The sequence below is a fragment of the Euprymna scolopes genome, chromosome 10, assembly GCF_053919585.1.
Source record: "Euprymna scolopes isolate OS-2025 chromosome 10, ASM5391958v1, whole genome shotgun sequence".
Classification (NCBI taxonomy): Eukaryota; Metazoa; Mollusca; class Cephalopoda; order Sepiida; family Sepiolidae; genus Euprymna; species Euprymna scolopes.
In genome coordinates, this window is record NC_136491.1 from 112,198,581 (window position 1) to 112,341,954 (window position 143,374).

The 143,374-nt window shown below is 35.1% G+C and overlaps 1 protein-coding gene across 6 annotated transcripts; it reads right to left on the reverse strand.

Moving 5' to 3' along the window:
* Positions 1–1,939: 1,939 nt before the first annotated feature.
* LOC145286217 (kynurenine aminotransferase-like) lies at positions 1,940–98,903 on the reverse strand. 6 transcript variants are annotated; one of them, XM_080135020.1, is made up of 13 exons: positions 98,852–98,903; positions 40,642–40,714; positions 38,200–38,251; positions 35,971–36,069; positions 30,004–30,153; positions 29,207–29,293; positions 24,962–25,090; positions 24,013–24,133; positions 13,571–13,737; positions 10,457–10,643; positions 6,547–6,620; positions 2,956–3,042; positions 1,940–2,233 (listed from the first exon to the last, which is right to left on the reverse strand). In XM_080135020.1, exons 1-13 carry the CDS (start codon positions 98,886–98,888, stop codon positions 2,174–2,176), a joined length of 1,323 nt encoding a protein of 440 aa, XP_079991146.1. In that variant the 5' UTR covers positions 98,889–98,903; the 3' UTR covers positions 1,940–2,173. The 6 variants fall into 6 exon arrangements, with proteins under 6 accessions (XP_079991146.1, XP_079991147.1, XP_079991149.1 ...); XM_080135021.1 differs by lacking the exon at positions 98,852–98,903 and adding an exon at positions 68,928–69,816; XM_080135023.1 differs by lacking the exon at positions 98,852–98,903 and adding an exon at positions 69,277–69,582.
* Between the last annotated feature and the right edge of the window lie 44,471 nt (positions 98,904–143,374).

Sequence of the window (143,374 nt, forward strand, 5' to 3'; positions counted from 1 at the left end):
TTCACTTTTAATAACAAAATTTAAAAAAAGTTATCTTATTTGAAAAATTTTATAAGAAATATGTTTATGAAATTATAAAAATAAGTTTTTTATTTGAATAAATTTATGAAACTATAAAAATAAAATTATTTAAATCAAAATAAATATGTAACAGATATAGGCATGAGAGAAAAAAAGCGAAATAACTGATTTGCCTCGTCACTGCTTCTAGTTGCGCTGTGCTGGAAATTAGGAAGTATGTTAGCTGACTATAACCGGCATTTTTACTTCCTCTCCAAAAGGTATCAAATTTGAGGCCATGTTAGAGGCTTTGAGCTACATTTTGATCAGCTATATTTGGCAAAAGATCCAAGATATGTGTTTTGTGGGAAAAGTGTAAGATTTGTTTCTAACACCTTGTATGAGAGTAGTTCCAAAAAGTAAAGACTCCTATTTTTTTTTTTTTTTTTTTTTTTTTTTAATTAAAATAAAATTTAAAGTTCAAAATGATACCATTTAAAACAAGTGACTTGTGCTCCAGAATTTATTTTTCTACAGTCACCACCATTTTCAATAAACTTTTGTCAGAAATACAATGACACATCTCTGCTTCTGATGCACATTGATGACAGGAGATTGCTTTTATTTAGTCTCCAACCATCAATATCTGCAACAGATGAAATTTTTCAGGTAATAAATATGTGAGTTATCATCACAATGCAATTTGAAATCCCCTCTGATCCATTTGAGCAGAATAAAAAAAAATAGGATGTATTACTTCTGGAATGCCCCTCGTAAATCCAACTGTTTCATCACTATTGTTTATTTCTTTCTGAAACAATTTTAGTGGTGAAAATTAATATACCTCAATACTGTATGTACACATGCTGCAGTCCAAATTCACGACTCTGAAAATCATTCATTCACTGAAAACAGACTTTTTATCCAAGCCAACATCATCTTATTTTCATCTCAGATTTTACATTGCTTTGCAATTCTTGCTTTTTTTTTTTTTTTTTTTTTCATTTTTCTTCCTTTGAAGATTGTAATGCTGGGTATGGGGCAGCCAAACCAGCTGCCAACATTGCCCCGCTTTTTATTGAAACCAACTGAGAGCTCTTTTTAGTATCCTCGCTGTTCCCTTAAGTGCAATTGTCTGGATCTCTTTTGCACTTGGTTCAGCAGTATATAATCAGGCGTGACTACTATTATGGCTTTCGTTATAATCTAACCTTGCACGCTACAATATGAAACAAGTCCCTTCCGCACTCTTCTTACTTGCTATGAATGGCACCAAGGTATTTTATCATAATGTATTATATGTGCAACATATAAAATGATGACCTCATGTATCGAGAAAAAAATATATCAAAATATAAAATACTGCCAGGGAGATGGACGTTGCTTGAGATTGAATGAGGATCAAACTTCCAATACTTTTATTGTCATTGTGGTGTACTGGGAGGAAGTTTCACATGCCTCCCCGCAATGATTTCATCTACATTGCACTGTAGAAAACCTACTGTTGATTTTTATAAAATTGTTTTTTTTATAAGGCTTGAATTAAAGTTTAAAATGCTAAAGTCAAGTATCATGATTCGATTGTGCTCTAAGCACTAACATTCATTTAAAATGTGCTCCAATCTTATCAAAAGAACTGTTGATTTTATGTGCCAAGCCCTTCTGCTTGTGTGGTGGTAAAACTTCTTAAATGTACTTTGATCAAAATTACTGTTTTTTTTTTTCTTTATTAAGAGAACACTTCCAGAGACAAAGTATATTAGTGTGACAAAAAAAAAACCCCCAAAAAACAGCCCATCCATTTCAGAGTTCATAGGGAATGAACTCACACACACACCAAGTGCCTTTTATATTTAAGTAGAAATTCACTGGTTTTCACAAGTAAGTATTCTCTTTTCACTTTGAAGCTGTAATTTAAAGAAAAAACAAAAAGTCTCAGTTTGTTTTCAGGTTTTATTATGAAACTAAAATTTATCTGTAAAACGTTTTATAATTAGGATCTGTTTCTTTTAATAAAGTTATTTGTAAAGAGTTTTTTTTAATGCATAGATGCTTGTAGTGTAAAAAGGAAGATCGAGCTAATAAAAATATCTGAATTGAATCTCTTATCCATCATTTTCTTTGTTTTGCAAGATGAAAATCCATTTTTAATTTTTGTTTTGACTATTCAAGGTTAAAGTGTCTTCTTCCATTCTCTAAGGATTTCCTCTGCAGCTTTCAAAGTGCTATCCTCCTGTAGAATAATAAAAATAAAAAAGATAAGTAGAATAATTTTATTTGCATGAAATACAGACTTTTGATAACATTTAATCTTATGACTGTATGATGTTAGGTTGTTCAAAAAATAATGACCAATTTCAGAAACAAACATTTCTTCAATTACAGTATAGAACATATTAGGGGACACATTTATGCATGCACAAATATGACTCTTAGAAACAAGAAAATCTGAGGGTATATCAACTGAATAATCCTAATTAAATGCCTATTTAAAAAATTCCAAAAGAATTAATAAACATTGAAAAAATTGCAATTTAAATCAACTTCTTGAAATGAAATTTAAAAAATCCATAAATCTCTCTCTTTTTTTTTTTTTTTTTACGAACAAGAAAGATAATGAATAAAAGTATTTGGATTCTACAGATTACGGTTTCCAAAAATACGAATAATCAATCCTCATCTCAGAAATATGAAGAAAACTATTTTTATGTTATACAGACAAAATATTAAAGAAAAATGATTCATTATACTCGAGATGGAGAAAAATTGTTGATTTTTTTAACTCAATAACTCGGAGTGAGGAAGTCAGCTTAAAAAAATCCAATTCTGGAATCATGCATTTTTATGGAAGTTAGGCTTCCGATCTTTGCATTATAAAGCAGATCTATTTACAAAAAAAATAAAAATATTTTTTCAATAAAAATATTGAAGACATTTTTTTTCCATATAACTTACTTTTACGATGCAGAAGCGAATGAATTTTTCACCCAAATGTTTATTTTTTGTCGAGTAAAATGCTGAAGGTGGAATAGCAGCCAGTTTCTGAAGGAAAATTTAAAAAAAAAACAAAAACAAAAATAGTTAATTTTAAGAAATTTATTTCGATGATTCCGTTTATAATTCTTGTATTAAAATGACAACCATGAGTGCTCATTTAAAATTACACTTAATTAAAAACAAAAAAACAAAAAACAAATACAGACAAATCTGGATATACATGCGACTGGGAGCCGTTTGGGAATTTAATATTCTCTTGAACCGTGGAAGAAGTCAGTTCAACCCTTCTAGGGTGAATGCCACTGGCATGGCTAGATAATTTGTTAACTGAGAAAGGAGGGCATTTCTTTTTAAATATTTTTAATTAATTAGTCGTGTATAGAGGACCTAAACCATGACCAGCTTAGAAAGAAAATGTTAATGGAAAGTTCCAAAGATTCTGCGACTGATAACCCTATTAGATAAATGAATTAACATTTTGAATCTTCCATATATCATGATTTTTCTATCCATGGAATGAATTTTTAAGTTGTTGATGATGGATATTCTCCAATGACCGGTGTCGGGATGATTAATTTGAAATCGGAACTTTTTGAGGTATTGGATTTGGAAAATTTTGTGTTCATTTTCTGATGCCAAAATCGATTCTTTTGATTGTTTCTTTTATTTTTTTGTTATATTTAAAAAAAAAAAAAAAAAAAAAAAATTATTTTGCTATTGCTGGTACTAATGATAAATACTTATTGATTTTAAACTACCAGTAAAACTAAAAATCAACTGATCACCTCCCAGAAAAAATACATTCCTGGGAGGAATGTATTTTTTACATGTGCGAAAATATATGCACATAATATACAGGCTTTTAATGGTAAGTTAAAACAAAAAATTGATCGGTAGCTATTTAAAGATCTTAAAAAGAATTAGAATTGGTAATTATATTGAAATTTGGAATTTAGAACAGGATCAGTAATTGCATTGGAATCGGGGGAAAATATTGGAATTGTCCCATCACTACCAAAGACTAAATGTGTTCATTAGAAGTGCCATACAATATTATCAATGGGAATTTAAATCTACTTGGAGTTTTTGATGTAACTACATCACAATAGCGGAATTCAGAAAAAAACAAAAAAAAAAACAAAAAAAAAAAACAAAAAAAACAGTATCTACTGACTTTTTATGTCAATTTCGACTAAAAACAATGATATCTACTTAATTGGCATGTCAGAAGTACTTAAATATTATCGCATTATGTAAAAAAGAAAAAAATTTTTTAATCTTTATCGTAAATAAACGTTGTTAGATTTCTTTGGGAAGACGTGACATAATAACAAGGGAAGTAATAGAGTTATGCTAAAAAGAAAAACAAGGCAAAATACACTATTTATTAAAAATTAAAAAAAAATGCTAAAATTTACATGCTATTATTTACCTCCCTTTGGATATATTCATTGCTACAACATGACAATTAATAGAGATCAATGGTTTGCCTTGGAAATTCAATATTAAAAATTTCGAATTTCATTAATATGGTGTAGTTGCACCATTCCCCCCCCCCCATCCCAGTATCAAGTCAACATCTCCACGGATGCATGCAAAAGATGTATAACCATTGCTTTAATCTCAATAGAAGGCAGAATTCTGTGCTTCTGCATTGTAGAACAACTTGCAAAAGAAGAATATGACAATGCCTACGATATTCATATTCAAAGTGGCCTTTGACAAACATTCAGATTATACATGGATGTAAATAGCTCTTTAATTTGATTAGGAAACTATATATGATGATGATAATTATTGCTGTTGTTTATAATTCACTAACAATTTCATCAGCTAATAATGACAAATGGAAATAAAAACAATGAAATTAAGTTTCCAAACTGAATTAAAATCCCATGAGAAAAGTTTCTTTCGTAGAACTGTCCATCTGTGGAACCCAATACCGTGGGGATACTGGTCGTTTTCAAATTTAATGTAAATAAGTTTTGTTGAGCCATCCTCCTAAAATTTCACCATTACTGATCATCATGGTATTGTCCCATAGTTTACCAGACATTTATTAACTCTTATCCTCGATAAAAGGTGACTCCTACTAAAAAAATCCCTAAAATGGTTAAGAAGACTGAAGATGTCTTACCATTCTTTAGAAGGTTGCTTGCTGGTTGTTTATTTAAAACTATACAGTTATGGTGCGACCATTAAAATCCCTACTTTTTTTCAGAACATTGCACATCTCTGAGTTTCTAAGCAATCAAGTGAATACTACCAGACTCCTGTCATACTTTGAATGCCTTGTTTCTCTGGCTTGGATTCATTGAAGTTCTAACGGCTAGCAACTGAATTGGTAAATATCGATGAAATTATTAACCATTTCAGCAACAAAAACCCAAGGACCATCTTGATATTCAGGTGTCAAAAGAAAAAAAAAAAAAAAAAGGTGGGCATGTCTAGAAAGTTACAAATTCAGAAAATAGCATAACTACATGACTTTTGGAAACATTTTTCATGCTCAGAACTGCTGAAGTATAGAAAAAACTTGTCTGCATCAGTTGTTGGTTGTGGAGACACTTCATCCTTTAAAATTGTTAGGCACACCTAAAATAGAGTAATTTCCCTTAGACTGAAGAAGGGAGAATTATCGCCTTTGGAGAAAAAGAAGTTGGCTATAAGAGTTTGGGATGTAAACGAACTTTAAGCTTCACAGCCTTAATCAGCACACATCCAGTAAAGGTTATACTTAGTCCTCTGCTCATTTTTAAGTTGGTATTAAACCAATAATATGTATTATCAAACATAAAAAACCTTGTGCTTCTTGAAATTTACTCAAATTATACACAATGCATCCATGTTTATCGTAACTTATACACTGTTCATTTTTCTGACAATTGTACATTAATTTACGTACTATGCAGGAGTTGTACTGCATCTGAGCACAGTATATAATGATTTCATAATTATTATTAGGAAAAATATGCTTCTTCTAGTTGCATCACTGAGTAGATAGTATTATGACGAACAATCATACACTACACTAGCTCCACTCCAAAGGAGGAGGTAATGCCTGGGAGAATGATCTTATGACAGCAAAGCAGATATTACACTACCCTTCTCCTAAAAGATAGAACATTAGTTTGAAATAATATAGTAAACTGAATTAGGTATTATAATAAAATAGTATAGTTTTGGCTTCAGACGGATAGATACCAAATCCCCATTAGTAATAGATATTTATTCTGCGAGTAAGAAAAAAATTCTGTGTGAGGACACATGAAAAACTACTGTAACCCCCCCCCAAAAAAAAACGATAGTTAAGTAGTTAATTTAACGATATGAACTGAAAACCTGGATATGCCAAGTTCAAATCTAGTTCATTCTAGAACACTTGTATCAAACCAGCACTTGACCTTGTGTCTAACATCCTGGAGAGGAGGTAGATAAAATAACGTAAAAATTTGGTTGGCGTATACAACAAAACATGCTTACACACAATACCGAAAAGATTAATTAACTAAAAAATTGAAAAAAAAAAAAAAAAATCGAAAATCTCACCTTTTCTTTTATCATCCAACGGACAAATTTAAAATCTTTTGGATCATCTGTTCCATCATCTGGCACTTCAATAGCTGACAAAAAAAATTTTTTTAAATAGAAAGATTCATTTTATTGTAAAACTTTAGTATATTTAGTCGTTCTTCCGTTATCTCGTATGACAATTGTATTGTATAAATTATGCATGAACGGTTTTATCACATTTCATTTGTATCGTTCTTATCACACATGGTTATAAATAGAATCAGCAATTTGGAACGATATAATCACAACCCATTTGCGATATAATCACAACCCATTTGCTTACAATATACATGTTATGAACAGGGGTGTTAGCATATCATAACTATTAATGATTTGCAGAAGATTATGCCAAAAGACAAATATGTTTGTATATGTGTGTAGCACATTAATGACAAAAAATAGTGGAAGAAATGAGGATTACTCACAAAACATTTTATTTATAAGGTGGCAACATAGAATGATACAAATTAAATTTATCAGTCCGATATTACTTGAGTTTGTATGTCATAACCATCTTTTATTATCCAGGTTCAAAGTCATACCTTTTGGTGCTTGCCAGCATCTGTCTCATCCTGTTTTTGCATCTCCATTCAACTCACATAAAGAAGTAAAAGATAAGAGCTAACTCTTGAAAAGGAAGTAGCTCCCCTTGCATCATAACAGTACATTTAATTCAACAGCTCAAATCATACTCAAGAACTAGTGCTACCAAATCAGGTTGTCTGAAGATATTTGCTTCCCGACTCAAATGCATCATACATTATAGTTTCTTTTTTCTTTTTTAATGTTTTTGTAAAACTTAACCATGTTCCGCAAAGCCCAAAACAAAATCGACAGAATCATCTACAAAACGACCAAGCCAAGAAATTTGAAGAAATACAAAAATTGAAGCATAAAAACGTTTTTCCAAAAATTATTGGATTCAGCAAGAATAACCCAAAATATTGATATCCTGTGAAACCAAGTAACCAAACTTAAGACACAAACCATGTTTTTTAGACAGTGTCCATGCTGTCACTGTATCCCCTAAGACAGAGAATAATTCATATTTACTACAAAGCTCACTTACGTTTATAGTATCATTTATAATTTAGCGTCTTGGTAACCTTCTATCTCACACCTTTACTTCCCATAGTATTCCTCCAAGTCTTTAACTTTACAAGTAGACCTTCCATTGTTTCACAGGCAAGCACTGCATCAGCAACATACAGCATCTCTTTTGGACAACCCATATGAAATTGCCAAGACAATGCTTCACAAAGACACAACTTAAAAGCAACAAACTTTGTAGAGAACCGTGATGTACTCCTACTTTAACAGTAAAAGTTGTCACTCAACATGCTGTTAATTCTTGTAGGGTTCAGTTGGAATAGGGTCAAAGTCGGAGGGGAGGGGCTGTTATTTTTAATGTATTTTACCGTCTCCTTGATTCCTGGAGGCTCGGGATTCTGCTAAGAGATCTGTCGACAGGTGCTTGAGGAATGGCATTTAAGGTATCATTGTCATACAGATTGGCTTGGTTCAGCAGCTCTTTGAGGTGTTCTCTCCATCTGGAGTTGATGTTGGAGGTATTCTTGAGTAGTGTTGAACTGTTCTTGCTTTTGAGGGGAACTTGACACTGTGCTAAGGGTCAGTACATGACTTTTGTAATGCTCAAGAAACCAATGTGCTGTTAATTTTAACACGGCTGAAAATGACTTCTTGCCACATTCACTAACATATTATTTTTATCTTCTACAATATAAAGGGCAATTGTTTTTTTTTTCTTTCAATGTTTTTATCAGTTTGTTCAAGTTGGGGATGGGGCATCCTACCGAATACTAGATGCTCCCCTGCTAACTCAGATATTTTAATCAAGATCTTTTTAAGATTCGTTTAAGTGCAATTGTTTGACTCTCTCTTGCACTTGATTCACAGGATATATTTGCCAGGTAGTTTTTGAAATTCGTTTTCATGAGTAGTTCCTCCTATAATTACTAGAATAATGGAAATTTTAAGATTCCAGTTTCTTTTCATGTCATAAGACCTTGGTATTTCGTTATATTTTCCCTCTCAGCTGTGTTTAACCCAACATCATTGAGGACACAAACCTCTACTAAGGTTACTTCCTTTCCCCTTGTCCCATATCACTATGTTAGGTTTAATAGTCTCATTTTTAAAGATATGTAGCTGTAGGAAATGCATAATCATAAAGGATGGTGCATGACTTCTTTCCAACTGTTCTTTCTGGTATATGTTCCCACGACTCGCTGCTGCATACGATATTCAACTTTTTACACATAGTCCAATGGAGATATTTACACACTATTGTGCTGCATCGTATAATAGTTGTCTCCCAGCAGAGCCTTATAGTTGGTTCACATTTTTTTTTTTATTTATTTTACTTCAGTAAGTTTTAAGAGATCAAGGGGCTCCCTCCTGGAGCTAACACTTGATTCTGTTATGATTTAAATTTATATCCGAGGGCTCTTTTAAGAATAGATGCTGTTCCCTTTATGGCTGCTATTTGTATTTCGTTACAGCTTGGTCTTCCAGGGATTGCTTCTAAGTATTTATGAAGATTCTTTTTTTATTAACCCAGTTGCTCCTATCACAACCGGTATAATGTTTATTTCTTTCAGAGACCATGTTCACACTGTGTGTATGTTTGTATGTCTGGCTAAATGTGGAAAACAACAAAACAACTCACACAAGGTTGGTGTTTTCTTGATCAATGTTACCCCAATAACTAATATCTAAAATTTAGAAAAAATTATTCATTCTTTGGGGGTGTTAACTGAACCAGATTTTGTCAGGGGAAGTGGTTTTTCAGTGTTATGTACTAATTTGATAAGAAAATGCCGACTCATTCCACAAGTAATCTATTATATAATTAAAGGAGAATTGTCCGTGTGTGTCTATCTTAGTAGAGAGGAATGAGTTGGAAAGAGGAAAAGGAGGATTTAGGGAGAGGGGGAAAGAGAGAAAAATAAAAAGACAGAAGTTTTAATAGAAATATGTAATTTGAAGTGTAAATTTAAAAACTATTTTTGTATAATTTGTGTATTTTTTCTTTTTGTGGACTGTTATCCTCATCTTCATAGTTGTTGTCGTTGTTGTTTCACCACGTTTCAGCCAACCCAACCTCTGGCCTTCTTCAGATGGTTAACCGTGACGGGATAGGAATAGAGTTTCTTCATCGTATAGCATGCATACATTTCAACCAATGATTTAAACAACTCTTCTCGCACTCAGAATACTGATGGCTCGCATATTTGTCACCAGCCCCACTGACCTGAAAACCAGCGCACGATTTATACAAGCAGCGGATGCCCCAGCATCATTTGTAAATTATAAGTTGTATTCATGGAGGAAGTTTCAATGGAAAAGCTTTGAGGGAAAGGTCCCAAGTCCTACCCTTTGAAGCATCCTGTTTGTCATGAAATGTTCACAGACATAAGGACAGGATGACCAGGAAGCTGCATGTGTATGAGATTGACATAAAATTAATTTGCATATTGTTTTAGCAAAAGGATATCTCGTTAATTAACAATTAGTTTTTATTGTCCACCTCCCGATGTAAAGGGAGACAATGTTGTATTTTATAACTTAATTACTTCAATCCTCCCATAATATTGATTATCATTCAACAGAAAATCGATCCTTATTATTAGCCCTTATCCTCGAATGGCTTTATGTCTTGATAAATGGTGTTACATAAGGAGGGAGGAGGAAAGTATTATCAAAGTCTTGAACAGGTGGATGATGCGCAGACTCCCACCAGCAATAGACAGGACATGTAAAAGTACTTCCCAACAACCAAATCAGATATCGACTACAGATTGCTTTAGAAAAAAATAAATAAATAAGAAAAGATTAAAAAGGTAAATCTGAAAAAGTTGCTTACCAAGTGGTTCAGTGTTGGCCATCATAAAAAATCCTCCTTCTGGAATTGTTGGTTCCATTCCTAAGTCGATGAGAACTTTTGCCAATTCATCACGTTTCTTCATGACAACTGGCGGCAATGACTGAAAATAAGATTCTGGGGTGTTGGAAACTTTTAACTCGTGCTCAAATGCGATCGCAACAGATACCTGTGAAATAAAATTTAAACAAAAAGAAAAAATAAACGGTATTGAGATGAGGAGTGATAATTTGGATTTTTTTTTTCATGTTTTGGCTGATGTAACATTCAATCGGTTAAAAGCGTCGATTAGCAAAATATTTGAAGTTACAATCTTCTGTTATAAGTTTCAATCCTTACTACGAATAATAACAATTTCACGATCATGGCTAGTGGAACAAGAACAATCTACCACCATAGATTAAATAATTGGTTTCAAATTCGTATAGCTTTCCAATTTCATGACAAAGATGCAGCTGAAAACATACAGAAGTTATGTCAATCAAAATGTAAAAATAAAAACCACACACACACACACACACACACACATACACACACACATACACACACACATACACACACACATACATACACTGCTTTTATAGAGGTGGCAAATTTTAAATTGACAACTATATTTTCTTTAATTGTAGATTTGGCAACTATCACTTATTTTGGGTTCAGCTTGGTCTGGCAATTCATCATGAAGAAACTGGCACCTGAGCAGCATTTACAAATTGCAAATGATATAAATTTACTGAAAGAAACATTTGATGAATAAATAATTTCATGAAATGGACCTGTCAACTGGCCACACTGTTTGTGCGATTTAACTCCATTACATTATTTTCTTTGGGGATATGTAAAATCCCATGTTTATGCTGATAAGCCAAACACAATAGACCACTTTAGAGGCAACATTCAACATTTTATTATCGAAATACAACCTAATCTAATGCATAGAGATTGTGAAAATTTGACTTCTAGTTTACACCATATATGTACAAACCACAGGGACAAATGCTCGAAATTTTATTTAAATTATAAATACCAAGAATTAATCTTTGGAATACACCACATATTTGTATAATAAAAAAATAAAAAAACACTATATATATATATATATATATATATATATATATATATATTTATAAAGTAAACTTGATTTTTCCCCTCTCTGATCAGATATAGGATTATAAACAGAGGCGCCAAATTGCTGATTCTATTTATAACCATGTGTGATAAGAACGATATAATCAGATGCCAAAACACCTTTATAAAATAGAGCGAATCTTGTTGAATTCGCTAGTGATAGTTTTCATCTAAACACGAGAAGGCCACTACATTTCTACTGATGGTGACTGGATTAATTCTTTGCGCTGGGAAATCTTCTCGAACCGGATTTATGCTGCTATTCTTTTTTTGCTTGGAACTACATATTTCTTATTACAAAAATGACCATACACTGAAGAATATTTTACAATTCCTAATGTGTGGTCGCTTATTATTTACAATGCTTTTGTAGTAAAAAAAACAAAAAGAAAACGACAAAACAGTAATAAAAAGTGCTGCATCTTTACGGTTCATCACAATTGAAAATCGCATAACTTTTTTTTTTTTTTTTTTTTTTTTTTTTTACATAGGCATAACCACTTATCAAGACCAGAGACCACTCGAGGATAAGGGTTAAGAGTGTACAGTAGTCAATTGGACAATACAGTAATTGTTAAGTAATAAGAATTTGGTAAATTTGTTAACTTAAGTGGAACGGCTCATCAAGAACTTGTTTACGTTGCACTTGAAGACAACCATATTGTAGTCAGCTCGAAAGCAGGAAAACAGAAGACAATTCCATAGGCGTGCAGTTCTAAGAAAGAAGCTTTGTTCATGGAATCTACGTTTAGGTTTGGGCACAGATAAAGAGTGGGGGGAATTATTGATAGTGTTTTCAGCTAGATGAGTGTTTCTTGTGAAAAAGTTTGGTGAGGGGGGACCATAGATTGAAGCTCAGTCGAGCACTTGCCATGAAAATAACGATAAAGCAGAGACAAACTCGCAACATCTCTTCTATGAGATAGAGGTTGCAGGGAAGAGAAAAGGACATCTCCTACAAGGCTAAGAAGTCTATTATGAACTCTATCAAGGCAGGACAAGTCCTTTCTAGCAGCTCCTTCCCAGATGTGGCAACAGTACTCCATCCTTGGACGTACAGGGCTCTTATATAGATAGAGAATTGCATTAGCAGTGAGATATCTACTGGATCGATAGAAGGATCCCACCATTTTTCACGTGTCATGCTGGAATAAGTATTCTCACCAAAATTTATGAAAAATGATAGAGTAGAAGATTAATTACAAATGAAAATCAATTTCATCATAAATTTTAGTTTTATCGTATTATGTCATGCATTTTTAGTTGCTTAAATAAAAGTAAGATTTATCTCCCTTGCTAGACGCGAACCTGCTATTTCTGTTGTAATCAATCTGGATTGAGAAAATACAATAAGACTGATATTTATTTTTAATAAAAATTTCTATGTGATCTACTCAATCATTTTTTTTTTAAATTTCTGGTTATTTTACTTATTTCAGCATGTCACCTAAGTACATCAAAGTATTTTTACTTGAAATGCAATTTTCAATTGTGACTAATAATACAGAAGCACCAAAAAAGCATTAAACATCAAAAATAGTAAATTATAGCAAATTTAAAAGTATACTCGAAATGAAAAAAAAAAAAACAAACCTTTATAAACAAATCCGGAAAGGAGATAATTGAAAATTGTACCGTTTTTTTTTTTTTTTTTTAATAATAAAATTCTTTACCTTTAAATTACGTCCGAGTTAGTGTTGTAACTTGCGAACCTAGAAAATTTTATTTAAAAAACTTGTTGGAGTTATCTCCCTTCTTAAGTTGTATAGCTCTGTCATCTTTTTCTCGGTAATCAACTTGTTTTTTCTCCATTTTGAGTGTATGCTGAAGACTTGCTATAACTTCCTCTTACGTTACAGAAAAGTTGTTTAAGAGTAATGAAATCTTGCTCAAATATATTTCCCATGTAAACAGTAAACGAACATACATTAACAAAGTTCGATTAAATGTTTGATTAAATTTGAATACCTGAGTTACAGTCGGCACATTGTAGATACAGTTTTGATGGACAATAGTTGCTGGCATGAGTAAATTCTGCGGCCCAATTGTCCAACCAGTCTTCCAGCCGGTCACACTGAATGTCTTTCCAGCACTTCCTATTGTAAGTGTCCTCTCCCACATGCCAGGAAGAGTGGCTATTGTTTTGGGGAAGAAGAAAAAAAAAATAAATAAATATGGGATATTTCAAAATTGATAAGATATCTTAAACAGATTTCTTTTGTATTTATCAACAATAAGATTTTGTTAATGGAAAAACACCTACAACTTAAGTGAACACCTACAAAATGCCGACACCTCAAGAGAAGGCACAAAATTTTAAAAAATATTTAAATTATAGAGACTTCATGGAAACCTAATATATATATATATATATATATATATATATATATATATATTAGTGTTGGGATGATTAATCGCAATTGAAAAAAAAAAAAAAATCAGAACTTTTTAGGGGTATTGGAATTGGCATCAGAAAAAATTGTGCCTATTTTCCAATGCCAAAAACGATTCTTTCAATTTTCCTTTTTTATATGATTTTTTTCAAAACAAAATCTTCCACTATTGCTACTAATGATAAAAATAATAAATATTTTTTGATTTTAAACTACCTGTAAAACCAAAATCGATAGATCATCCCCCACAAGTGTATTTTTATGTTTGAGAAAACATCTGCACATGTGTTTTTTATGGTAATCAGAAACAAAAAATCTATAATTAAATCTTTAGATATTTATAAAGAATCGGAATCGATAATTGTATTGGAATCGTCCCATCACTCTCTCTCTCTCTATATATATATATATATATATATATATATATATATATATATATATATATATATATGAGGAGTGTTCTAAAAGTAGATCAGAGGGAATTGCAAATTGCATTGTTATGATGACTGAGCTCATGCATTAATAACTTGAAAGTTTTATCTCTCTGTTGCAGATATTAATGGTTTTAAACTCCAAAAAAGCAATCCCTGTCATGGATGTGCATCAGAAACAGATACATCATTGAATTTCTGGCAAAAGTGCATTAAGAATGGTGGTGACCAAGTAGAAAAATAAATTCTGGTCTATAAAAAGAAAACTCTCTAGAGCTTTTTTGTATTATCATCTCATCAGGAGAAATCGATAGTTTAAATGAAAATATTGACAAAATAAAGAGCACTGAGGTAAATTGAAGTGCCAGGACCGATTAAAACAAATAATTTAATTAAAGTCGTTTAAAAATGATTAAAATGGCACAGCATGAAAAAAAAAAAATAGTGTGGGTTTCAAAGTTCCCCACCCACGAAATTTAAAGCCTTTCAGCACTCCTGCTGGCACAAAGAAGATTTGCATATGACTCCAAAATTTATTTTAAATGATTTCTGAAATCTGCTCTATGTGGGACCTCAAACCACTATTTTATACTTACTGGCACAACATGAACTTTCAACCAAATGCTGGCCAATAGCAGAGTCTACAGTTGCAGAACAAAGGCAATGCAAAAATCCTGCCCTTCCTGTCTAATCATAGACGGAACGTGCTGGTTTATACAGGTCTGCAAATGCAAAATAGTATGCTTCATATAATCAGCATTACACAGGCATTTAAATTAACAACATTACTATAATAGATGTAAGGCGCACCATTCTTGCATAAAGAAAGACAGGTCTTGTAGTATACACCAAATTCAAGGAAACAATAATTCTAACAATCTACTTACTCAATTTTACACTATTATCCCCTATCCATTTTATAAATTCATATATATACTAGTGTTGGGACGATTAATTGGAATTGGAACTTTTTGAGATATCGAAATCAGTATAAGAATTGGAAAAATTTGTGCCTATTTTCCGATGCCAAAAAACGATCCCTTTATCTTTTTTTTTTTTATTTGATATTGTCCCATCAATAATATATATATATATATATATATATATATATATATATATATATATATATGTGTGTGTTCATCCGTATACATAACATGTACAAAAATGGTCAAGTTAAATTTGTATACATATGATAAAATGTAAAACATCTTTGCTGTGTTCATATAATAGTTCAATAATAAATGGAACTATTTATTTATATTTTCTTAGAAAAAAAGGCATGTTTTACTAGCCTGATGAGATCATTGTTAAAGTCAAAATCGAAACGTGTAGCTTCAGACATGTTTGTATGAATAAAAATATTAATATGAATAAAAAATAAACACAAAATAAAAATGCCAAACATGTCTATGGATATAAAAAAATATTAATAAATAATTATAATGCTCCTATGAATTAAGCACTTTTGAAATAATAATTCATAAAGTTCTCTCCCTTGAGAGATGGGAACTCTTAGTTTGGTTTGGTTTGGTTTGGTTTTACGGCATATCAACCTTCTTTTTTTTTTTTTTTATTGGTTATTTAATGCCGAATTCAGTTTTTTTTTTTTTTTTTTTTTTTGAATAGATATTTTAATTTAATCAGTGAGTCAAATCAGACTTTTTGTATCATTAGGTGATGTGCTTCCTTCCTTTTTTGGGGGTGGGGTGTAAAGTTGGATTGAATTAGAGTTATATACTTTTATATAGATTTACTTTTTTCAGAAATGTTAGTATTTTGTTGGAGTTTATTTTTTTAAATAGTTCTTTCATATTGTTGACATGGTAATAATTTTGCCGGATATGCGCGAGATCGCCACAATCCAAAAGAAAGTGTTTTACTGTAAAAGGTTCTTGGCATGCAAAACATTCTGGAGGGTCTTCTTTTTTTAGCAGGAAGGAGTGGGTTATGTGCATATGTCCTATGCGAATACGGGACAAAATCACTTCCTCTCTACGTGATCTTCTGGCATCTGGTAATCGTTCTTCTATTGTGGGCTTGATCTTGAAAAGTTTATTATTTGGACAGTTATTCCATCTTTCTTGCCATTTCTTCATAATCAGATTATTTATTTGTTGTTTGTAGTCAGAATGTGGAATTTTTATATTGCTATTAAGGAGTTTTAAAGCATTTTTGGCAGCTATGTCAGCTTTTTCATTGCCCTGAATTCCAGAATGACTGGGGATCCAGCAGAATTTGATACTTTTGTTTTGTGAGAGAGTGTGTATTTTTTGTAGCAGTTTGATGAGTAGTGGGTTATTTAAATTTTTATTCTTTAAGGATTCGAGTACCGATAGGGAGTCTGAAAAAATTATAAATTTGTTGTGGGTAAGGTCAGTGATGAGATCTAGTGCCATATCTAAGGCTGTGGCTTCGGCACTAAAAATTGAGGCATGGTCTGGTAGTCGCTTCTGTAAGGTAATGTTAGTGGATACGACTCCGCATCCGGTTTTGTTGCTGTCTTTGGACCCATCTGTGTATATGTGCTGATGGTTTGGGTATTTTTCCTGAATGATAAGGAGTTTTTCTTGATAGGTTAGTGGATGGGTTTGATTTTTTGGGAGGTTATTTAATTCAAGGATGATTTCAGGGTATTTTAGTAGCCAGGGTGGAAGGCTTAGTTGGTTGACATTATGGATATTGGTGATTGTGATACCTGCATCTTCTACTAGTGGTTTTATACGGAGCCCAAAAGGTTTTATAGCTTTTATTTTTTGGTAATATAGATTTTGGTAATTTGGATTGAAGGTACAGTTAGAGGTTGCATTTGTTGGCTGTGATTTTTCTCTATCATAGAACGAGTAATCTAGTGAGTTTGCAATGCAGTTGTAAGCAGGATTTTCTGGGCAAGAGAGAATTTTGGTCAGGTATTGTAAGGCTAGTTTGTCGCGTCGAATTGATAATGGGGGTTCATTGGCTTCTGCATAGAGGCTATCGATGGGGGAAGTTCGGAAGGCTCCCAGCGCAAGTCTGAGGCCCTGATGTTGAACGGTGTCCAATATCTTTATATACGACTTTCTGGTGGCACCGTAAATGAAGCTACCATAGTCTAGTTTCGATCGCACTAGTGACCTATATAACTTTAATAGGGTTTGTCTGTCCGCTCCCCAATCTGTGTGGGCAATGACTCGCATTAGCTGTAGGGTTTTATTACATTTATTTTTAAGATGTTTTATATGAGGGATGAATGTAAGTTTTTTGTCTAGTATTAATCCTAAGAATTTATGTTCATTTACAACAGGAATCGGAATATCATTTAGTTTTAAAAGAGGATCTGGGTGCAGTTTTCTTAGTTGACAAAAGTGCATACATTTTGTTTTGTTAATGGAAAATTTGAAGCCATTCTTATTTGTCCATTTTTTTATTTTGTCAATGCATTGTTGAAGTTGACGCTCAATTATATGGATATGTCTTGAGCTATATGCAATTAAAAAATCATCAACATATAGAGAGCAATCCACGCCTTGGTTTATGCATCCAACAATACTGTTAATTTTTAGGCTGAATAATGTTACCGACAAAATACTTCCCTGTGGAACTCCCGTTTCCTGTTCTTTGATGTCCGATAGGCATGTTCCCACACGGACATTGAATAGTCTATTATTTATGAAGTTGTTGATGAAGATGGGTAGTCTTCCTTTCACTCCAGCTTCTTTGAGATCTTTCATGATGCCATACCTCCATGTGGTATCGTACGCCTTTTCAAGATCAAAGAAAATAGCAGTCATATGCTTTTTTTGTATAAATGAATTTCTGATGAAAGTTTCTAAACGAATTAAATGGTCTGTTGTGCTACGATGTTTTCGGAAGCCACACTGAAAATTAGTTATTATTTTATTTGTTTCCAGAAACCAAATTAACCTGGTGTTGACCATTCTCTCCATGATTTTACACACACAGCTTGTTAGAGCTATGGGGCGATAATTGGAGGGGTCAGATGCATCCTTTCCTGGTTTTGGTATAGGAATGACTGTGGCTTGTTTCCATATGGCTGGAAGATTGCCATTGAGCCAGATGTCATTATAAATAGAAAGTAAATACTTTAATAGTTCATCTGGTAGTTGTTTTAGAAATTCATACGTTATTTTATCAGGTCCCTCAGCCGTGTTGTTGGCTTTTTTTAATGAATCCTTTAGTTCATGGATGGTAAAAGGTTTGTTGTATTCTTCCTCATTATTACTTTTAAAGTTCAGTTTGGTTTTTTCTGATTCCTGTTTAAAGATCTGGAATTTTTTATCGTAATTTTTAGAAGATGAATTATTTGCAATAGTATCTGCAAGCAGGTTTGCCATGTCCTCTTTTTTAGTTATTTTACTATTGTTTACACAGAGGTGGTTGAGAGGGGAACTGGTGTTTTTTCCTGATATTTTCTGAATCATATTCCATACAGTTTTGTCTTTGGTGGTGTTATTGATTTTAGACACAAAATTCTTCCATGATTCCCTTTTGGCTTCGTTTATTGTTCGGCGTGCTTTAGCCCTGCATATTTTAAAGTTGTTTAAATTCTGAGTAGTTGGTTGATTGTTGAATTTTCTTAATGCAGCACATCGTAGCCTGATAGCCTTTTTACAGTCATTATTAAACCAGGGACGATTATTCTTGGTTGATGATTTTGTTTTAGGAATACATTCTTCTGCTATTGAGATAATGGTATCTGTAAAGTGAGTGATTGGGTCTTTCTCACGTTTTTCAGGTAGGAGTTTGTGTTTGCATAGTAATTTGAATTCATTCCAGTTAGCTTTTTTAAGGTTCCAACGAGGAATTTTTGAGATTATTTCAGGACCAAAATGTTCTAAAGTTATTGGGAAGTGGTCACTTCCACAGGTATCTATATGCACTGTCCAATTGTAATCTATAAAGATACTAGAATCACTTATAGAGAGGTCAATTGCTGAGGACGAATTTGTAGCGGAGTGAATAAACGTTGGTTTTTTGTTGTTATATATGCATAGATTGTTGTTGTTGATAATATTTTCTATAATGATTCCTTTTCTGTCTGTGTTTGAGCATCCCCAACTAACATTATGACTATTAAAATCGCCTAATAATAAGAAGGGGCGAGGGAGTTGGTTGATGAGTTTTTCTATTTCGGTTTCATCTATGGGGTCGTTTGGAGGCAGATAAATGGAGCAAATTGTGACCGTTCTATGTAGGGTGGCTGTGACAGCAATTGCCTGTAAGTTAGTTTGTAGATTTATTTGGCTTTGTGCCGTGTTTTTGTTAATGAGAATGGATGTTCCTCCTGAAGCTCTATTTGGGTTATTTGTTGTATAGTTGTATTCAGTAAAACTTTGAAGATTGATATTTTCAGATGGTTTTAAAAAGGTTTCTTGTAGGCATATTATTGTGGGACATAGATCGGATATCAGTAGAAGTAATTCATTCCGATTGGCTTTTATACCTCTGCAATTCCATTGGATTATTTTGTTGGCCATAGTTTAGATTTTATGTATTTGATTTTCTGTAGTGGTTTTTATCCTACATCAATTTCCATCGCTTTGGAAGTGGATGGTCTGTTTCTTGTTTCTGGTGAGAGGCTTTTTTTGGGTTTTGGTCTGGGACTTTTAGATTTACTTTGTCTTGACTGTCTTTCTTGGCTATCAGTTTCAACTAGTTCAAATTTATTTTCATTTTCAATTAATACTAATTCTGTTTTTTGTTTGTCATTTTGTTTTTGGGGGGTAGTTTTTTTGTTGTTCTGTTCTATTTCCATTTTTCCTGTTGTTGTGTGTTTATTTTTAACATCTGTTTTTGTCCTTGTTAGTGACTTGGATCTTTCACGTTTTGATAATTGAGGAGGTTTCATTTCTTTAGAGATTGATTCCTCAATATTGATGGAAGTTTTTCTGATTTCCTTTTTTTCGTTTTCTTTTATACTGGGTTGTTCGTTTCTGACTTTTATTTGGCTGTTAAAATTTATTTTCAGTTCTGATAAAAAGGATTTTAATTCTTCAAGTATGTTCTTTAGTTCTTTTGCTAGGTTTGCAATTTCTGGAGCAAGGTTTAGTTCATTGTAGTTGTACATTTTGTTTGCTTGTTGGGTTATTGTGGCATATGAGTTTTTGGTGCGATTTGTGACTTCTTTGCGGGCTTCTTGGAAGGTTATGTTTTTTTGATATTTGATTGTTATTATTTCCTTCTCTTGCTTATATATTTTGCACTGTTTTGAGTGAGAGTGGTGCTCTTCTTGACAGTTTGTGCATTTGGTTTTATTTGGACAGTCTTCTTCATCGTGGTCTGGGTTTTTTTCACTGCAGTTTCCACATGTGAAGAATCTTAGACATTGGTCTTTATTATGTCCAAACTTTTGGCAGTTGTAGCATTGTAAAGGTTTTGGAATGTATTGTTCTATTTTCATTCTTTCATAACCTATATTGATGGTCTCTGGTATTTGAGGATAATTGAATGTTAGTATATAAGTGTTTGTACATATTACCTCTCCTTTTTTTTTAAATGTGATTCTTTTTACATCTGTGACCCCTTGGTTTTTTAGTTCTGTTTTGATTTCTTCTGTTGTGCAGACGGAGATTTCCTGGTTTTTTATGACTCCTTTGGAGTAGTTTAGTGTTTGGTGTGGATAAGCTTTGATGTTTGTTTCATGCAATTTTTGTAGTTGAAGTAGAGTTTTGGCCTGTTTTTTATTTTGTACTTCTACCAATATGGTACCATTCCTTAATTTTTTGACATTTTTGGGTGTTATTTTGCTTGATATTACCTTTTGGATAGTGAAGGGTGACATTTTAGTTAACGGTATATTAGACGTTGCTTCTAGCACGATGAATCTTGGAAAGTTTGTATCTTCATTGTCGCTGTCAGAGTCAATTTCTGTGTGTGGTCTCTTGGATTTTTTGGTATTCATAATAATTTTTGAAAAATTCATCAGCCATGCTCCCCACCCTCCTCGGAGCCCCTTATGGGGAAGAACTATGAGGGGGTAAATCCCATTCGCCTCGGTTCTCCAGGGCTACATAGCTGGTATACTCAAACATGGGGAGGTTTCCAAGCATTCACAATATATGGTTATGCCCACCCAAGTATGGGATTTCCCTGTATTTTTATTATTCCTGATGGTTACCTTTTTCCCAGCTTGATTGACCCTTCAGCCATCGCTTATTAACTCAGTTTATTGTTTATGTTGAGTGTTAGTGTGTTTTTGTTTGGATTGTCTGAATTAGTGCTTGTCATGACCAACCGATTGATTGGATCGGGCCTATCCAACCTCCCGTCTAGCCTAGTAAGGGCCAAAGTGGTGTGTTGTAGTATCATGTTATTATTTCCTAGGCATGTTCCACTCAACCACCAGGATCCCGTTCTTAATGCATTACGGGTTGCCACCAACGGTCAACTGGTGGTCCCATTGAAGGATTTTTACCCTCTGCAGGGGGGCAGTTGGTATGTTCTATCGCCCTACCAACTAGGCAAAAAAAAAAAAAAAAAAAAAAAAAAAGGTGAGGAGGTGAAGGAAAAAGAAAACGAGGGAGGGGAGGGGGAGGAGAGTGTTGTTTTTGTTTTTGTTTTCGCAGAACATGACTAAGTTTTGCAAAAGGGAATAAAAAACAAAGACATCTATGTAGGTGCGTTTCATCTCAGGAAGTCAGTAGACAGCCTGATCTGGTAGCACCAGGGGAACTCTTAAAAATCACAGTACTTGTGCTTACATCGAAAGTATAGAAGGCATATTTCTCTCGTTTTAAAATGTAATCGCTGCATTGATTGAAGGTTACAAAACCAGTGTTCATAATACTTGGATCTGTGGTTTGAATCATCCGACCGGTAGGTGATATAGTTACATAATTCCATACTAAGGAGTGTAAAAAAAATTATAAACATGTGCCTATGAATATTGATCTGTTCTGCATTTTATCAGCTTTCACACAAATATGATTTCTTATAATTTCTACTTTTCAATTCATGTGCTAACTTACAAAATTTATAAACTGCCTATGAATATCATTTTGCTGAACTTCTTTTTTCTGATGATATTAGCGATTCTCTGAAACTCCATAGAATAAGGAAAAATGTTAAAATTTTATTTGTATTCTTTGTTGAAAAACAAATTTGTTGTAAATTTTAATTTACTGAATTTAATTTCCTATTTTCTTATATTATTGCTCTATCTTGAATATTGAGCTTTTTCATCTGGTTGGGATTGTCATAAATATTAATACTAATATTTCTATTTGCTTCAGTTTTACAAATCTATTTAATTTGTAAACGGAAATTATAAATTTTCTTCTTGAATTTATTTATATATATATATATATATATATATATATATATATATATATATATATAACTCCTATAAATGTGTTGTTTTTTGTTGTGTGTATTAATATTCATATAAAAACCCTTTTTTCTATTTATTTAAAAAGAAAATACAACTGTTATATATGGGGCATGGAATTGCATTCATTTGCAAAAGATGTAGCTAATTTTCATATTCTTTTAAACATTCATTTTAATTAATTCACTATTAGTTTTTTTTGTTTTCTCATAGGATGATTATCTTTAGTTAACCATTACATGTAATAATATTCATGCAGATATTCTATATGATTTATAATTGTGTAATATTTGTGTAAAAAGATTATAGCAAATAACAAACCTCTTTCTATATATATTTATTTATGTGTAGATATATTTGTTTAAAAACTTTTGCCTACCAAACTCTTGTCAGTTTTTGGTCTATTGACGTGAAACTTAATATATAGGTTATTCGGACCCATGCAAAACTTTATATTTGGGTTTTAGCTGGGGAAAATCAGTGGAAAAGTGTGAAAATTAAAGAAATGGAATTTGCCAAGTGAATGTCAAACGACGGCATTATGAATATGCATAATAGCTATTGGTTCATGTTTTAATTTTTAGCCTTGCAGCAAATATGTTTTCATAGCTCAAGCATTAACATCAAAGGAAAAAGTAAATCATAAACTAAAGGTTTTGGTTTCAATTCTCGGTGGTGGCACATGAGTCATTTTTTTTAAAAACTTTAAATCATTATTATATATTGGATCCAATATATTATAATAAATACGAAATCTGCATTAATCAAAATATCATATTAAAGTGTATTTTATGACTGGGCAATGTTAGACATTCCAAAAGTAATACATCCTATTTTTTATTCCATCTGAATGGATGAGAGAGAATTGCAAATTGCATTATTCTAATGACTGAACTTATGCATTCATGAAATGAAAGTTTCATTTCTGTTGCAGATATTAACAGTGTGAGAATCTAAGAAAGCAACTTTTGTCATCAATGTACATCAGAAGCAGAGTTGCGTCATCGACTTTCTGGCAAAAGTGCATTGATAATGATGGTGACTATGTAGAAAAATAAATTCTGGAGCACAAAAGGTCGCTCATTCTAATGGTATCACTCCTGCCTTCATAGCTCTTCAACTTTTTTAATTAAAAATATAGGAGGTTTTACTTATGGAACGACTCTCGTAAATAAATAAAATAATAAAATGTACTTTAAATATATGAAGATAAAAATACACAAATCAAAAGAAAGGGTTTTGACAAAAATAAATAATACTCACCAATTTTGAGATGTTTTTTCTTGTCATAAATGAGCCATTCATAGACTTCATCTGAGATGACAACAACGTCATGTTTTATGCAGAGGTCAGCAATCATTTCCATTTCAGATTGGGAATAAACCTGGCAAATTATCAAATGTTATATACATATAGATATACACACACAAACATTTTTTTAATTATTAAAGAATAATTAAAAAACAAATTATATAAGAAAATAATATGAGCATGGAGTTATATTTCTGGATTTTGCAGATTGATAATTTAGATTACTGTTCTTATTTTGAGTGTTATTAGCACGTTTCAGCCGATATAGCCACCAAACAAATGCATCTCATCAAACTCTGGAATCTTTCTGTCAAACTTCTTCAAAATTCTGTACAGATTCCAAAATTCTGTTGCAGAGTTCACCAAAAAGATTCCTTATAATTAACATAACATCTGTCCATGTATTATCAACTTCCTCTTTTCATGGTCCGGCATTCTGAATGGAATGAAAATAGCAATTACCCCAATCAAAAAGGATCTCTTTTCTGATTAAGGATAGAATAAACACTATACTTTGATCTAAGCTTTAAAATCCAGAAAGTGTATTAAAAAAAAGAAAAAGAAAATAAAAGCAGTTTTTAAATGTTTAAATCATTCATTTTGTTGCTGAGGATTAATAGATGCATGTGTAATTGTGAGGCAAGGGTTGTACAATCTCCAACCACACCTCTCCTGAATCGGCACTGCTTGGGTCCAGTGGCAAGAAGAGGCCCAAGTCTTCCCAAAAAGGTGACAAAAATAAAAATTGCCTGAGTGTAAAAAGATCTTTCTTTCTTCAACTGAAGAGAGAACAGATACTACACTTTCATCCCAGTATGAAGGTCAGAAGAAAAGGAGTCCTATTATATGCAAGAAAATATGGTCAATTCGAAATAATAATAAAAAAAAAAAATGAAATTACCTTTCCTAAAGGATTATTTGGCGTGTTAAATATCAATAACTTTGTCTTTTCGTTAAACTTTGCAGCAAACTCTTTTTCATCCAATTTCCAATCAGCACTCGACAGTTTACCATCAGTCGTTTCAGACGGCTTGAAATAGAAAAAAATTTTTAAAAATTAATTATCACTGTTGCGTTGTTATCTCTAATAAGGGATTAGAAGAGATGACGCATATTACATATTTGTTGTATCATAAAGGGGATCGTGTGTGATCGTCTAGCTGTTCTTTCTATTAAATATGTTCATATGCTTTTAAGTGTGAATGTCATGAATTTTCGGACATACCTTCTGCGTCGTCAATCTTCCACCTGGAATTCATCTGGAAACATCTCGTCTGGGAGGGAGACTGGTACCTGTTTTTGGGGACGAAGATTCATTTCACTCCAAGACAAGGAATTAGTTCTATAGTTTTTTATTCACCTTCCAGATCGATCGCAGAAGAATGGAAAGTGAATCCGGCCTGTGTGGCTTTTTCATCTAAGTCTTATTTCTACACACGTCAGCGTCACCCCTCCCCCCCAATGAAGGGGAGGAGACAACTGTGAAGCCATCCGTCGCATTTTACGCCCAAACCAAATCTCCACAATTCAGCTAACCTGATCACGTGACTCACACGCAATCCAATCAGCTGATCTTGACTTCCGGTCAACGTGTCTACACTATATGATTTACACACCTCCCTCTCTCTTGATCCATTCTCCAACAATCACCATGAAAACAGCAGTTTTTAATCAATATGCACAACTATTGGAAATTTTTCACCATATTACTGTTGTTAATTTTTACTACCTTACATTTTGTCTCCTAATATAGTCAGAAGATACAGAGATTTTGAAAAACTCAGTGTCTTATATATAGCGTTTAAATTTCATGTCCCTATGTGTCACTTAAAGGTGAGCATGATGTAGATATTTGGCACATAGAGTTTCAGGTACCACTTCTATTGTCTTCCTCCAAAAATTTTATGCGGAGGATTTAAATTTCATAAAAACAAGATATATTTGAAGCTTGAAAGGCAATTATGTCCTTATAGCCCCCTTAGAGATTTACAAACACTTCCATTGTTTCCACCAGTAAAGTTTATGTAATACACTATTAAATTTTAAATAGATTCTCTAACCTTTCTTTCTATAGAGAACATACAAGCATTACACACAAATACATTAAGTTTACACACACACGGAAAGGTTACCGTGTTCTATGACAAAGACCTACAAGCGGGCAGATACATACAAGACAAGGCCATTAAGCCAGACATTGTAATATGGAACAAGCCTGAAAGAACTGCTCTCATTATTGATGTCACTGTCCAAATGACTATGGCCTTAATAGAGCTGAACGAGAAAAGATATCAGGACATCAAGAATGATTTAAAGATAACATGGTCTCTGAAAGAGAGACATTATACCAATTGTGATTGGAGCAACTGGCCTAGTGAAAAAGAATCTTAAGTACCTGGAAACAATCCCTGGGAGACCAAGCTGTAATTAAATACAGATTGCAACCATAAAGGGAACAACATTTATTCTAAAAAGAGCTCTCAGATATAAATCCAAATCATAATGAAATCAAGTGTTAGTTCTGGGAGGAGTTAGCTCCCTTGATCTTTTAAAAAATTATTACGTAAAATAAATATGTATATACACTGATGTCGCATCCATATTTTGTTACCTAACACATTCCTTCCTTTTCTGATGAGAAGCATTATGCTTCGAAATGCGTCGTATAAAGAGCTTTCATAACCTCTACACACTGTATTGTATTACCTTGTTTCAAATGGATCAATTAATCTATATGTATCAGTATATATTTTTCTATTATTAATATTTTCTCTTGTATATAAGCTCCACCTGCATGTCAAGCCTTTTTATTATATCAAAAAATCTCCATTTAAAGAATCCTAGAATCCTTTAGATACATGCATATATATATATATATATATATATATATATATATAGGTTTGTAAAAATGTATGCTTTTTCACATTTTTTACTCTTTGTGTACACCAATCTTTTTTAGATCAAAAGCTTGATTTTTTTTTTAAGATATAACAGAGTATATATAAATTAATAACAATTTTGCTAGATTCCAAAGTTCAAGATTTTATTCATATTACCAATCATTTCTTTCAAAACAAAAATTCTGGTACAGTTACAGATCTGTTTCATTTATGGTGGAGGGACAACTGATATTTGTATATCGATACTGGATATTTTCTCCATAGACTTATCAGAAAAAGCAGAAAGTTCTCAAAGAGAAAAATGCATAATGATGTAATGGATAAAACCCAAAAAGAACCGAAAAAATTCACATTGAATTGATTTCCAGTTGTGAGGATTTTTTTTTTTTTTTTTAAATCGCTATCTACTGTCGGCTGCCATCTTGTCTTATGAAGAAAAGCTACCAAAATTACTATTATCGTACCGAATCAAATTTTATAAGATTAATTTTGATTACAGTTTACAAAATAAAGACTTTTTCAATAAAATACCTTATTCAATTTCTAAATATTAATTATTATATAAGGTATGTAAATTAGAGTTAAAATACAGGGATGCATTTTCAAGTTATACAAGTACAAAACTAATTGGTTTGAATGAACATTTACATATACATATATAAATAAATTAATTATTTTTTTACTATAATAATTAAATACCTACAGACACTAGTGTTTAATCCTTTTGGGAATCTTCAGTGCAGGGTGTCATGATTAACACCAGTCAAACGATTCGAACCCTGCAACACGAGACATCTCTGGCTTCATTAGCGAAGACCGTATCAATTCGGCTACCATTAAACACATGAAATAATGTTGAATTTAAACATTTTAATTTTAAATGTTCATTTACGTCAGTCAGACAGTGATCTAATCGTTATACGATGATCTATGCATTAGAGCTAAATTGACCGACTTTAATTCAACTGAAAGTGCTCAACGATAAGAAACGAATTTCTTAAAGGGCTGTCATAATTATATTTTTACTATAATAATTAAATACCTACAGACACTAGTGTTTCATCCTTTCGGGAATCTTTAGTGCAGGGTGTCACGATTAACCAGTCGAACGATTCGAACCCTGTAACACGAGACATCTCTGGCTCGATTAGCGAAGACCGTATTAATTCGGCTACCATATGTGCATATATATATAAAAACCACTGGTATGCCTTTGAAATATGTATATATAGTTTTGAAATAAATATTTGTACCTTCAGCTCCTACATCCGCGATTGAGCATTTTATTTGATTTTTTCATCACCTCTTGACACGAGATATATATATATATATATATTTACACACATACACGTATACTAGCAGGCTGCCCTGCATTGCCTGGTCGTAAATAACGCTAAAATATGATATTTTAATTTACATAAATTTTGCATTTTTGGGAACTGTACACACAATTATTCGTGAGGAACTGAAGATGTGAAGATTTGCCTGAAGTTTGTTCTAAGGGTGCTGTCCACAATTCCATCCTTGTCACAGACTATTGGACCAAGATGGGCATCAAGACAGTTCCTCACCCACCCTATAGCCCAGACCTTACTCCTTATGACTTTTGGTTATTCCCTAAGCTCAAGGGGAACTTTAGAGGCTGCCATTATGAGACAATCTAGGAGATCAAAGAGGCTGTGATGAGGGTTATTATTATATACATAACTTAGGTACCATCAACTAGAATCAAAACCAAAACATTTAGCTCTTCAGCAGTGTTCACTATCATATGACCTAAGGACAGATGGATATCAAAATTTTAAAATTAACACAGTTTAACGTATATTGAATATATATTTGTGCATGCATAGAGGAGTGCTTCATATCGAGTTACACCTGCCAATTTGACTCCCTAGCAGCTACTTTTACTGGATAAACACACAATCGAATTTTATTCCACAGGCTCAAATCCCTATATATCAAATTTCAAGTTTGTAACCCCAAAAATGACAGTAGTTTGGTAGAGACCATTCCGCACATGGACAAGATCATTTTATATATTTGGTTATTCTATGAAGTTTTCAAATATGTTCACTCACTTTTAAATATGTTCAATAAGAAAATAACACTAAATTTTTTAACACTTGAATTTTCATTTTAATAATTAAAAGAAAAAAGAAAAGAAATAAATTTTAGCTAATGATTTAAATTTATCGATACAAGTTATAAATGTAAAGTAAAATGTAAGAAATGGTTCGACTTACTGTTCGCAAAGGAATAAAAATAGGGATTCCGCCAGCTGATTTTACCATTGGTTCATAACAGTCAAAATAAGGTTCTATGATAATTACCTGGAAAAATGAAATTTACTCATAAAAAAGTGTCCAATGGTGAGTTAATTGCAAATTACAATGGAAGTTTGTTTTCAAATAACTTAATCCCAATACAAAGCAATATTTTGTTTTGTCTAGAGTTGGCGCTATAAAGAAAATGTTTTTCAAGAGAAATCTTTAAAAATCATTATGATGTACGTACCTGTCACACACAAAGATTTCATATTTCAAAAATTATGTAAGTCGATCAAGTAGTTTTTTTTATTTAAGAAAATCAAATTTTATGACACATTTTATCGAAGGATTAGATGCGCCACCATCTTAATTTCAAAGTTGATTGTCTCTGCATTTTCGTGCGGTAACAGGTATGTCCATCATAAAGAATTTTAAAGATTTTTCTTGAAAATAAATTTTTTATGGGCCCAACTCTAGACAAGAATCAAATATTTAAGCATATATTTTGTGTGATTAAAATATATAAGGAAAAAAGAGCTTTAGGAAAACAAATGTTGATTAACTCACTTTTAGTATAACAAGAGAAAAGTTTGCATATCATAAAATTAGAATTGGATTTACAGTAGTTACTTAGAATTGTTACGTAAAAACTCAATTAAAAAACACAAACCATCTGTTAAAGGTGGGAAAAGGCTTTAATTGTAAGGGAGTTAACTCTGAATTAATTTTTTTTTTTTTTAAGTCATCCACATGAATAAATTAAATCATCTTACTTCATCTCCTGGATTGACAAGTCCATGGATACAACAGTAGAGAGAACCATATCCACCGACTGTGATTAAGATCTCATCCATTGGATTAATTTTTCGGCCCATAATTGGAGAATAAATCTGGGAAAGAGCATTGCACAGACGTGGATCACCCTGTGGAGTAAGCAAAAAAATAAATAAATAAAATAAATAAATAACATAAAATACTTATTTTATGTTCTTGTCCAGAATGTAACATATCAAAAAAAAAAAAAAAAAAAATACAGAAAAATCTATATAGTGTATGCACCTGTCATAGAATGAAAATGTCATATTTTATGAAGAAGCAAGAATGGTGTGTCCTGCTCTGCCATTTTAATTAATAAAAGGAGTCAACTCAGTTCAAACTACCAAGATCAAAATCAGTTTTTAAATGCTTACGATTTACTATTCCAATTACTAAAAATTGTAAAAAAAAAAAAAAAAAAAAAAAAAAAAAAATTCAATATAAAAAAACTACTTGATCAATTTACTTGCTTTTGTGGAAGATGACATGTTCATTAAGATTTTTCTTTCTTTCTTTTTTTTTTTTAATTAAGTTGAACTCTTATCATACAAAAAAGGTTGAATTTGATTTTTTTTTTGTGTTTAACGGCATGTCCACCCTTGTTGGGTTATTTTATGCTGAATTGTGGTTTAGTGTTTAAATATATTTTTTTATTTATAAACAAATTATGTGAATAAATATATTTATAGTTGAAGTATAGTTTGCACTAAGATTTAATTAAATTCGTAAACATTTTAATAATTAAAAAAAGTAAATGCATGAAATGTATTAAAATGCGAGTAAATTTGCAATAAAAAAAATTTAATATGAATTTGCGTTATGTGTAAATTTGTAATGATAAATATTTACTACTTAGGTGTAGTTGCGTTTGTGTAAATTTGTATAAAAGTGTTATATTTGCGTAAAAATATTTAAAATAAATTTGCATTACGTGTGTTAAATTTGTATTAGTAAATATTTACTACCAAGGTGTAGTTACGTTTGTGTTAATTTGTATGAGAAAGTCAAATTTTATTTAATTATACTTATGTATATTAAAAGTGCAAAGGACTAGTTTAGAAATACTAATCCGTATCCATTTGAATCAATTGTCTTGCTTATTCACATGTATATGAAAATCTATATTTTTGTATATATACCAATTTCTTTAAGGTAATCGATTATGTGTTTGACTTTTCGAAAAGTTCTTTTATATTGCTGTCTTTGTAATATTTTCGCCTTATAGGCAGAAAATCAATGCATTCAGTAAGAAAATGTTTTGTTGTCAGCAGAACCTGACATGCAATACACATTGGCAGATCTTCTCCTTTAAGTAAATATGATTGGGTTAGGTATGTGTGACCTATATGCAATCTCGTTAATACAACATCTTCCTTTCTATTTTTCCTGGAATATTGTTCCCAGTTACCAATTGTTGGTTTAATGGCATATAGTTTATTGCTAGTGTAACTATTCCAATTAATTTGCCATTGTTTTTTAATGCATTCATTTATATTTTTTTAAAAATCCGTATAGGGGACTTTAAAGTTTTCATCATGATTTTCATTTAGAGAAGCCTTTACGGCTGTGTCTACTAATTCGTTTTCTCTGATACCAATGTGGCTAGGTATCCAGCAGAGCACAATTTCTTTTGTTTTTAAAAATTCGCTTATTCTAACCTGTAGTTTTACTAACAACGGGTTGTTAGACTTTTGTGTTTTTATTACTGTTATAGCTGATAGTGAGTCAGAGAAAATTACATATTTTGTGTTGTTATCCCTGGAGATGAAATCAAGTGCTGAATCTATTGCACAAACCTCTGCATTAAAGATTGAGGTTTCTTTCAAGAGATGCTTTTTTAAATTTTTTTATTATATACAGTTGCACTGCCTGTTGCATCTACCTGTTTTGAGCCGTCCATAAAGATGTATGCATGTTTAGGATAATTGTATTTGATTTGTTCAAATTCTTGATAAACAAGAGGGTGAGTTTTTCCCATGCAGTGTTTGCTAAGACTTAAGTCAACTTTTGGTACTATAATGTTTCAAGGAAGTATTTTTGGAATAAATGTTTTGTGAATTTTTGTTATCAGGATTTCTGCTTCTTCAATAATGGGTTCCATTCGGAGACCAAATGTTTTAATGGCCTTTTCTTTTTGTTGAAATAAATGTTTGTACTTGGGATAAAACGTGCAGCCGTGTGCAGGATTATTGGGATCTGCCTTCAATTTTGTATAATATAGCAGTGCTAACTTGTTATATCTGAGGTTAGGTGGAGGCTCATTTGCTTCAGCATACAAACTTTCTACTGGAGATGTTCTGAAAGCTCCCAGTGCAAGTCTCAGTCCTGTGTGGTAAATGGGATTTAAAATTTTAACAGAATTTTCTTGCTGCTTAGTATATACAGCTGCCGTAGTCAATTTTTGATCGAATTAGGGATCTGTACAGGTTTAATAAGGTCTGCCTGTCAGCTTCCCAGTTTGTATGAGCTACAACACGCAGAAGTTGCAATGTTTTATTACATTTTTTTTTAAATAGTTTATGTGGGGAATAAAATTTAGTTTTTTATCAAAAACCAAACCATTCTTAAAAACTTTTATTCATCAACAAAGAGGATATCTTCTCCATCGAGTTGTAATTTGGGATCATTGTGTAATTTGTGTTGATTGCAAAAATGAATGCATTTGGTTTTATTTTTTGAAAATTTAAAACCATTTTCTTTTGCCCATTTATTCATTTTGTTTATGCTGTGTTACAATTTTCTTTCAATAGTATGGATGTGCTTGGAACGATAACTTTAGAGCAATCATCCATGTACAATGTTCTATTTATGTCAGGAGTAAGTTCCTTTACTTTGCTGTTGATTTTTACATTAAATAGGGTTGTTGATAATATACTACCCTGTGGCACACCTTCCTGTTTATTTCTATCACTTAGAGTAGACCCTATGGGTACCTTGAAGGTTCTGTTCGTTAAAAAATTTTGAATAAATTCAGGAAGAGATACCTTTAAGTCCAAAGTCGAATAGATCTTTCATAATTCCGAATTTCCAGGTAGTATCCTAAGCTTTTTCTAGATTGAAAAAGACAGCTGTCATTGACGGTGTGGTCTGGATCTCTCTGGCCACATTTGCTGCACACTGCTTGTCCACTACATGCATCCTCATGGTGCCTAAACTTTTGGCATTTAAAGCACCAAAGGGGGTTTGGTATAAAGTGTTCAACTATTTCAACGTTGAACCCAATTTTGATTTCTTTTGAGATAGTGGGTCTATCGAACTGCATAATGTAAGTGTTCGTATGTATAGTCTGATTTTCTTTTTTTATTGTAATTCTTTTAACATTTGTTACTCCTTGGTTTTTAAGTTCTTTTGTTAGCTCTTCAGTAGTGCACACTGAGAGGTCTTTCGATCTTACTACACCTTTGGATGTATTCAGATTCTTGTGTGGATACATTTTGATATTTATATTGTGAAAAGTTTTCATTCCTAGGAGAAAAGTGGCATGTTTTTCTCTTTCCACTTCAACCAGTAGGGTTTTATTTTTTCAAGTTTTTACATTTTTTGGGGTAATATATGCCGATATAATTTTGTGTATAATAAACGGTGATAAGTCTGTTATATTGGTTTCTTCGGTGGATTCCAATACAATAAATTTTTAGAATGTTTGGTGTAGTTCATTATCTGAACTATCAGCGTCAACGTGCAAGCGCTTGGAATTTTTATAATTAGCCATATATGTATATTTTAAAATTCATTGTTTATGCTCCCCACCTACCTCAGAGTCCAATATTGTGGCATGTTAAGGGGGAAACCCATTCGCATTGTCATGCCAGGGCTACAGAAAACAGTATACGTATACTGGGAGCCATAAGCACCTATATTCCTTAGGTTACACAATCCAAGTAAGTTGTAGTAACTTCCGGCACTATGCAGCCATGTCATGACTTTATTCATTTGGCACATTTGACCCTAGCCACTGCCTTCTAACACATTGAATAGAGGGGAAAATATGTACATAGTTTAAAGTGGTACAGGGTAGAAATGTATTTGTTACAGTTTGGAAGAAATTGATAGAAAAGTAGATGTGTTAGGTCTTGACGTAACTAGCCAATTGATCGGATCGGGGCCCCTCCAACCATCCATCTAGTCTTGTACAAGGTCAAAGTGAAGTGTTGCAACTGATACCTTCAATTTCTCTAGATATCAGTTCTCAGCCACCAGATTCCTTTTCCTAGGCATTACGGGTCGCCACCCACGGCCAACAGGTGGCCCCATTGAGAGGCTTTTACTCACTGCAGGGGAACACTCGGTGTATTCTAATGCCCCACTGACAGAGTTGGGAAGTAGGGAAGGAAAAAGAAAGGAGAGGGGAAGGGGAAGAGGGCTGTTGTATTTGTTTTTGTAGAACATAATTAAGTTTTACAAAAGAGAATAGAAAACAAAAACAAAAAATCGATGTAGGTGCATTTTGTCTCAGAAAGCCAATAGACAGCCTGATCTGGTAGCACCAGGGTTGAATTTGAATGAAAGTAATAAATAGCATAAAATTAAAAATATCATACGATATTGCTGTTGTCCATTAGTTCATTATTCCATCAGCATTTTCATTTCTTTCATAATTTTTTTTACAAAACTGACCAAACAAAATATTTGGAAGCAACTTTACATTGTCAACAAAGGCATTGAAATCAAAGTTGTAGAGTCAGGCTCATAAAGATTCTAGAAGTCAGAGTCAGAGTCAGAGTCTGTAACCCTGGCTAAATATTTATCTTTCTCCCATGGTGAGAAGATGTAACACTAAGGTTGGAAAATGGGATTGAAAAACCAACACCCTTGAGGGGGAGCACTCTAGACTGAAAAAAAAAAAAAAAAAATGCCTGGACAGCTTTGTCAGCATTCCTCAATAGAGATGCCCCAGACAACTAGCAATAAATATACTAACGCCTTCTTGAAGAGAGAAGGAAAAGCCAGAGAGGGTGGACCTCCTAGAACTGCACAGGACTAACGACATAGCAAAGTCAACAGGGAAAAGGCTAGTAATTGTCTGTATTTTTGAGATGAGGTGTTTTCATTGATTGAGATTGTCGGACTGACTTCCTCATCTTGGTTGTTATTGTCACAATGTTTCAGCCGTTTTGCCCTCCGGCCTTCGTCAGGGGTTTTGTATCGAACTGGGGAACCGTTTGTTAGGAGTCTCGAACTCAACCCTTTATTATTATTACGGGGGTACCGTGTTCGGACTCCAGCTAGGCTTTGGGACATAATCAGCAACTATGTCCCAAAGCCTAGCTGGAGTCCGAACACGGTACCCCCGTAATAATAATAAAGGGTTGAGTTCGAGACTCCTAACAAACGGTTCCCCAGTTCGATACAAAACCCCTGACGAAGGCCGGAGGGCAAAACGGCCGAAACATTGTGACAATAACAACCAAGATGAGGAAGTCAGTCCGACAATCTCAATCAAGGGAAAAGGCTATTTCAGAAATTACATACTCTCTTGATTTTGGTACCAAAGGAAAATATCTCCCTGTAGTGTGTCAATCTTTTTTTTTTTTCTTTTTTTTTTTTTTTAACAAATATCTAAACCTTTTACTTTTTCATTAGTATTTGCTAAAAAAATCTACAATTTACACTCGTGATAATTGCATATCTCTTCATTTGTTGTGTAATTTATACGAACTGCTATTGATGATTCTGAATTATAGAAAATACAAAATTACATAATATTGTTACCATAGTAAAACTAATAAACACCCTCAATTATCTTATGCACCATGTTTGGATAAACAAAAAGCAGATGACTGATTTTTTTTTTTTAATTTGATTTTACAAAAGTTTTAACTGAAAAATTTATTAACCAAATTTTGTGGAAGGAAAATGTGTAAAAACAATTGAACTGGCATATAATATGTTGAGTAAACGTTTTTTCATGTTGAAATACTCACAAAACTGCGTGCGTACTGATGCAACAGATGGTTAGATGGATTAGCAGCTTCTTTCATCGCTTCGGTCACATAACTTGGCGGTTTATAGTCGGGAAAACCCTGAAAAATATTTTAAATAGCTTTACTAAGAATAAAAATGTAATTAAGACTTTTTTTTTAACGAAAATCGCTTGAGACAAGGCATGAAGCCACTTGATGTAAGGAGCTAACAAGAACAAAAACTGATTATTGCAAAGATAGGAGATGCTTATTGATCTTAGTCTTGAAAAGACAAAGGTATAAGAAAAGACAAAGGTATAAGAAAAGACAAAGGTATAAGAAAAACAGTGAGCAGGGAGAGAGTTCCACAACCATGCAGTACTTGGAAAGAAACTACTGGGATAGGAAGCTGTAGTAAATTGATGGACCAATCAAATTATGTTTCTACAATTTATGAAGAACCTTCAAATGAGACATGGATTCAACGATACTCCACACATAGTCTCATAGTAGATTTGTCGAGATAGAGAATAGCCTCGAGTGTGAGAAAGCGGTTAGACCAATAGAGAGAACCAATTTTATGAGAAGCAGAAAGAGCAATGGATTTAAAGAACTACCTGCCCTCTGTGCAGCAACTATTTTAGCTGTAGTTGTCTTTATGAAAAAAAAAAACAAAGACAATTTTGATTTCAACTTTTAGTAATTTCGAAAAAAAAAAAGATAAAAGGATGCTTGGCCTAGTGTTATTCTGCGATAATCGTCTTCCTTTCTTTTTAATTTCTTACAGGTATATACATAAAAAAACTTGCGAAATTCAACAGTGACATTTTCTATGGCCCCCCCCCCCCCAAGTGTCCGGTCTACTTGAAGCTCCCCTTTATTAGTTCTATCAGTAAAGGATTTTCTGATAGAATCAGGCCCACTGTGTCCTGGTGCTATTATGTGGTACAACCTTGCGTGGTATTAGGTACTAGGATTGCTTTCCCCGCCATTAGGAAAGATGTTCTTCCCACATTAGATAAAAGTTTAGTAATTTAAATCTCAGTGTGAGGTTGACAATGTGGGTCGAACTCATCAGCACTTCAGAGTCAGTGTGGCACTGTATATCACATCACAATTCTGCAAGCTTCAGGGATTCAAAAGAAGTATGTTGGTGAGTACATCCAGGTGTTTAAGGAATACTTATAGGCATTTACAGAGCACATCCAGGCACTCATCTATACATGGGTAAGCAATTGGGCAGCATTTACTAGATAATAAATATTGTGGTGAGACGTATTCAGATAGTCGTTTCCGTATCATACACAAGGTAAATTCCTAACACCAACTTAATATTCTAGAGCTGGAGGGCTTGTGTGTGACAATATGGAAACCGTCGCTATGTAGGCAAAAAGAGCTCTCAAATTAAAATTATTTAAAAAGCTCTTTAAAAAAAAAAAAAAAAAGAAAAGAAAAAAAAGATGCCTACATCTTGTCAATATATTAAGTTTTTGTTCTGCAATTACATCCAGTTGGCCAAGATCAAAGTGTAGTATCTGTTCTTCAGATGCGGCACTTCCATTTCTCGTTCTCTTTCAGTGGAGGAGAAATCATTCACGACTGAGACAATTTTTATTTTTGTATCTTTTCTCCACGTTAAAAAACGACCCTTGTGTCTAACTCTGTCTCGTGGGGAGGCATTGTAAATAGGTATATCCAGATGTGACGTCCCGTGTCGTTTCCCCTTGTAATATCAGCAACAGTGTTTTCTTTCATCCACGTTGTTTATATATATTTGTTCTTTCCCCATTTGACTTGTTTTATGTTATTCGCTGATAATTTATTTCTTGAAAATGAGCCGGCTGAAAAGTACCTTGAATGTCATCTTTTTATTTGAATAGTTTATTTACTTTTAAATATCATAAAGTTTTATAAACTCTCCTTTTGTTTGCCCACTCTTTTCTATGTATTAGTTATCCCCGACTTGACTCCATTTATTTTTTTCAAAACAAACATACATACATATAATATATCACTTTAATTTTATAATGTCTACTGCTTGAATACTAATCCAATTAGTAAATATAAATATATATATATATATATATATATATATATAGATCCTCTTAGGGTTGAAACGTAAGAATAACATTCATGATGAGAGCAGTGGTCCAAGTAATACAATTATCAATCATTATCTTAAAGATTTTGAAACATGCTAAATGTTGACAAAGAAGATGAGTTTTAACAATAATGGATACGGATACTCACTTGACCTAAATTAACAGCTTTGTAATCCGAGGCCAACTTGCTGAATTCCACCCTAAAATAATATAATAGTAAATAAGTTTGTTTCACTTTAAATATTTTCAAACAAAACAAATTTATGCATTTTCAGAAGAAAAAAAAGACTAAATGATGCCATTTTACTATTTGTAAATTTTCATCCTATGAAAAATGATTCAATTTTTATATAACTAGCAGGGAGACCAAGCATTGTCTTGGACTGAATGATGAACTCTAGCCTCATTTACCTCCTGTCTGTAGCACTATATTACACTTTTTATGCATATTTTTTACATATGATACTCAATTTTGGAGTAATTTGACAGCTTTGTATTGTTTTACGAAATATCAACCCTTTTTGGCAGATCTCATCGTCATGCCAACCATGAAAGAAAAGGCAATTGACACTACATACTGATGTTATCAATCTTATTTAATAATCATCATGAAAACTGTTAAAACGGAAAAAAACTTCAATAAAAGAAACAAGGTATACATTTTAATCTAAATATAAGAAGGAAATAGACAAATATCGACTAAGTTCTTAAAAATGGGGCAGTGTTGTTTCTCCGGCAGCAGCAGTGAAAATGAGGAGGGGGACACTACTGTCTCCTTGATCCATCCCAATTTCCTGTTTGAGTCTCAAGGTGGATAGCAGAAACTAATAAAGTGGCTAATTATGAAATTATCTAAATTATTCCCAGAATTGGCTCTTCTGGTTGAATTGACAATAAATCACTATAATCCCTCATTGTGCATCGAATGGATATCATAATACTTGGTTCACTACACCTTATTATAACAAAGGTCTATACAAAATTTCAGCCAGATTGGCCCAGTAGTTTCTGAGAAAACTTCTAAAATAAACGTTATATTGTGGTTATTAATCTCCATTAATTCCTAATTATACATATTAAGACCAAATAAGGATAGCAAGAAGTATGAGGCAGCTGAAATTGAGAACATTTTGCCAAATTTTCCAGTATTTTTAATTCTAAATCATGAACTTGTTATTGTGTGCGTTCACATCACTGGTCTTGATTGGTTGCGATCTTTGAATTTGTGTTGCTTGATTTTGATACGAGCCGTAGAGTCAATTGTGCAACCTCAGTCAGCCGAACAACAATGTTTTATTTTGAAAAGTTAAAATAATATTTGGTTTATCAAGGAACATAATGAGACTAACAGGCTAAGCATAAACGTAGAATGCACCACTCTCTGGTTCACTTAGAATACATAGAGGCATCATCTATTGTTTTGGATGGACCACCCAGTGAGTTTCACTTGATACACATCAGCTGTCAATCACATGGTATTAAAACTGACTCTGGGAGATTTGTAAATATGAGTGGACATGAATTTCATAACCTCTCAATGCATTTTTACAAATATTAAAAATTAAATTCAAGGAAGTTCTGCCATTTCTAACCAGTAGAGCATTAATACTTTTGACCAAGGCAGGAGTTATTTTGGGAATTTTTTGTATCAATCACTAATATATAACAAATTATTCTGAAGGTAAATGCTACCAAAACTAAAGTGATGATTGGTGATTGTAGTATTAGAAGCTTCCAAAAAGAAGAAAGTTTTCCTGCTCAGTTTGTGAAAAGGGAGGTCAGGTGCAATTTAATCTTCTGTGGCACTTGTAACAATTGGGTACACAAGAAGTGCAGTGGAATTACTGGTAGGTTGAGAGAGGCTAACCAATTTATGTGCAAGAATTGAGGGACAATGGAGATGGATGAGAATTCAGATGTAGACAAAGTATATCAGGATAGCAAAGCTATTGGAGCTGTCAAGTTTTGTTACCTTGGTGATACTATTGGAGCACAGGGAGGAGCAGGTGCTAGTGTGATTGCAAGAGTTACAAGCAGATGGAATATGTTCAAGGAATTTGTCATTTCTAACCAGTATAGTGTTATCACTGCTGACAAAGAGAAGAGTCTACCAGGCATGTTTACAGTGTGATGATATATAGTAGTGAAACCTGGTCAGTGGGGATTGAGGACATATGTTGCATGGAAAGAAATATAATGATATTATATGTGTGTAATGCGAATCTTAAAGGTGGGCTTAGATAACTTCAGAGAAAGATTAAATTTATACAGTATAGGGAGATGTGTGCAGAACAGGAGAATTTGATGGTATGGCCATGTTGAAAAATGTATAACGGTTCTGGTGTTAGTTGATGTTGAACAACTGAGGAAGCTGTGTCAGTTCACAAAGGAAGGCCAGGAAACCATGGGAGGAAGTTATAAGGATGGATTTGAGAGAAATAGGGATAAATAAAGACCTTTCCAGAGATAGGTTAGTTTTGAAGTTTAATTAGCCAAAACATGCCACCATGGAAAATGGATGTCAAACTGATGATTATGATGATGATTTTCGTGATAATGTTTTTTGGGAAAATGTCAAGCAAACACTTACCAAACATTCTTTTCTGAGCCATGGAACCTTTTTGCTAATCCATGTTTGGTCGACATTCTCCGGATTTGTAATGCTGAAATAAAGACAAAAACATTTTAGAAACCTAAAAAGATTCTTTGTAATTGTAAAGAAATCCAACAACCGAAAAAAAGTTTTCTGTCAATTTCAACAATAAGCAATGTTGTCTACCTAATTGTCATGTCACAATTAGTTAAATATTTCTGTAATCTTAACATAAAGCATGTATTTCCATGATTCAAAGAAAAAATGATTTCGGCCATGTTTGTTTTATCATGTGTGACATGTGATGTAAACACAAGGAAAATGAAGAAAAACCTATTATGTAAGCTAAAATTGCTAATTTGTTTGAAAACTATTTTCTTTCATAATAAATTTTCTACCTTATTGCTTTCCATAAATCGTGAATATGTTCATTACTGTGACATGACAATTCAGTAGATTCCATTGATTTCATTTGAAATTCAATATTTCAATTTTCGAATTTCGCTACAATAACAAAAATTGCATAAAAATTCGTAATAAGGTTTTAGTTATGTAAAAAGTTGGAATCAAAATAAATTTCATCAGTCAAACTTACATCTGTCTAAAAAAAAAAAAAAAAATATACATAATAAAAAAATGATCATAGCAAAAAAAAAAAAAAAAATCATAATGGCATAATTATCAGGAGTGATTGAACCATATCTAACTTATCTCCTTTGAACCAATTATTAGCCAACAAGAGAATGCACTATTTCTAGAAAAAAAAAAAAAATCTAAATTCTACCTACATGCGAATTTATAAACTAGATATCATTTTCTATCTGACTCGGATATCTAAGGTTTCGGATATGGTCCGACAGTCTTTACATGACCTACACAACTGACACTGTTCCTGTCAGATCTCTCTTCTGGTCACAGCATCAGGTTCTCAAGTCTCATCAATAAATTTATATTTATTATATATTATCCATTGCCTACCTCTATTCATTTACCCTGGAAACACATACATTTCGTTTGTGTTGGGACAATTAACAGTCTTCGTTTTAGTAACTATACCTGCCCGTTTTGCACCCCTTTCATGTATAATGTTTATCGTCTATGTATATCATCATCATCATAAAAGCAATGAATTTAAAAAAAAATTATTATTTTAATGATTTTATAATGGTACATCACTTACTGTTTTATTTTAACATTCTTTCCTTTAGTAATTAATTTTTTTTTTTTTTTTTTTACTCATATTTAAACAAAATTGTAATGACAAAACCTTCAACTGCCGTGAAGATGAATGGATCAATTAATCCTTCCATGTTGAAACTGCCTCAACAACCCGTGTTTATTAATATTGCACCATTTCAGAACCATCACGAGTTAATAGGACTGTTAACTTCCTTCAAGCACCTCTTCATCACTATTATCCACGCAAATTCTTTGGAGTTGACTTTCAGTCATTATGCTCAATTTCAATCATTACCAATTAGCACACAGTAGACTTACACTTTAAAAAACGGTTCCGCTTATCTCTTATTTTTTCTATTCAGATACAACTTTTTTTTTATCTCATATTCTATCAGCATTCACTGCTTCTTCTCTACCAAACCCACGTGTGGACACGTAAACACAAACATCTCTTCATTAGATAATAAATTCTTCAAGAAATGACTCTGCTTTTTCTTTCTATATTAGTAAAAAAAAAAAAAAAATAGGACAGAATCTAACCTAGATTTTACAGCAGTGATATGACAACTATTCATTATTTCTTGGTTAAATAACAGACTAACTTATCTCCCCCTGGTTTACAGGATTTCTGCTCAATCAATGGCGAGTCTGCACAAAAAATCCTATCCAAAAATAGCACAGTCCGTAAACTGTCGAAGTACCAAAATATGGTTATACATATGTATTTAAAAGATAAATAAAAGGGGGTATTTTTTTTTTTTTTTTTTTTTAACTTTTACTGTTTACGGACAATGCAAAATTTAAACCGCACCACCTCACTCTCTGAAGATGAGATTTATTCTTGAAAAACTAAAGCAGAAAAAAAAATATCTCTAATAAATGCATTAAAAGACAAATATGTTTATTAATAAAAAAAAAGGAACAATTCAACACATCTCAATAGTGAGTGTACACATTTAAAATGGAAGAATGGGTTACTAAATAATAACATTATTATTTCAGAATGGTCTGTAAAGTTCAATTTCCAATTGTAATACTTTTATAGGACTGTGCTAGAGTCACTAGTTTGTAAGGGTGTAAGTTGGTGTTTACCAATTCATAATCGGGATCTATCAGACCGAGGTTGCAGGCACAGAAATCTAGAAGTTGAAAGTAGTAGAGTATCCACGGGACCATTAAAGACAAATTTAACATAATCTCTGATTTGCAAAAGACTTCCACCAAACCATACATATAAAATAAAAGATGTGAATAACTTCAGAAAAACGACACTTGACAAAAAACTCAAGATCGCTGTATTAAAATGAAATAACATTTATTTATGTGTTTAAGAAACATTAATTCAAATCGTTTCAATGTCAGTGTTTTTGCAACGTGTGTTCATTAGGTAGGCTTAGCTGAATGAGTGTCTTGTGAAAAGGGCATGAAGTTTACGATTACTGATTTTTATGAATAGAGGGATTAGTCCCTCTGTTGTTATTTTCTGAGGGGAAAAGAAAGTCATTAAACCATATAAGCATCATGCGTGTGTGTGTGTGTTCATCACATAAGAAAACAGTAGTTTGAAATAACATTTTTGAAAAAAAGAAATAATTTCTGTTCACTGTGGTGATTTTCCATAATGGGTTTTGAAGAGAAAAAAACTGGTTGCTTTTGTCTGTAGTGCACGTAAAGTCCAGATGAGAGATTTTAATGTCCTTTTTGACAGAGTTTATTAGACATCTGAAGAACCCTGATTTGATTTTTACAGGTGAATCCTTATATAGAGGGGTTCTAGAACACTCCAGTCTGTTTGTTGTATCTCTGTGCGTGGAGCGCCATGTAGTTCCTTTATTGCATGTGTGTGGCTGGGCAAATTACGACGTAATCCTGCGCATTCTGATATCCGTGGGCATTGAAACGATGATTGCTATAAAAATAGCCCTAACAAAGATTTTTTCCGTTGCTGCATGTAGCGGTCGCTACACTTCTAACAAATTTTATACTGAAATTGTGGGTACCAGATGATATTACTATTTGATTAGAAAAATATCCAATAAAGTAAGGTCAATTTTAAGCTGTTCAAGTTAACACCACGGATCAGTAAGTTTTGCATGTGACTGACAAGAAATCATAAGCTTTAGAATTTTCCAAATTTTTTTTTTATGATGACTCACATTTATGCATTCCTTAACAGCAACTGATACAATATTACAAACTAAATAAATCATTCCAATTATTAGATTATATGCAACTCTAACACAACTGATAAAGGAATACAAAGAGGCGTGAAATTAGCATAGTTTCCTTTTTAACTTGATCTCGTTATAGTTTTATCAACATTTAAATTTCTCCAAGTAAAACTTGACTAACAGTTTGTTTTGTTTTCTTTTGTTTTCTTTATTAAGCATTAAAGTGATGATATACAGCCTTTTTATTTTTTCAAAACGAGGTTAAATGAAGAATTGCTTTTTAGAGACTAATATAACTTTTAAAAAATAAATACATTAATTCTACTAGTAATAGTAACAAGGAAAACATTTGAGAAAGATATTAAGAAAGATTTAGTGTAATATAGCCCCCCCCCCCGTGTATTTTTTATATTTGCAAAAGTTACATGCAGAACATATGCAAGGGTTTTACAATAAAATTTTAAAAGAATTGAAACTGGAAAGGTAATCTGGGGCAATTCCATACCCTCTAAGCTGAAATGCTGTTCAGTTAAAAGAAAGTAATTCAGTACTTTAGAGATGGGTTTGTTGGTGATTTCCTCTCAAAGTACTAGAGCTGCATCTGCTGTCTACAGCAGACATCAATTGATCCAGAACCATCCTAAGGCAAGCATAACAATTGCACTTTTCAGTCATCCTTATACTTGAAAGAAAGCTAAAGAGTCTATGAGTACCCTGATGCTGAATTTATGCGTCATCAGATGACCATGTGCTTTGGGAAATTCCATACCCCTGGGATATGGAATTTTCCAAAAGGATTCTAGCATACAACCTAATAGGCATTTAACATGAAACAGACTTTCCTTCTATAAAATAAGGACAAATTCACAAGTAGGAAATAGCAGGAGAGGCATCATTTTTTCATTCAGGCATAGCCAGCAGAGAGACTAAAATATATATTAGTTTGGTACAAAAATAATGTCGTTTTTTGACATATATATACATATATATGTCAAAAAACGACATTATTTTTGTCCTTATTTTATATTTTGCCTTCCACATCAACAGATGATCCACCCTTGCCTCTTCATCTACAATGACACCAAGTCTTATGAATAAGACTATAAAGGATGTTTTCATGAGAAAGTTGACACCCATGCTGGCTATGCCTGAATGAAAAAATGATGCCAACAGACAAATGGCCATCAAAAAGCAATATGTTTAGCCTGACCTCAGTTGAATGTCTGCAGTGACTTCAAAAACATGAAGGAAAGGAAGCAGTAAATAAAAGGAGGATAGGAAGAAAGACTCGGAATACCGGTACAAGGAAGCCAGAAGTATGTGCTGGACAGCCAAATGCTGACACTTCAGAACCAAATGCTGATATCACAGAGCTACAAAGAAACTGATTTTTTTTTTTTTTTTTTTTTTTTTACAAAGGCATCACCACATTATCAAGGCCCAGAGGCCACTCAAGGATAAGGGTTAAAGAGTGTACAGTAGAAGTTGGTCAATATAGTAATCATTAGTAATGAAAATTTGGTAAATTTAATAACTTATATGGAACGGCTCATCAAGAACTTATTTACTTTAGACTTGAACAAAACCATATTGTAGTCAGCCGGAAAGCAGGAAAACGGAAGACAATTCCACAGGCGTGCAGTTCTAAGAAAGAAGCCTTGTTCATGGAATCTACGTTTAGGTTTAGGCACAGATAAAGAGTGGGGGAAATTATTGATAGTGTTTACAGCTAGACGAGTGTTCCTTGTGAAAGTTCGGCGAGGGGGGACCATAGATTGAAGCTCAGTTGAACACCTTCCATGAAAATAACGATACATCAGAGACAAACTCGCAACATCTCTTCTGTGAGATAGAGGTTGCAAGGAGGAGAAAAGGACATCTCCTACGAGGCCACGAAGTCTATTTTGAACTCTATCAAGGCAGGACAAGTTCTTTCTAGCAGCTCCTGCCCAGATGTGGCAACAGTATTCCATCCTTGGACGTACCTGGCTCTTATATAGATAGAGAATAGCATCAGCAGTGAGATATCTACTGGATCGATAGAAAGATCCCACCATTTTTCCAGCGGCCTTGGCAACAGATTTGATGTACGTGTTCCATTTAAGATCAGGAGTAATGGTCAAGCCCAGAAGCTTGTCAAAACTTGAGGCCTCCTGAAGACGAGAGCCATTCATTTCAATTGATGACAAATGTGGATTAGAATGTTGATGATGTAAAGAGAGAAGCTTGGTTTTAGATGCATTAAAAGTAACCAGCCACTCCTTTCCCCATTGTACTACGTGCTCAAGATCAGAGGAGAGAGAATTGGAGAGAACTTGCTCGTTTACTGTCTTAGATGTGGTACCATAAATGGTAGTGTCGTCAGCATAAATGTCTACAAATGATGTAAGGATATGATTTGGAAGATCATTAATGTAGATCAGGAAAAGAGTTGGGCCCAGGATGGATCCCTGAGGGACACCGGCATTAATATTGTGAGCTTCTGATTTTTGCCCCTCAACTACTACTCTTATGAATCTATCAGAAAGAAATGATTTAATAATTGAGAAGACTTTTCCAGCTATACCATAGCTAGCGATCTTATGAAGTAAACCTTTATGCCATACCCTATCAAAGGCTTTAGATATGTCAAGAGCAATTGCCCTAGAAAGATTGCCACCGTCGAGAGATTTGCTAATCCTATGCGATATAACTGTAAGGACATCTGCTGTAGATCTAGCAGAACGGAAACCATATTGATTACTCAAGACAGTGATGGTAACTGAATAGATTCCTTCCAAAGTCAGGAGAAACATTTTTAAAAGTTCCTTTTCCACTATGAACTAAGGCTTGTGCAGTTCGTCTTTTATTAGAGACTAGCGAGGGGTACCCGGCGTTGCCCGGGTGTTTGTAGGTGTGTGTGAAAAAAAACCCCGAAATGTGAAAAAAAAAAAACAGGTGCCCGTGAAAAAAAAAACGAAGCCTTGATGTACAGTTGGAAAATAGTAAAGTGTGAAAAAAAAAAGCAGGTGCGAGTTTTTGATTGACATGACGGTGATAGGTATTCATTAGTTAGCATTTTGTGCGGGACAGTTTTTAATGAGGTCAATAAATCGGTTTGTTTGTTTTTAAAAACCCGCTCCCTGTTTATTAGGGGGAGCGTCTCGTCTCGTCTCGAAATGAAAGCTACCGTCTGATATGACGAAGTCGACATTGACCAAACGTTACTTAGCTCTCTAGAGACCACTGGCTTTCGGCCAGTGATTAGAGTCGAGTTTTGCTTTCTGTTTATACCGAAAACTGAATGTAACGCGTGCCGATGCGGGAAATGTCGAATAATTAACGTTTGAAAGTCAATAAAATTAAATAGACAGGCGAGCTCCGTGGTTAAGTGTGAGATATTATAATTTATAGATGATATAAAAAGTTTTAAGTTGTGAAGCGAGCGAGCGCTTCTCTGAAAGAAGCCTTTTGTGGACATCGAGGAAAAGCGTACATACATACATTTTCGCTTTTATATATATATATAGACAACTGACAGTTGAACTATACCTCTGTGCCTTTCTCTTTTCCAGTCATGTCTATGCATAGTCTATGCTGTTAAATGAATGCCTTGTTTACTGGTTGGCTTTATCTTTCTATCTTTATTTGTTGATGTTTTCCCACATTATGTTATTGTTAAACAGAAGGTATAGAATTACCTTATCTTCATATGTGTTTAATGATTTTTTTTAAAAGTCAACTTTTTTACTTTTATTTTATTTGTTCTTGGTTTCATAACTAGGGCTATGACAACAGAATATTCTTTTCATTGTCATGACTTTCAAATATATATCCAACACAGACAAAGTTAATCAACCGAGAACCATATCACTCTATATAAAAGCATATAAGATATCAACGGATACACACTCGAGAGTCAAAACCATAAAAAGAATAAACAGCATATTCTGGAGATTTTATGTGTCTCCTAACTAAAAGGTAAAGAGATGCATAAAGTTTAATGTGTAAATTTCAAAGTTTTTAAAACTGGATCATCATATCATACCTGACTGTATCATTCAAAAAAAAAAAAAAAAATTTCCATCTTTTCTCTCTTACTTTCCCTCTCTGTCCTGCTCTAACCAAGTATGCTGACCTGTTCCACAAATCCTAAAATCCTCAACATGAAATATCCCCCCCCCAAAAAAAACACGAATAAACCTAGAACCCCATTCTCCAACGTAGACCCCTACTACCATGTCTCCTTCTCCAACATCAGGGGTCTACATTCCAACCTTTCAGAGGTTGAAACACAATTACAGGAGACAAAACCGGACATATTCTTTCTAAGCGAAACTAGAATAGGGCCGACCACCTCCCTAGATGAGTTCATAATTAAAGGATACTCTAACTTAACATTTAAATCTAACTCCCAAGATCGCCATGGGCATGGAATATGTGCCTATATTAAAGATGGCTTCCCGTGTGGCAGGGATATCTCCAGAGAAGATCCTAATTTACCTTATATGTGCTTCTGGGTTGCACTTGCTTACACCACCACATTTATATTTGCCCTCTATCGCTCCCACAACAGCGGAGTTACTATCTTTAAGAGTATATTGGAGAAAATTGACCACATCCTGTCTGCTCATCCCTCGCCTAACATTCACATTTGTGGTGACTGCAGTGTCCATAATGCGGAATGGTTGACCCACTCAGATAAGACTAATGACGAGGGGAGGGTCTGCCATGATTTTTCCATTGCCTATGACCTCACACAGATTGTTTGCGAGCCGATCCGTATGCCCGATACTACCGGTCAGTATGCAAGCCTTCTAGACCTTTTTCTCTCAACTTCCCGAGCTATGCTCATGTTCCGTTCTATCTCCTCTGGGATCCTCCGACCACTCCATTGTATTAGTAAAGATAAAAATGAAATATAATAAGTCTACAGACGTACCTTTCCACCGTACTGTATACTGATACTCTATGGCTGACTGGGATAGCTTCCGTACATTCATATCTGATCTACCTCTCCATTCCATGTTTAAAAAGGATGTATCCTCTATAGTATCAGACCTGACCGAATGGTTACTTGTAGGCATAGACCAATTCATACCATTCAAAAAATTCCAACAAAAACCTAACAGCCAGCCATGGTTCTCCCCTGAATGTGCTGCTGCCATCGCGCACAGAAATCACTTTTTCCATAGCTACCAACATAATAGATGCACTGAGACTAAAGCTGCTTTCAGGACCGCCAGCAACCATTGTAAAAGAGTAATAGAAAATGCAAGAGAGCTATATGCTCAATCCGTTAAATCCAAAGAAGCATAGCAGCGGCTTGGTTCCCACCAGTTCTGGCAAATAACAAACAGGATCCTGAACAGAAGCATGCGTTCTATCCCAACCATTATCAATGGACCAGAGGTCATCTCGTCAGCATCCGACAAGGCCAAACTATTTGCCAAGAACTTTGCAGCAAATTCTACCCCATGCGACGAAGGCCATCAACTCCCCGTATTTCCTCCTATAACACACAACACGCTAGGTAACATACAAATATCTGTGCGTGAGGTCGCCAAGCTAATCAAGAACGTTGATTCCAGTAAAGCAACTGGTCCTGACGGTATTCCAATTATAGTGTTAAAAAAGCTACAACCAGAACTTGCCCCCATACCAAACTGTTTAAGCATTGCCTTAAGGAGAAGTGCTTTCTAACACTCTGGAAAACCTCATCAGTATGCCCTGTATTTAAGAATTCAGGTGATAAGTCATCTCCCTCTCGGTACAGACCAATAAGTCTCCTGTGTGTCATAAGTAAGTTGCTGGAATCCATATTAAATAGAGAAGTAGTCAACCACCTCAACAAAAACAACCTTCTTAGTGACATGCAATATGGTTTCCGTTCTGCTAAATCTACAGCAGATGTGCTAATAGTTATATCTCATAGGATTAGCGAATCTCTCCACAAAGGCTTCCTTTCTAGGGCAATTGCTCTTGACATATCAAAGGCCTTCGATAAGGTATGGCATAAAGGCCTACTTCACAAGATTTCCAGCTACGGTAGAACTGGAAATGTTTTCTCAATCATTAAATAATTTCTCTCTGATAAGCTCATAAGAGTAGTGGTTGATGGGCAGAAATCAGAGGCCCACAGTATTAATGCTGGAGTCCCTCAGGGGTCCATCCTGGGCCCAACTCTCTTCCCGATTTACATTAATGATCTCCCGAAACACATACTAAAATCATTCGTTGACATCTATGCTGATGACACGACCATCTATGGCAACACGTCAAAGGCCGTAAATGACAGTGTTCTCTCTGATTCTCTCTCCTCAGATCTTGAGTGTGTGGTACAGTGGGGGAAGAGGTGGCTGGTTACCTTTAATGCATCTAAGATCAAGCTCCTATCTTTACATCATCAATGCTCAGATCCCCATCTGGCATCAATTGAAATGGATGGCTCTCGTCTAGGTGAAGCCCCATGTTCTGATAAGCTTCTGGGTTTGACCTTTACTCTAGATCTGAAATGGAACACATACATCAAGTCTGTGGCCAAGGTCGCTGGGAAAATGGTGGGATCCTTCTACCGCTCCAGAAGATATCTCACTACCGATGCAATTCTCTATCTATATAAAAGCCAAGTACGTCCAAGGATGGAGTACAGCTGCCACATCTGGGCAGGAACTGCTAAAAAATAGCCTATCTTACCTTGACAGAGTACAAAATAGACTTCGTGGCTTGGTGGGGGATGCCCTTTTCTCTTCCCTGCAACTTCTCTCCCACAGAAGAGATGTTGCGAGCCTGTCTCTGTTTTATCGTTATTTCCATGGCAAGTGCTTGTCTGAACTCCATTCTCTTGTCCCCCCCCCCCCTCGCCAATCTTTCACGAAAAACACCCAACTAGCTGAAACCACTGTCAATAATGTTCCTGTAAAAATTAAATCATTTTTTTTTTTAATTGTTATAATTTACGATACTTTAGCCTCGGTATTCATTTTGCATGTACCCACTATATTTTTTTTTTTTTTTTTGCATACATAGCTCCCCCTTCATTTTTTTTATCACTCATGCTATTAAAATAAGAAGCCGGACCTAGATATATACTCCCTGTATGGAGGAGGGAGGGGTATAAGCAAGAAAGTAGAAAACAAAACAAAAAACAACAACCAAACAGCAGGCTTCATATTCTTGGGAAAAATACAGTATAATCTGGTTTATGGGGAATAATGTGGTTCACTTGTTTATTAATTAGAAAATAAAAAATGGAAAATGATTTCATGAAATCAAAAATAAATTCAATTTATGAAAATAATAGAACTTATTGTAAATAAAATAAGAGGCAAATGTGTATTTCAACGGCGTAAATTATTTGAATGACAATGAAATAAAACACGAAAAAATTTAATTTTTATTATTTTTTCAACATTTTTTATTAGACTAAATGTGCAACAATCAAGGCCGCAACATTTTGAAATTTTGGCCTTTCTAAGGCTTGCCAGATTGGCCTTTTTGAGGCCAAATTTGACCTTTTTTATGCTCTTGCGTGGACCATGGTTCCATGCAAGAGCGTAAAAAAGGCCAAATTTGGACTCAAAAAGGTCAATGTGGCAAGCCTTAGAAAGGCCAAAATTTCAAAACAAGATGGCGGCCTCCATTGTTGCACATTTAGTCCAATAAAAAATGTTGAAGAAATAAAAATTACATTTTTTCGGGTTTTATTTCAGCCTTAGGGTCTAATAATGTGTTTTATATAAAAATAAATAATTTTTATAATTTTTTGTTTGTCAAATAATTTAGGAAAATTTCTGAAAATTTGGAAATTTTAAAAACAGACTAAAAATGATATTAAATCTGAAATATATAATGCCACAAATTTTTAATTAAAGAAATCATTTTTATATACCCATTCAACATTTTGGCATTTGGTGAAAGGGATGCACTCTGTGACCGGCCTTTCTCAGGACGCTTGCCCTCTGTCTTTCATTATCATCATCATAATTCCTTTCCGGCAGTCACCTCCACTGCCCTCATGGAGCGTGTTTGGCCGGCATCCGACAAGCTAGGCTTCGCAACTCCATCAAGAAAAAAAAGTTTTTGACATAAAATATTTTGATTTGTATTTTTCTCTTTTAGGGAAAAATATATTTTCCTTTCCAGATAATTAAAAAGCGACAAGTTTTTATCAACTGAAAAATTACCAAGCTCAAGGACTCACAGAAGAAGGGTAATTTGAGATATTTTTCTGTAAGATACAAAAATTTAATTTGCTGACCTGGGTGACAGACAGTAAAATTTTGTTCGCGAACTCCATGAGAAAACAATTAAGGAAGACTTCTACTGAGATTCCTTTCTCTTCAAAAAAAGAAAAAAAAAAAAAAAACCATTAATACCAGCATTTATCCCGTGTAGGAAGACACGGCCTTCTGAACTCTGGGAATACAGACGTAAAAATTATTTTATTTGTATCCTTAAAGCTTAGCGTAGTCACCAAAGCGGCTTTTTGGTTTCGATTAATCTCCTTTGAATTTATAGCCTTCACAAAGGAAAAATATTTTACGGCTTTTTTCCTATTTAAAGTCAAAAGGACTTATTTTGTTGTGGTTCCCATTCAAGGAAAACCCCTTTTTATTAAAAGAAAGACTGAACTTCAAACAAAGATTTAAAAGAACTATTTTCTGTTTTTTTATGTTCCTTTCGGGTTTGTGCTACTATACGCATAGATTCAAAAACAAAAAAAAAATAAATAAAGGGTCCAAAAACAAATACATAACGAATAAATGTTATCAAAGGCAAGATAAGTTACTTTTCTACTTATCTGCAAAAGTTTTTAGTGGTTTTACTCGCTTTAAAATGTGAAATCTTTCAAAAATCATACAGTGTTTATCAATATATTTGAAAAAGAATAATGGCGGCGTGCTCACTGTTGAATAAGGTAAGTTTGAGCTACATTGGGTGGCCAGACTTGTCTAGCATTGTACCTTCAGCACAGTGCGCATGAAGTAAGGATCGTCTTCACTGCCTGTCTGCCTTTTGGCACCCAGTAGCCACAACGTCTCAGTTCCGCTAAAGTGGACGCAATCCCTAAGTGCAGGCACCTAGCATGTGCATCCATTATGAAAAGCTTGGTAATCGGGTGACTCTTGCCAACAGAATAGGGTGTTTAACCTCCCTGCTAAAGTGGAGAGACCTACCAATTCTGCCACCTGACCTGATTAGACCTTCATCATCAATAAACAAATCAAGGTCTCGCACCAACCCAGGTACCGTCTTGCCCGAGGGATCTAACAAAAAATCCAGTTCCTCAGCATATACCTGGCGTTGCATCGTCTGCATAAGCAAAACTGCTGCCAGTTTTTCACTGTCAACTTCTAACTGATGCAACCGATTGATAAATTTCAGGACTAAGGAAGTCATTCTTAAGAGTTTATTAAATGAAGAGAACATTTCCAGGGACAGAACAGTAGGTGTTCCCTCTCCATGGAGGATCGCAGCATTCCAAGATGCACAAGCTATACCTTGGCTGCGTTTGTTGAGGCATGGTAAGTCTTGAGTAGCCCATGGAGTGGTGCCGCCACTCAACCAACCTGGACCATAGCACCAGAATTGGAAGCAGGTTTTAAACCTTTCCAGCGTCGTTCCCCTTGTGATCAAATCAGCGGGGTTCTCTGCCGTTGGAATGTACCGAAATGAGGGATACAAGCTGAGAGTTGCTTCCAATTCAACGCTCATCTGCTGGATATCCTTTAGCCTATTTTGGGCAAACAGATTCTTGCTCGTGATGGTCCCTGAGATAAGCCAAGAGAGGACCACTTGAGAATCTGTGGCCACGTGAATCTCAGAAGGAGTGAATCCTCCAAAGTTTCTTAGAATTGTAGGCAGGCACTTCATGGTCAGGAACACAGCCATGAGCTCCAGAGTAGGAAGTGTTTTCTTTTTCAAAGGAGCCACCCTCGCTTTGGCAAATACCAAACAATATCGACACTTCTGAACCACATATGCTGCGAACCCATAGACTTCCGGGGAGGCGTCAAAAAATAGGAAGAGTTCGCCAGGTTCACTTTCACCGAGTGCCTTACGGGGAAAGGAAATGGTCCCCAATCCAAAAAGATCTGAAGAAAGTTTCTTCCATAAGGAAAAAAATTTAGGTGGAACCAGCACATCCCACTCTAATCCTTTCTCCCAAAGCTTGCTTAGCAGAATACAACCTCGCAATGAAACAGGCAAGCACAATGATAAAGGATCATAGACTCTTGCGGTCTCCCCGAGAATTTGTCTTTTAGTAGAATCATCAGGGTTGCACTTAACCGCAGCCAGTCGAAGGGTGTCGGAGAGAGGACAGTACCGATAACCAAGTACCTTTTCCCAACCACTGCCATGAACACTCAGTGTACCATGCTCCTCCATCTTGCTTCGAATTCCTACATGGTCAGAATTGCAAGACTGTAGTTCAAAACCTCCTTGATGTAACCGCTCCTGAGAGAGAGTGTATAATCCACGCAGCTCCTCTGGACTATCACTAGACATGATGAGATTATCCACATAAAAGAGCGATTTTCCATCATAAATCTGCAGTTATCCATGGGAAACATGCATGATACTGGAGAACATAATTTAAGATAAAAGGACTGGAAGCAAACCCAAAAATGATTGTGTTGTACTTAAAACAACGTAGTCGTTCACCATCCTTCAAAAAAAAAATATCTGTTCTTATCTGATTCCAGCTCCAGTCGGATCATCAAAAAGGCCTTCTTGATGTCTGCCAACACATGATTATTGGAGCGGAAAGTGAGTAGCAAATCCAACAGGTCACTTGTTAAGTTTACTCCCTGGTAAGTAGCTTCATTCAAAGATGGAGAGTCCCCAACCTTGAGGCTACAGTTGAATACTGGCCGAATTTTTGTGGTCGTAGTTGGATCCGATTTCACAACCGGTCTATGCGGAATCCAAATAAATTTGTTAAATCTCTGAGGAGGCACAAAAATCTCCTCTATTATACACTCCCATTCCTGCTGCTGGAAAACCTGCAGATAGTCCTGGTAAAGCTGTTTCCTCTCCAAGTTTCGCACTACATGTTCTAATATGCGCAAGGTGACAGCATGATTGGAGGGGACACGCAATATTTTATCTTCCTCCCAGGGTAACTGGACGTAATATTTGTTGTCTTTAAACAAAATGGATTGTTAGAAGAGCACAATCTGTTAATCCTTGTTCTGTTATTCCCAGCGACTCAACCCCGAACATTTTCTCTAACCCCCTTTGCACATCACTGTCGGGGAAAAAAATCACCAAGTGGATCCTCATACTTGCTCTGTGACTCCAGCACAAAACAAAGGTGAGAGGGGTTGACTTCAGCTGTTAATGCTAGAACAGAATTGAAGGTAAGGCTCTCTGGGTTTGCATCCAGAGAATGGTCCAAATCAAGGAACTGCTTAACCTCACCAAAGAGAACCAGTTCTGTTGGAGTAATAAAGGCTTGTCCATACAAACAAGGAACCAGTTGGAGAGTTCCCAAGCTTTGAATAAAATCCAATCCAATTAGTCCATGAATTGGAATGAAGTTTGTGCCACTCTCAAATCTACCCGCTAGGGGGCAATTATGACGTTGGAACCCATCTAAAAGAGTGTCTAACTCCTCAATGTGCAGATATATCCAGATCCTCCTGTACTAGTACAGGAAGAGAATGTGGCGAATGAGATCCAGCACTCACCTCCAATTTTACTTCCCTAAAGTGCCTATTACAGTCTCCAAGTATGGTAGTCAATTTTAATTCGCAATCCAGACCAATGGACGCAAAAGGACCAAGGGATTCTAACACCTTACCCGACAGATAAGTCCGGCCACTGCCAGTGTTCAACAAACAGTTGGCGGAAACCTGGTTGCCATCCTTGCCAAAGGTAACATACAAAACACGGGGGAGGCATGAGAAGTTTCCACCTGGAGTGCGACAAGAGAAGTTAGCCTGAAGTGAAGAATCCCTTCGAGAGGGACCAGGTCTTGGCCTAGATGAAATATCCCCCAATCACCCCCGACTAGTATTAAGGGTGGAGCCAGGGAGCTCGTCTCCCTTGATGAAAAGACGTTTAACCGTTTCCCTAGTATCCTGCAAAATGGACGACAAGGTGGGGATTCTCTTCCCAGAAATTTGAATCAGCTCCCCTCGGACCTCTCTGGGGAATTTGGAAACGAGAATCTTCGCCATAAGTCGAGCCCCTGAAGAATGGTCCTTAGAGAAAGAACAGTCAAATGAACCTTCCAGCTCTGCCAGAAGAGAGGTTGCTTTGGTAATGAAGTTCGTCAGAGTGGTATAACCTCTATCTCGTTTATAGGTGAAGTCCAAAATGTCTTGGAATATGTGGTCTATTATTTCATCCTCATCAAGGTATTCACTCTTCAGGACAGAAAGGGCCACCTCATAATTTCTATTGCAAATAGTTATATGATTGATGAGCAACAAAGGTTGACCGGACAGCAAACACTTCAGGAAATTCAGTCTTTCGGCATCGTTAGCCATGCTGGCAACACAATTTTCAAATCTTGATAGGAAATTCCTGAAACTCATGCGGTTGGATTGCATCTCCAACCCATCAAAGGTAGACCCAGTAATCTGAAGCCGAGGCGGCTTCACGATAAAAGAAGACGCACCTCTTTCAATTCCAGGGGAACATGGAGCAGAACTAATGGGCTCAGACGTAGTAGGGAGGAACTTGATTTTGAGCTGCTCAAGTTCCCTTCTGAATCTCAGGGTACGTGCCAGAGATTCTTTCTCACTTTGAACCCAGTCCTCCTCCTCCTCAGATAACAGCTGAATCTTGCTAACACATATGTCAACTTCAGTCAAATATTCGGTAACAGATTTCTGCAATGCAGCAAATGATTTACTAGAAAGTTCATCTTCCATGTGAGCTATCTCCAGAATAGTTCTGATTTTGGTCCATAGAAGAGAAATTCTTTTCTGTAAATCTGTCTTGCTTCTATCCATATTAGTAAAGATTTCTTCTGCAAAATGTGAAAAAAAAAATTAATTTTCCCTTAAAATCCAATGACTGCTCAGTCGAGGAAAGGAAGCAATGTGCACCTACCTTAAGTTGCAAAAGAATTGCCCCCTTCCGCGACGTGACAGTCTGTTAACAATTTCTAGCCAGCAAAACTGAGGTAATCAAAGGGTAGCCTTCCGGCACCAGCCACAAATGCATCTGAAAAAAAAACTTGACCACTAGGCAGAATCTCTCTTTAAATAACCAAAAGGTCATGTGATTAACTGTCACCTGACCTGGGGGGGGGGCTTTAAAAAGGCAGAGAAGGCAAGGCAATCTGTTTTTAAGTGCACACCGCTCTCCCTCCCTCTCTTGAGCAATCATTAATCCCCCCCTTTTTTTTTTCACAGAGTCTAATAATGTGTTTTATATAAAAATAAATAATTTTTATAAATTTTTGTCTGTCAAATAATTTACGCCGCTGAAATACACATTTGCCTTTCCTTTTTTTTTCTTTTTTATAATCTGAAACTTAAGTCTGTAATCGATAATATTAACAGGAAAAAAGTGAAAATTGTGGAATTTAGAGAGGGGCACTCTCGACAACATCCGCCTAATAAATTAATTAAATTAAAAAAATAATTACAAATCAGAAATTACGTAATATGTCTCACGTCGGGAAACTAATTAAAAATGTTTCAGCCGATAAAGAAGTTACGTCGTTATAAAAAATCAAGATGAGAATAGAATAATATAAATAATGCATCCTCATCTCAAAACTTACGAAACACACACGCACCTGCGTGAGTGCGTGTGCTTATAGTTTACCAACATGATGTCGAACTTGGAAACCTGGACCGGTTCAGTTAAAAATTCGGTAAAACTATACAAACACCGTGACAGCGAATTAACCCTACCCCTAACCCTAACCCCTAACCCTAACCCTAACCCTAAACCTAACCCTAAACCTAATCCTAACCCTAACGCTGTCACGGTGTTTGTATAATAATACCAAAAAAAAAAAATGATAAACAACAACAAAAAAATGTATGCGCAAAATTTCCAACTGTAAAATAAGAAACGCTAAAATGTACACAATACATAACAAACCTTTCAAAGATGATAATCTTTTCAGTGCTTAAGGAAAATCAGTTTTCAGCAGTTTCTTTTCGTATGCTATCGTGAGTAGACGGTGTCAAACTAAAAAAGTCTACTCTTATTAATTATTCCGTTATGTAATGAAGACGTGGAATGTTTGCTAAACCTACCCGGTAAGAGTTCTGTTACAAATACATCATTTCCACTAACAATGTTTAAAAAAAAAGGTACGAATCCATATATCCTCTCTCTAGCTATGTATCAAAGAGAAGAGGCCTTGATTGCGCAATAAGTAAAACCTATAGGAAAAGGAAACACTGAAATAAAACTTGTCTTTCTCCGCCGGGGTTCAGATCGATCTACTATTTTACAAAAGGAATTGCGCGTGCGCGTGTGTAGAAGTTCGTTTCCTATGGACTCCCAACGGATGAACTGATTTTTTAAAAAGTGTTACTCTAAGTTACTTGATGTGTCTGGGAGTGTTCTTGCATAGGTTTTATATCGGAATGCGTCTGATAAGTATCAAAATCGATAATCGAAAAAATCCGATTAAAGAAGAAAGTTCGATTTTGACCAAAGTTAACACTTTTATACAGCCTACCATCACAAGTGCATTTCATAAGTTTTATCACCGCACAAATAGAAAAGCCCAGCCTATAAAATCAACTGTAAATTCTTTTACAAGACAGGGGGGCTTTCAAAATGAATGTTTCTTTTTATAGAACAACTGAACCAGACTTTTGTACATTTAATTTTAATTTAAATGATAATGTAAAAATAATTTTATAAAATCAACAATTGGTTCTTTGATAAGACGGGGGCGCTTTCGAAATGAATGTTTCTGTTTGGAGCACAAGTGAACCATGATTCTTGACTTTTGACTTTAAAATTTGTTCAAGCCATTAATAAAATCAACAGTACTTCTGCATTTATGAATCTGCGAGTTTCATGAAGTTACTCAGGTGTGTCCGGCAGATGACGGGAAGAAATATTTTTTATTCACTTATATTTCCTTTTTATATATACCAATCCTTATTTAAGAAGCTTGTGGAAACATGAGAATTGGCAGCCAATCTGATGTTAACGCATCCACCATGAGAGACAAAATAAAAAATCGTCGTTTGCACATGGCTCCACGCATCGCTTCCGCTTGGGAAGAAAAAATAAGATAACCACAAAAGAATTATCAACCAATGGAAGAGCTCCGTGCCTAAAATAAAGGCCTAAAATATCACAGTCACTGGGAGCCGGTTTGCCACTATAAAATGAGGGGACCAAAAAGGAGGGAGAGGAGATTCGCCCTGCTGCATCAGTGAACACACAGACGGATTCTCCCACCCGACCTAAAGAGATGAAGAAGAAAAAAAAATAAGGCACCAGTGAACTGAAGCCGACTACGCTCTCATGTTATGGGCCAAAACGCCTTCAATTCTAAACAATGCCTAATTCACACAAACCAAAGAAAGAAAAGGAGAAAAACTTAGGAGGCGAAGACACCGTGCTGCTAGCTGTTGATGAAAGAAGTCGCCGCTTTCAAGTTAAAAGCCAGGACACATATCACCGATAATAGCACGACCGGCCACCCACTTACCACCCCCATTGTCCGAAAAGATAAGTATGCTTACGAACATTCATTCTTTGTTAAATTATACAAGCCTACAAAAGTTCATTCCTTATCAATGCATACATACCTACAAACATCCTACGAACACTTTACCTCTTCTAATTAAAACTGTCATTAATAAATAAAACCGGTTCTCAACCTTCAATATTCGTCTGTCCTTAATTGCATGGAGTCAGATTCTACATACTTCCAACGTTGTCAATTAAATGTGTTCTTTGTTGTGACCTCTATGGCCTCATTTCCTTCACCCCTTCACCATCTATAAACCAACCAAAAAAACCTCCGGGCCATAAGCTCAATGTAATTACAGAGCATATAATGACAAAAGTCTATATTCCAAATTTCATGATGTTGACCATCTTACTTAAAAGTGTAAATGTCAACTGAATTAAAGGAATAAATTGTAAGATAGTCAACATCATGAAATTTGGAATATAGACTTTTGTCATTTATTCATTATATATATATATATATATATATATATATATATATATATATATATATATATATACACACTAGCATTTTAGTCTGGCGTTGCCCTGGTGTTTGAGGTGTATGTTGAGCAAAAAAAAAAAAAAAAAAAAAAGAAAAAAAGCGGTCAATTTTTTTAAACTTTGACCCCTATTATGACCCCTTAACATTTATTGTTTTGGGCTCAAATTCAAATCAAGTTACTAAGTTAGATCCATGTCCAAGGAATCTATATCTAAAATTTCAAGTGTTTAGACCCAAAATTGGCAGGAGTTTGGTGGAGTTTTCAAAGGTCAAATCATTGAACTTTGACCTGTTAACAGCCAAATTTCTGGCCGAAAACTGATTACAAAGATTTTCCCAAATCTCAGTACCCTGTACATAAAATTTCGAGTCTGTAGACTGAAAATTGACAGAGATTTCACTTTATATATATATCTATAATATAAAGCTGTGTGTGTGTGTGTGTGTGGTCACGAATAGGCTCCTATATGGTTGACTATTTTAAAAAACTGATTACATATAATGATAGAAAATGTATCGAGACACAGGAATGGGTATGTTTGATCTGGCAGAATGGTGGTTCATTAAAATTGTGGGGTCTGCGTTCACGCCTGGTCCACAAAGTATGGAAATAAAGAATAAATTAAAAAAAACGTTTACAAGTGCTTTTGATATAGATGTACATAAGAATACTTTAATAAGTATGTTTTAACTTAAATAGGGATGGTATAAGAAAATTGTGGGGTCTGCGTTCGCGCCTGGCCTCCATAGAATGGAAATAGGCACAAACTTTAATAAAGACTTTTCAAATCTATCTGCTTAAGTATACTTTGATAATTATGTTTCAGTTTGAAGAAATATGGTATAAAATTATGGGGTGTTCGTTCACGCCTGATCTCCATAGAATGGAATATGTCACAAAGTTTAACAAGGTTTTTTAATATAGATCCACAAAATATTGTGATAAGTGTTTCAGTGTGAACAGGTACGGTATAATAAATTATGGGGTTTATCTATTTTATTTTTACTTTCATCATATTTTGCTTTGGTTTTGATACCCCCAAATTCGAAGCTATCTCTTTACAACCCTTCCTTTTCATAACCTATCATACTTTCATAAATCAGAGTCCATTTTCTGTAGGCTGTTTTTGAACCCAGTCAACGATGGGTACTTTTGCTAGTAATATATATATACGTTTTTATTACCGTATCTTGCTCTACAACAGTATTGAGCACTTTCTTCAGTTTTTATTAATTACCATCTCCACTATATATATATAAGAGAGAGAGATAAGACAGAGATACATATCTAGTAGGTATGAGCAATAATGACGGAGAAAAGATTGGAGGATTGGTTTTGAAAGCTGGCTTATCATACTTCTTTTGTAGGTTTCCAACTACTTTTTGGCTGTATTTGAAAGATTAAAGCCTAAAAGGAAAAAATATTTGTACACATAAAAATAAAAAAAGTTATACTGAAAATGTTTTCACGGTGACATTCGGAAACTGACAAGGTCAACTAAATTTGGAAGTTTAAATAAATTCATTGTAAAAATCCCTTGAATGATAAACATTAGTTTTTTGGGGTCTATTTCAAAGATAATTAGTAAAGTAAAGTCCTAAGATATTGAATTAAATAATAAAAAAGGTACCTTCTTGGTACAAAAAATAGCTTAATTACCCCCCCCCCCTCCAGTAAGAGATTCTGACTTTGCACAAGCAAAAACACACAAAGTCATCTAAGAATACTTTCTACGGAAGCCCAAAATGTCAGAAAGTCAAAGGGCTGTCTGAAAATGACGTCAAGTAGTTGAAGAGACGTAGAGAGTGCTAGTTTTCTTTTTTCTTTATTTCCCAGCCGTGCATCTGTGCATTGCTATCGTGAACGTTTTTTTAATTTGATTGTTTTTTTATGTTTCTGCTTTTAAATAATAAAAAAAAAAATTTTAAGATTATATAAAAATGATGTTATGCTGAAAGTTACATGTTCAGTCAAGCAAGGAAATTATTAGAATCTTACATATAAAAATTACGCAAAACATTTAGACAGACAGACAGACAGATATATATCTAGATAGATGTTTACTTTATCTCCTGTCCCTTAACCACCTTCTTCTGATGAAGGAATGATATATGAATAAAATTGATATCGTCTCTGAAACGATCGTACACAAATCTAAGTTGTTATTGTTTTGAATTCTTGCATTATTTCCATTTACCTCCTATTTTTTACTATATATAACTAAAGTATTTATTTGGTGCAGATAGATTTCTGGCTTACAGAAAAATAATTTAAAAATTTGTTTACAATTTATTATTATTATTAGCCTGAGTGACCAGCGTTGCCCAGGTGTTTGGAGGTGAGTGTTGAGCAAAAAAAAAAAAAAAAAAAGTTGTAGTAGGCAGGCAGGCAAGCTCAAACCCGTGACGGGAAGGCGGAAAAGAAAGTGGAGGTGTGTGTAAGGGTGTTGGTTTAGCAAAAAAAAAAAAAAAAAAAAAAAAAAAAATAGTAGTAGTAAGCAGGCTCGAACCTGTAACGCGCAAGAGGAAAAAAAGGTGACCCCCCCCCCAAAAAAAAACAGTCTTACCGCTGTGCCTACCACTGTGTAATTATCAAAGTTATGTATTACCGAGAAATACACACAGACACACATATTTCCCAATTCCCCAATAGTTTTAAAGATGAAACTTTTCTTGGAAACGATTTTATGTTAGTATGGTTAAGTGCCATTTCCAGGAAATACAGACGAAACGAATAGTAGTAAAAAAAATTGCGTTCAATCTTACATAAGAAACTAGAATGCTTATTTAGAATTTAACCGACTTTTAAAAAAACTAAATTGCAGAATTCTTTATCATATATGTACCTGTCACGGAATGAAGATGTCATATTCCAAAAATCAAGTAACTTGATTGAGTAGTTTTTTTATATATAAAAAATTTCTTTTTATGATTGTTAGCAATTTTAATAGTAATCTGTATCCATTAAAAGACCTATTGTGACTCGATCGAGTTGTTTCCCTTGAATTATAAAACGTGGTGGATCAAAACCCCACATTTTGCTTAGTCATTAAAATTTGATTGTTTAGTAAAATATAAAACTTCTTGATCAATTTACGTCATTTTTGGAATATGACATCTTTGTTTCGTGACGGGTACCAACATTCAACTTTTTAAAAGATTTTTACTATATATTTTAAAAGATTTTTACCATATTTTTATTTTGAAAAAAGATTTAATTCTAAATAAACAATGAAATTAGTCATGTTTAAATATTTTTTTAAAATATGATTTGTAAAAAAAATTTCGCTTTGCTTATTTTATTTTTGATATCAATAAATATTAGGTTAATCTATGTCTATATAAAATTGAGCTTTTCATCACATTGATAATAAAAACCTACTTTTTCTATTTAAAAATTGTTAAAATGAACTTCTTAATATACTCAGTCATGGATATACGAGCGACTCAACGGGTAACGAATTTGCATATTTTTTGAAAATCGAACTTGAATTATTTATTTTTTGTGGTTTCTGATTAGATGATTGGTTTCATTTGACTATTATGCTCAGTTCTATTTATGTATAGTTTCTACATTATGCATAATTGGGTATCATTTAGGGTGCAAATGTTCTAGCACACACAAATGTATATAACTTTTTGGCCTACAGATTTGAAATGTAGGAGACTTAGACCTGTGGAAAAAAATTGATTTGGTTTTTAGCTATAAAAAAAATTAAACAAAAACAAAACTCACTGCTCAGGGGTCAAATTGAAAAAAAAAACAAAAAAAAAAACTTTGACCTGGCAAGTTGACTAAACCTATTATTTCTAAGCATGCACAAGTGCACATTTATACTTTTTACAATGTTATATCGCAGGGTTTTCCATGCATACGGAAATAATACACACGGTTATCGATAAGGCTGGCGGCCACTAAATGTTTTGATTTCGATTCTAGTTGATACCATCCAAGTCATTTTTTAAACTTTTGAAACCATTACTCCATATTGGATGCAATATATAATAATCAACAGAGAATTGGTTCTATAATAATAAATACAAAATCTGCATAAATTAAAATATAATATACCTGTGCATATTTTACGACTGCGCAATGCCAGGCAGCCTGCTAGTTTTCTATATATTTAAAACTCCATTTGTGTAATATTTGTGCATTCCCTATAGAAAGAGAGGTTAGGCCAGAGGTTCTCAATCAGGAGTAAAAATTCTATAATGGGGGGGGGTAAATAATTGAAATACCTGATAATTTAAAAATACTTATCAGGGATACTATGTAGGGAGTTGAGTAGCAAGATGTTTGTTCACATTACACTTGAACTTCTGCATGTCAGTACAGTTGGGGAAGCAGGAAGTGAATTCCACAGTCTAGTAGCTCTAGAGAAGAAACTATTAGAGTAGATGACTATTTTACATCTAGGGATCTCTATTGTATAAGGGTGGGACTTTGCTGCTTATCGGGTTTGTCGGGGGTATTTACGGCGAGGGGGTACAAGGGCTTGTAGTTCATTGGAGTAAAATACTTGTAAAACAGCCAGAGGGATGCAACATTTTGTCGATAGGACAGAGATTGAAACCTAGATGACAGTTTAGGACCTATCAGGTTGGCGACTCTTTTGAACTCTGCCCAGGAGTGAGAGACTAGTAGCAGATGCACCAGCCTAAATATGACAACAATACTCCATACATGGGCGAATGGTGGCCTTATAGAGGTACATGATACTTTTAGGCTTAAATAACTTTCTAGCATAGTAGTGAGAGCCCACCTTCTTAGCAGCAGTCTTGATGTGTCTGTTCCAACTCATGTTCCCTGTGAACGCTAAGCTGAGGAGTTTGAAAGAAGTACTTTCAAGTAATGTATCTTTAGTCATAGCTATTCATGGTTGAGAAGGTTTCTTGTAATTATTAAAGGAGACAAGCTTAGTCTTGGTCGCATTGAACGTTACCGTGCATTTTAGACCTCATTCCACTACAGACTGGAGGTCTTCCTCTATTGTTTCCACCATTGCCTTGGATATGTGTTCATTCGTTTTCCCCTTGTGCCTGCTATAGAGCGTGATGTCATCAGCAAATATGCCCATCTTAAGAGACAATTTTATCAGGGAGGTCATTTATGAATATCAAGAATAATAAAGGTCCAAGGATCGACCCATGAGCTACACCTGCATTTATATCATTGTTTAGACGTACAACCATCGAGGACAACCTGGATTCTTCTCTTATTTAAGGATTTAATTATGTTAAGTATTCGTCCAGTAATACCATAGGATCTGATTTTCATGAGAAGACCACTGTGCCATACCCTGTCTTAGATATATATAAAGCTACTGCCCTCCCATCCCCTGTCTTATCCAGTGCATGGTATATATGTCCAAAGATTATAGTTAGAATATTTGCAGTAGAACGAGCTTGCCTAAATTCACATTGATGGTCGGACAAAAGTTTAGCAACTGTAAGATGGTGGACTAGAGATTGATTAATTATGGACTCAAATATTTTGGCGAAAAGAGGGAAGAGGCTAATAGGGTGATAATTTAATGGGGCAGTTCTGTCGCTAGAATTTTTGTAAACTAGTACCACAGAAGCAGTTTTCTAGCAGTCAGGAAAGCATGATTGATTAAGGCATTTGTTAAAGAGTTTGGAGAGAACTGGAGCAACCTCAGCAGAGGATTTTTTAATAGTACAGCTGGGAAGATACATACTTTTGAGGTGTTTAGGTTTTTTATGATATGTACTTGAGAAGGGGTGATTTTCAGGTCATTAGTGTGGTTTCTGTCCGCAAAGGAAAATCAGGGAAGGAGTGGTTTGCTAGGTCCAAAATAGAATTTGAGGCAAACTGACGGGCAAGTATGTTAGCTTTCTCGGTTGCCATGCAAAATGATTGTTGGATAGTGGGGGGATTGTTGATTAACCATTATTTACTACACTGTTGTAGATTTTCCAGAAATCACGAGTTCCTAATTTTTGCGCTTCAATGCGTTTTCTGATGGTTTCTGTATATTCTCTCTTAGTTGTCGCTACTTCTTTCTTACAATTACTTCTAGCTTCTATAAACTTTTGTTTATTTGTACTGGACTTATGCTCGATAAATCTGCTGTATGCATGTTGCCTTTGAGCAATGACTGCTGTGCAAGTAGAAGTAAACCATTGGGGAAAGTGGTGTTTGCTATAGAACTTCCATGTGGGAACATGTGCTTCAATTGCTGCTTTGAACCATTCAGTGGTCTCATTTGCACACTGTTCTGCATGGAGAGAAAAGATATTTCTCCATGGGGTGTCTCTGATATGATCTCTAATTGCATCTCAGTCAGCCTTATTGTAGTACCTTGTCATTTTGATGGAATAATTTAGTACAAAATGAATGACAAATTTTTTTCAAATGTAGCTTTTGCTTATGAAGCTATCCAGGTCAATACAATAGGGTACATTTTACTGCATCCATAAGAAAAAGAAGACGATAGATGATGAAATATTTCTTAGAAGTTACAATACAGCCAAAACGAATACAAAATGTATTCAATTTTACAGAAGTAATTATTCATAATATTCGAATTCTTTGGACTACTGTTCTCATCTTTAGTGTCATTTTCACAACATTCCGGTCGATATAACACCCAACCTTCTTCAGGTGTATCTTGTCATGTCAAACTCGGGGAATCTGGACGAAATTTCGAATGAAACCCTTTATTTACTTCATGGTGGTAGCTTACTTTTGTTCTGTCAGCCATAACTGGATAGAAGTCCTAAGTAAATAAAATTGAATTTTTGACATTTTCAACTTCCATAGTCATTTTGCCCATTGCCTTTTTGTTTGTTTTGATCCGGCAAAGGCCAGTTTCTGTGACTAAACTTGCTTTTTGAAGATAATTGAACATTCTTTTTAAATTCAGTATCTTAAGACTTTACTTGTTTTCTTCAAAATAGTTCCAGAAAACTAATATTTATCTTTCAAGGGATTTTTACAATTAATTTATTTAGTTTTCAAATTTAGTTGAATTTCCGAGTTTTTCATGTGTAAAAAATGTTTTCTTTATAGAATAATCTTTCTAACACTATCAAAAAGTAGTCGGAAACTCATAAAATTATGATAGCTTTGAAAACCATGGCCCTATCAGTTTTCACCATTAAATTGCACGTACCTAACCGTAAAAATTAAATTAACTTTATATATTTACTGGTCACAAGCCATTAGGCTTGTGACCAGAGTAGATCGATCTCAGAAGGCAATAATTCAAGGCACTACCTTCTCAGTTTGAGGAAATTGCCGGTAGCTTAAGGTGACCTCATTAGGGATAACGGACAGAGTGATCCCGGCAAAGTTTTGCAACCATCCAGAGTGCTTCCCCTTTACTTGAAAGGTGCCGGTAAATAGAAGATTACATGTAAATAAACTGAAAAACTTGGCTATAAAAGTTTAAAACAAAAGTTATAACATACTTAAACATACCACTAACCCTAAGTTCGGGTGGCAATACAAAAATGCTCCAGCAAACAATACATATATAATCAATTTCGAAGATTAAATACCTGAGATTTGAATAAAAATAAAGATTAGTTTCAAGCCTTTATAACGTTATCTAGTCGAGAAAGGAATTATTTACGTTACATTTATAAGCGAAACTGATCCCTCACTCTAAATTCTAAATTAATTGTTATTTTCATTTATTTTTATTGCCAAGTTTTCCAGTATACATCTAGACGTTTACAAGTAACAGGGGGGGGGGAGTCATTTTTAGAGGGTGAATACTGAACAGAGACTGGTAGTTATGCAGAATATTGTTGAAATAACCTAATAACTTTCTTAATATGCAAAGGTTAGAAGCTTTTTGTTTTTTGTTTTTTAACTATTTTGTATTTTCACTTAAAAATTTAATTTAAAAAAAAAAAAAAGAAATGATACCGTAAATTTAACTTGAAAATTTAAAAATATCGCGGTCCGTTACAGAGACCTTATGTACAATAATTCCGTTTTTTGTTTGTTTGTTTTTAAATAATCGTGGGGATCAACAATAATCAATGTTTTTTTTTGTTTTTTTTTGTATATATCTTTCTTGTTGTTTTAATATTTTTAATGTTACTTTTTGCAATTGCAAACATCAAGGGACAATACCGCTATAATGACTTCGAGGTTCCGACATATATATAATATATATATATGACCTAATGACATTTAAACAACCTTTTCTTTTATATTTTTGGTGCTAAATGCACTTACTGATCCGCACTATTTTTTTAAATCGTATTTCCAAGTTTAATTAAAGTTTTATGATATGTTTTTTTTACTCAATTGTAAAGTTAAAGTACACAGGTACAAAACAATCTCCCCTCCCCATGTTAAGAATGGCTTTTTAAATAATAACGTTATTTCAGCACGACAGTAACTGCACTGCATGAGTACCCTATTTTTTTTTTTTTTAAGAAATGAAACTAATAATAAAAAGTTTTATTTTTCATATTTTTTCAATATTATACTCGACGAAATTATATCAGACACAACCAAAACTTAATTAAAAAAAAAAAGTATACTCTTTTTAATAAAATTACAAAACAATATTTTAAGATCGTTGTTTATTGAACTTCTATTTCACAAAACACCATATCATAAAAAGATCTAACTTTTTTTTTTTTTACTTTTGCTTAATTTTAAATTTAAAGTTTTATAAAAATTCAGTTTAACTAGTTTTATTACTTAATTTTTAGTAGCGCAAACTCCGAAGAGATATGAGGGGGGGTGTAATTATTGTGACAAAATAAATATAAAATATTGTACTTACCTCCTACATGTTTAAAGATTAAATTCAACATTTTATTTTTTGAATTCTGCCCGTCCGACAAAAACTATAAACTCCACGCGAACATAAACAAAAGACCTTAACAAAAATGCTCTTTCACTTTCCTTCTTCCACGGTTGGTTAGTTGAAATGTATATAGAGCGTGTCTTACGAAATCGAGTTGATTTCTTTCGTGGTTAGTCTATTATTAAACTGGAGGTAACCTCACTGTGGAAATAAGTTGGTAGTTTTACATAACAGAACACCCATATCGACACAAATGTTTCCGATTGCGATTTACGGACCAGACCATTTAGCAATAACAGAAAATGAAACACCTTTTGGTACTTACGCAGAATACGGGCCGTGCTATTATTATTATTTTTTTCTCAGTAGGATTTTCTTGTATATAATAGTAATAGTTACAAAACGTCCTCCCTCTACGTTAAGAATGGGTTTCCGTGTAGTACCCCCCTCATATGTTTTTCATTTTTTTTTTTTTCCAGCGGATTATTGCCATGAACCGGAGTATAAAATAAATGGAAAATGGTCAATATTTTAATATTTGTAAGGAGTGCTCAGTTTCTAATGCAAAGTTCTAGTAAACCGATCACCCACTTCAAAATCACTCGATGTTTTTCGGTCAAATTTCGAACTTATCTCCCCGTGGCGTGCTGTAAAAATCCAAACAAAAATTAAAAAAAAAAATCAAAGATATCTCCCTTCAACGTGCTGTCATAAAAACGTGTTTTTTTTTTTCGTTTTTCCGTTGTAAAAAAAAAAAAAAATCCTACTCGATCAAATTAAGTGAATTTTTTTTTCCGGAGATCTTCAGTTCAAAACGGATACGTACAAGATAACCTTTTTTCAATATTTTCATTTTTTTAATGTCTTGATTAAACAGTACAAGTACTATTTTTTTTTTTTTTTTTTTTTTTTTATAGACCAGCAGCCATTTTTTTAGGAAGTTTTCGACATAAATGCACTTCAACCGTGGCCTTCGTAATATATTTATATTTATTTAGTTCCCCATGAAAGGAAAATGAACCACAAGGTCGTTTTTAATGGGAAAGGGGGGGGGTCACTCTGGAAGTAGGCAAAAATAAAAATTGCCTCAATATATTAACCAAGGAAAAATTAAATACAGTGCAGCAGCGCACAGTGCAGCACTGCAGCACTGCACTGTAGCAGTGCAACATCAGAAAAGATACTACACTGTGATCTTATATATTTAGTTTATTACGCCTTAAATCCAAAATACATTACTATAATGATTACTTTAAGGAATATAAATCAAAATGAATAACGACAAACTTAGGCATGAAGCCCTAAGAAATTTGGGGGGGGGAGGGTCGAAAGTCTTCCTAATTGTCTACGAAACTTGAGATTACTTTTAGTCAGCACCATTCACCACAATACTGCATTTAACCCGAAGGCCAGCCTTCTTAATATATTAAGATAACAATAATTCTTCTGAAAATGAAAGCAAACAATTCTTCTGGTGAATTAAAGTGCACATGTGCCAAGTTTTTTTCAAATTTATTTTTTATTTTTTTTGGAGGTGGTAAAAATGTGGCAGCAGGTCGAAAGGGTGAAGCTGCCAATCGACCATACAACTAAGAAAGTGGACATAAGGCAATGGAGGTCATGTATCAGGATCAGCCAGAGCGAGGATAGGCATCTCATGGGGTTGAAGTTTTTGTGTCTTTGTTGTATTTTTTTTTTTTTTTTTTACACAGTGATCACCACTTATCAAGGCCCGGAAGCCACTCAGGGATAAGGGTTATTGCAAGTACATTACGTTAGTGTGGAGATTTGATGAAGTGTTTAATTAAGGGGGCAGTTCATTAGGAATTTGTTAACATTGGACTTGAAGACATCCAAGTTGTAGTCCGGAGGGAAGCAGGCAGCCGGAACAGAGTTCCACAGGCGTGCAGTTCTAAGAGAGAAGCTTTGTTCATGGAATCCGCGTTTTGATTTAGGCACAGATATAGAGTGGAGGAAATTTTTCACAGTGGATTCAGCTAGACGGGTGTTTTTCGTGAAAGATTGGCGAGGGGGGACCAGAGATTGGAGTTCAGACGAGCACCTGCCATGGAAATAACGATAAAACAAGGATAGGCTCGCAATGTCTCTTCTGTGGGAGAGAGGTTGCAGGGTAGAGAAAAGGGCATCTCCCACTAAGCCACGAAGTCTATTTTGTACTCTGTCAAGGCAGGATAGGCTGTTTTTAGCAGCTCCTGCCCAGATATGGCAACAGTATTCCATCCTTGGACGTACTTGGCTTTTATATAGATAGAGAATTGCATCAGTAGTGAGATATCTTCTGGAGCGGTAGAAGGATCCCACCATCTTTCCAGCGACCTTGGCAACAGACTTGATGTACGTGTTCCATTTCAGATCAGGAGTAAAGGTCAAACCCAGAAGCTTGTCAAAACACAGGGCCTCACCCAGACGAGAGCCATCCATACATTATTATGTATGCGATTTATATAAGCAAAGTTTATCTATTTGTGAGTGTGACAATAAAATAAGTTTGTCTTACCATGCAGATACTTATTTAATACCATCATGAATGTGTAGAGATATGAGGAAAGAGATTGGCTCCGAGTAGTTTAAAACACTTTTTATTTCCAGAACGCCATCTTACCGGAAGCCCTAGCTACTGGAAGTGTCTTCAACTGTCAACCCACAGTAAATGTCTTTCGTATATATATGTACAACATCCTCCCTCCCAAGGTCCTTTGCTATTGAAATGCAAGTTCACTTAACATATATAATCTTGCATCCATCTGGGTTGATGTATTGGTCGTCCTGATCAAACTCCTAACTCTGGAGTTGTTGAGTTTGGTGCGCCTGCTCTTGGTTGATGAAGTTGCTTGGGTAAACCAAATATTGTGTCAGGGTAAGGTTGTGCTGTTGGTACCTTTGAACGAGGTACTAGCAGTAGATCTTGATGGTTTCGGCGTATAGTTCTGCCATTATCCATCAGTATCAAGTATGATCATGGTTGAGAGCAATGTTCAATCACTTTGCCTATCCTGGACCAAGTTTTCCCATCACATACTCTGGGTCAAAGTATTTTAGTCGTCGAACAGCTTCTTTCTGTGGTTTATCGAAGAGGTGCAGTTTCATTTGATAAGTTAGGAATTTATCATGCCTGTTTTGTTTGGATCTGGCATGTTCATGATCGCTTTGCATTTTTTGTCATCAGGTTCAACCCCTCTACTGGATATTTTGTGTCCTAGGAATGTCAATTGAACTGACACTTTGATTGATTTGATTGCCGGATTTCCTTATAGTATTCAGAACCTCAGTAATTCTCATTGATTGAGATTGTCGGACTGACTTCCTCATCTTGGTTGCTATAGTCACAACGTTTCGGCCGTTTTGCCTTTTATATTGAACTGGGGAACCATTTGTTAGGAGTCTTGAGCCCAACCCTTTATTATTATTACGGGGGTACCCTGTTCGGACTCCAGCTAGGCTCTGGGACATAGTTGCTGATTCTCTGTTTCGAATGTTACTTTTCATTGCCTTCGTTCAGGATTGAACTCAGCACCTTTGGGTAACTGTAAACTTTGATACAATGTCTAGGACTACTCGGCCATATGTCACTAGGACAATTCTTAGTTGGTTTTTGTTAATGTTAAACCTATGTTGTTATTCGAGGTTTTCTCTCTCTATCAGAGGTGTCCAAATTGCATTCAGCTCTATCAGAGGTGTCCAAATTGCATTCAGCTCTATGCTTGGTTTGCTTGGAGAGGGGGGACCATCGCCCCCTATGAGATGAAGTAAAAATAATGAACAGAGAGACCCACTGGAAAGTGAGAAAACTTAAAGAAACAGCTCACATGCTCGGACATAACAACCTACTGAGGTTGATCTGAGTCATATACATGCTGGAAACTGGTAGTCAGACATTTGATGGAGTATTGGATGTTGATAGGCGCTGGAACTGGTAACTGGATGTAAGTGGGCACTGAAACGGGTAGCAGGATGTCAGTGAGTGTTGGACTTGGTAGTTGGATGTCAGTGAACATTGAAGCTAGTAGCTGTCGAAGTCACTGGAAGCTGCAGCTGCAGGAGAGGTAGTTGGAGGCTGCTAGAGTTACTGGAAGTTGCAGGAGTGAGCTGGAGCTGCTGGAATCACTGGAAGCTGTTGAGGTTAGGATTTGGAGCAGGTGCAGGCTGGAGTTGCGGGCCGTGAGGGGAGTTTTAGGATTCAGACAGCAGTAGAGAGTAGAGTGTGTATCGCATACAGGTAGTTTGTGGCAGTTAGCACTAACAAAGCCTGTTTGGGTACTGCTGTTCCCTCTGGTTCCTACAGCAATTGGGCACTCCAACTTGCCACTTGATGAGAGTCTCCTAGCTCCTGGCCAAAGCTGTGGAAGTTGCTGGCTTCATCGAAAGGTGTTCTGGTTACAGGCGAGTGGATAAACAAATGAATGACTATAATTAATTTTACACCAAAAATGTCTTAGGTGTTTATTGACTGCGTTTACATTAATTTCGGATTAAAATAAATCTGTTGTTTTTGTTTAGTTTGTGAAAAATTAAGTTTTATATTTATTTTTTGTTTTCTTTGTGATCAAAACAAATGTTCCGTTAGTGCACGTGCTCAGAGACGACTTTGAAGATTTGCTGATGATTGTCCATGTTTGTTTACAAAAAAATGGGAGCGGTAATCTGATACACCATGACAGATTTGGTTTTTGTATGATGTACATAGCCATAAGAAAATGATAATATCATATTCTAAAAATCACGTAAATTGGTCAATTTGTTTTATTTTTAAACTAGCTGTACCCTGACACATGTTGCTGTGGCTCAGTTTGGTGTAATGAAAAAAATCTAATAAAAAGAGAAAATGCATGTTTCTTATATTCTTAGTACAGCAATCTACTCCAAAAAGTGAAAAAAAAACCCCAAAAAACTGCGAAAATGTAAAAAAATGGTACTCTTGCAGAATTGGATCCAGATCCTCAGGAATTTCCGTCAACCATGGCTTGGACTCGACCGACAATCAGTGGATTAAGCCGAACATTGCTAAAATGTTGAAACGCCAAATCGAGTTATTTTTTTTTTGTTTTTTGTATTAAAAAATGTGAGTTTTTAATTAGTATTTGGGTGAGGGGACGGGCAAATAAATGAAAGCAATGGTAAGGTAAGTTACGTCTCTACCTAATTGGATGATTTTTTAGTGTTTTTATTTAGTATAAAATGTTTAATCAGCTCGAAAAATACACAGTGTTTATCGATGTATTTGAAAAAGACAAATGGTTGTGGACTCTGTTGAATATGTTAAGTTTGGGAAAATAAGCTAAAAACTATGCAAAACAGTGTCAGAAACCCACCGAATATATGTTACCATGACATAGGCTGATATATTCGGTGGGTTTCTGACAGTATTTTGTATAGTTTTTTAGTATTAACTCATTTTCCCAAACTTAACATAATCAATAGTGTCCGGCACCATTTGTATTTTGCAAATATACCGATAAACACTGTTTTTCGAGCTGACTAAATGTTATATTAAATAAAAAGGGTTTGTATTACTAAACACAGATACAAAAAAGTTGTCAAAAAATAAATATATAATAAATAAATATTATCAAAGGCAAGATAAGTTACTTTTCTACCTAATTGGATAAGATTTTAGTGTTTTTATTTAATGTAAAATGTTTAATCGGCTCGAAAACATGCAGTGTTTATCGGTATATTTGAAAAATACAAATGGCGGGAAAATGAGTTAAAACTAAAAAACTATACAAAATACTGTTAGGAACTCACTCAATATATGTTACCGTGGCATAAGCTGACATATTCGGTAGTTATTTAACAGTAATTTGTACACTTTTTTAGTTTTAACTCATTTTCCCAAACTTAACGTGTTTAACACAGTCTTCCGCCATTTGTAATTTACAAATAGTATTAAAAACTGTGTTTTTCGAGCCGAATAAACATTTTACATTAAATAAAAACACTAAAACTTATCCAGTTAGGTAGAAAAGTAACTTATCTTGATTTTGAAAACATTTACTTGTTATATATTTGTTTTTGTTGACAACTTTTTCAAATCTTTGTGCAAGTACAAATCCGAAGGGGGTATTTTTCTATCTATTTTTATTTTTGGTACCGCGCTATTTTAAAACAGTTTTTCCAAGTTAAATTTAAATTTCACGATAGTCTCGCTTGTCATTTTGAAAAAAAAAAATAAATAAATAAAACTACTAGGGTCCTCAAATGATTGGATTTTTTTTATGGATCATTCTTTTATGGGTCTTTAGCCAGTTAAAATAGTTTTCAAGGCATCAAAATTCGAAATTGAAAAATACTTATACATTTTGTACATTCATCTTAGTTTATTTTTAATTAGTTCATATGCATGCCACATTGGTACAATGGTAACGTCACCAGCTTTAAATGTTACAGTTTTGTTTCCGGTTTCGATTCTAGTTGATAGCACCCAGATACTTTTTTTTTTTTTTTTTTGAAATCACGACTCTATAATAATATATACGATATCTGAACAAATCAAAATATCATATTTAAGCATATTTTATGATCGGGCAAAGCCGGGTGTCCCCCCCCCCTCCCCTGCTAGTTACAACATAAATCTAGTAAATATGAATTATTGTTGAGTTTGACCATAACCTTGAAAAATGGGTGCACCATCCCTAGGTGGGGGATGACCATCATTCCAGGTTTAGTCATGATCTGTCCAATGGTGTGGGCTGTAGGAGAGTTGTACACACACACACGCGAACGTTACTACTTTATATATATATATATATATATATATATATATATATATATATATATTGGCTTTTCCCCATAAAACAAAGATAGCCATCCATAGTAAACACGCGACGTAAGTGTTTTCTCTGCTTCATCTTCCATATTACATGGTTATTCATTAGTAACTTATACACTATCCACTATAACTATGCAATTTCTACAGCTACGTACCTTGAAAATGGAGCTATTAAACCTGAAATAGTGATATGGGACAAGAAGGAAAAAGACGCTATTTAGTAGAAGTTAGTGTTCCCAATGATGTCAGATTAAACAGAACTGAGAGAGGAGACATAACAAAATACCAAGATCTTATGTATGACATGAAAAGAAACTGAAATCTTAAGAAGATCGCCATCATTCCAGTGTTTATAGGAGCAACCAGACTCATGAAAAAGAATTTTAAAAAACTACCTGGCAAATATACCCGGTGAACCAAGTGCAAAAGAAATTCAAATAATTGCAGTTAAAGAGACGGTTAGAATCTTAAAAAGATCTCTTGGTTGGAATATATGAGGTAGCGAGTGAATGTCTGGCATTCGATAGGATTCCTCATCTCCAGCTTGAACAAACTGATAAGAAAATTGAAGGAGAAAAAAAAAAAGAATTGAAGGAGAAAAAAAAAAAGGAAAGATGATTGAAAAAATAAAAAGGCGAAAAAAAAGAAGTAGACAAAGAAGAAGAGAAAAAAGAAAGAGTGTGAGTCATAATATCTGCCAAACCCAAAAGTTGAACATTGATATTAAACATCCGTTTTCCGCCTGCTAGCTTGAAGAAAGTAGGTTAAAATTAATATTAAATGATGACATTTATTACTCTTAGATATAAATTTTGCATTAATTTTGCGATTTTCTATTTTTTACATATTCATTTAAGGAAATTAAGTCCACAAATTTTATTTTTACTATCGAGACCTGTGGAAATTCCACGACAGTATCTTTCATATATAATATATTGCAGAACAGATACTACCCTTGGATCCTAGCCAGAAGATCAAAAAGGTATATTCTATATGGCCTTTTTTTATTTAATTTTTTTTTTTTCTAAGGATCGTATGTTTCTAAACAAACGCATCCTAGGGAGAGTATAGTAAAAAACGAAGGCTTCCCAGATGGATGGATAACACGTGGAGTACACTTCAACCATCAGAACTACAAACTCTACCAACCATGGCCGTGTTTAACAGTTCTTAGCGGATTACATTTCTCCCACACGGAGATAAGAACTTATCTATCTTCTAAACGGACACCACTCCAACAATAGTGGTGCCCACACCGTTCATTTTATTCTTTCAGTTTAGCTTTAGACTTTGCCTTATTACGGACGACCTTTTCCTTCTCCCCTTCAACGATGGCAGACAACACATCGAATCGCACAAGGTCTCATGCTTCTCGCTCCTCACTGTCCTCCAGCAGATCATCAGTAGCTGCCGCCGCTGCTATCGCTCAAGCGAAGGCTGAGGCGGCCAAAGCATGTTTAGCCTTCATCAACAAAGAAATCAAAATAAGGATGGAGTTAGAAAAGGTGCAGCTCGAAAAGGAAACAGCTGTCGCCGCAGCTGAGGCGGAGGTTCTCAGAGAAGCTGCTGACGAATTAAATGAGTGGTCTAGCTGCCACCATTTGAACCTTGATCGTACACCTGATGACCCTAACACAAGAGTCAAGGTGTACGTAGCTGACCAGCTGACCAGGCAAAGCAACCTAAAGAGGAGATTATCGGACCCGAATCACTTCGAGAATACAAATATGACCAGTATAAACCTGGCGACCAATCACCTCCCTTCAGACTGAGGAGCTCAGAGGGACCCATGCGATCACCCCCTGTTATCAGCCTTCACCCACCCACCTCACACGTGGAAGGCACCAAACCATCCGACAACTGGAACTTCACTGATAACAGGGATGCTTATCAGTCCCAATATATGTCAGACCTTGTGAGGTACTTTACCCGGCATGAATTGATTACTACTGGACTGCCACTCTTCAATGACAGATCTGAGGACTACCAAACTTGGAAATGGTCTTTCCAAAGTGCCGTGAAACACTTCAGTCTCACATGTAGTGAAGAAATAGACCTTGTAAAGTGGCTCGGTAAAAAGGCAGGAGAACACGCAAGAAGATTAAGATCAGCCCACCTGAATCATCCAGAGAAGGAACTTAGAAGAATATGGGACCGACTCGAAGAATGGTACGGTGCCCCGGAGATGATAGAAGATGCGCTCTTTAAACGTGTGGACGATTTTTCAGAGCTGTCTAACAATGATTCTGTGAGAGTAAGAGAATTTGGCAATCTAGCTACTGACGTCTTGTTGGCTAAGGAAGATGGAGACCTTCCTGGTCTCATTTCTTTGGACACCGCACGAGGACTTTGTCCCTTCATTGCCAAATTGCCATCCTCGCTTCAAGATAGATAGTTATCTGTCGGCTCCAAGTACAAAGAGCGCCACCGTCATGTTCCCTCCATTCAAAGTGTTCGTGAACTTTGTCACACAGCAAGCTAAGATCAAAAATGATCCAAGTTTCAGGATTAACCCACCGGTAGAAAGGGTCCCCCTCACAAAAACGCAAACACAGAGCAATATCTGTGAACAAAACTGAAGTGTCCCCTACAGTTTCAAACTTTGAGAGTCGACAAAACAAGAACGAGCACATACCCATGCAATATTGGCCACTGCACAAGGTCTTCCACCCATTGTCAAAATGCCACATCATTCGAGAGAAACCCTTGAAAGAACATGAGACTTTCATAAGAGAAAATGGCATCTGCTTCAAATGTTGCTCATCTACAGCACATTCATCCAGGTTCTGCAGAGCTAACGTTAAATGCAAGGAGTGTGACAGCGAAGACCACAACACTACTCTTCATCCAGGGCCACCTCCACGGATCGTCGATGTGAGACCTACTGCAAAGCACGACAAGGAGGACGACTCCCTGGCAACAATCGGATTGGTCTCACAATGCACACAGGTTTGCGGTGACAACCTGTCGGAAAGGTTGTGTTCTAAGATTTGCCTGGTGAATATTTACCCAACCGACCAACCAGACAAGGCGGTAAAGATGTACACCATCATAGACGAACAAAGCAACTGGTCCTTGGCACGCTCAGAATTCTTCGACACCTTCAAGAGTGATGGACCGAGTTTCCCTTATTCCCTGAAAACCTGTGCTGGAGCAATACAGACCACAGGAAGAAGAGCAGTAGGCTTCACAGTGGAATCCCTAAATGGAAAAACCAGCATCCCACTCCCCAGCCTAGTCGAATGTGATGAAATACCTAATGATAGGTCTAGCATCCCAACCCCTGAGGCAGCGTTCCACCATCTACACCTTAAAAGGATAGCTCACCTCATCCCCACCATTGAGCCTAAAACTCCTATCATGCTCCTTCTCGGACGAGACATCTTAAGAATCCACAAGGTGTGTCAACAAATAAACGCCCCAATGATGCTCCATATGCCCAGAAATTGACCTGGGATGGGTCATAGTGGGCAACGTCTGCTTAGGGAATTTCACCCTCCACCCATAATAAAGACATTGCATACTTATATATCCGAAAAGGGACGCCCTACCCTTTTTGAACCATGCCTAAACAACCTTGAGGTTAGAGAAAGGTACAGCACCATTGATAGACCATACCCTACCGAAATGGAAAGTTACTCATTTCGACAGACAAAGGATGATGAAAAAATGCTACCTAAACACACACACACACACACACACACACACACACACACACACACACACACACACACACACACACAGAGTTACTGTTCCCAATAATGCTGGCGTAAACAGAGTTGAGAAGGAAAAGATAACGAATACCAATGTCTTATGAACGACATTAAAAGAAACTGGAATCTTAGGAAGATCTATATCATTTCAGTAATTATAGGAGTAACTGGACGCATGAAAAAGAATTTCAAAAACTGGCAAATATACTTAGTGAACCAAGTGCAAGAAAGATTCAACCAATTGCACTCGAAGAGACGATTAGAATCTTACAAAAATGTCTTGGTTGGAATGTATAAGATAGTGGGTGATTGTTTGGCATCCGTAAGGATGCCCCATCTTCAGTAAAAACGAAATGAGAAAATTAAAAAAAAAAAAAAATGAAAAGATCTAGATAGTAGTTCCCAATTATCTTGCATTCAGTCTGTGTTTGAATAAAATTAGCTTCACCTTTGTTTCTACCAGAACTGAAACTTTTGTTTTTTCTATCTCTGTCTGTTTGCCTTTACTGATGTTCACATCTATTGTTTTGACCACTTTGTCTCTTGAAAGTCGTGCTAAAAAAAAAGATAGCTTATTTCTGTAAAGGTCACGGGACGTAAGGTTAAATGTTATGCAGTATAAAAAATCAACTACAAGATTTGTTGCAAGCACTTGTATACAGTTGCTTTGGTAGTTTTGTACTCTTTACTGTAATCCACATTTTTGTAGACAGCTGTGATGGCTGTCAGCTTTCGACAAACGTTTCTTTGTTTGTTTTTTTATGTGTGCTCAAAACAAGTTTTTGAATGCCAAAACAAAACGCGAGGCCAGCCGTGCTTCAGCAAATATAGCAATAGTGACGCTAGACCAAGGTGAACTCGGGCCTCACCATCATTCTCTACAGTCTTATTCCAGCTTCATTTGGGATCCTCAAGTTAGATAAACATAAGTATGAGTACATCTGTGTACTCTTTCTTTGTATACATATTTAAGACTATCAGGGAGCACCCGAACTTGCTGGCTCATAAAATACGCTTAAATATATTTTAATTCATGCAAATTTCGTATTTATTATCACAGAGCTAATTCTCTATTAAACATTATATATATATATATATTCAAAAGTAAAAAAAAAAATGACTTCAATCCCATCAGCTAATATTGAAACTAAAGCATTTAGCCCTCCAGCTGCATTCCCTACCATTTCAGCTATTGACAGAAAGATAAGAAAGATTTAAAATTAAACCACTTCAAGCTATAAATGAATTTTCGCGTTAAAGTAATAGAAATATGTCGGCAAGTTGGAATGAACATTTTGTATTTCGACTTGACGATATATTTCTATACATGTTATTCATCCATCTAAACAAAGATTTTACGCATTAAAAACCATCCTTGGTGTATGATCACTATTTCTTGTTAATTGCAGCGTTATGTGACCTGTAGTTTAAGAGTTTATTGGTTAAATATTTATATGCAAACACACATACATACATCTACTGTTTTATTTATATAGATTTTTTGGGATTTTTTGTACATGAGAGAAAGAAGGATTTATACTTGAAGATAAATGCAAAAAGTTGAATTGGGATGATGACTTCTTTTTTTACTAAGGAGTCACCATTTATCAAGATCCAAAAGCCACTCGAGGATAAGGATTAAACAAATAGCAGGTGGACAGCGAGACAATACCATGATGATTGGTAATGATGGTGGTGATTGGTCAAAATTTGATTATTTAAGGGAGTAGTTCCACAAGAAATTTACCATATATTTCAGTGTATAAGGCGACCATCAGATGAGATGAGGTACAAAATTGGAGCAAATTTTAATAAATTGATCATTTATCGGTTGTATAAGACGACTGCTAAATCACGAAACCATGTTTGTTTAGCCTAGGCCAGAAATTGCAACACCCGGTATCTTATGAAATATTGGTTTTTAAAGATGATTTTTTAAGAGTCGGCTTATACGCCAATACGGTATTCACATTCACTTAAAAACAACCATGTTGTAGTAAACTGGAAAGCAGCCCATGGCATTGTATTTCACAGACGCGCAATTCTAAGAAAGAAACTTTGGTCATAGAAATTTCATTTTGTTTTAGGTAGAGAGAAAGAGAAACTATTGACAGTGGTTGTAGCTAGACGAGTTCTTATTGTGAGTGTTTTAAAGGAGGGGGATAGATTGGAATCCAATGGAATACATGCCATGAAAATAATGATATAGAAAAAGACTAGCTATATCTTTTCTGTGAGCAAGAGGTAGTAGTAAGGAGAAAAGGATACCACCCACTAGATTTCGAAATCGGTTTTGTACTCAACCAATGTAGGAAAAGGTGCTCTGAGCAGCACCTCCTGTGATGTGGCAACAGTAGTCCATCTTAGGATGTATTTGGCTCGTATAGGAAGAGGATTGCATCAGGAGTAAGATACCTTCTGGAGCTTTTGAAGAAAAAGGAAAGAACAGCAAATACTAAAAAATGATTTCTTGAGAGGATAGCAATTTTTGTAATAGAAAATGATTAAAAAAGGCATGGCAAAAGAAATAACTACGGTAGTGAACAAAAATAATTGAGTATATTTTATAAAGCGATTCTGGTACCTGATTGGTTGGTTCTTATCACCTTTTACATTATTGTGATGACTAGAAGTATTCACTGCAACATATATATTATGAATAAAAAAAAAAGAGTAAAAAGAAACAGAGAATGGAGTTAAAAAGAAAATAAATTCATTGTAAACAAAAAGTAAAAGTAACAAAAACTATTTTACAGTAAACAGAATGATCTAAGGGAGATAATAAAGGTTTTTTTGTTTTAGCAATACACCATAAGTTAAAAGTACTTAAATAATATTCAAAGATATATTTTCTTTGGGCAATATCAAGATTCAGAAAAATCTATATTTACCAAGATGTTGTCCATTGTGGTTTGTTTGAAGAATGGTTTATTAAGTTTGACGTTCAGTGTGCTTATTTACGATCAGGTTTCATTCATTTCTCATTATTTGGCCGGAGTTTGATTCTAGCAAGAAGGTCGCCCCAACTTTGTCTCCCTTTCAATTGGGTGTATGAATCAATAACTTGTTTTACAAATGCGTACTCTTCTATTTATAGTAATCGCTGGAGAATGTTCCAGAATCCAATAATTTAGAACATTTAGTTTTTGGAACCTTCTGGAACCAATGAAAAAAGAATACTTTTTTTCATTTATATTTTAAAAGGTCTCCAGAAACGTTTAAAAGGATATTTTTATTTCCTAATATTAAAGTAATATTTTTTATGTTATCTTATATATTATTTTAATTTATAGTTTATTTATATTTATTTTTGCATTATATGTTCTATTTCATTTTATTATATAATATTTCAAGTATTATATTATTATATTTAATTATATTATTACATATGTGTGCTGATCATAGCTCGTATGTTCTAGGGATTTATCAGCACCCACATGCAATAAAATTAAAACAAAAGAAAAAGATTTAATGAAAAAGAAATTTATTAAAAAAATAAATTAACAAGAAAAAAAAGAAAAGATTATTATTTTTGAAGGGCGACAACTCGCTAATAAATTATCTCCCTTAGATCATAAAGAAAGTATTTTTTTATGTATTGTGTTTTGAAATGGTTTGCTCTATACGTATATGTGCTTTTCGGTCAACAAACTCAAAGAATAAATATAAACTTTACCAGAATCCAAACAGCAGTTCTTCCTTCAGTGAGATTTTTGTTTTTATGGCCTTTATGAGGAAGCCGGAATTCGGACGTTGGTTGCCTAAGTGTACACCCCAAAAATATGTCACGAACTGACTTTACCCACCAATAGCATTTCTTTTATATGAGTTTTAAAAGGAACTTCCTGGAATCTTCTAGAAACTCAAAAAAGAACAAAAAGGCGTTCTACGCCTTTTTATATTTATAGACGCCGATTATTATTTATTTTTATGAATAACGACATTCTAGAAACGTCTTTATGTTTTAATTAATATATCAATAAACATATTTATATATTATAAGAAATATTTATATATTTCTTAATTCAATCATAGGAGAAAATATGTTCTCCTATGACAATATTAATAAATATTTTTATTATATATTATTCATTAATTATTATTTTTCATTAATTATATTATATTGTGTAAGAAATTGTAATTTCTTAATATTTTAAGAGGAAAAGATGTCCTCATAAGACACACACCTCGTTATAAATATAATTTTTGTGATCATAATCTATTATTATTTGGAATGGTCTACTCGCTGATTGGGTTGCTTGAAGACTTGGGTTCATAATACCAGTTAAAGATCTGATCTTGACAATCTGTTTAATAGAAACTGGGCTATTTCAGTGGCTTTTATGTCAGACTGAGGCATCCGTTCTGGGTAGTCCTAGGAGGTCCATCCTCCCAGGTCTTGCTTCCCGTCTTTTACTTGCTTGCTGCCTGAGACGCCATCACCAGGAAATGCTGAGAGTGCTGTCCAGGCATTTTTTGCAGGACCAGAATGCTCCTTTTTTAAGAGCACTGATTCTGCCTACCTTCTAACCTTGCGTTACATCCTCCCATGGTAGGAGGGAAGTAAATACCTACCCTATTATTATGCCAAAATTAAGTAGATACTATTGGTCTTAATACCAATTTTTGATCTTAGCTCTAATAAAAAAGAAGCACCCAATTATTTTATCGAAATATCAGAAAAACATTGATACTGTATAACTTTTATATTGATGAAAGATAAAACAGTTATAATACTGTCATGATCTGAGAGATGTACCTGTGTGTTGCTTCTGCATCTCCAGCAATGCACATACAATTTATACAATTTTGTGTGCTGTAGATATCTTCTAGGGTAGAATCTTATCCTGGCTCAGCGTCACGAGATACTGGACATTGATAGTCACAGTCCTTTTCCAGATCAATGTTTGATCATTGATGCATCTAAGATCATCATGATACATATATTCCATCATGACCTGGTGCCATTTTCCTTATCCATCCATAGCCTTGAGCCCCCATAGGGGCTTAGGTCATCCACAACTCTTGTAGATGCTTTTGTAGCGAGGAGTCCTTTTTTTGAGGTGAGGGTGCTGGCCCCACGCACAACCTTCCCAGAAAGTACATACAATGTCTAGCCTTCCCAAATGGTCACCCATTTCCAGTTTAATTTCCCATCCAGGTTTTGTAGATCTTTTGTTTTGTAGTTTTTGTTTCTGTTTTTAATTTCATGCTTACTAATCTGCAGCTATGTCCATTGGGGAATGTAAGATTTCAAGAAACAAATGAGAAGAAGAATATTCAATGAAGGGACACATGGTCTTTTCACACAAGCGCTTGTTGCTTGCGTGCTCAACAAACATATAGTTATGCATTATTGCTAGTATTCAATTACAATAAAATCTTTGTATAAACCCGTTTCTCTTCTTTCTTTAAGCGTCACTTGTCATATATGTGTGCCTGCTGATTTGTTCACTGGATCGTCCTGTGGTTTGATTTCTGTTTCTCAGATGAATAATATTCATGCACGAAAACACAAGAAGACTGCTGGTAGTTTAAAGGTTTTATTTAGAAGAAAAAATGTTCTTAAAAAGAGGAGAGAGACAGAAGGATTATCCTTACAAAAAAGATTAGCTTATAATTATTTTTGAACTTATAATATATAACTATAACTAATTATCTCTTGTCTAAGGTTCATCGACATATAGCTTGTCCAAAGTTCACCCTGATTTTTGTATCATTGGCACACATGTTTTGTTCTGCCTCCCAGACATAAACTGCTTGAGAAATACTGTTTCAACTTTAAATCAGCTGAACATGTGATCCAATTTCTTACACCATTAAGCACCTGTGTCTAGCTTGTTTTGTCTAGAAAGTTAACCTTTGGCCTTTATTTCCTGACTTGCTGGATGTCTGAGTATATTTTGCTCACCGTTGTGTTGCACTGAAAATATAGTTAAATGATATGCTCTCAAAATTTATGTTAGCTGATTCAATCTCTACCTACCAGCATAGGGTCATATAATATATAATAGGAGTAAACTGGTTACATTAGGCATAAATCATTAATTCTCTGGAGAAAATTAACTGTCTTCATTTCAGGAACAAGGAATCATTGCAGCTGCAAAATGGAATGCTTGATAAAAAAATGAAACCTGATCTTAGTTGTCCACAACATAGGGACGATTCTGAAATGCCTGTTATGTCCTAATCTGATGGCAACCAGATCTCCGGATGTTAAACACATAAAAACGATAGGCACTTTAGATCAAGAGGTTGATGTGTCGTCAGTTATATTTGCTGACAGATTTTCTCTTTGTGTCCTTGGTATCATTACTGGCAGGGACCTGCTGGATGCTGGAATTGGACGCTGTATGAACTAAGTGAACACATTTTTTTTAAAATAAAAATTTTTAACATTTAAGAAGGATCATTTTAACTTGTGACCTACAAAGTCAAAATATATAAGGAAAAAACGTTGATTAACTCAGCTTTAGTATATTAATAGATTGATAACAAAAATTATTTAAGAAAATATCCAAATGTCATTACTGACTGATTCTTCCATATATAAGTAAAATGGTTAACCACAGACGAAGACGACTTAAAAGTTTCCTTTTTATTAGCTACTGCAGCTGCACAGAGATGTAGAGAAAGGTGGCATTTATTTATCAGGGTTGCTCCACTTACCCTTGATTCTCATCTTACAATGCTGAATGTTTATCTACAGAGCATCAAGTATTATTTTTTTTCAGGCGGGTGTTTGGAGGTGTGTGTTGAGCAAAAAAAAAAAAAAGTGGTAACTCTAAGGAGGAAAAGAACATGAAAAAAAAGTGACATTTTTTTTTTTTTTTTTTTTACAAGGGTGTCACCACTTATCAAGGCCCAGAGGCCACTCGAGGATAAGGGTTAATAGGTATACATTAGTCATTGTGATTTTAGCATAGTAAACAGTGGGAAATTTTGAAACTTGGATTACTAGGGGGACGATTCAATTAGAACTTGTTCACATTGGACTTTTTCTTTTTTTTTTTTTTTTCATAGGTATCAACTCATTATCAAGGCCAAGAGGCCACTCAAGGATAAGGGTTAAAGAGCGTACAGTAGAAAATTTGTTAAATTTGTTTACTTATATGGAACGGCTCATCAAGAACTTATTTATGTTAGACTTGAAGACAACCATATTGCAGTCAGCCGGAAAGCAGGAAAACGGAAGACAATTCCACAGGCGTGCAGTTCTAATAAAAAAGCTTTGTTCATGGAATCTACGTTTAGGTTTAGGCACAGATAAAGAGTGGGGGGAATTATTGATAGTGTTTACAGCTAGACGAGTGTTTCTTGTGAAAGTTTTGCGAGGGGGGGGCCATAGATTGAAGCTCAGTCGAACACTTTCCATGAAAATAACGATACATCAGAGACAAACTCGCAACATCTCTTCTGTGAGATAGAGGTTGCAAGGAAGAGAAAAGGACATCTCCTACGAGGCTACGAAGTCTATTTTGAACTCTATCAATGTTTGCTGTTGCGTTCATCGCCAAACCGGAATGACGTAGGTTTAAATTAAGGCTAGTCAACCGAAAAGAAGACGATGGCTTTCGAAAATATCGATGAAAAAAGCAACCCCTTGCTGTAGAAAAGTGCTCAGTTGAAGGTGAAGAAATTAATGTTTTTGACCAATTTTTCGATATTTGTCGTCTGAAGGGTGGAGCTTCAAAATAATACCGATATCGTGAACATTCGTCGCCTTTGTCGAAAGTTTTAGGCAGACATACAAACGTACATACATAGATACATACATTTAAACAGACAGGTGATATTTATATTATAGATTACACAGAATACATGCTAAATTATTCCTTGGTTTTGAGTTATGTTTGAAAAGAATTCCATTTTAATTGTTCTAATAAGCCACTATTTGCTATTATTAACTCACCAAGTGCTCATCTGTTTCTAAGTTTATATCTACCACTCTCACCCTCTCTTACTCTATGTTTAACTCTCTCCCATTTTTATTTAATACAGTATCCTTTCTCACTCTCTCTCTCTCTCTCTCTCTCTCTCTCTCTCTCTCTCTCTCTCTCTCTCTCTCTGTTTTTATTAGCAGTCATAAGCAATAAAGAAAAAAAGAATAAAAAATTAGACGTCCATTATAAATAAAAGGGAATATCATCAGATGTAGTAATATTATTTAACTTGTAACTAGAGAGAGAGAGAGAGAGAGAGAGAGAGAGAGAGAGAGAGAGAGAGAGAGAGAGAGAGAGAGAGAAATTAATTCCAGATTTTTTATACTTAACTGTTTTTGCAAACTCACTTTTTATGATTCAAACAGAAATTTAGGTGGAGTTTAATGGATAACCCAACGAATCACATATTGTTCTAGTATTAAATTAAAACTGGTAATTTTGCATGTTTGATGGGCTACTTCCTTGCACATTTAAATATATTAGATAGTGAGAGGAAGAGCGAATGAAACAAAAAGTGGTGGGAAGATGGGGTAAAGGTAATAAGTGATAGTAGCAGCAGTAGTAGCAGAATGAGAGTAAATAAATGATGTAAATAAATCAATGACGTAAAGAAGAAAGAAGAAATACTAAATAGTAATAAGATTTTTATGGGTACAGAATTTTATTAAGCATTTGAATAATACTGGGTGCAGTGTCATTATTATTAATTGTTGAAGTATTTTATTTTTCATGTTATAGTTTCAAAATATATTATTAAAGAAGAAAAAATATGATAACGAACAGAAGCTAAGATACACTTCAATTTTTTCCCCTTAACTTTAATCCAATATTTAAAAAACACGAATTAGACAAAAAGAGGGATAAATAAGGGGTAGAGTAGAGAAAAAGAAAAGGCTCTATTAAGACGCCTTCCGGCTGACAATTTAAAAAAAATAAAAAACATCTACAATGGGAAGGGGTGGGGCAACATCGTTTAAAAATTACTAACGAGGGTAGACAAAGAGAAAAAAAAATAATATGGAAGAAAGGAGATAAAAAAACAATTTCATCAAACACCCATAAGTACAAATTATGGCTTCTGTTCTTTCTGCTTACACAAAGACAGTTGACACAAATTTATAAACACACTCGAGAATTTGTAAGAGCATGCTCTGTGTAAGCTAGAGAAAGTGTCATTTGTGTATCCTCCAGTGAAGATCTGGCACTGCAATGAATGTTCACCGATTGCCGACTTATGAGCCTGTATACGCTCGGATATTGGTTATTTTTTGTATCTATCAAAGATAGAATATGTTGGGAAATTCTAACCTCCAAGCGCTGAATGGTATGACCCATGTAGTCAGCCTAAAAAAAAAAAAAAATTTGAAGTGTATTTTAGTTTCTGTTCACTATCACACTTTATTATTCAAATGTTTATTATTATTCAAATGTTTAATATATAGTAATAGTAGAAGCAGCACAAGGAAAGGAGAGCAAAGGGATAACAAATAAATTACATAAATGAAGAAAGGTAAAATACTAGATAATAGTAGTAGTAGCAGCAGCACAAGAGAAGAAGAGTAAGGGGATGACAAATAAATGACGTAAATAAAGAAGAAATGTGAAAATGCTAAATCGTAGTAGTGGTAAAAACAACAATCAAAGAGAATAAAATTAAGAAGATGACGTAAATAAATAAATGACGTAAATGAAAAAAAAAAGGAAAACTTGGGTTTGGTGAATTCAGAACATTACAAAAATGGTAATAGAGAATTCGAGGGTTGGATGGACCCTCATTCATTACTGAGCAATGTCGGTTAGACCTGTAGCAATCAAAACTATTAACATTTCTGTAGGGTGTATTTATTTTAATCTAAACTTTGAAGGAATACTTTCATCTCCATGGGATTCGAACAGCAGTCATCAGAGAGCTTCTTGGCACTTATGAAGAAAGATGTCTTCTTCTCCTGTCCCCATCAACTGGTTAGCCGAGCAAAGTTATTCTCCACCAGAAGGTATACAGCTCAAAGAAAAGCGTCAGCTGAACTTTCTTACATAATTATTACTTCTTCACTATGGCACTGTCTTAACGTTTGGCAACCTACACTCAACGGTGTAGGTCACTTTAATAAATACATATTATTGTTTATAAAATGGTCTTGTGTTTCTTCGTTTTATGATACTTATTGTTACAAAAATATGATGGAAGTTGGTTTTACAGTTCATTAGAAGATTAGCTCTCAGAAAATGTTGACCTCCAACATGATTTGAACACGTGATATTCTGATTAAAATACTCAAACAGTAGTAACAACAAAGTATGAAACTCGCTTCTTCAACAACAGAGAAGAGAGGTGACAGTGGCTAAGTAGTTAATGACACTGATTGACAAGCTGGGTGCATAATTTCAAATCCAGTTCCTTCCACAGAAATATTTTCACTTAGGAATGTTGACAACCTTTACGTGGTTCCTCCTGTAAGTGTCCGGTGTCTTTCTAGAAAAAAAAATATACGATAAACTCTCTACTTCTCTAGCTAGTAGTCTCTCTGAGCCATGTGACGTCACGTCCGTTTCTAGCAACGCCAGATCAAGGTGACATCTGAGCTCATTCACTGACCCTATGACTGATTTCTTATGTATATGTCAACATTGCCCTGCAAACCCAAATCATCAGATATCTACTAGCGAATGTACCAATTAGTATTTCACAGGAAGAAATAGCTTTATGTTTTTTGTTGTTTTTTTTATGTATCAAAGCATACAGACACGATGATAAGGATAATGTTCATATGCTTTCATCTATGTAACATTGAAAATTTTTAAAACTAATTTATAAACAAAAACTATGGAATTGTGGCATAATCTCTGGTCTTATAGGGCCAGTTTGGAGGAGGAGGAGGAGGAGGAGGAGGAGGAGGAGGAGGAGGACATATTTGCGTATTACTTAGAACCATGCTGGCAATTAATATCAGTTGTTTAATAATGCTACATTACAGCAAAGGAATAAAATGAAGCAAATCAAATGAGCGCGTATGCATATTAAAATGGTAATAAATGAAACCTTGAGGAATATTTGGGTCACCGCTTAGTAAGTGCTCACTAAAACATAAACAGAGTTTTGTGAATGAAAAATTGAGAAAAATGAAATTTTACAACAAAACATTTTTACAATTTATAAGAATATAAAAGTTATTTTTCAATCAGTAAATTTTCATTTATGCAAACTTGGGTTTGGTGAACACAGTTAAGTAAGCAGTCACAAAGTTGAGAGATGTGTATATGTCAATGTGTTCTTAGTGTGAATAATATGGATATGTATGTAATAGTCAGTTTGGCACTGTGTGTGTGCGTTGGTTTACCTTGTTCTTATTAGTTTTTGAGTTGGGTAGTAATTCGTTTCTGTTCACTTGACTTGTTAGTGTGTAAGATGTATGTGCGAGATAAAGAAAAAGTGAGTTTTTGAAGGGTTCCTTTTTGCCTCTACTCCCACCACTCCCAGCTAAAGGTATGAGGGAGGAAGGTGAACATATGTTCTAGGATCCATCGGGTCGGACACGCCAGCTGGAGAACTTTGAAGAAATCTGATTTCAGTGACTAAGCCACTATTTTTATAACTTTGATTAATTTGACATAGACTTGTTACTTTTTTTTTTTTTTAGTTTAAAACGATTTTAATTAGTAGGAAAATATTGCATTAACACGTTGCTGTGAAAACTCTGATTTGCTTTTCGAAGACAACAGAAACCGGTATTGAAACAAACTCAGAGGAAGAAAGATGGTGACTATTTAACCCATTTGCTTTTTGGTATTCATGCAAATTGCATCTCTGTCTCACTACTACTAATTAGTGAAAGAAACATCGTTAATGCAAAGAAATGTGATAGATTATTATCACAATGCACATCTGTGGTATTATTAAACAGTGAAGCAACTCATCATACAAAAAGCATAAAATCTCTATCTCTCTTCTCTTTCTTCATAAATATTCTTGTTCACACTATCTTTCTTGTATAAAAATCACAAAAAAACGAATAAAAAATATTAATCTAAGAAAAGGTTTTGTACTGACTAGGAAAAATAATTTTGCATACAATTTGCAATATCCGTTTTAGTAAACTGATTGAATTTATTGTATAATCACTTCTGGTAATTATCCAATGAAAATTAATGATAAATCTCTGTGAATGTCAATTACTGAAAAGAAAATGGAATTGGTTAGAATAGGTAATCAACGAACTCGATTGGAATTTCTTTTTAATGTAAATAACACACATTCATTAGCTAGACAGAATCAAATATTGATTAGTTAGATGCAATGCTATAGAGTTTAACTGCATGTATTTAATTGAGTTTTTTTATATATTAGATTAATATTTTGCTTGACTCAAATATGTTCGGTTAAAATTTCATAAAATCAAATGGTCAATAAAGAATTCAAAAGGATGAACAAGGGGAAACCACACTGTACCAAAAACCACCAGATTGGAATCTGAAGACTATATTACAATGTGCAAAGTTCAGTAACAGAGACAACTTGTATATATGCCCAGGTAAAAGTTGGGCAAGAAATGTTGTAAGCGTTGTTGTGCGAAATGCTTGCTCATCTTTTTACCGTTGTTGAATGAGGGGTGGGTTGAGTTTCATTTTTTCTTTTTTTTTACTTTTTTTAAAAGCTTATGTGTTCAAGTCACGTTGAAGTCGCCATTTTATAGTCTTCACATGAACTGTAGAACCAACTTCGATAATATGTTTTTTTAACAATAAGGGTCGCTAAATGAAAGGAAAACATAGTCCTTTTATAAATAAAAATACGTCAATATATACATGTCAATGGCGAAAGAATCTGATATCAACACTTTAACACTAGGGTTAACCAAAAAAAATATGCTAGCTTATTTTGGACGTGGATGAAATGCCTCAGTTACAGGAGAAGCGGTTTGATGTGTTATAATTTGTTTATATCTGTCAACAACATATCTCCTTGTGTAACACGTAACCGCTTATTCATAACACAAGCTTAAGTTTGGAATAGTACATTTTGTCTGTGTTGCGGACCAGGATATAAATACCCTAACTCGCCACAAGAAAAAATAATGAAACGAATTGAATGAAGGAAACATGCTGGAATAAAATTAACATGTCGTTTATTTTCTGTTGAGAAATGAAAGTCTTGGGTGTACGGGTGTTCATTTGGCCGTTGATGACTACGCGCGTGGAAGGAAAGGGGAATGCAATAGAGAAACGCGAAGTGGCAAGCCGGCCTGTAGAAAGAAAGGGTTAAGCTCAGTAGAGAGTCGCGCACATGTCTGTGTTGATGGACCAAAGCCGAAGGGGAGATAGAGTGAGAAAGTCAATCCAGTTCATGGAGAGAGAAAGCGTATAAAGTGTACGTGCGCTTATCCCACATTACAGTAGCAGGGAAAGTGACGTTAGGGCGCACGGTCAGTTCGTCGACTCAACAGGTCGAACGCTGGTTCAGAAGAAAAAGGGAAGTTGACAGGTTTTGTTGACTTTTATACTGTTCTGGGTGCGCATGTCTGGTTTTCACTTAAAAGGAAGTGACGTCACAGCTCGTGTGTGTGTATGCGCATGAATGTGAGTGTGTGTATGAGGCTGTTTATATGCATGTGTGTGTGTGTGCGTACGTGCGTGCATACATGTGGGTGTGTATATGTGAGGGAAAACAGGTTCGAACAAGACTCCCCCTCTGTATTTCGTTTTTGTTTTTATGTATATATATATTTTTTTTTAATAAGTTATATATTGTTTGAAATGTTTTGGCCAATGAACCTTTGGACCAGTTTTTGTTGTTGTTTGTGGTGTGTTGTTTTTTGTAATTTCTTTGTCCGTTTCTGAGTGTGTATGTTTTTGCGTTGGAGAAATGTGTAATTGTTCGTCTATGAATGCAGGTTTAAGTCTGTCTATTGCTATAGTGTCTTTTTTTCTCTTTTTAAAATAGTAAAATACTTTTTACTTCTGTCGAGAACTAAATAAGGTCCGGAATAATTGGGACAGAGTGTTTTTTTTACTGCGTCGTTCCTATTATTTATTTTAGTTGTTGTCGTCTCACCACATTTTTGGCCAATTAATCTCTGGCACGCTTTGGGTGGGATTGAAACCGCTATCTTCAGACAATGTTCATCTGGAACTGTAGAGATTCAACATCTCAATCAACTATGCCACGGGCCCCGAAGGGCGATCAAGGTTGGATTATTTGATCTTATAAATCCACGTTTATTTATTATCTGATCTTCCATAGTCGGGTCCGTACCGATTGGTATATATATATTATTCCTTAATTGGAATTCTTTTTTTGAGATGAGCATTATATATATTAATTTATTTTTATTTCGGACAACAACTACGGATGGCAGTGATGGCTGAGAATACAGTTAGGAGATTCGAAGTTCCTATCCGTCACAGTTACCACCTGACGAAGGCCAGAGGAATTAGTTGGCCGAAACGTTGTGAATAAACAATCCAATAAAAGATGAAAAAACAACAACTAATAAAGATGAGACTAGTAGTCCGAAATAAAAATAAATTAATATATATAATGCTCATCTCAAAAAATGAATTCCAATTAAGGAATAATATATGCGTCGTTCCTGATAAAAACGTATTTACATGTGTGAATATCGCTTGGAATGAAAATGTTTGTGTCTGGCTTTTTGGTCGGAGTAAATTTTAATTGTGACATTTTGTGTTTTAAGTCCGTCACAAAAGTTATCATTGGGGAAATGTCTGTATTGTTTTCGCAGAATTGTCCTGGTAAAATCAGTGTTGATTCGAAAACTAATTCTGCAGGTGTGCTCTGTAAATCTTCCTTCACAGTGTTGCGAATTGCTAGGAGAATGAGTGGCAAGTTGTCTGACCAGTCCGATTTGTTTTCGTTCATAGCCAATGATGCTTTTAATTCTCTATGTAATCGTTGCACCATACCATTTGCACAAGGATGATAGGCAGTAGTCTTAATGTGCTTTGTTCCCAACAAATGGTTGAATTCAGTGAAAAGAGTTGATTGGAACTGTGTGTCCCTGTCCTTTGTGATTACGGAAGGCACTCCGAAAATCGTTATCCAATCTTGTAAAATCGCTCTGGCTATTATTGCAGCTGATATGTTTTTCACTGGTATTGCTGTCGGCTATCTGCTGAATCTATCGACTATAGTAAGGATGTGGGTATGTCCTTTTGAAGTGGGCAAGGGTCCAACCAAGTCGATATGAACATGAGTAAACCTAGCGTCTGGTACACTGAAAGTTCCTGAAGGTGATTTTGTGTGCCTGTGAACTTTGTGTTTTTGGCAAGGAATACAAGTTTTGGTCCAACTACGGATGTCCGTATTCATATTTGGCCAAACAGATGTTCCGCTATTAATTTCACGGTGGCACGTTTTCCTGGGTGGGACAAATTGTGGAAGTGCTGGAAAACTTGTCGTCTGAGGCTGGGTGAAATATAAGGGCGAGGGTGTGTTTGTGAAACATCGCAATAGAAATTTGTTGTTCCGAATGGTATCAGCATTTCTTTCAGCTTCAGTGAAGTTTTGTCCATTATAGCTGGGAGCATGGTATCGGTTAATTGCTCTTGTGTTATTAATTCCATACTTAGCGGAGTGGAATTTACAGAAGCAATTGTTGCGCGAGATAAAGTGTAAGCTACAATGTTTTCTTGTTCTTTTACGTACCGTATATCGGTAGAATATTGGGCTATAAAGTCCAGGTGTCGAATTTCTCGTGGACCATATTTGTCAACATGTGTGTGTAGAGCAAATATTAGAGGTTTATGATCCGTATAAATGGAAAATTTTCTGCCCTCGAGGAGATGTTTAAAGTGCTTAATTGCAAGGAAAATTGCAAGTAACTCTCTCGAGAAAGTGCTATATTTAGTCTGCGCTTTGTTTAACTTGGCAGAGAAGAATGAAATAGGGGTCATTTTGTTGTCAGAAATTTGGTGAATGACAGCTCCTACTGCTATTTCCGATGCATCCATCATAAGTGTAAGTTCCGTTGTATCGCTATCTTGGATATACGTAAGTTTGGTGAAATTTGCCAAAGCAATTTTCGATTGTTCGAAGGCCTGTAGTGCAGGTCCCTCCAAAACTAACTGTTCGTTTTTGGTTCGTTTTTTAACAAGTCCGTCAAAGGTGTGAGTAACGTGGAACAGTTAGGCAAAAAACGTTGGTAATAGTTAATTATGCCTACAAAACGGCGTACTTGTCTGACAGATGTCGGTAGAAGAAAATTCGAAATAGCACTTACTTTTTCAGGCAAAGGGGAGATTCCATCCTTGTCAATTAAATGACCGAGAAATTGAACTTTCTCGTGGCCCAAAACACATTTATCGGTGTTTAGTTTAAGACCGAAATGTGACAGTCTTTCAAAAGTTTGTTCCAGGTGTAGCTGGTGTTCTTCGAGGTTTCTGCTGGCGATTAAAACGTCGTTCACATAAGCTAATATGAACGGCAGACCTCTGAAAACTTTGTCAATCAAACGCTGGACAGTTTGACAAGCGTTTCTCAGCCCAAAAGGCATCCTAAGGAACTCGTAAAGGCCAAATGGTGTGGTCAGTGCGGTTTTATGAATGTCTTCTTCCGTGACTGGAATTTGAAAATATACCTTAACAAGGTCCAGTTTGGAGAAAATTGTGGCGCCTTGGAGTCCATTGGCGAAGTCATGGATATGGGGAATAGGATATCTATCTGGAACAGTTTTCACGTTTAAGCATCTAAAATCTCCGCACGGTCGCCATGTGGTGTTGTCAGCTTTCTGTACTATGTGGAGCAGTGATGACCAAGCACTTTTCGAGGGCCATATTATTCCCATGTGGAGTAGGTTTTGAAACTCGGATTTTGCCAATTTGTATTTATCCGGTTTCAAGCGTCTGGGGGTTGAATAGACGGGCGGTCCTGTTGTCTTAACATAGTGCTTAGCGTTGTGTTTGATGGGGTCCGTGTTTTTAAATGGCTGGGAAAGTTGAGGAAATTTTTGGAGTAACCGGCGGACATGTAAATCTTCGGGTAAGGCAGTGCTGATTCCGGTAGTCAAAAATTTTGAGGTAGTTCCTCTCACCGAAATCTTTGTTTCGTTGTCTGTCAATGTGTGATGAGTCATATCGACAGACAGGTTGAAATGGGCTAAAAAGTCCGCCCCCAAAATTAGAGTGGTCACGCTGGCTATGGTGAAATTCCATAAAAAATTCCTCCGCATTCCAAGGTTTAAATTTAAATTTTTTCGACAAAAGTGGGTATTTTTGTACCGTTGGCGACTTGTAAGTTGAAAAATTGGGTCCCTGTTGGGTGGCCATGCGGTGTCGATATGATGCTGATTTCCGCTCCGGTGTCTATTAAAAAGTTATATCTGTGAATTTTGTCTCGGATATAAAATAGACGACCTTTTTTGTGTGCTCCAGCTACAGTCGTCGTCATTACTGGCTGGAAGGTTCGTTTCCATGTGCCGGTTTTTTGAACGCGCAGGGTATAGTACATCTTCTTGCGTCGACGCCGAATCTCTTGTGGTAGAAACAAACATCTTGTTCATCTCGTGACGTGGATCGGTTCCTGCTTGAACTTCTCCGCCTGTAATTTCGCCGCGTGTTATTGTTGTTTACGGGATAATGTTGATGCATTTGAAGTATGTTGGCTAGCTGCTTTGAAAGCTTTTCAACCGCCGACTTTAATTCTGCTAATTCCTTGTCTCGGTTTTGGTCAGGTTGGCGAATGTTTAATGCCATGGTTTTGTTGTAGAAGTCCATCTGTTGAAGTTCCATTTTGTTTTGAAATTTTTATATTTCAATTTTGTGTGCGCGGTTTGAAATTGTTCCTCCTTGTGGTCAACAAGTTTGCTTGTTTGTTATAGAAAAATTATTTTTCGTGCGTGCCGTGAATTTGTGTGGAAGGGTTTAGCTTACACCGTGTGTTTCGTTCAAACTCATTCATTTCATTTTAAATAAAGGGGTCACCATTTCATGTTGCGGACTAGGATATAAATACCCTAACTCGCCACAAGAAAAAATAATGAAACGAATTGAATGAAGGCAACAAAGAACTCAAATGCTGGAATAAAATTAACATGTCATTTATTTTCTGTTGAAAAATGAAAGTCTTGGGTGTACACATGTTCATTCGGCCATTGACGACTACCCGCGTGGAAGGAAAGGGGAATGCAATAGAGAAACGCGAAGTGGCAAGCCGGCCTGTAGAAAGAGAGGGTTAAGCTCAGTAGAAAGTCGCGCACATGTCTGTTTTGATGGACCAAAGCCAAAGGGGAGATAGAGTGAGAAAGTCAATCCAGTTCATGGAGAGAGTAAGCATATAAAGTGTACGTGCGCTTATCCCACATTACAGTAGCAGGGAAAGTGACGTTAGGGCGCACGGTCAGTTTGTCGACTCAACAGGTCGAACGCTGGTCCGGACGAAAAGGGGAAGTTGACAGGTTTTGTTGACTTTTATACTGGAGTTAGTGTTCTGGGTGCGCATGTCTTATTTTCACTTAAAAGGAAATGACGTCACAGCTCGTGTGTGTTTATGCGCATGAATGTGAGTGTGTGTATGAGGCTGTGTATATGCATGCGTGTGTGTGTGCGTGTGCGTACGTGCGTGCGTACATGTGGGTGTGTATATGTGAGGGGAAAACATGTTCGAACATCTGTCATTCTTCAGTTTGAAATATCATTTTCTTTCAAATGTTAAATTTAAATTTGAAATATCGTGCCATGCTTTAGTTTGAAAGAACATTTTTCTTTGATATACCAATCTAAAGTTTGAAATAAAATTTTCGTCAGTTTGTCATTCTTAATTTTCAAATAACATATTTTATATGTCACGCTTAAGTTGGGAATATCAGGCCAGTTTGAAAAATATCTATTTTTGGCTGTTATTCTTAGGTTTAAAATAGAACTATTTTTGGTGCCACTCCGTTATTAAAGTGAAATTCGAAATGTTGAATTTCAAATAAAACTAATGGTATCTACTTAATTGTCATGTCGTAGTTATGAAAATATCCAAAAATTTCGAAAATCAATAAGGTAGAAAATTAATTATTAATGAAAATAGTTTATAGTTTCTCTAAGACAATTAGCGAAAATTGACTTCTGTTAAAAAGAAAAAAAAAAAAAAACTAAACAGGAGAGTTCCAATTATAACAACGGAGGTAATGCTTTTCTGAAAATCTGAGGACAATTTAGCAAAACTCAATTTTTGCTTGTTTTCATTAATAATTAATTCTCTACCTTATCGTATTTCGTAATTTTGGGATATTTTCATTACTACGACAAGAGAATTAAGTAAATACCGTTGGTTTTATTTGGAATTCAATATTTCAGTTTTCGAATTTCTCTCTAACGAAGAAGCAGACATACAAAAGAATATGGTGACCATATTCTTTCGTATGTTTATTTAATTTTGAAACTTTTTTGGTTTTTTTTTACTTGTCACACTTAAATTGGGAAAGGCGGTACAATGGAATAAAGTAAACCTACCTTCTCGATAACAAAGGAACGAGATGTTATTAATCATGGGTTTAGAAAAAAAGAAGAAAAAAAAAACTCATTAAAATGTAATTGACACTCGTTAATCACGTGATCTTATTCGTACACATAAATAAAAATGAAGACAAAAAACTAGACATTTTCTAGAAAGCGATCGCGTTTTTAATTTCATTTTTATGTCAAATCTCAAATCGATCTGAGGTTTTGAAATGGGAGTGTGTGCCTTTGTCCGTCAGTTATTTCATTTTTGTCGCACGTTTTGTTCTTTTCTTTTAACCAATGAGTCATCACTTATCAAGGCGAAAAGCCATTTGAGAATAAGTGTTAATGGCGCTGGTCCCTCTTAAGGCTCTGTGGATTGGCTAGCAGTGATCTTCTACCTCCACCCCCTTGGGGGTCACGTATATTAACCTATAAAAACCTTGGGAGATTTTGCGCCAGTCTCTTTTTCGACGCCAGCTCTTACAGTATCTTATTTTTGCTCACCCAGTAAAATTGCTTTAATATCAATTGCAAGCTGTCGTCACGTTTCTGATAAGAACTCATCTACTGAATTGTTGTTGCATTCTCACGTCCCAACAAATGAGATGTATGGATTGTTAGTTGAATATTAAATGACTACAGGAGCTAATCTTGAGTAGACTGTTAGATCAATTCCTGTAATATTTCGTAATAAAAGGGGATGTAGCGTGCTCCCTCGCCTTGGTAGGGCCATTTGGACGATAATAACGTCTTTGGGTATTGTCACAACCAGGCCAATAATAATATAACTTATTCATAAAAATTATGCTTATGGCACTTTTTATGGACCATTTAATTTAGGTAATATCAAAATACACAATCGGCCAACTTCCATGTAGATAAAGGCAAAACAGACAAATGCATTCAAAGTTTAAAGTAGTGTTGGGACGATTATTCAGAATCGGAAAAATCTGGACTTTAAGGGTTATTGGAATTATTAAGGAGTCACTAACGGGATGTCCTGTGATTGGATGAAAAACAACCACTAACAGGCTTCCCTTTTAGATCCCCCCCCCCCGAGTGCATTTTTTTTTTTTTTAGAATTCTCTATCTATTTTGCTTGTCGGCCATCCAAGACAACATGTGTCTGTCAACTCTCTCCGCCATTCATACTAGACACATGTGAGGAGTATTAACAGCAATTGCAGCACCTAAGAACTCAAGGCTCCTTTTTTCCCTCAACTCAGCGAAAACTCCACAGAAAAAAAAAAACATCGTTAACAGGATGAATCTGACATAAGTTCCATAAAACGTGACTGTTTTTGCAAGGAAACGTTCTTTTTCCTCCTCTTTCCTATCAATTCAAGTTTTCATTTGTGTTGTGTTCCTTGTCGACATCACATTATTTTGTAACCATCTATAGCTGGGAAAATCCTAACAGAATTGGTATTGTAATGGAAAAAAATTTGTGCCTATTTTCCGATGCCAAAAACGATTCCTTTAATTATCTTATTTATTTGATTCTGTTTAAAACAAAATCTTTCACTGCTGGTACTAATAATAATAAAATAAATATTTATTGATTTTAAACTACCAGTAAAACTAAAATCATCCCTCCCCCATAGGTGTGTGTATTAAGTTTGAGAAAATATACGTACATTTAATGTGTTTTTATGGGAATTGGGGGGGGGGGGGATAACAATTTTATGGTTAAATATTTAGAGATTTATAAAGAATTGGAATTGGGAATTGTATCGGAATCAGGAATTTAGTACAGAATTAGTAATTGTATCGGCATCGGGAAAAATATTAGCATCATCCCATCACTAGTTTAAAGTAAACTTTGTATGGTTCCTCTTGCCAAACTTTCACAAAAAACACTTGACTAGCTACAACCACTATAAACAGTTCCCCCTTCCACTCTCTATCTGTGACTAGATCTAAATGCAGATTCTACTAACTCAGCTTCTTTCCTAAAAGTGCTCGCCTGTGGGACACTGTTCCATGGGCCTGCTTCCCGGGCGACTACAGCATGGTAGCCTTCAAATATAATGTAAACAAGTTCTTGTTGAACAGTCACCTTAAATAATCAAATTTTAACTAATGTACACCATTAACGATTACTATATTGCTACCTTACATTTATTAACCCTTATCCTTGAGTGGCTTTAGGGCCTTGATAAGTGGTAACTCTTTTGTAAAAAAATATAACAAAATATTTAGCTTCGAAAGAGAATGTTCAAATTTAATAGTTCATGAGGAGATAAAAGAAGAAGAAGAAAAAAAAAAGGAATTAAAGAAAAATGTTTGTGAATGTACAGGGTGGAACGATAAAATTGTCACCTTAGAAAAGACAGTATGTTTCCATTTCCGTTTGATGAAGACCGGTTTTCTTTTTTTGTTGCAGACCATCTGCTAGTTGGCCAGTTGTGTACAAATGCCAAGAGCAATAAGAGCCTTCTATCATGTCTTAAAGAGACACAATGTTCAATGAGCAAAATCAGAGATGTGCCAGTGTACAACTCATCCTCTCTGTCAATCAAAGTTATGACAACAGGACCATTGCCATCACCCTCAAAATGTAAACGTGAACAGTTCAACACTTGAGTGCACAGCTCAACAAAGTTTCCGGCCATGGTTATGGTCTTTGGTGTGGTTTCAAATGAGGGCGTACATCTTTAAAGTCAACTTGAAAGTTAACACCAAAGTGTACCTGGATGTGCTGAAGAGTATGGTAATCCCCTAGTGCAATCAGGTAGCCATTGACAGACCTTGGGTGTGGCAGCAGGACTTGTCGACGGCCGAAACCCAGGCTTGGCTTCAGAAGGAGTGCTTCGACTTTGTGCTCTTCCCTCACTGTCCCTCCTCTTCCCTCAACCTGAACCTGCTGGACTACTTCATTTGGTCATACGTCAAAAACATCACCAACACGACCTCCCACAACACCAAAGCCAGCCTGCTAGCTGCCATCCATCGAGTATTCGTCAAACTCCCGCCAGCACTTGTAGAAAAGGTATGCTCCCAATTCCAAACCCATATCGAGGCAGTGATTGAGAATGAAGGTGGTTGCATTGACTAGATGTCAGCTCTACTACATAATCAAGTTACCTTAATTAAAAGTTTTAAAATAAACAATAGTATTGTTTTCTTTAGGGCGACAATTTTATCGTTCCACCTTGTATTTGTATCTTTAGGTGATATCTTCCTTCCGGTTTTGGGGAGTAAGTTCAATTACAGCGAGGACGGATTTTTCTTTCTACTGATTTCTATGTTTGTCTTTTTTTTTTTCTCTCTCTCTCTCTTCTCTCCTGTGTTCACAAAAAAGCTCGTTCTTTTATATCCACTTGTAGGCCTGAAAAAGAATTAACTGTCGATATTATTTTGAATGTGGAAACTTTTTATTAGCTATGAATAAATTATATAACTATTTTTCTTTTTGGAGTGGAAGAATGTGCTGAGCCTGGTTGCGCACCAATGCTTTTAAACATTTTGTATTTAGTAGTTGATGAGCTCACATCCGCATATGAAATGTGCTTTTATTTACTGGTTCCCACATATTATAGCATATCAAATAGGAAATAAATGAAACATCGGCAGAATAGAAGGGTCACCAGTTAGCAAGTCCTAACTAAAATATACAAAGAGTATTTTAAATGAAGAATTGAGAAAAACGAAATTTATAGGAAAACATTTTTTATCTAAAATTTTATAAAAATATAAAAGTTATTTTCAGTCAATAAGTGTTCATTTATGCAGATTCGTGTTTGGTAAAGGAAGTTGAGTATGTAGTAGTCACAAGGCTTAGGGATATGTATGTCAATATATTCATAGTGTGAATAATATGTTTAAGTAAGTAATATATGTATATGAGTATATGGCAGCGTGATATTGTGTATGTGTTGGTTTATCTTTTTCTTGTTAGCGTACAAGGTGATGGAACTTGTATGTAAGTCTTGAAGATTCCATTCCGCCCCCACCACCACGAGGCAAAGACACACAGGGCAGATGTTATGTTCTTGAGTCTTTCAGGTGCACCAGTTGGAGCAATCTGATTTCGTTGACCAGGTCATTGTTTTTATAGGTTTGGTTAAGTCGATATAAACTTGCTATGTTTGAAAACGCCTTTCATTGTTTGAAAATATTTGAGTTATCACGTCCCTGTGAAAACTAACTTACTTTTAAAAGTGAAGAGGAAATCAAACACTAACGAAGTGGAGAAAGAAAGTGGGGTGTCTACTCGAGCCAATCGCATGTCAGTATTTGTCCTACAGGCTAAATAAACGGAAAACAAAGCCCATCTATAAAGAACAAATAATATATTTATTTGAGCGACCTTAAAACTGTCAGAGTAAAGAAAGTAATAAAATAAGAATGACCGATCGCCAATTATCATCAAACAGCATATCTTTGAGTGGAGAATAGCTTTGTTCAAGGTCAAGTTGTCTGAGGTTGGGAGGTGGGGGGTCGATAGAAAAAAAAGCCTTTCTTTGTTAGCACCAGAAAGTTCTCTGTGACTGGTCTGTAAATCTCACAGGGTCTGGAAGTAGTCCTTTAATAGTTTGGTTGAAATTATTATCCCTTGGAGACTGATTAGTCCACGTGTGACCCAACCAACTTATAAAGATTGTTCTCCATTAGAGGAAAGAAATGTCAGTATCTATGATGGCGGGATTGTATTATAATGGTATAGAGAGAAACATGACAAAGTTCATCCATACAAAAGTAATTCATTTTTATTGACAACTTGTTAAGACAATGAAAAATGAAAAGTTAGTAAAGATTGTGAGTTCAGAGATCCGAGAGCGTTCTAAATGAAAGAAGATTGCTAGTTTCTCTCATTTGTAGAAAAGGTGCTCGACTGAGCTCAAATCTCTGCTGCTTCTGTGTAAGACATTCGCGTCAAGTACTCGTTTTTCTACAATAACAACAACAAAAAAAGATTTCCTTACTTCCTCAATGTGCCTGGCGTCATGCGAAATTTCTGCAAATAGAGCTTCTTCACAAGGCCTTACAGTCTGTGGAACACATTACCGTGGGGTTATTTCTCCGCAGATTGCAACTTTGTTATCTTCAAGTCAATGTCAATGGATTTCTATTTAGAACCGTCCCTACCAATATTTGGACAATCATTCCATCTCATTAACTCTCTTATCTTCGAGTGGCATTTGGTTTTGATAAGCAATGATCACTTTTTAATAATACTTATAATAATAATTATAATAATTATAATAATGTAAAATTTTAAATTAACTATGCATCCCCCCCATCCCCCAAAATTGTAGGGTTGGCATTGACTAACGCAAAACTAAATAACCATGAAGGGTCAAGTGACTAACTAAAAACTAAATAGCCATGAAGGGCGAGGAGAACTGGAACCTTGGGGAGGCTTGTTGCCATCCAATTTTTGTTGCAATATTTTTGATATGATGGGAGGCTATGATTAAAGAAAATTGGAAAGTTCTACTTGTGGACACTGGCGATAAGAACTGACCAATCAAATTGAGCCACACTGTGCTAGCAACCAATCAAAAACCGGAATCACTCGATAAAATATACTGGACATTTTAGAATTCTCACACATAATTTTTTTGTGCTTACACGAAAAGGAATCTTGCTCTTCATCTGCAAATTTTTACAGTTCAAGACTTATACAGATTAGCTACCCACCGAAAACTATTTTTTTTTTTTTAATTTCAAGAATCATACAGATTAGTTACCCATTGGAAACTATTCTGAAATTAAACATGGCTTTCAATTCAAAGACTTTCATTTAATTTTAGGTACAGATAGAGAGTTTTTATTTTATTACTACCGATATTTTGTCTGTTTTTGATTTGTCTTTTATAGTGGAGAGGTGTTGAGCACTTTTCCAAAAGATGCAAGTTTTCGTTGGTCTGTCACGCTTTAGCATTTTCATCGATCTGTCACGCTTACGTTTGAAATAAGTGTTCCGTGCTAAACGCACAAATGAGATGGACGCAACATAAATAAATATTCCCATTTATACATCTTTTATCATGTTTACAACGAAGCAGAATTTCAAAAGAGAGAGAGAGAGAGAGAGAGAGAGAGAGAGAGAGAGAGATGAGGGAAGAAGAGTGAGAGGAGATATAACTGAATTATCACTCTTGAATTATGAATTAAACATTCGCACTGAGACGATATCCCGGGAAAAACGAATCCAAATGTGTATCTATGTATAGTATTAATAATTCAATAGAGTATTTAATCATATACAAAACTAGAAGAGGTAAGATAATTTTTTCCTTTTACTAATGTGTCACCACTTATGAACGCCTGGAAGTGTCGTATTTAGTATATAAAGTAATCAATATGCGCTAAATATCAATTGTTCTACGGTCAGCCATCAGGATGAGTCTTGATTAATAAGAAATAGAAAAACGAACACACGTTTGTAGATTTTTTTGTAGATTTTTTGAGATACCAAAACCCCGGATGTAACCAGGGTTCGTAACCCGTGTGACATCAGAAGTTATCTTCTTTTTATTGCTTTGAAATATTACAATACTTTTTTTTTCTTCTTTTAACATCAGGAAAGTTCATTCAAAATGTAAGGACGCTGGAGTATTTGCACCGATGGGTCGAACTTTCTGTAGGAGGAGACGTCTGTTAACACTCAATGAAAGAAAATGAAAATTATTAATTATGTACAGATATGTATATTTTTTTTGGGTGTGTGTGTGTGTGGGGGGGATTAATAATCAAATCTTCTAAGTGATTGTTTAGTCTAACTTGAACGCCTTAGGCTTAAAGTATGTTGTGCTTGATTGTCTTTACACTTTGGTGGTGTTGTCACGTGCGTGTCGTTTTCATCTTCGGATGAAGAGTAATCAAGTAGATAGTGTGTGGGGTTTGTTGGTGGTTTAGGGATTTTTTGGAAGAAGCTGACATTTCTTGTAGTTTGGTTGTCCTGGTGTATGGCTGTAATCATGGATCCCGTTTTCTTTGTTAGTCATTGGGTTAAGTTGATAGTGCGTGAAGGCCTTTGAGATGTGGTCGCTTTTTACGATGACTGTGTTACACATATGCCTTTTTTTTTCAGAGTATTGCTTTATCGTTTTCTTGGCTTGGGTGTCATGCTCTCTAATGCTACAGGTGTGACCGACGGCTTTTTATGGTACAACCAAATAGGATTGAGGCCGTTGGCAGTGTAGGGGACTAAAAATTAGAGGACACCGGGGAGGAGTAATCTGCCCCTGCTCTAAGTCCAGCAGGAATTTAAATAATTGCTGCTTCCAGCTTCTAAAGTGTTCTGTTTCAGTATTGCCCTGGGGTCATAGTGATGTTATTTCCCTGTTTTAATTCAATGATGAAGGCATAAGCTTTGGAATCATAGCGGGGAGGTGGGCCATTTTCTGTTTTAAGGGATACTGGTACCCCAAATTTGGTGAATATCTTGTCCAAATGGGTTATGACTGATGTTGTTAAGATGGAGTTTAGGATGTCAAAAATAACGTAGCATGAGTATTCATTTGTGACAACGAGAAGATACTTTTCATTCTGGAAGTGTCCAAAGTCAACATTGACTTTTGTCTGTGGGGCTGCTGGTAATCGGGACATTTGAAGATATGCTAATTTGGTAGGTGTGGCAAATCCCGATGTTTTCTTTTACTAAGGGCTGCATGTTTTTGAACCATACATTTTTCCGGAAGAGGACCATGGACTTCACGATTCCTTGATGTTCTGCATGTGTTATTTTGGCAGCTTTTTTTTTAAAGTGTTTCAGGCGCCCTTTTAAAATGATGCTGTCCTAATGTACTAGTAATAGTTTAGTACGGTTGGCAAGCAATGTGTGAAATGTTGCTTTGTTTTTGCCATCATTATCACCATGTCATTTATTGATAAGAATTACTTGAATGACGGTGGTGAGTGTTTTGTCTTTTGCAATTTCTATTTCAGCTTCATCAATTGTCATTGCTTTGGAGATTAAAGCAGAGAGAACATAGTTTACATATTCCTCTGCTATTTTCTGTTCGCTGTTGCTTGGTGGCAGGTGAATTGGATAGTGGCTGAGATAGTCTGCTGTGTTGTCCTGACCTGGTCGGTATATCACAGTTATGGTTGTGTCCGTAAAACCCAACGTTCAATGCGTGCTGATAGTCAGGAATGAGTATTATTATTGAAAATTGATGTTAAGGGTTTATGTTCTGTATGGATCATGGATGGCGTTCTGAAAAAATATATGTGAAAGTGTTCACACGCCCATGTGATAGTGAGTGCTTCACAGTCTGTTATGGAAATTCTGTGTTCAAATATGGGTAATGCCCGGCTTACAAATTGTATTACCCGTCCATCTTATGACAGCACAGCAGAGATGCCTACAACATCGGTATATAACTCAGTGTGTTTATTTGAGTCAAAGGAGGCAAGTGAGAATACTTTGCCAGGACGTTCTTGAGTTTTTTTTTTAGACATTCAGTGTAGGTTTCAGTCCAGGGCCACTGAATGTTATTTTTTTTTTTTTTTAATAGACGTAGTTCATGCGCCAGAGTTGCATGGTTTGGAATGAATTGTGCACCAATTGGTTTTTAGCATCTAAAAGTAGCTTGTTTTTTTTTTTTTATCCCTCTGGCTATGGTAACAATGGATTCTGAAGTGCTAATTAATGACTAAAGCTGGAGCGCTGAATGTTTTGGTTTCGATTTTATCTGATGGTACCGAAGTCATTTTTTAAAAAACTTTTGAAATCATTACTAGATATATTGGGGGGCAATATAATAATCAATAGAGAATCTGCTCTATTTATGTAGATTTTGTATTTATTATAATAAATTTTACTTGACAATACATCTATACTTTGAATAAAACAATAATACACGGAAACTTGAAATACTAGAAACATTACTAATAAAATCTAAAAAACAAACTATTAATAAAATAAACTTTAGCAATAGTAATAACATCCTGAAGTGTTTGTAGAGTTATTTATTTTAATAGCTTTGCAAACATTTCAGGATGCTATTAATTTTAACCAATGGAAAAAAAGATAAATAATTAACCAATGAAGAAAACAAAATTATAAATTATTCAAAACCAGTTACATTAATTTATCCCTGACAATGAATCCTGAAGGATTGGAAAGTACTCGGACATGATAAACATGGTGATTACATCAACCAGTTCCTGCCAGAAGTGAAGGCTTATTCGGAAGTTGGAAAGGATCGAAAATAGAATTAATAGACAAAAAAGGTCTATTTTATTTAATGAAATATGCCATATATATATATGATGAGTCGTGAACGACGAAACACGTGTCAGTGGATAATTATATTTTAAAAATAATATATAAGCCGCTCCCCATTAAAAGGGGGTACCAGATTGGTCAATGGGAAAATTATTCCCAACAAGCATTTAGGTAAAAATGCACTTTTGTATAAATACTTGAATTCATTCAAGAAAGTATCGCTAACAAAAACAAATAAAAACATCTATATATATATATATATATATATATATATATATATATATATATATATATATATTGTTAAGTTTTGAGACATTATGTTGAACAAAGATGGTGGCGTAGTTCAGATCAGTAATTGGCAGTAACCAAGATGGCGGCCAAGAATCAAATGTGGCCCGTGGCATAGTTAATGGCGAACTGATTGAATCCAAAATTCGACAATTTTTATAATAATTTTGAAAGGTTTTCATTGGCTGTTTAGCACAGCCGGTGGTTATAAAAATGATTGGCGAATCCATTCGTCAAATACCCCCATCAGGATTCTTTTGTCGGTATATGTTATTCATTACACTTCTTACTGTTATTATCGTTATTATTATTGCTATTATTGTTATCTCTTTCTATTAAATTTGTTATTGCTTCCCCTTTTCTTCCCCCCGTCGCTAATTATTTAGTGCCGGATTTTCCGGGTTTTTTTCTTGTCACCCGTCGGCCATGGCATCTGCCAGCTGTGAGCCGTCGGATCCTGCGAAAGAGAGAGCCAGAGAATACAGTCTGGAAGAAGCCGCCAGCAGTCAAGATTGGCTTAGAATCCTTCCTGGAGGAAGCTAAAAAGTGCGTAGAGCATGTCACTAATGATGGGATTACCGTGGAGCAACTAAGACTGAAAGAGTATGCAAAGAAAATAATATCGCTTTTCGTAATTGACAGGAAAACGAAAAAGTTCATTCGTTCGACCAAAGATATTGTAACAAAATTGATCGCAACCATGGGCATGAGAGCAGAGAGAATAACCAAGGCGAGAGGTTACAACACCTGGGCAACTGTTTTTAAATCTGAAGAAGACTGCGTCAAGCTATTTAAAAATGAGATAATAACACCCGAGTACATTCTGAGGATGGAATACCTGGGACGAAGACGCACAACCATCTCCATATTTGAAGTCCCTGGTGTAGTACCAGGGGAGTATTTAGCTGCTTACCTCCTCCAATTTAGAGACATAACAGGAGCGAAAGTGGACCACTATAATGGTGTCTGGTCCTTTGACATCCTACTAAACAAGGAGACATATTTTAAAATCCCCTATTAGTTGGAAGCTGAGAATGAGAAACTACCGATTGTAGTGGCAGGAAGGCGTCCGGCATGCTGGATATGCGGGGAAGTGAAGGACTTAACATATACGTGCCCCGAGAAGCAACCAACGCCAAGAAACCCCCAAAATCAGGTACTAAATCACTTAGAGCAGGATGCGCAAGTCGGATCCAAAATACCTGAGGCTGATGAGAAATCAAACAAGGACGTCCCAACAAAAATATCGCCTGATGAGTTTGATTCAGTTTGCAACACTGAAGCAGCCTCACCAGAGAAAAAAGATGAGTGGAAACTGGTACCTCCTAAGAAGTCACCTTCTAGATCCTATGCAAAGTCCTTAACAAAAGAAAAGAAACTAGAAATTCGTACGAGCAAAGACCCCGGAGGGAGCAAATTCAAAGAGCTTTTAAAGCTTAAAGAAACTTTGGACGAAAAATGCGACGCAAAAAAATCCGTCCCCTTCCCCGAGTCCCTGTTCCCAGAAAAACCAAACCCCATTCCGAAAGAAAAACGCTCTCCCCAAAAAGTCCCAGTCCCAGTAAGCACTGCACTCCCTATCAGAAAAAAAAATGGCTACCCTAGGCGCCCCTCAAAAGAAAAGAAGTCCGAGACCCTCCCCTTTTTGCATGCCTGCTAACACGCCTCAAAACACTCCTCCCCCCTCTCCTATGAAAACAAATATGCCCCCTCTGACCTCGTCAGATATAAAAAGACAAAGAAGCCCTCTTCAGAAAGTGAGTCCCGAAAAAAAAATCCCCCCCTTTTTTTCAGGTAAAGCTGTTTGCCAAATTATGGTGGAAAGGGAAACCGTGATGAAGGCTCACAAAAATAGGGGCTACAAGAACCTTCTAGCTCTTAAAAATGTACAAAAAAAGATATCACAAACCCCGAAAATTTCCCCAAAGCCCCAAGAATACTAACTGTGGTTAGACCCAGAGGGGAGGCCAATGGAGTTTGGACAATGATGGAGGAAGCAAATAGTGCCTTCAATTTGTTTCCTCCAGTGTTTTTTTTTAACGATAAAGATATTCTAGAGATGAAGAAATCATGTGTTGGACGGGTCCCTATTAAAATGCACCCATCATTATATAGGGCCATTAAGCTAACTTTTCCTCTTGATATCGGCGGTCTGTCCCCAGACGGGTCAATCACCACTGAGATGACTACTGGATCTATGGGGACAGCTGTCGGTGTTTTGACACTGTCTATGTTTGGTCAGGACTCCCAATCCTAAGTAAACCAAGATGGCCTTAGGATTAGCTAGTTTGAATGTCCGAGGGTTGAGGGACGCCTCTCGTAAACTTCGAGTTGCACGCGACCTTCAACACTTCAGTGTGGATATATGTTGTTTACAGGAAACTCACTTTATTCCAAGTGATTATCAGGATATGCTCCTTAGAGACTTTCAGCTCTACTCAGCACATTTTGATACCCATGCAAGTGGGGGGGGGGTTACCTGGCTAGTTAAGCGCACTCTTGATGCGTCGTGTGACCCTATTTATGCAGATCCAGAAGGAAGATTGCTCGTTCTGGATGTTACCGTAAAGGATGTGGCATTTTGTTTTATTAGGGTTTATGTGCCCAATAACTGTACTGAGCTAGTTTCCTTTTTTCGGCGAATCGAACCCTTCATGAATTCGTCTCGTCAGTTAGTTTTAGCGGGAGACTGGAATGCGGTCCTGGATCCCGAGTTAGATCGCGGGGTTAATACCACAAGGGCTACTAACCAGAACCAGAATGCTAAGGCGTTTTGATACTTTGTCGACAAGTTTGATCTTGTCGATAAATTTCGAAACGAAAAACCCAGGGATTTAGTATGGACTTGCACAGGTAGATGCGGTTCCGATCCAGTGCAACTTTCGAGTTACATCGATCGGTTCTTAGTTAGGAGAGTCAACCTAGGGCTTTTAGACTGTCCAAGTTTTCATAATATAGTTTATTCGGATCACAGGCTTGTCCGGGTTCGAGTAAACTTAGATAGCGTTAAACCTAGGATGGCTAGTTACTGGAAGTTCAACACGTCGTTGGTCGACGTGAAGGACTTCTGGGAACAGCTTCTACTAACCATACAGAGGGAATTGATGGGGGCTATCATCGGGAATAAGTGGTGGGGTAACCTAAAAAAAAGTCATTAGGTCCTTCGCTGCTGATTTTAGTCGCCGGCTCAACCTTAGGTCTAGAGCAGTGAAAGCGGCACTAGAAGATAAATTAGAAAGGGTGGTGGAGAAGGGGGATAGTGCTAGTTAAGGCTGAACTGGACTCCTTGGATAACAGGGAGGACCAGGGATTACTAGTTAGGGCTAGATTAAAAAGAGCACCAAACGAGGCAATAAATATGACAACATCACTGTGTGCGGAGGAGTTTCAACGTTCTGCTGATCGACACATCGCTAGTGTCATATTGCCGGACGGACGAACCGTAACATCGAATGACGAAATTTTGGAGGGTTTTCGAACTCATTTTCAGGAGCTTTTCACCAAGGAGCCTGGTCTGACTATTGAACAGTTTAACACCTATTTAGCCGACTTTTCTTACCTTGAGGCGACCGAAATGGCTAGGTGTGAAGGTAGCATAAAACAGGAAGAAGTACTTGAGGCCTTGAAACAGGTCGGGCTAGACAGGACCCCTGTGATTGATGGTCTGCTCTACGAGGTGTATTTGAGGCTGTCGCCCATTTCTATTCCTTTGCTGGCCGTACTTTTTAACTCCTGGTTTAGGAATGGGTGCATACCTCAGTACTTTACCAGGGGGATCATTAAATTGCCATGCAAAGATAAAAATGGAGGGGATGGAATAGGTAATTTCCGGCCCTTAACGATGTTAAACACAGAGTTAAAGATTTTGGCCAAGAACTTAGCAAATCGTCTGCAGATTGTCTTACACCATCTAATAAGTCCCGAACAGACTTGTTCTGTTAAGGGCCGGACGATTCAAGATAATTTTCACATGATACGCTTGATCATAGAAAAAGTCGACACAGAAGCCGCGCTGATCAATTTAGATCAGTCCAAAACATTCAACAGAGTAGACCATCGTTACCTAGAGGCTGTCCTTCACTTAGCTGGGTTTGGTCCCCAGTTTCGCTCTTGGATTCGCCTCTTTTATGGCAACCCTGGTGCTATGGTGGAAGTGAATGGGGTGAGGTCGAAGCCCTTCATGTTAACAAAATCTATTCGTCAAGGTTGTCCGTTATCACCGATGCTATATGTGCTGGTGCTTCAGCCATATTTGTGCCAGCTTCGGGTGAATCCGGTCCTTCATGGGATTACTTTGCCAGGTGGCTCTACCCTGGTAAAGTATACTGCCTATGGTGATGACGTGACCGTGCTTGTAACGAGCAGTGCCAAGATTAGAGTCATCGACATAGAAACAAGTCGGTATGCCAAGGTCACAGGGGCCATGATTAACTACGTTAAGTCTATTGGCTTACGTATTAGTGCCTGGAGGGGTATGCCTCTTCAGGGACCCTTTGGTTGGACTGATGGGCCATGCAAGCTACTCGACGTCTGGTTTGGCTCCAACCTCCAGCTGGAGAAAAATTGGTCGGAAGTATTGGAAGTGGTCAAGGTCACATTTCATTTGTGGACCTTGAGAAACCTGTCATTGAAGGATCGGGAGGAGGTATGCAATTCTCATATCTACCCCCTAATCCTATACCGTCTATCAGTACTCCCACTCCCGGAGGCCTCACTAGTTGATCTGGTGCATGCTCTTTTCGCTTTCTTATGGTGTGGAAAGCAAGCCATGGTTATCCGGGAGGTCTGTTACCTGCATCCGTCTGAAGGCGGTCTGGGTATGTCTAGTGTGGAAATACGTAGACACACTGTTAGGCTGATATACCTGGATCGAATGTGTACACCTAATGAGGGAAACGGTGTCTTCTGGATGGAAGACACTAAGAAAGCCTTTCAGGCTTTGGAGAGTGTGCATTCGACTGAAGGGGAGGCACACAGATTGCCCCGAAATGAATGACCTTTCTACCATGAGTGTCGGCAGGCCCTGAGATTCCTTCTACGGGTTAAAGAAAGCCTCTCTGACATCCAGCTGTTGTCTCGCAAGGGCCTTAGTGAGGAGATCCGTTTGAGACGAAAAGATTGAGGAGCTTGGTTTTACGAAGGAGGAGCGCCACTTAATATGGCCTTGGGAGCCTGAGTCAAGCTGCTTTGATAATTACGAGGCATCACTCACCTGGCTGGTAATTCGAAATGCCCTCTGGGTCAGCAAAAGACTCTATGCAGCAGGTTTTACAGAGACACCTAATTGTGTTCGATGCGGAGATTGGGAGGAAGACCTTGATCATGCTTTCTTCCACTGCACCATCGTTCCACCGTTGTGTGAGTTCGTTGAAGGCTTCACGGTTCGCATGCTGAATGGGCAGTTTTTTATGCTGGATTCAGTTTTCCCGTGCTGCAACTGGGCACTGACCATGAAGAAAGAAGAACGCTATGTTTTTCTGTGTTTGCTAGCAGTTATGAGAGGCGTTATTTGGATGATGTGACAGAAGGAGGTTTACAGAGATGAGACCTTCGCTGCTCCCCAGCATGTTCTCATTTTCAAATATCGACTGAAAATACGAATTAAGCTGGAGAAGGTGAAACTCGCTCAAATTTCAACGACAGGTGAGTGAAAGTTTTGCGACTGTGTAGAGTAAATGGAGCTGATCTTGAGTTCTTTTTTTGAATTTGCCTAGGTTTCAGGAATTTTGGGTGACCTGAACAAACATAGACATGCATCGGACCACCTAGAATAGGCTAGTTAGGCATTTTTCTTCGATTTTTAACTTAGCTAGAGTATGCAGATTGTCATCGTCCCAATCCCCTTTTTAGTTTGCCCCTGTCCGATTGCCACCGTTTTTTTTCCCCCCTCTTTTGGTTTGATAATCCCCACTCCCGGCCCCATTAGATGACGGATAGACTGTTTTGTCAGTAATGTAGGCCATTTTTGTGGTGTTTATTCAATAAAGTCAGTTTTCGGGGGACCTACATCTTTTTCGACTGACAAAACTTTCTACCTGCTGCAATTTTTAGTGAGGGGGTTCCTTTTACTAACCACCATTTTTTTATTGTAAATTTCTCATACGTTTTGTAAATATCCCCAACCTCCCCACATCATGTATATATTTGTAATTTTCGGTTTTCAAGTAGGATGTTCACAGAGTGATTCTGGTATTTTTGTGAAATAGTCTAGTTAAGTTAACGTTATGTTAGTTAGGTCAGCATTAACCTCCACCCCCCTTTTTCGGTCTTGTGCCACATTTTTATTGAAAATTTTTATTTGTCAATAAAATAAATATTTACCCCCATTAGGAGTCAAAAACATTTTACACACACCCTTTTTTGATATAATGGAAAAATCCTTTCGGATTCAATTTTGGTTTCACTTGAGAAAAGGAAAGAAAAATAAATAAATAAATAAATAAATAAATAAAAATGAAAATAAACAAATAAATGAACAAAGAAAAATAAACCAATAAAATAATTGTTTTTTTTTCTGGTTTTGGGGGAATTTGTCTTTATTCTCATTGGTCAAAAAGAATTATTAATATATTGGTATAATGTGTGCAAAAAGAAGCCATTTTTTTTAATCACATTGAGTTTTTTTTTTGATACATATAAAAATAAACACTATTCAAATATATATAAACATACAAATAGAATACTTTTCAAATACATATAAACATATGCATAAAAATTCACAAATATAGATTTTTTTTTTGTTTTTTAACAAATGCTTGCCAAAAAAAAAAAGATTCAAAAAAAGAATTATTTGACAAATAGGTAATTTACAAAGAAAAGATTTTAACGAGTGGCTTTTAAAAAAAAAATTTTTTTAACAAAAATTTGAAACATTATGTTAGGTATTAGTTGGCTAATTTGGTTAGTAAGGTAGAAATGGTCGCAGTTTAACGTTGTGCCCGGGACAATTTACATTTTTTTTTTGTGTGTGTGTGATTTTGACTGTTCATGCTTCTCTTTTTGGGTTTCTGAAAAGAGATTTATTCATAATTAGATTCCAAAAAGTTTGGTTATAAAATGTCTTAATATTCTTTTTATAGGTTTAGTGAAAATGTCGGCTATATTATTTTCAGACGTCACATAAGTAAGAGTAATAGATTTTTTACTTATTTCATCCCTTATAAAATGATATCTGATATCAATATGCTTCGACCTTTGATGAATCATAGAATTATTTGCTAATATGATACTGCTCTGATTATCACAATGAATTACTATAGTTTTTTTTACTTAGATCTGGTTTTAAAATAGATTTTAGAAGGATGTTCAGAAAAATTGCATCCTGCGCGGAATGAGTAAGAGCCACATATTCTGCTTCACAAGTAGAAAGGGCAACAATTTGTTGCTTTTTAGTTTTTCAAGAGATCATAGGTCCAGTCTTTGACAGTCTAAAACAATACCCTGTTATACTTTTTCTATCCTCAGAGTTACCCCAATCTGAATCTGAAAATCCTTCTAAATTTAGAGGATATGTAGACTTTTTAAATATTAAAGATTGTTCCTTGGTTCCTTTTAGGTAACGAAGGATTTGTTTTGCACGATTAAGGTCCTTAATTGTCGGTTTAGATAAGTTTTGAGATAGCTTTGTTACAGTGTAATATATGTCAGGCCTAGTTGCGGTCATCAAGTAGATGAAGCTCCCTACCATTTCCCTGTATATTCGATTATCTATGGATTTTGTTTCGGTCCCTATATTTTTATTTATGTCCATTTCGATTGGAGTTGAATACGGCTTGCAATCTTGCATTCCGAACGTGAGCAGAATTTTTTCAATGTATCGTGATTGGTTCATAGTTATAGTTTCATTTTCACAGATAAATTTTATACCGAGGAACCATGACAGTCGTCCAAGATCGGCCATTTAAAATTTTTTATTTAATTCATTTTTAACCTCTTTGAAAGTGTTGTCACAGTTTGAAGCGAGTAATATATCATCAACCCAAAAAAACAAAATCAACAATTTATTACCTACAATTTTGGTATACATTCATGCGTCTGTGAGACATTACTTGAATTTCTGTTCTATTAAATAATTATGGAGTGTTAAATTCTAATTGTGTGCACTTTGTTTTAGTCCATATAACGATTTTTTTAATTTCCACACCCCATTTTTATTTTTCATTTTAAATCCCTCTGGAGGGTAAATGTAGATTTCACAGTCAACTGGAGCATTTAAATAAGTATTTTTTACATCCATTTGATGTATTTTTTAAATTGTATTGAGTGGTAAGTTGTAATAAAATTCTAATTGTCATTAAATTTGTCGTTGGTGAAAATGTTGCAAAATATTCCACTCCAGAAATTTGTGAAAAACCTTTTGCAACAAATCTTGCTTTAAAAGTTTCACTGCCAGAAGCTGTGATTTTTTTGGAAAAAACCCAGCGTGAAGAAATTATATTTTTATCTGTTGGTTTTGTCACTATTTCGTATGTGTTATTTTCAGATAAAGCTTTCAATTCAGATATCATAGCTTGTTTCCATTCTTGGTGATTTTCTGAATTAATCGCCTCATTATAACTTTCCGGTGTGCTGTTCAACGAGTAATAGTAATCAACGGCATAATCTTGTATCTTTTCAATTTTTAAGAAGTCTGACCTTTTTCGCTCCCTTATTGGGTATCGACGTGTCTGGTTAATATTTTCGTCAGAAGTTCTACTGCAATTGTCGTCGTTATTAATATTTTCATTGTGATCGATTAAGATGCTAGGTAATATTTCACGTTTTTCATCCACTGGATCGCCATTTTTAAAATTTAATGTATCATTGAATTTTACACATCTAACCCTTTTTATGGCATTTTGGGTTGGAAAGTAGATGAAATATGCCGGACTGTTTTTATCGTAACCTACGAAAATACTAAAAAATACACAAAAAAATTATTCACATCTGAGAATTCTCCAAAGCCACAATTCACCCATGCATGGAGTATTGTTGCCACATCTGGGCTGATGCATCTGCCACTAGTTTCTAGTCTAAAAAATTGCCTTCTGTCCCATCGATGAAATGTTGCATCCCTGTGCCTGTTTTACAAGTACTTCTTTAATGAAATGTGGTGTGATGAACTCGTAGCACTCATGTCTCCTTGACGTTAATTAATCCAACATATCGGAAAATCTCATCTTTTCACTTTAAAGGTCCATAGATACTGGAAAACTTAAATAGTTTCTTTGCTTGAACAACTAGACTTTGGAATTCCCTCCCTAAATCGTTTTTCTCTGCCTGCATTAATATGCAGAAATTTAAATGTAATTGCCGCTGAATTCTTCACATAGTACCTCTGTAGAAATAGTTCCAAAGAATAGCCAATTACGTCCAAGGTATTTCCAGACATATGATAGTTATTTCTTTATATTATATTTTTCTTTTTATTGATTTAACAGATTGGCCCTTTTTAATGCCAAATTCGGCCTTTTTGTTTATGCTCTTTAATGAACCATGTTTTGGCCGCCATATTTTTTTTGTAATGGAAGAGTATAAAAAGGGCCAAATTTGCCATTAAAAAGGCCAATCTGTAAAACCTTAGAAAGGCCAAATTTAAAAAGCAATATGGCGGCCTCAAATATCGTACATTTAGTCTAATAAAAATGACGAAAGAATAATAAAAAGTACATTTTTTTTCTGGTTTTATTTCAGCCTTTGGCTCTAATAATGTGTTTTATATAAAAATAAATAGCTTTTATAATTTTGTGTCTGGCAAATAATTTACCTGCTAAACTACAACTACATATTTACCTTAATTACTTTTCTAATCGATCTTTTTGTCATAATTTTTGGAACTTTTAATCATTTCGACATGTAAGTATGTAATAGTGTTTTTTCGTTCATTATTTATTATTTATATTACATAAAATGAAATTCATTCGAAATTAGATTATACTACACAAGTACCGAAGATTTTATTAAAATCTGATCAATAGTTTAGTTTAGAGGGATTAAAGAAAAGAAAAGGAAGAAAAAAAAAAAAATGTATATAAGGGGGATAACTCCATTTCATTTCGTTTTGCCACAAAACCTACCAAAAGTATTTTGTTGGATATATATGAGTTATTTCCCTTTAACCGTGGTGCTCTTACTATTTTTCATACCGAAACGACGCAACGTTGGTGGAATACTATATTTCGTAGTGTTCACACGCGTCCGTTGTACATCCTACCAATCCGCTACTTACTTAATATAAAATATTTAATCAAAATAAATAAAACTGTTTTTTCATTTTTGAATGGAGGTTTTACAGTCAAATAATAATAATAATAAAAAAAAAACGCACTAAAGCAGAAGCAGGAAATTCTTGGCAATGCAAGACGATATGTTTCACAGTTTAAAGCCCGGAGGTCACTCGAAAATAAGGGTTAATGAGTGTACAGTAGTCAATGTGAAAATTTCATAGCAATCGTTAGTAGTGGAAATTTGGTAAATTGGATTACTTAAGGGGATGGCTCATCAAGAATTGTTTCATGTTGGACTTGAAGATGACAATGCTGTAGTCAGTTGGAAAGCAGGAAAACCGAACAGAGTTCCACAGGCGTGCAGTTCTATTAAAGCAGCTTTGTTCATGGAAGCTACGTTTAGGTTTAGGCACCAATAGAGAGTGGGGGAAATTATTGATAGTAGTTTCAGCTAGACGAGTGTTTTTCATGAATTGTTATATTATAATTAAGCATATGGTGGTGAGAAAGAACCAAACAAACAATATAAGTTTAATTTTAAGCTATTGATTGCTCAATCGTTTATTTTAAAAATAAACTTGAGCAAATCCAAATAAAATAAAGTGTTCTTCAATTTAACAAAAGTTTGTCCCTGCTTCGTTATTCATTTTAGCATAGTCTTTATCAACGATTCGCGTCTTTCTTTGTTGATAAAATATGTCAATATTTGTTATTCGTTGTGGTGTTGTTTTGTTAACAATATCGAAGGATAAGAGCTTGCTTTTCAATGAAAAATGTTCAAGGAGACAGCTTAGCATAATTAATATTTTGTTGATAAAATATGTCAATATATGTTCTTCTTTGTGCTGGGTGGTTTTCATAACAATCTCGGAGTTTGTTTTTCAATGGGAAAAGTTAAGAAAAGCAACTTAGTAGATTTGCCGTCTACTTGTTATTGAAATGTTGTTCTCCTCACATTTAGATGGGGCATTATTTAGTTATTCTTCACGGCTTTGTTGACCGTATCATGGTACAGGTTTTTCGTCTGCCAGTCAGTGATATCGAAATCAGTCGGTAGCCATCTCTTCTCTCAACAAGTTGTCAGGTCTCCTGATGTACATAGTAACAGCATCCAATAGTAGTGCCTTCGAAGGATTTGTTGATCCTTGTGTTGTATTGTAGTACACAAGAAAGAGACTGGGGATTTAACCAGTGGTCTGGTGTGGAAGTCAGTTGGCCAGTGGTAGACCCATGAAGTTGTAGTTCTTCTCATTTCTTGGTCGAGACCCGTGCCCAAACTGGCCAGGGTTAAAGTTAGTTGCTCTCCTTGGTCTTGGAGTTGGGTTCTCAACTGACAGTTGTTCGTGCAGCATATAACAGGCTCTATTGAGTCAATCTCTCTGATCAGCTTGATTCTTCTCTATTTAAACATAAATTTAGCAGGTGTCCGGCTCTCACGGCAAGTCTCTTCTGATTTTGACAGCCAATCATACTGCTGGAAATTAACCAATCAGAGTTGAGTATTTTGGTATTTTGTAAAATTTGTAAATATTGTTGTTTTTAGCTGCTGCTGCTATTATTTGTCATGGCTGGGGATGTTCCTTCTAATTCAATAATGTATTTGCTGCTCCTGCTAATTTCTTTGCAAGAAAGCTTCATAAATCGAAATAAGACCTCGCACTCAACTTCGTAACAAAAGTCAGGCCAGGGGAATAGATTGGAGCTCAGACAAGCACTTGCCATGAAAATAACGATAAAGTAGAGGCAGGTTCGCAATGACTCTTTTGCAGGAAAGAGAATAGGGCATCCCCCACTAGACTATGAAGTCTATTTTGAACTCTGTCAAGACAGGATAAGATCCTTCCGACTAGTCAGTTTTGCCTCAGTTCATCCCCCCCTCCAAAACCGTTGTTTACATTTTTTGTTATTCTAATTTATATATATAAAGAAATTAAATAGAAATTGTTTAAAAGTTGTTTACATTATTTGTCATGATTTTTTACTTGCATTTATTCAACATGAGTAAAAATAAGTTGTTTAAATTGTCATGTTCTAACAAATCAGCTTTGCCTCAATCTGTTCTGAAAAAAAAGTAGGTTAAGAGTTGTTTAAATTATTTTTTTGCCTTATTTTGATTGATAATATTTGATAAAACTATTTCTGTGGGAAAGAGGTTGCAAGGAAGAGAAAAGGGCTACAAAGTCTATTTTGAACTCTGTTAAGGCAGGATAAGCTGCTTCTAGCAGTTCCTGTCCAGATGTGGCAATAGTACTCTATCCTTGGATGTACTTGGCTCTTATACAGGTAGAGAACTGCATCAGCAGTGAGATATCTATTGGAACGGTAGAACAATCCCACCATTTTTTCAGCAGCCTTAGCAACGGATTTGATATACATGTTTTATCTCAGATCAGGATTAAAGGTCATACCCAGAAGCTTATCAAAACATGGAGCCTCCCCAAGATGAGAGCCATTAATTTCAATTGATGCCAAACGGAGGTCAGAACGTTAATGATGGAAAGATAGAAGTTTAGTTTTAGATGTATTAAAATTACCTCTTTCCCCATTGCACCATGTGATCAAGATCAGAGGAGAGAGAATAAGAGAGAACTTGGTCGTTTACAGCATTTGAAGTGTTGCAATAGATGGTAGTGTCGTCAACATAAATGTCTATGAATGATCTTAGGATGTGATTTGGAAGATCATTGATATAGATCAGGAAGAGAGTTGGGCCCAGGAGGGACCCCCGAGGGACTCCAGTATTAATACTGTGAGCTTCTGATTTCTACCCATCAACCACTACTCTTATGAACCTATCAGAGAGAAATGATTTAATAATTGAAAAGACATTTCCAGCTATACTGTGGCACTATTTGCTAGTGCACCGGTTGTTGTGGTTGTTAACACCACTCCTCCCCAGCATGGCTGGGAGGTGATTGGGTCGCTCTTGGAGCGATACAGCAGAAAAAAGGGAACCACAATGCAATTTGCATATGGACGGCCATGGAGTGAGCACATAGTCTTTTGTCTCTCTGTGAATGAGAGGAGTGGGGCATCCCCTCCTTCAGCACTAGTTAAGCTAGTAAAGAATAGCTAAGTACTTAAAAGTGTAATTATTATGAATTATCTTTTTATTGTAATACTAGTGGGGGGGGGGCGGCATTGTCCGGCGTTGGCCTGGTTTTTAGAGGCGTGTGTAGTTGGGGGGAGGGGGTAAAATGAAAAAAAAATGCGAAGTCATAACCGTGTTTAAATATTATAAAAACAAACAATGTTAAAACTATTAAAAAAAAATCGTGTAAAAACAAAAACAATTAAAAAAATGAACGTGATGCAATACGAACGGTCCGGCGGTTTGAAAAACCCCAAAAAAGTTTGAAGGGGAAGGGTTCGAACTGGAATCATTGAGGCGATAGCGCCAAAAAAACAAAAGAAAAACAAAAAAAATGCGAGGAATTAACTAAAAAGTGAATTAGGTCAAATATCAATTCCACAGTGAAGTTTGTTTTGTTTTAGTTTCAATAGTCACATCACACTCGAATTCTAAATGAATGTTTTTGTTTTCTCGAATTCTAAATGAATTTATTTGTTTTAATTTTAATTTAAATGTAATGCAAGTGAATTCACGATATCGTTGCATTGTAATCTTTGTGTAAAAATAAATGTTGAGTTGAAAGTCCTAATAAATAAAGGTCATAGTTAGATTTCACGATTAGAGTCGTTTAAACCGGAAGTAAAATCTGGTTAGTCTCGCAGATTGCGTCTTACATAAACGAAAAAAAAACAAAAAGAAAACAATAATAGTAATCGTGTTTTCACGTTTCTGCGTTTTTTTCTTTTAAATTTTTTATTTCTATTTTAATATGGAAAAAAACAGAAAGCATAAATCAGGGAAAAAAGAGTAAAAAAAAAAAAAAAGAAACAGCATAAGTAACTTTGTATGATTCCAAACCGGTGTGTTTCCTCGTAGCGTTCCTTGTGAACGCATCTGCTGCAGTGTAAATGGGGAGAGGGGAAAGGAGGAATCTAATAGAGAGAAAAGATGTTGCACCTACCATTGAATCTAAGCGATTTTGGTAGTGAACTCTCACCGGAAAAAATATAGGAATGTACCATTGTCGAGGAACTGTAGAGGTAATAGGCCTATAGCAAACCTCAGATAATGTGACAGAGTCTGTACGCATTACATTTGCATGTAATGTCATGATTTTTAATCCTATTAAGGTCAAAGTTGGAGGGGAAAAATGAGTTCATTTTATTTATATATATATATATATATATATATATATATATATATATATATATATATATATAGAAGAAGATAGATAGATAGATAGAAGAAGATAGATAGAAGAAGAAGATAGAAGATAGAGATATTGTGTGAATTTTGTAAAATAAAATAGTTAACATTTATCGGGCTCTCTCTACCATGCTAGAAAGCTACTAACGCCCGAAAGCATCCTATACCTCTATCAGGTTACCATTCGCCCATGTATGGAGTACTGTTGTCACACTTGGGCAAGTGCATCTGCTACTAGTCTCTCACTCCTGGACAGGGTTCAAAAGAGAGTCGCCAACCTAAGTCCTAAACTGTCATCTAAGCATCAGCCTCTGTACCATTGATGAAATGTTATATCTCTCTGCCTGTTCTACAAGTATTTTAACGGTGAATGCTCTGACGAACTACAAGCACTTGTACCCCCTCGACATAAATACCCTTAACAAACCCGACAAGCAGCCAAATCCCACCCCTACACAGTATAGATCCGTAGGTGTAAGAAAGCCTTCTGCTCCAATAGTTTCTTCCCTAGAACTGCTAGACTTTAGAACTCCCTTCGGGGATTCTGCTTTCCCAACTGTACTGACATGCAGAAGTTCAAGTGTAATATGAACATACATTTTGCTGCTCATCTCCCTTCATAATATCCCTGCAACTTACGTCCCCAGTAGTAGCCCCCTACTTCAAAGTGGCACTGTGCCTTGTTTGGGTGAAAATTGAATAATATATATATATATATATATATATATATATATATATATATATATATATATATATATATTGCAGTTATGTCGTGTATTGTTTTTGTGCCTGCCTTAAAATGTCGAAACGGGCCTAAAGACAATCCCAGTCAGAATACCACCAGAATAAGACGTCATCCTGAGAGAGTGAAGAAGCCGGTCACACCCAAGTTATGCTGTTACTTTTCACCTAGACAAAAAGACGTCTAACCGACAAATACGACTGGCGCATTGGGTTACAATTTGGTACCGTTTCCAGGGCATTTAATGTAAAACGTGGGTTGGCCACGCCAATGGCCGGCCCATAGTGTTACAATATCATAACTGGAGATTTTGTGGTGTATATCTTCATGCCATATCCTATCAAAGGCCTTTGATATGTCAAGGGCAATTATCCTAGAAAGGAAGCCGCTATTGAGAGATTCGGTAATCCTATGAGATATTACTGCTAACACATCTACTATAGATATAGCAGAACGGAAACCTTATTGCATATTACTGAGGAGGTTATTTTTGCTGAGGTGGTTGACTACTTCTCTATTTAACACAGATTCCAGCAACTTACTCATGACACACAGGATACTTATTGGTCTGTACTGAGAGGGAGATATCTGATCACCTGAATTTTTAAATACAGGACATACTGATGAAGTTTTCCAGGGTGTTAGGAAGCTATTCTCCTTAAGACAGCACTTAAACAGCTTTGTAAGTATGGGGGCTAGTTCTGGTTGAAGCTTTTTCAAGACTATAATAGGAATGCCGTCAGGGTCAGTTTTACTGGAATTGAGGTTGTTGATTAGCTTGGCAACATCACGCACAGATATTTGTATGTCACATAGCATGTTTTCAGACACAGGAGGAAATACGGCGACAGGACACCCTTGATCGCATAAAGTAGAATTAGTTTTAGATGATATAGTTGCTTGCGCATTATAGTTGGATATAAAAAAATGCATTTCAAGTAAAACATTATTACGTAATTATGTATCCTGACGGTATTAGTAAAAATGTCAAAACTTACGAAAAATGAAAGAAAAATCTTTAAAAGAAAAAATTAATTTGAATTATGTAATGTTATCGGTTTATTTTATTGCAGCCAATTCCATATGACGAACTTGTTATATATCTTGTTTTCGGTTGACTTTCGCTATTGTGTGTGTGTGTGTGTGTGTGTGTGTGTGTGTGTGTGTGTGTGTGTGTGTGTTTTCTAGTTCTCTATTTAACTGGTAGCGGCGACAAATCAAATTAGTTAACTGTGCAAAATTACATTTTGGGATATTAAATGAAAATGAAAGGGGAATAACTCCATTATTAAAAAATCTGACAAAAGAGCAATTTTGATTTTTACGATAATAACCATGTTTTTTTTTTTTTTTTTTTTTCTAAAGAAATAGTTCTAGCAGACTTTTACTCGATCAATTCTCGAAATTTTGTGAATTATTTATTAATTCCGACATGATACATTTTCGATATAGTGCTTTTACTTAAAATACATAAAAACAATTATAATACAAAAGAACCAAAACATATTATTTAATTTTTTAATTCATTAATTAAAATTGTTTTATTCTTAAAGTTTACCAAAAGGTTTTCTTATTAAAGAATGTTGTTCGTTATATAACATTATTAAAGTTTACAAAACAAAAATTCTTTCTTAATAATTGTTTTGTTATTAAAGCGTTTGTTCTTTAACATTTACTATTTTTTGGTTGTTGAACAAAACTTAAAATTTAAAATAAAATTTGTTTGATCAACAAACGTTTAAAATTGCCCTTTTATTAGATTTTGAGATACAATAAAATGGAGTTATCCCCCTTTCATTCCCATTCTTAATATCCAGTTAATATCCAGTTGCGCCCCTGTAAAAAAGCATAGCAAAGAAGAGAGAGAGAGAGAGAGAGAGAGAGAGAGAGAGAGAGAGAGAGAGAGAGAGAGAGAGAGAGAGTAAAAAAAAAAAATTGTACTGTAGATTAATTTGATTTATCGCCACTACCAGTTAAGTAGAGAAAAACACACACACACACACACACACACACACACACACACACACACACACACACACACACTTTTAATTAATCCAAAACAAGGCAAAGTCCAACTTGGACATATGAAGCTACTATTTGGAACCGATTTGACAGGAATACTGAGTAGGGAGTTGAGCAGCGAGATGTCTGTTCACCCTACACTTGAATTTCTGCATGTCAGTACACTCAGAGAAGCAGAAACTCGAGAGGGAATTCCAAAGTGTAGAAGTTTGAGGGAAAAATCTATTAGCGTAGAAAGCTTTCCGGCACCTAGGAATCTTCACAGTGTAGGGGTGGGATTTTGCAGGTTAGTCGGATCTATTTACATTGAGGAGGTACAAGTGTCCGTTGGCACACATACCATTAAAATACTTATAAAACAGACACAAGGACGCAACATCTTGGCAATGGGACAAGGGTTAGTGTTTTGTTGATAGCATGGAATGTATTAGGTTGGCGAGTTTTTGGACTTTGTCTAAGAGTGAGAGACTAGTGGTAGATGCACCAGCTCAGATATGGCAGCAATATTCCATGCATGGGCGAGTGGTGACTTTGGAGAGATATAGGATACTCTCAGGTGTGAGCAACTTTCTAGAATAGTAGAGAGAGAGAGAGAGAGAGAGAGAGAGAGAGAGAGAGAGAGAGAGAGAGAGAGAGAGAGAGAGAGCACCTTCTTCACAACAACCCTTGCAATATCCTCAATATATTTGTTCGGATTTATGTTGCTTGTGAATGTTAAGCCGAGGTGTTTGAACAAAGAGCTTTCAAGTAGTGTATTATTAGTAGGACTATGACAACAGCATATTATTTTCATTGTTTTGACTCTCATGTATATACTCGACACAGTTAGACATAGTTAATCAACCGAGAACCACGTCACTCTATATAAAAGCATATACGATTTCGACAGATACACACTCGAGAGTCAAAGCAATGAAAAGAATATGCTGTTGTCCTAGCCCTAATTATTAGTGATGGTAAGGAAAAAAGCTTAATCTTGTCAGCATTAAATGTTGTCATCCATTTACGTTCACATTCAACAACAGACTGGAGGTCTTCCTTCAAGGTTTCAGCCTTAGACATTGGTTCATTCGTTTTTCCCTTGTGTTTGTTGTAAAGCATATTGTCATCAGCAAATATACCCATCTCGGAGGCAATTTTATCAGAGAGGACATTTATGATCATCAGGAATAATAAAAGTACCAGGGTTGACCCTTGTGGTACACCCGCATTTATATTGTGTGTTGTTTCAGCATATGACAAACTGGATTTTTCTCTTGTCTCAGGATTTGATTATATTAAATATTCATCCAGTAATGCCATATGACTTAATTTTCACGAGAAAACCATTCTGCAAAACACTGTCAAAGGCTTTAGATATATGAAGAGTTACTGCCCTCGTCTTCCCTACCTTATCCAGTATGTGGTATATATGTTCAGAGATTGCAGTTAGGGTATCTGCAGTAGAACAAGCTTGTCTACTACTGTTGGTCAGAAAAAAGTTTAGTATCTATGAGTTGATGGACTTGTGCTTGATTGATTAAAGATTTTGACGAAGAGAGATGTCTAGGTTTTTTTATGATGCCACGAACATCAAACGGAGTTATTTTCAAATCATCAAGTGTCTGTCTGCAAAGGGAAATTCGGAAATCATCTGTCTGCAAAGGGAAATTCAGAAAAGTGGGTTGTTGGGTCTAAAGTAGAGTTGGAGACAAACTGCTAGCAAGTTTACCATGCAAACAACGTCATGGTTGTTGGATGGAGGAGGAATTGTTGATTGATCACTATTTATATCAATTCATAATTTTTTTAGAAATCACAAGTTTCTAATTTTAGTGATTTGATGCATTTTCTGGCATGCCTTCTCTTGGCTGTGGCTATTTCACTCTTGCAATTCTTTCTGGCTTCTATATAATTTTGTCTATTTGTAGTGGATTTATGTCGGATAAGTCTGTGGAAAGTATGCTGTCTTTGAGCAATTGCAGCTGCTCAAGTAGAAGTGAACCACTGGGGAGAGTGGGGTTTGCTTTTATAGTGATGGAATGTGCTTCAATTGCTGTTTTGAACCATTCAATAGACTTTTGCACACTGTTCCACAGAAAGAGAAAAATACTGGTCTATGGAACATCTTTGGTGTGATCCCTGGTGGTTTTCCAGACAGCCTTCTTGAAATAACTTATCGTTTAGAGCAATGGTTCTTCAACTAAGTTTAGGGTGATGACTACCAATATCACAGCGTGTTTATATATGTGTTTATATATGTCCAGAATGTTTTCGATTATTATCGCTGAAATAGTTTACGATTTAAAACTCACACACGAAAAAAAAAAAGAAAGAAAAATAAATAAGAATCCAAAAGCTGCATGCAAAAAGGTTAAGGTTAAGGTTAAAAAATGTTTGGACCCACCCCCTACATAAAGTAAAAAAGAAATGAAAAACACCTCATAAAAAAATAAAACAGATGAAGCTGATTCACTCACTGATTTGAAGAAAATTATTTAATCCATTCTTAACATAAATGGAGAAGGGTTATTGACCCTTAATATCCAAATAAAAGACTTCGGTACATTTTTAATGGATCGAGTTGTTCAGAAAAGAACATTCGACATTAATATGTCAGTTCAGGGATCTTTCGTCTATGAACTCCTCAGAAACAAAAAGTTCTTCAGGAAAATAGACAGCAAAAGATAACTGCCCTTTCTGGGTAGCGATGTCTGTATTTCCTCGAGATAAAATGTAATTAATGTGAATTGTTTTTTTTTATGCGGTTTTGTTTGCTGTCATTATTATTTACCTTTATTTATATTCAAATGAAAATGTCGCTACACAATTTAAATCCTGTTTCGATCCAATTATATAGAATTATATAGCCAGAATTTGATTATTTGAAAAGACTATGGCGCTTTTTGAAAGACAATATCACACCATAAATTAATATAATTGAGTATGAATGTTATGTTTCAACGAAGGAAGAATACGTAGGATATATATATATATATATATATATATATATATATATATATATATATATATATATATATATATATATATATATATATATATATATATATATTCGTATTCCTGTCGGTTTGTTGGTTCGTTCGTTCCCAATTTGATTAATATATACAAAAGGTGCATTACTTTAATGTTTCATGTATTTCTATATATGGTATGGTTCTTTCAAAATATACGATTAAGAGTGTTAAATGTTTTTGACTCATAATGGGGTAAGTATTTATTTCCATTAAAATGTACAAAACATAATAAAAAAAAATTTGGCACAAGGCCGAACATGGGGGTGGGAAAGGGGCGGTCTTAACTGTCTGGTGCTAACTAATCTAACCTAACTAGTTCCTACTTTCACTCTACTTCCACCACAATACCACATTAATACTATACATCCATCAGCGTATAAATCCTTTGTCAATATAACACCAATTATTTTGACAATCATTTTTATAACCACAAGTTATAATAACCAACCAATGAGAAGCTTCCAAAGTTACTATGAAAATTGTCGAATTTTTGATTGAATCAGTTCGCTGTCGTCTCCGCCACGAACCTGCATTTGATTCTTTGCCGCCATCTTTGCTACTAGGAATTACTTAACATTCAAGATCGGAACTGCACTGAATATCCACCGCCATCTTTGTTCAACATAATGTCTCAACACTTAACAGGTTATGCGCCCAGTCATCGTCTTTTCTTTGACAGTTCGGAATCAAAATTCGAATTGTGGCAGGTAAAATTTCTGGAGTATCTAAGGATTAAAAAACTACACAAAGTGATACAATCTCCAACAGAGAATTTCTCAAAAAGAAATGCGACTGTTTTTGCAGAACTGATTCAATGCTTAGACGATAGAAGTCTGTCTCTGATTATAAGAGATGCCTTGGATGATGGACGGAAAGCATTGAACATATTGAGCGAGCATTATTGTTCAAAAGGAAAACCGAAAATTATATCACTATATACAGAACTAACGTCTCTAAAACGTAACGAGAATAAAATTATTACCGACTACATTATAAGGGCGGCAGAAACAACCGCCAATGTCTTAAAACTCTCAGGTGAAATAATAAGTGATAGCTTGTTGATACCAATTACCCTCAAGGAACTTCCAGCCGATTTTAAATCATTTGCAACTGTTATAACTCAGAAAGACAAACCCATAAATTTCAGTGAATTTAAAGTGGCATTGTGCAGTTATGAAGACATGGATCGGATGCTCATGGATAATAATAATTCCAGCAATATCATGAAGTTCAAAAATGCTTCTTGAAAACAGGCACCACCAAATTACACATCTCACTACAATGTTTTCCCCAAAAGTAATTTTTCCAAGAAAAAGAATAAAATTATCTGCTATAATTGTGGACGACCCAACTACAAAAGTTTCCAATGTCGATATAAAAGCTCAAAAATGGACTCCATAAAAAACGTTGAGAACTTTTATGAAGAACATACATTTCTATTCACATGTAACTTTGACAATACCACAAACGGTAAAAAATCTCCTTGTAGACTGTGGTGCTACAGAACACGTTATCACCAAGGAATCTGATTTTATTAATTTTGATTCAAACTTTAATCCACAAAGTCATTTTGTCGAACTTGCCAACGGTAGTCAAATAAATGATATAGTCTTGAAAAGAGGCGATGCTAAAATATCACTAAAGAATAATAAAGGCGAAATTTGTAACTGTATTCTAAAAAATGCTCTTTTCATACCTAAATTTAAGCAAGACATATTTTCCATGTAGGCTGCCATTAAACAAAGCGCGAATATAAAGTTTGGCCAAACCAAGTCAAAATTGATATACCCTAATGGAACTGTATTTGACATTAAAGAAAATGGCTGACTATATTATTTAAAAAGTATGGTTCCCTCAAAAACTGCCTGTCACGACTTGGAAACCTGGCATAAAATTCTAGGACACTGCAATACAGCTGATATTAAAAAATTACCAAATGTAGTCGAAGGCATGAAAATAATACCTTCAGACGAACTCCCAAATTGTGGGCCCTGTCGGTGGGGCATTAGAATACGCCGACTGCCCCCCCCCCTTGCAGAGGGTAAAAGTCCCTCAATGGGGGTCCTGGATATGACCTTAAACTATATCCGATGGTGAGGCCCCAGTTTGCGGGCTTTGGGGAGTGTGGAGCCACCCTTTAATTGCCATTGCTCCCAGGTCCACTCTGACTCGGAGTGGTAGTACCTATTAGGGTCCCAACTATGGGTTAAATAGAAACTGACTTGCAAAAAACAAATATATTCTATTAAAAAAATTGTTCTTCAAAATCACCGGATTCGGCATTAAATAACATGAAAAGGGTTGATATGCCGTAAAACAAAAACAACCAACCAACCCAAATTGTGATGTTTGTGCACAGGGGAAATTGACAAGATATATAAGCAAAACACCAGACAAAAAGGCCACGAAAATTCTGTCACTTGTGCACTGTGACTTGGCAGGTCCGATCAGCCCGATGGGGAAAAATAATCTAAGGTACTTTTTGAACTTTGTTGATGATTTTTTCGGTTTAATTATAGTTTATTTTCTAAAAAACAAATCCAACACTATCCTCGCCACTAAGAAATATTTAGCTGATATTGCCCCGTACGGCTCGGTAAAATGTATTCACTCAGACAATGGGACTGAATTTACTAGTAAAGACTTTGAACTTCTATTAATTAACCATCGTATTAAAAATAAAAAATCTGTGCTATTCCTCATTTCAAAATGCCACCGTTGAAACAGCATGGCGGACCCTTTTTGAGATGGCAAGATGTCTACTTATCGAATCGAAATCAGCGCATAGTTTATGGACATACGCTTTAATGGCAGCAGCATATATCAGAAATAGATCGTTCAATAGAAGATTAGGCAAAACACCATATGGAGCGTTTTGTGGTGTTAAACCAAAAATGAACCGAATGCATATATTTGGTTCAGATTGCTTTGCATTTATAGAAAATACCAGTAAACTAAATATTAAAAGCATTTTATAGCCGAACTTTTTGGAATCTAATCATGAATAAATCTCTTTTCAGAAACCCCAAAAGAGAAGCATGAACAGTCGAAATCACACATAAAAAATAAATAAATATATATAATGATAGATTGTAAATAAATAAATATAGATAATGATAGATTGTAAATTGTCCTGGGCACGACGTTAAACTGTGATCATTTTTATCTTACTAACCAAATTAACCAATTAATACCTAACAGAATTTTTCCAGTTTTTGTTTAAAAAAATGTATATTTCTGTGTTTGTATATATATATATATATATATATATATATATATATATATATATATATATATATATATATATATATATATATATATATATGTAGTTATTTTTGTGTATATCCGTTAGAAGCGTTGAGTGAAATTTGAAGAATAAAACATGTATAAATACATTTGAAGCCAAAATTGCAACGCAATTTTTTTTAATAAAATAAACAGGTGTTTATTTTTAAAGAAATATATTTCGGAGTAAGACTCCTTTATCAATCTTTTTTTTTTTCCTCTTCTTCCTCGACATGATGTAGTGGAAGATAGTTCGATGAAGAGTTCACATGATGTTGTTAACTGCGGGGGTTTATGAAGCCGGATAGGTGACGCGTGGTCGCGCATTTTGAAAATTTTTTCAAAATGCGCGACCACGCGTCACCTATCCGACTTCATAATTCATCGTTATTTTATTTTATACTCCTAATGGGGTTAGGGTTAGGGTTAGGGTTTCGACAATCGTTTTTATAACCACGTTATAATAACCAACCAATGAGAAGCTTCCAAAGTTACTATAAAAATTGTCGAATTTTGGATTTAATCAGTTTGCTGTCGTCTCCACCACGAACCTGCATTTGATTCTTTGCCGCCATCTTTGTTACTAGGAATTACTTAACACTCAAGGTCGGAACTGCACTGAATCTTCGCTGCCATCTTTGTTCAACGTAATACACTTTCCAAAGAGGTCACCTCATTTGCGTATTATATTAAGGAAAATCGGTTTTATTAAATAGCTGTATGTTAGTTTAAGTTTCCAGTGAGAGAGTTGTTTTAATTGTTCTATTTAAGATTGTTATTTCATCAACTTTAAATAACAATTATATTGATAATATATTTAATTTAATTTATTTGGAATTATTATTTTCGACATCAATTTTTTTAGAAACGGGTAGAGTTATTTCCCCTGATGAGTTTTTTTTTATGTTCCGAAGTTCGAAAAATAAAAAAAGAAACTCTATCCCGCATAAAATAATTTGGTAATCGCAATAAGTTTCTAGCGTGAAAAAATCATTTCATTTTTGCTTTATTTTTAAATATTAATAAATAAATAAATAAATAAATAAATAAAACACTTACGAATGAACGAAAAGATCTCATTTGTTTCTTTTTATTATTCTTGAAACGACTATACAGAATCTTTGAGCGTTCGGAGAATTGACCCCCCCCCCAAAAAAAAGAAACAAGTCGAAAATTTCTTTTATTTCCGAAAAAAAAAAAGCCAGTGAAAATAGTGCCTTTACAAAAAACAAACAAAACAAAAAAAAAAACAAAAACAAAAAAAACAACAAACAAAACAAATACAAAACAAAAACAAGACAATAAAAGGAAACGTTATGATTTCTACAGTGGAAAAGTTGTTTGCAAATTAGCTTTTCCTTTTATTCACGTTTCAGGTTGGAGTCTACCTACACGGCTTTTTTTTTTTCGGTCGCTCCAACACTCGCTGTTATTTTTATTGAAACAAAAGTTGTTTTGATTCATTTATTTTTTTTGTTTTGTTATTTTTTTTGTCAGGAAGGGGGTCCAGCGCATGAATAACAAAAAGTGCTCAATATCTGTAGAATAGCCTCTTCTCTTTTTATCCACTCTGCCGAAATATCTGGTGGAGAGGGTATCATTTACTTCTTTTTTTTGGATGATTACATTTACATGTTTTATCCGTTCTTTTATTTTAAAAACTGTTGTGGGGGTATCGACGTTGCCTACGATGAAAATGATTAATATGCTTAGTATAGCAAGTTTGTTCCAAACGGAACTTAATGTCGACCCGGGCATCGCCAGGAACTCATGCTAGTATATATATATATATATATATATATATATATATATATATATATATATATATATATATATAAAATGAGATATACATAATAAGAGTGGAAATAAACGAAGCATTGAGAGAACAGACAGGTCCCGACTGTTGGGAGATACAAAGTAATCTGATCGATTATCATTATGATCGTTTTCGATGCCTAGAAAATAAGTATATGAAAGATTAGGATAAAAAATATTATGGTAGAAATGTATCAGAAATGTTAACGTAGGAATGTTAAAACAAACAAGAATGTTAGAACATGAACAGATAATTTTAATGATGGCATTAGGCGATCTTAAGGTTACGTGAGTTAATGACGTAACGAGATAGATTGGTAATATACGTAATGAGAGTTTAATATACGTAATGAGAGTTTAGAGTTTGGAATCAGACGGGAAAAGTTGGACAAGTTATCGTATACGACATCGTCTCCGCGTTTGGAAGTTGGTTCTAGGTACACAGAGGAAGAAAAGAAAATTATTTACAGTGGTTGTGGCTAGATTGGTTTTTACTGTAAATCTTTTAGAGGGGGAAACCAGAAATTGAGGCTCAGTCGAGCACCTACCATAAATAACGAGTAGAAAAATGTTCAGTTCTATGAGGTCCATTTTCCCAGGTTTTACCTTCTTTCCTTGCGATGGGGTTAATTTATTGCTAATCTCCTGTGGCGCTCCTACTGACGAATGCCGATCGGGCTGCTCAGGCATTTTTGTAGAGCACAATGCACTTTTTTTCCCTAGTGCGCTGGCTTTTCAAAACCTAACTTAACCTAATGTCTAACCTCCTGAATACAAGATAAATAAGTGTTCATCGTGAAATTGATGGCAAGGTTAGTAATGGACGAGTTCCGTTTGCGGAGAGCGGTTCTGCAAGTGTCATCTACCCGCGTGAGCCACACCACGAAGCACTGAGTGCTTGTCCCGAAGCGTTGTCTTATCTAACGTCAAGATGACGTCACACTCTGATTCAAGGTCACGTCTCGGTTTAAACATCCTGTCAGATTGAACAGGAGACAATTATCACATGATCGGTGTTTTGTTGTTGTTGCTGTGGCGGTCATGTTGTTGGCGACGGTAATGACGGTGATGATAATAATGATAATGTCCTCCTCCACTTCTCTCTTCCACTTTCCGTCTCTCTCTTTCTTTTATTGGGTTTCAAGCCTATCTTTGTTCTTGTCTGTATTTACCCAAATTTATCTTTGTCTATTTTATGTCTGTCTAGCTGTATAGGTGTGTATGTGTGTGTGTGTGTGTGTGTGTGTGCGTCCCTATTTGCTTCTCCCCCCCCTTCTCACGAGGGTAAAGTTTGACACAAGTGCATGGTTTTTAATACGAGAGAAAATACAGCACTTCTTCCCTCAAAATGGGGCACTGTACTGGAAACAAAATATCTTTATAGCCTCGTCGAAATTGCCTCTCCATCACCACCACCACCACCACCACGAGTGAGGACGCTTCAAGTGAGTTAATAAAACTATCCCTCTTAAAAGGAAAGCGGCAACATCTGTGAGCATCCTGTTTTTTTTTCCTAAGCGTTGATGAAGCCCAAGTTATGCAAATTATAATATATATATATATTTGATCAACGGTTATATTCTTATATGTCAACACCGGGTGCTGAAATAATTGTACGCAAGGTGTTACCAATAAAAGACAAACTTTCTGGAAATGAGTAAACACTTGTGCGTCTATTCCTTTTTAATGTGGTATCTTTAAAGAACATACACATACATACACACACATATATCGTGATTTCAAGGTTATGAGGGGTTTTGGAAGCATGAAAACGATGTTATTTTTTTGTATTTAATGTTTTATTTTTTATATTTTAAGCGGTCCTCCGCTCTTGATCGCAAAATATTATCGAAATGAAAATGAAAGACGTTGAATCCCCCCCCCCCAAAAAAAACCCAAAAAACTGGAAATTTGTAGTATGGACAGCGTCCATTCCTTGCAACAATGTTCGAAAGAATTCACGTGAATTACTTTTGCCGTTCGTGGAAGAAGAATGGTGTATTTTTTTTTTTTTTTTAAATTTTGCAACGTATTAGCGTTTAATTCAAACGGCAAAAAAGAGACTCAATTGATTTCAATATGTATAATAAATGGTTGGAAATTGAAACAAATTTGTTGAACGGTAAAAATAATGTTATTAATAGTTATAATAATGTTAATAGTAATAGTCGAAACAAAAATATTAATAGATAAATATAGTAAAGGTGATAGTTTAAAATAATCATAATCATAAACCTCCCTACGAGGCAGAGTTAGAGACAAAATCGGTTTTTAATGTGGAGTAAATTCCGATCCCCACCTCTTACAAAGATGGCACACTGGATAGGGACAAAAATAGATATAAAAATAAAAATAAAAATTACTAAATATAAAAATAAGGATAAAAATTGTGTCGGTCCTGAAGGAATTCTCATTCACTATATATATATATATATATATATATATATATATATATATATATATATATATATATATATATATATATATATATATATACCTATTTACTATGCCTCCCCACGGGACAGAGTTAGACACCAGGGTCGTTTTTTAACGCGGAGAAAAGGTACAAAAATAAAAATTGTCTCAGTCGTGAAGGATTTCTCCTCCACCGAAAGAGAACAAGAAATAGAAGTGCAGCATCTGAAGAACAGATACTACACTTTGATCTTGTCCCGAGGGCCAAGAGAGAGAGAGAGAGAGAGAGAGAGAGAGAGAGAGAGAGAGAGAGAGAAAGATGAACATATGAATTCAGAGGGTGAATGATATATATATATATATATATATATATATATATATATATATATATGATGATTGCAACGTCTTGTCAGACGGGTGCCACTCCCTCAAACACTGAAAGTTCATGAGCCCGAAAATGACTTATTTAGTCCTGCCGGCGAATTCACACGCTCAAGCAGACATGACACTGAAGACGGTCATTGGTATACATACATATATATACACGCACGCATACATACATTTATACACATACATACACATACACACATACATATCGCACAAATATATATATACATACGCAATACATAATATACACACATACATATACATACATACACACGTCAAACATATACAATACGGTCTTTGGCAGACACACCTATAAATATATACACGCATACATACATATATACACATACACCCATACATATCTATAAACATACGCACATATATACCTATATACATACACAATGCATAATACACATGCATACATATACATACACACATGCATAACATACATTCATATACATACACATATACACACATATAAAAATATATACATATACACATACATATACGTACACATATGCACATATATATACATACACTTATTTACATATACATACCCATACATAAATATGCATTCATACACGTACACACATACATGCACATATACATATATGTATACATACGCATACATATATACACACATGCATACATACACATACACATACACACATATATGCATATATACACATACATACATACAAACATATATATACGTATATACATACACACAAACATATATACACACATACATATATACATACATATACACATAGATATGCATACATATACATACACATGTACATATATAAACATACATACACATATACATACATACATACATACATACATACATATAATGAAGGCAGATCAATTATCACACGCCTCCAGTAGTTCTACATGCGTCACCACTTTTTTTTTATCGCCACAGAACTATTTTTTTATAGACAAATGCCTGAGGGAGTATCTATATAAAGATGATGTTACAGAGATAGAGATTTAGCTTTGTACGACAGCTAAATCTCTCTCTCTCGGTTCAAAATGTTGACATCCAGCAACAAGCAAGAGCAAGATAGCCAGCAACAAGTCAAACTGCAGACCAGTTTAATGCGGGTACTGGTCTCCCGCTTTATGTTTTCTTTTAAATCAGAGGTTTGCTTCTCCTAGAGGGGTTGCCTTCACCACGGCTTACGGGAGTCCTCTTCACCCCACATACACATGGAAATAAACACATGCATACATACAGATATACGCCAACATACATATGCATGTGCACACACATACAAACATACACACGTAGAAGCACCCATATACGCATATACATACATATGCATATACATACGTACACATACATATGCATGTAAAATACACATGGAGGAACATTCCAAAAGTCATAAATATTTAATGATCAGAAAGACGATGATGGTGATGGGTACGATTAAATGAGTTTGACATGAAAAAAAAAATCCAATACAAACAGTTTTTAGAAGAAACAGCCACTCGTTGAAGTGCTTGTGCAACTATAACTTTGCAAATGAATAGACGTCGCAATTAAACGAAAATGAAACCCAAACGATCGGCGATTAAAGCGAATTGACTGTTTTTGTTCTTTTCCCATCTTGTTCTTTTTTTTTCAATAAAAAGTTTGTTTGAGACTCACACTTCTGCAGTTGATGATGATGATGATGATGATGATGATGTTGTTGGCAAATTCACACATTATTTCACAAATAAATCAACGTCCGAATCAAATGTAAACAACAATCCAACTGACATGTATTAAAGACGCTTGGACTTTTTTTTTAAATAAAAAGTTTGTTTGAGATTCACACTTCTGCAGTTCATGATGATGATGATGATGATGATGTTGGCAAATTCACATATTATTTCACAAATAAATCAATATACACACACAGATTGGAACGATAAAATTGTCGCCATAGAAAAGGTAAGTTCTGTTTAATGAAAACCTTTTTTTTTTGCAGACCATCTACTAGTTGGCCAATGTTGTACAGAGTGCAATGATAAAATTGTCACCTTAGAAAAGACATGATTCCATTTATGTTTGATGAAAATCGGTTTCCTTTCTTTTTGTTGCAGACCATCTATTAGTTGACCAGTTGTGTACAAATCCCAAGAGCGATAGGAGTCTATCATGTCTGTAAGTGACACAATGTTCAATGAGCGAGATCGGAGATGCGCCGCTATACAACTCTTGATCTCTACCGATCCGAGTTATGACAACATGACCATTGCCAGCACCCTCAAAATGCATTGCTAGATTGCCATGAATAACAGGGACGTGCTCATGGCGATGGAAACAAAGTTTCTGGCCACGGTTATGGTGTTTGGTGTGGTTCCAACTGAAAAAAAATAATATTTCAAAAGTTTCACAGACCATGAATAGGACCTTTCTTGTTAATGCAATACGGGTCATCATTTTTTATTGACAACATATGTATAAAGTTTCAAGCAAACGTAAACACATTTGCTTGTTACAATGCAATTGTTGCAATATTTTGTTCCTATAATGGGGTATGATCCCACACATACGGACGATTCTATTTATAAACGATGCTGCTAAGAACTGACGAATCAAATTAATTCACGTTCTGCTACAAACCAATCAGAAACCAGAATTGCTTTATAAATATTAAACCTTTTCTGAAGCAATTTCACATGTTCTTTCCCGGGTTTCTACACGGTAAGAATATTTTGTTCTGTGGAACTGTCTACTACAAACAAGTCCCCTCCCAGGACTTGTGTGTAACAGCGAACCATCTGAAACTGTTCTGAAACTCAAAATGGCTTACACTTCTAGAGGTTATGCGCCCAGCGTGCGTCTTTATTTCGATGGATCCGAATCAAAATTCGAATCGTGGCAAGTTAAATTTCTGGGATATCTACGAATCCAAAAGCTACACAAAGTACTACAAATACAACCTGAAAACAGAAACGACCCCGACTTCATTGAAAAGAACGCAACTGTCTTTGCGGAATTTATACAGTGTTTAGATGACCGAAGTCTATCACTGGTAATGAGAGAAGCCCTAGACGACGGCTGTAAAGCATTACACATATTGAGAGAGCATTATTTATCGAAAGGAAAACCCAAAATTATTTCTTTATACACTGAACTGACCTCTCTAAAACGAATGGAAGCCGAAACTATTACTGATTATATTATAAGAGCCGAGACAACTGTAAATTCTTTAAAAATGTCTAGCGAAGTTATAAGTGACAGTCTGTTAATTTCCATGGTCCTTAAGGGATTACCGAGGGATTTCAAGCCATTTACCACCGTGATAATCCAGAAAGAAAAACCCATGACTTTTAGCCAATTCAAGGTAGCACTCAGAAGTTACGAAGAAACTGAAAAAATGATCACAGAAAAAAACGAATCCACAAATATCATGAAATTTAAAAATACACATATATAAACACCAAAATCGAATTATACCCATGCCAGGAATAAAAAACGCAACTTTGCCAAAAGCAGGTTTTTTCCTAAGAAAAATACAAAAATTATTTGTTATAATTGTGGACGACCTAATCACAAGAGTTTCCAATGTAGATACAGGACTCAAAATGGCTTACACTTCTAGAGGTTATGGGCTAAGATCTCTCTAATACTATAGTAATTGATAGTCGGTAGTTGACAAGAGCTGCCGGCTATCAACTACACTCGAGGGATTATTGCATTATAAGATGCAACTGAAACTTTATATATATATGTTGTCGATAAAAAAATGATTGCTCGCTGTATTAGTATGCGTGGGCTGGGAAACTTTTAAAATATTGTTTTTTTTTTTACGAATTTTTTTCTTATGATGCACTGAAACAAGCTATTCTGGAATGAAGCGGCACGTCAGAGACCAGTCGTCTTAAACAATTTTTCAATGATCTCTCTCTTGGAGATCGTAAGCCATCTCAGCTTTTGCGCTAGATGAAAACATTTTAGGTCACTGCACAATGGACGACCACAGTCTTCTTCAATTATCGCTTGAGAAATTACCACAGCAAATGTCCCACACACTGTTGACATTTGTCAGTGATAAAGATTTTCCTCAATTGACGGTTATCGCTGCCAATAATTACCATTGTGCGTCGACAGTATCTATTTGAACTAAAGTGTTTTTATGTAGAGCTGAGAAATATGAACTATGTAAATCTAGAGTATGCAGCATATACACCATGAAATCTTACCATATAACGTCTAATGATAATTTAGTTAACAGGAAGTAGGAAGTAGTTCAAAATTGCTTGCACCGTTCTAAATCTGTACTCTTACATTTATGACTAGTTTAATAAAATACAGTGGAAAGTACTACGAATCTAGATCTTTATGAGGATTACAAAATTAGGGATTGTTGGATTATTATACACACACACGCATACACACACACACACACACACACACACACACACACACACACACACACACACACACACACACACACACACACACACACACACACACACACGGACACACATATATATATATTTACAAGCTTAAAATAGAATTAGCATGTTAAATATTGTGGTTAATAGAGCTATCACGGATGTATAATAAATGATATACGTTTTAAGCATATATAGAAAATGTAGGATGAGTTTGATTTGTATATCTTGTCATATGTGTAAATATATAGGATTTGAATACAAAGAAACAAGTTTGTTTTTCTGAATTGAGAATAATACTGGTTAAGTAGTGAGAAATATTTGTGTATTATGTTTTATAGGATGATCATTACTTGCAATAGTTAGTATATACATATGCTATATTTTGTTTAAGTCTATGGATAATTGGGCGCACGTAACACACACACATAGTACATTTTATCAACAGGACAGTATACGTAGCACCAGGTGATCCTTTTTTCCAATCTTAGTAACTAGATAATCTAATTAATAAATGTAAGCTAGTAATTCTTGTTCGACATTCTCATGTTTCATATGTACAATGTAACTATGCTGCAATATTAACGGTGTTATTTAGAAAGCCATTCTTAACACGAAGAGGGTGTGTTTGAAAACTATTTTGTATTTCCCTTAACAATTTACTGAACAAAAGATACCATAAAATTGAATGTAACTTGAAGAGTCTATTTGAAAAATTTACATGGCCCGTAAACTGCACAAGAACCATAAATACATTTGACAATGATCATTGTTTTTTATTGTTAAATAACCGGTCTTTACAAAACGCGCAGACATATCGGTGTTTCCAAAAGAATTCATTATCGCACTCACTACAATTTTCCTTAAAAGTCCAGAGAAATGTCGAGTGCGCCTCGAGGTGCTTAAAGACTATAAATTTACCGAAATATATATATATATATATATATATATATATATATATATATATATATATATATATATATATATATAAATTTACTGATACACTTATTTTTTTTATTCAATAAATGCCGAGTATATTTTTGTGCTCCCATCCCCAGTGGATATTATGAAATATTTAAAAAATCTATTATATAAGAGTCTGTTTTCTGTGTGTGTGCGCGCGCGCGTGTGTGTGTATGTGTGTGTGTGTGTGCGTGTTTCTTGTATGTCCAGCTAAAAGTAAAAAACTACAAAACGAACATCCACATAGTTCTTATATTTTTAATCGGTATTGCTCTAGGCGAATAGTATCTAAACTTATAAAAAGATTCATTCATTGGGTGTAAACTGGGCCAGATTTCGTCAGGGATGTTAAGTTTTTCAGCAATTTTACGTATTAATTTTGAAAGAAAATGCGGATTTATTCTCCAAACAATCTACTATATAAAAGATAGTTTCTGTTTCTTTTTTCGTTTTTTTTCAATCTTCTTATTTTATTCGAACTGGGGAAAGGGTATCCGCTATCTCACAGTCCCTACCAGGAGATCTTTTTAAGATTCTAAACGCCCCCTTTAATTGAAATTGTTTGAAACTCTCTAGCACTTGGTTTACCGGGTATATTTTCCAGGTAGCTTTTGAAATTCCTTTTTCTGATTCCAGTTGTTCCTTTAATCACTAAAATGATGGCGATCTTCCCAAGATTCCAGTTTCTTTTCATGTCGTTCATAAGACGTTTATATTTCGTAATCTTTTCCCTCTCATTTCTGTTTTGTGTGTGGAAGGGAGAAAATGGATTGAACGAGGAAAAAGAAAGGGTTCGGGAGAAGACGGGGAAATGGAGAGGAGGAAAGAGAGAACGATAAAGGGACATGTAGAGAAAAATAGATGTAAAAGTGTTAATAGAAATATTTTACGCTTTTGTCCCGGGCAACGTCGGATGGCACTGCTTTATGGCCTCGATAGGAAGTTAGTCAGAAGGTTAGGTGTGGTTTAAAAAAAATAGCACATGAGGATAAGTGCACTCTACAAAAAATGCCCGAGTAGCCCCGTGCCACAATGGTGGCATCTAAGGCGATTAACAATAAACTAATCCCTTACTAGAGAGAAAATAATGCAACAAAGTCACTGTCGGGACTAAAAAATGGTATTGTGCACGAAAAAATGATAGAATTCCTAATTTCATCCCGAGCAAAACCGGATATTTCTGCTAGGAATGACAGAAAAACTATAATATTCAACAGTGGCATCTGGTGACCTTTAAAAGAGGAATTGTGAATTTTAAACACCAGTAACCAATTTTCATTTCACTGAATTTCGTTTAAAAGCCCACATAGTTTTTCCCCAGTTGCGAGGGTGGAGAATTTGGGTGGGGCGTTACAAGGCTATACCCATCCTCTACTTTCATCTAAATCCGACCGTATTATGATCCAACGAATATAAAGTTCAGGAACTTTCACATATTACCCTTATCTGTTTTAAAAACGTACTTTTGAATTGTAATTAAAAACCTTTATATATATATATATATATATATATATATATATATATATATATATATA

Bases quoted from the DNA above. Each gene is read 5' to 3' on its own strand.
- LOC145286217 (XM_080135020.1), bottom strand. From the start codon at position 98,888: ATGATTAATAACATCTCGTTCCTTTGTTATCGAGAAG. The intron at 30,154-35,970 runs GTGAGTATTTCA...CTTACTCCACAG, and splicing joins ATCAGTACGCACGCAGTTTT to GGTGATCCACGTCTGTGCAA. The intron at 3,043-6,546 runs GTGAGATTTTCG...ATTTTCCTTCAG, and splicing joins GTTGGATGATAAAAGAAAAG to AAACTGGCTGCTATTCCACC.